The sequence below is a fragment of the Stegodyphus dumicola genome, chromosome 4 (assembly GCF_044657685.1).
Source record: "Stegodyphus dumicola isolate Sdum_Otavi_A_Nest chromosome 4, ASM4465768v1".
In the NCBI taxonomy this organism is placed as follows: domain Eukaryota; kingdom Metazoa; phylum Arthropoda; class Arachnida; order Araneae; family Eresidae; genus Stegodyphus; species Stegodyphus dumicola.
In genome coordinates this window covers 168,934,673-169,078,851 of record NC_140771.1, presented here as the reverse complement: position 1 = coordinate 169,078,851, position 144,179 = coordinate 168,934,673, and the positions used below count along the sequence as shown (strand labels likewise).

General features: G+C 34.5%; 1 protein-coding gene across 1 annotated transcript; it reads right to left on the bottom strand.

Moving 5' to 3' along the window:
* Positions 1–43,547: 43,547 nt before the first annotated feature.
* On the bottom strand, positions 43,548–143,509 carry LOC118199495 (uncharacterized). Its single transcript, XM_035371376.2, has 9 exons — positions 143,205–143,509; positions 74,933–75,164; positions 71,292–71,374; positions 57,793–57,891; positions 54,849–54,953; positions 53,053–53,118; positions 49,360–49,489; positions 46,542–46,757; positions 43,548–43,814 (listed from the first exon to the last, which is right to left on the bottom strand). Exons 1-9 carry the CDS (start codon positions 143,262–143,264, stop codon positions 43,777–43,779), a joined length of 1,029 nt encoding a protein of 342 aa, XP_035227267.2. The 5' UTR covers positions 143,265–143,509; the 3' UTR covers positions 43,548–43,776.
* Positions 143,510–144,179: the final 670 nt, after the last annotated feature.

Here is a 144,179-nt window from a genome sequence, read left to right as displayed (position 1 = left end):
ACTCACGTGCATTAGCACATGTTCCTGTTTCACCTTTGTCGGTGCGGTGTAAATCACCTTAATTTTTTTAATTCTTCCCAACGCCTTAGGGCCCAACGCCTATATCTCCAACAGAGACGGTTAAAGTAGCAGAGGCTACTAAATGCCGCCTAACCATTCACTCGATTTCGATTTCAATTCAGTTAGTCAGTGATTTTAGTTAGCTTGTTGTTGTTAGCTTGTTGTTAGCCATCTTTTTAAAAGTACTGAGAAAATTCTTCTTTTCCACATGCAAAGAATTCACCCTTCCGTGAATTTTCTCCCAGAAGAACAATTCGGTTTTCGGAATAATCATAGCATTTGCCACCAACTTCTTAGAGTTATCAACATTATCATTGAAGGCTACGACTGCAAGCTTCCGACCGATGCCATATTCTTCGCTATCGCGGAAACTTTTGACAGGGTATGGCATCGCAGCCTTATTTTCAAATAATTCACTCAATATTCCAGCTCATTTTATTCACTTAATAGCATCTTTTCTCAGCAACAGAACATTCAGAATCAAAACTGGTACTGCTTACTCAACCACCAGAGTAATCAAAGCTGGTGTTCCACAGGGATCGGCACTTTCGCCGTATCTATTTAATGTTTATACGCAAGACATCCGTAAAGACCTTTCTGTTCATCTTGCACTCTTTGCCGATGACGCCACCATACTTACTAAACCCTGTACAGCAATTGCCGTAAGAAACCAACTCTTCCGACCAGAAACTATCTCATAAAACTTCCGAAACTTCCGACCTCATAAACTATCTCATAAAACTGGAAAATGGCTCACCCTTTGGAGGATTAAAATTAACACTTAAAAAAAGGCAATAATTTTTCGTAAGGGAAACATGAAATACTATCCTCCACCCCCTGAAATATTTGACGAAGAAATAGACTGGATTAATGAAACCAAATACCTTGAAGACCCCTAGATCAAAAACTTACCTTCAGAACCCACTTTCGCTCTGTAGAACAAAAATTTAAAATCACCACAGCTACTATGCGAGTTCTCCTTGGTAGAAGAAGCAACTTATCTACTACAAATAAATTAATTTTATATCGCTCCATACTTCGTCCAGCCCTCCTTTATGTAGCCCCGATCTGGGACATGCAGCTAATACCTATATTAAACAATTACAAATTCTGCAAAATAAAATGTTACAAGAAATTATCAATGTTCCTTGGTATATACCAAACACCTACATTCACAGAGACCTTCAAATGGAACCTATTCAAGAGTATATTAAACAATTAGCGGACAACTTCTTTCACCCATTAGCTTTATTAGCACTCTCAGACTCTCCCCGCATTCCGTGAAAAAAATCGGTATCCATGTGACATCCTACCCATATAATAATTACAAAATTAATTGACTCATTTACACTAAATTGACTCTGCTGTCTGTCACCCGCTGCTACATCTTGTAACGACACTGATCTCACCCCCCATTCGCCGCCGCTAACGCGGACCTGACTCTCTTTACCCCCTACACCTCCTACTACACTACTCTACTTTCTTTTCTTTCCAGATTGTTATCAGAAGTCGAGTAAAAAGATATTTCTACATCTTTTGACACTCGAGAATAAAATACGATCTGTGTGTGTGTGCACAAATCGATTTTCAAAAAACGATTCCTGAAATATTGATAAATATGTTGAAAAATATCACAATGTCCTGTTATTTTCTTTCCAGATATAAAAATACTTAATAATAATCAAAATATGTCAAATGTATTTTAATGTTTCTGTTTATAACTGGTATCTTCGTTCCTTAACATAATGTTACGAATTTGGTATTTAAATAGCTAATATTAGTTGAATTGTAAATTAAATGGTTTATTTCCCGCGCAGTGCAGCGCGTGACGAATATTAAAGGAAAGCTAAGCCAGAAAATTAAAATACAAGAGCGCGTGCATTACACATTTAATAAATATCTCTTTTTGATTTCGAGAAAGTTCCAAAAAGTTCTCGCGCACGATTTAAGAATCTTATAAAAAGAAGGAAAACCTCTCAATTCAGTTACTAGTGAAGATACATCACAGCTTGTACAGCGGCCAGATGCTTGAACCCTCCTTCTCCAAAGTCTACTTGACCAACTCACGTGCATTAGCACATGTTCCTGTTTCACCTTTGTCGGTGCGGTGTAAATCACCTTAATTTTTTTAATTCTTCCCAACGCCTTAGGGCCCAACGCCTATATCTCCAACAGAGACGGTTAAAGTAGCAGAGGCTACTAAATGCCGCCTAACCATTCACTCGATTTCGATTTCAATTCAGTTAGTCAGTGATTTTAGTTAGCTTGTTGTTAGCCATCTTTTTAAAGTTACTGAGAAAATTCTTCTTTTCCACATCCAAAGAATTCACCCTTCCGTGAATTTTCTCCCAGAAGAACAATTCGGTTTTCGGAATAATCATAGCATTTGCCACCAACTTCTTAGAGTTATCAACATTATCATTGAAGGCTACGACTGCAAGCTTCCGACCGACGCCATATTCCTCGCTATCGAGGAAACTTTTGACAGGGTATGGCATCGCAGCCTTATTTACAAATTAATCACTCAATTTTCCAGCTCATTTTATTCACTTAATAGCATCTTTTCTCAGCAACAGAACATTCAGAATCAAAACTGGTACTGCTTACTCAACCACCAGAGTAATCAAAGCTGGTGTTCCACAGGGATCGGCACTTTCGCTCGTATCTATTTAATATTTATACGCAAGACATCCGTAAAGACCTTTCTGTTCATCTTGCACTCTTTGCCGATGACGCCGCCATACTTACTAAACCCTGTACAGCAATTGCCGTAAGAAACCAACTCTTCCGACCAGAAACTATCTCATAAAACTTCCGACCTTATAAACTATCTCATAAAACTGGAAAATGGCTCACCCTTTGGAGGATTAAAATTAACACTTAAAAAAAGGCAATAATTTTTCGTAAGGGAAACATGAAATACTATCCTCCACCCCCTGAAATATTTGACGAAGAAATAGACTGGATTAATGAAACCAAATACCTTGAAGACCCCTAGATCAAAAACTTACCTTCAGAACCCACTTTCGCTCTGTAGAACAAAAATTTAAAATCACCACAGCTACTATGCGAGTTCTCCTTGGTAGAAGAAGCAACTTATCTACTACAAATAAGTTAATTTTATATCGCTCCATACTTCGTCCAGCCCTCCTTTATGTAGCCCCGATCTGGGACATGCAGCTAATACCTATATTAAACAATTACAAATTCTGCAAAATAAAATGTTACAAGAAATTATCAATGTTCCTTGGTATATACCAAACACCTACATTCACAGAGACCTTCAAATGGAACCTATTCAAGACTATATTAAACAATTAGCGGACAACTTCTTTCACCCATTAGCTTTATTAGCACTCTCAGACTCTCCCCGCATTCCGTGAAAAAAATCGGTATCCATGTGACATCCTACCCATATAATAATTACAAAATTAATTGACTCATTTACACTAAATTGACTCTGCTGTCTGTCACCCGCTGCTACATCTTGTAACGACACTGATCTCACCCCCCCCCATTCGCCGCCGCTAACGCGGACCTGACTCTCTTTACCCCCTACACCTCCTACTACACTACTCTACTTTCTTTTCTTTCCAGATTGTTATCAGAAGTCGAGTAAAAAGATATTTCTACATCTTTTGACACTCGAGAATAAAATACGATCTGTGTGTGTGTGCACAAATCGATTTTCAAAAAACAATTCCTGAAATATTGATAAATATGTTGAAAAATATCACAATGTCCTGTTATTTTCTTTCCAGATATAAAAATACTTAATAATAATCAAAATATGTCAAATGTATTTTAATGTTTCTGTTTATAACTGGTATCTTCGTTCCTTAACATAATGTTACGAATTTGGTATTTAAATAGCTAATATTAAGTTGAATGGTAAATTAAATGATTTTATTTCCCGCGCAGTGCAGCGCGTGACGAATATTAAAGGAAAGCTAAGCCAGAAAATTAAAATACAAGAGCGCGTGCATTACACATTTAATAAATATCTCTTTTTGATTTCGAGAAAGTTCCAAAAAGTTCTCGCGCGCGATTTAAGAATCTTATAAAAAGAAGGAAAACCTCTCAATTCAGTTACTAGTGAAGATACATCACAGCTTGTACAGCGGCCAGATGCTTGAACCCTCCTTCTCCAAAGTCTACTTGACCAACTCACGTGCATTAGCACATGTTCCTGTTTCACCTTTGTCGGTGCGGTGTAAATCACCTTAATTTTTTTAATTCTTCCCAACGCCTTAGGGCCCAACGCCTATATCTCCAACAGAGACGGTTAAAGTAGCAGAGGCTACTAAATGCCGCCTAACCATTCACTCGATTTCGATTTCAATTCAGTTAGTCAGTGATTTTAGTTAGCTTGTTGTTGTTAGCTTGTTGTTAGCCATCTTTTTAAAGTTACTGAGAAAATTCTTCTTTTCCACATGCAAAGAATTCACCCTTCCGTGAATTTTCTCCCAGAAGAACAATTCGGTTTTCGGAATAATCATAGCATTTGCCACCAACTTCTTAGAGTTATCAACATTATCATTGAAGGCTACGACTGCAAGCTTCCGACCGATGCCATATTCCTCGCTATCGCGGAAACTTTTGACAGGGTATGGCATCGCAGCCTTATTTTCAAATAATTCACTCAATATTCCAGCTCATTTTATTCACTTAATAGCATCTTTTCTCAGCAACAGAACATTCAGAATCAAAACTGGTACTGCTTACTCAACCACCAGAGTAATCAAAGCTGGTGTTCCACAGGGATCGGCACTTTCGCCGTATCTATTTAATGTTTATACGCAAGACATCCGTAAAGACCTTTCTGTTCATCTTGCACTCTTTGCCGATGACGCCACCATACTTACTAAACCCTGTACAGCAATTGCCGTAAGAAACCAACTCTTCCGACCAGAAACTATCTCATAAAACTTCCGAAACTTCCGACCTCATAAACTATCTCATAAAACTGGAAAATGGCTCACCCTTTGGAGGATTAAAATTAACACTTAAAAAAAGGCAATAATTTTTCGTAAGGGAAACATGAAATACTATCCTCCACCCCCTGAAATATTTGACGAAGAAATAGACTGGATTAATGAAACCAAATACCTTGAAGACCCCTAGATCAAAAACTTACCTTCAGAACCCACTTTCGCTCTGTAGAACAAAAATTTAAAATCACCACAGCTACTATGCGAGTTCTCCTTGGTAGAAGAAGCAACTTATCTACTACAAATAAATTAATTTTATATCGCTCCATACTTCGTCCAGCCCTCCTTTATGTAGCCCCGATCTGGGACATGCAGCTAATACCTATATTAAACAATTACAAATTCTGCAAAATAAAATGTTACAAGAAATTATCAATGTTCCTTGGTATATACCAAACACCTACATTCACAGAGACCTTCAAATGGAACCTATTCAAGACTATATTAAACAATTAGCGGACAACTTCTTTCACCCATTAGCTTTATTAGCACTCTCAGACTCTCCCCGCATTCCGTGAAAAAAATCGGTATCCATGTGACATCCTACCCATATAATAATTACAAAATTAATTGACTCATTTACACTAAATTGACTCTGCTGTCTGTCACCCGCTGCTACATCTTGTAACGACACTGATCTCACCCCCCCCATTCGCCGCCGCTAACGCGGACCTGACTCTCTTTACCCCCTACACCTCCTACTACACTACTCTACTTTCTTTTCTTTCCAGATTGTTATCAGAAGTCGAGTAAAAAGATATTTCTACATCTTTTGACACTCGAGAATAAAATACGATCTGTGTGTGTGTGCACAAATCGATTTTCAAAAAACGATTCCTGAAATATTGATAAATATGTTGAAAAATATCACAATGTCCTGTTATTTTCTTTCCAGATATAAAAATACTTAATAATAATCAAAATATGTCAAATGTATTTTAATGTTTCTGTTTATAACTGGTATCTTCGTTCCTTAACATAATGTTACGAATTTGGTATTTAAATAGCTAATATTAGTTGAATTGTAAATTAAATGGTTTTATTTCCCGCGCAGTGCAGCGCGTGACGAATATTAAAGGAAAGCTAAGCCAGAAAATTAAAATACAAGAGCGCGTGCATTACACATTTAATAAATATATCTTTTTGATTTCGAGAAAGTTCCAAAAAGTTCTCGCGCACGATTTAAGAATCTTATAAAAAGAAGGAAAACCTCTCAATTCAGTTACTAGTGAAGATACATCACAGCTTGTACAGCGGCCAGATGCTTGAACCCTCCTTCTCCAAAGTCTACTTGACCAACTCACGTGCATTAGCACATGTTCCTGTTTCACCTTTGTCGGTGCGGTGTAAATCACCTTAATTTTTTTAATTCTTCCCAACGCCTTAGGGCCCAACGCCTATATCTCCAACAGAGACGGTTAAAGTAGCAGAGGCTACTAAATGCCGCCTAACCATTCACTCGATTTCGATTTCAATTCAGTTAGTCAGTGATTTTAGTTAGCTTGTTGTTAGCCATCTTTTAAAGTTACTGAGAAAATTCTTCTTTTCCACATCCAAAGAATTCACCCTTCCGTGAATTTTCTCCCAGAAGAACAATTAGGTTTTCGCAATAATCATAGCATTTGCCACCAACTTCTTAGAGTTATCAACATTATCATTGAAGGCTACGACTGCAAGCTTCCGACCGATGCCATATTCCTCGCTATCGCGGAAACTTTTGACAGGGTATGGCATCGCAGCCTTATTTACAAATTAATCACTCAATTTTCCAGCTCATTTTATTCACTTAATAGCATCTTTTCTCAGCAACAGAACATTCAGAATCAAAACTGGTACTGCTTACTCAACCACCAGAGTAATCAAAGCTGGTGTTCCACAGGGATCGGCACTTTCGCTCGTATCTATTTAATATTTATACGCAAGACATCCGTAAAGACCTTTCTGTTCATCTTGCACTCTTTGCCGATGACGCCGCCATACTTACTAAACCCTGTACAGCAATTGCCGTAAGAAACCAACGCTTCCGACCAGAAACTATCTCATAAAACTTCCGACCTTATAAACTATCTCATAAAACTGGAAAATGGCTCACCCTTTGGAGGATTAAAATTAACACTTAAAAAAAGGCAATAATTTTTCGTAAGGGAAACATGAAATACTATCCTCCACCCCCTGAAATATTTGACGAAGAAATAGACTGGATTAATGAAACCAAATACCTTGAAGACCCCTAGATCAAAAACTTACCTTCAGAACCCACTTTCGCTCTGTAGAACAAAAATTTAAAATCACCACAGCTACTATGCGAGTTCTCCTTGGTAGAAGAAGCAACTTATCTACTACAAATAAATTAATTTTATATCGCTCCATACTTCGTCCAGCCCTCCTTTATGTAGCCCCGATCTGGGACATGCAGCTAATACCTATATTAAACAATTACAAATTCTGCAAAATAAAATGTTACAAGAAATTATCAATGTTCCTTGTTATATACCAAACACCTACATTCACAGAGACCTTCAAATGGAACCTATTCAAGAGTATATTAAACAATTAGCGGAGAACTTCTTTCACCCATTAGCTTTATTAGCACTCTCAGACTCTCCCCGCATTCCGTGAAAAAAATCGGTATCCCTGTGACATCCTACCCATATAATAATTACAAAATTAATTGACTCATTTACACTAAATTGACTCTGCTGTCTCTCACCCGCTGCTACATCTTGTAACGACACTGATCTCACCCCCCCATTCGCCGCCGCTAACGCGGACCTGACTCTCTTTCCCCCCTACACCTCCTACTACACTACTCTACTTTCTTTTCTTTCCAGATTGTTATCAGAAGTCGAGTAAAAAGATATTTCTACATCTTTTGACACTCGAGAATAAAATACGATCTGTGTGTGTGTGCACAAATCGATTTTCAAAAAACGATTCCTGAAATATTGATAAATATGTTGAAAAATATCACAATGTCCTGTTATTTTCTTTCCAGATATAAAAATACTTAATAATAATCAAAATATGTCAAATGTATTTTAATGTTTCTGTTTATAACTGGTATCTTCGTTCCTTAACATAATGTTACGAATTTGGTATTTAAATAGCTAATATTAGTTGAATTGTAAATTAAATGGTTTTATTTCCCGCGCAGTGCAGCGCGTGACGAATATTAAAGGAAAGCTAAGCCGGAAAATTAAAATACAAGAGCGCGTGCATTACACATTTAATAAATATCTCTTTCTGATTTCGAGAAAGTTCCAAAAAGTTCTCGCGCGCGATTTAAGAATCTTATAAAAAGAAGGAAAACCTCTCAATTCAGTTACTAGTGAAGATACATCACAGCTTGTACAGCGGCCAGATGCTTGAACCCTCCTTCTCCAAAGTCTACTTGACCAACTCACGTGCATTAGCACATGTTCCTGTTTCACCTTTGTCGGTGCGGTGTAAATCACCTTAATTTTTTTAATTCTTCCCAACGCCTTAGGGCCCAACGCCTATATCTCCAACAGAGACGGTTAAAGTAGCAGAGGCTACTAAATGCCGCCTAACCATTCACTCGATTTCGATTTCAATTCAGTTAGTCAGTGATTTTAGTTAGCTTGTTGTTGTTAGCTTGTTGTTAGCCATCTTTTTAAAGTTACTGAGAAAATTCTTCTTTTCCACATCCAAAGAATTCACCCTTCCGTGAATTTTCTCCCAGAAGAACAATTCGGTTTTCGCAATAATCATAGCATTTGCCACCAACTTCTTAGAGTTATCAACATTATCATTGAAGGCTACGACTGCAAGCTTCCGACCGATGCCATATTCCTCGCCATCGCGGAAACTTTTGACAGGGTATGGCATCGCAGCCTTATTTACAAATTAATCACTCAATTTTCCAGCTCATTTTATTCACTTAATAGCATCTTTTCTCAGCAACAGAACATTCAGAATCAAAACTGGTACTGCTTACTCAACCACCAGAGTAATCAAAGCTGGTGTTCCACAGGGATCGGCACTTTCGCCGTATCTATTTAATATTTATACGCAAGACATCCGTAAAGACCTTTCTGTTCATCTTGCACTCTTTGCCGATGACGCCGCCATACTTACTAAACCCTGTACAGCAATTGCCGTAAGAAACCAACTCTTCCGACCAGAAACTATCTCATAAAACTTCCGACCTCATAAACTATCTCATAAAACTGGAAAATAGCTCACCCTTTGGAGGATTAAAATTAACACTTAAAAAAAGACAATAATTTTTCGTAAGGGAAACATGAAATACTATCCTCCACCCCCTGAAATATTTGACGAAGAAATAGACTGGATTAATGAAACCAAATACCTTGAAGACCCCTAGATCAAAAACTTACCTTCAGAACCCACTTTCGCTCTGTAGAACAAAAATTTAAAATCACCACAGCTACTATGCGAGTTCTCCTTGGTAGAAGAAGCAACTTATCTACTACAAATAAATTAATTTTATATCGCTCCATACTTCGTCCAGCCCTCCTTTATGTAGCCCCGATCTGGGACATGCAGCTAATACCTATATTAAACAATTACAAATTCTGCAAAATAAAATGTTACAAGAAATTATCAATGTTCCTTGGTATATACCAAACACCTACATTCACAGAGACCTTCAAATGGAACCTATTCAAGAGTATATTAAACAATTAGCATACAACTTCTTTCACCCATTAGCTTTATTAGCACTCTCAGACTCTCCCCGCATTCCGTGAAAAAAATCGGTATCCATGTGACATCCTACCCATATAATAATTACAAAATTAATTGACTCATTTACACTAAATTGACTCTGCTGTCAGTCACCCGCTGCTACATCTTGTAACGACACTGATCTCAACCCCCCTTTCGCCGCCGCTAACGCGGACCTGACTCTCTTTCCCCCCTACACCTCCTACTACACTACTCTACTTTCTTTTCTTTCCAGATTGTTAACAGAAGTCGAGTAAAAAGATATTTCTACATCTTTTGACACTCGAGAATAAAATACGATCTGTGTGTGTGTGCACAAATCGATTTTCAAAAAACGATTCCTGAAATATTGATAAAAATGTTGAAAAATATCACAATGTCCTGTTATTTTCTTTCCAGATATAAAAATACTTAATAATAATCAAAATATGTCAAATGTATTTTAATGTTTCTGTTTATAACTGGTATCTTCGTTCCTTAACATAATGTTACGAATTTGGTATTTAAATAGCTAATATTAGTTGAATTGTAAATTAAATGGTTTTATTTCCCGCGCAGTGCAGCGCGTGACGAATATTAAAGGAAAGCTAAGCCAGAAAATTAAAATACAAGAGCGCGTGCATTACACATTTAATAAATATCTCTTTTTGATTTCGAGAAAGTTCCAAAAAGTTCTCGCGCGCGATTTAAGAATCTTATAAAAAGAAGGAAAACCTCTCAATTCAGTTACTAGTGAAGACACATCACAGCTTGTACAGCGGCCAGATGCTTGAACCCTCCTTCTCCAAAGTCTACTTGACCAACTCACGTGCATTAGCACATGTTCCTGTTTCACCTTTGTCGGTGCGGTGTAAATCACCTTAATTTTTTTAATTCTTCCCAACGCCTTAGGGCCCAACGCCTATATCTCCAACAGAGATGGTTAAAGTAGCAGAGGCTACTAAATGCCGCCTAACCATTCACTCGATTTCGATTTCAATTCAGTTAGTCAGTGATTTTAGTTAGCTTGTTGTTGTTAGCTTGTTGTTAGCCATCTTTTTAAAGTTACTGAGAAAATTCTTCTTTTCCACATCCAAAGAATTCACCCTTCCGTGAATTTTCTCCCAGAAGAACAATTCGGTTTTCGCAATAATCATAGCATTTGTCACCAACTTCTTAGAGTTATCAACATTATCATTGAAGGCTACGACTGCAAGCTTCCGACCGATGCCATATTCCTCGCTATCGCGGAAACTTTTGACAGGGTATGGCATCGCAGCCTTATTTACAAATTAATCACTCAATTTTCCAGCTCATTTTATTCACTTAATAGCATCTTTTCTCAGCAACAGAACATTCAGAATCAAAACTGGTACTGCTTACTCAACCACCAGAGTAATCAAAGCTGGTGTTCCACAGGGATCGGCACTTTCGCCGTATCTATTTAATATTTATACGCAAGACATCCGTAAAGACCTTTCTGTTCATCTTGCACTCTTTGCCGATGACGCCGCCATACTTACTAAACCCTGTACAGCAATTGCCGTAAGAAACCAACTCTTCCGACCAGAAACTATCTCATAAAACTTCCGACCTCATAAACTATCTCATAAAACTGGAAAATGGCTCACCCTTTGGAGGATTAAAATTAACACTTAAAAAAAGGCAATAATTTTTCGTAAGGGAAACATGAAATACTATCCTCCACCCCCTGAAATATTTGACGAAGAAATAGACTGGATTAATGAAACCAAATACCTTGAAGACCCCTAGATCAAAAACTTACCTTCAGAACCCACTTTCGCTCTGTAGAACAAAAATTTAAAATCACCACAGCTACTATGCGAGTTCTCCTTGGTAGAAGAAGCAACTTATCTACTAAAAATAAATTAATTTTATATCGCTCCATACTTCGTCCAGCCCTCCTTTATGTAGCCCCGATCTGGGACATGCAGCTAATACCTATATTAAACAATTACAAATTCTGCAAAATAAAATGTTACAAGAAATTATCAATGTTCCTTGGTATATACCAAACACCTACATTCACAGAGACCTTCAAATGGAACCTATTCAAGAGTATATTAAACAATTAGCGGACAACTTCTTTCACCCATTAGCTTTATTAGCACTCTCAGACTCTCCCCGCATTCCGTGAAAAAAATCGGTATCCATGTGACATCCTACCCATATAATAATTACAAAATTAATTGACTCATTTACACTAAATTGACTCTGCTGTCTGTCACCCGCTGCTACATCTTGTAACGACACTGATCTCACCCCCCCATTCGCCGCCGCTAACGCGGACCTGACTCTCTTTCCCCCCTACACCTCCTACTACACTACTCTACTTTCTTTTCTTTCCAGATTGTTATCAGAAGTCGAGTAAAAAGATATTTCTACATCTTTTGACACTCGAGAATAAAATACGATCTGTGTGTGTGTGCACAAATCGATTTTCAAAAAACGATTCCTGAAATATTGATAAATATGTTGAAAAATATCACAATGTCCTGTTATTTTCTTTCCAGATATAAAAATACTTAATAATAATCAAAATATGTCAAATGTATTTTAATGTTTCTGTTTATAACTGGTATCTTCGTTCCTTAACATAATGTTACGAATTTGGTATTTAAATAGCTAATATTAGTTGAATTGTAAATTAAATGGTTTTATTTCCCGCGCAGTGCAGCGCGTGACGAATATTAAAGGAAAGCTAAGCCAGAAAATTAAAATACAAGAGCGCGTGCATTACACATTTAATAAATATCTCTTTTTGATTTCGAGAAAGTTCCAAAAAGTTCTCGCGCGCGATTTAAGAATCTTATAAAAAGAAGGAAAACCTCTCAATTCAGTTACTAGTGAAGACACATCACAGCTTGTACAGCGGCCAGATGCTTGAACCCTCCTTCTCCAAAGTCTACTTGACCAACTCACGTGCATTAGCACATGTTCCTGTTTCACCTTTGTCGGTGCGGTGTAAATCACCTTAATTTTTTTAATTCTTCCCAACGCCTTAGGGCCCAACGCCTATATCTCCAACAGAGACGGTTAAAGTAGCAGAGGCTACTAAATGCCGCCTAACCATTCACTCGATTTCGATTTCAATTCAGTTAGTCAGTGATTTTAGTTAGCTTGTTGTTGTTAGCTTGTTGTTAGCCATCTTTTTAAAGTTACTGAGAAAATTCTTCTTTTCCACATCCAAAGAATTCACCCTTCCGTGAATTTTCTCCCAGAAGAACAATTCGGTTTTCGCAATAATCATAGCATTTGTCACCAACTTCTTAGAGTTATCAACATTATCATTGAAGGCTACGACTGCAAGCTTCCGACCGATGCCATATTCCTCGCTATCGCGGAAACTTTTGACAGGGTATGGCATCGCAGCCTTATTTACAAATTAATCACTCAATTTTCCAGCTCATTTTATTCACTTAATAGCATCTTTTCTCAGCAACAGAACATTCAGAATCAAAACTGGTACTGCTTACTCAACCACCAGAGTAATCAAAGCTGGTGTTCCACAGGGATCGGCACTTTCGCCGTATCTATTTAATATTTATACGCAAGACATCCGTAAAGACCTTTCTGTTCATCTTGCACGCTTTGCCGATGACGCCGCCATACTTACTAAACCCTGTACAGCAATTGCCGTAAGAAACCAACTCTTCCGACCAGAAACTATCTCATAAAACTTCCGACCTCATAAACTATCTCATAAAACTGGAAAATGGCTCACCCTTTGGAGGATTAAAATTAACACTTAAAAAAAGGCAATAATTTTTCGTAAGGGAAACATGAAATACTATCCTCCACCCCCTGAACTATTTGACGAAGAAATAGACTGGATTAATGAAACCAAATACCTTGAAGACCCCTAGATCAAACACTTACCTTCAGAACCCACTTTCGCTCTGTAGAACAAAAATTTAAAATCACCACAGCTACTATGCGAGTTCTCCTTGGTAGAAGAAGCAACTTATCTACTACAAATAAATTAATTTTATATCGCTCCATACTGCGTCCAGCCCTCCTTTATGTAGCCCCGATCTGGGACATGCAGCTAATACCTATATTAAACAATTACAAATTCTGCAAAATAAAATGTTTCAAGAAATTATCAATGTTCCTTGGTATATACCAAACACCTACATTCACAGAGACCTTCAAATGGAACCTATTCAAGAGTATATTAAACAATTAGCGAACAACTTCTTTCACCCATTAGCTTTATTAGCACTCTCAGACTCTCCCCGCATTCCGTGAAAAAAATCGGTATCCATGTGACATCCTACCTATATAATAATTACAAAATTAATTGACTCATTTACACTAAATTGACTCTGCTGTCTGTCACCCGCTGCTACATCTTGTAACGACACTGATCTCACCCCCCCCATTCGCCGCCGCTAACGCGGACCTGACTCTCTTTCCCCCCTACACCTCCTACTACACTACTCTACTTTCTTTTCTTTCCAGATTGTTATCAGAAGTCGAGTAAAAAGATATTTCTACATCTTTTGACACTCGAGAATAAAATACGATCTGTGTGTGTGTGCACAAATCGATTTTCAAAAAACGATTCCTGAAATATTGATAAATATGTTGAAAAATATCACAATGTCCTGTTATTTTCTTTCCAGATATAAAAATACTTAATAATAATCAAAATATGTCAAATGTATTTTAATGTTTCTGTTTATAACTGGTATCTTCGTTCCTTAACATAATGTTACGAATTTGGTATTTATATAGCTAATATTAGTTGAATTGTAAATTAAATGGTTTTATTTCCCGCGCAGTGCAGCGCGTGACGAATATTAAAGGAAAGCTAAGCCGGAAAATTAAAATACAAGAGCGCGTGCATTACACATTTAATAAATATCTCTTTTTGATTTCGAGAAAGTTCCAAAAAGTTCTCGCGCGCGATTTAAGAATCTTATAAAAAGAAGGAAAACCTCTCAATTCAGTTACTAGTGAAGATACATCACAGCTTGTACAGCGGCCAGATGCTTGAACCCTCCTTCTCCAAAGTCTACTTGACCAACTCACGTGCATTAGCACATGTTCCTGTTTCACCTTTGTCGGTGCGGTGTAAATCACCTTAATTTTTTTAATTCTTCCCAACGCCTTAGGGCCCAACGCCTATATCTCCAACAGAGATGGTTAAAGTAGCAGAGGCTACTAAATGCCGCCTAACCATTCACTCGATTTCGATTTCAATTCAGTTAGTCAGTGATTTTAGTTAGCTTGTTGTTGTTAGCTTGTTGTCAACGCAAAGACAAAGTTCTGGACCAGATAGTCACTTGTGTTGAAAAATAAATTTATTTCAACAACATAGGCCAAAAAATTAGTTGATCTGCGCCCGTGAGTCCGTCGGCAGCATCGTAAAGCGTAATTTGACTAACAAAAAGATCTTTCTTTTGTATTTGGTGGGATTGCCGTGGTATTAATCACAAATAGTATATGGAAAAAGGTAAAACCCTTGACAGGAAAGGATACAACGAGATGCTAGTGCATGTTGACGCTGCTATCAAGGAAAAGAGTCGAATTGAGTTCCGGCGCAGAAAGGTAACGTTCCATCAAGATAATACCATACGTGTCTGCATTCACCGGCTGGCCTCTGTACGGACTCGAAAGGGATCTTTCAACATACCCACCATATAACCCCGATATCGCACGTTCGGACTTCTACCTTTTTTTCACACTTGCAGCTACATCTTGCTGGTCCTATCTTCACTTCTGCACAAGACGTCCGAAATGAGGTTGACTTGTGTTTGGACTCGGGCTACCAAGATTCCGAGCCGAAGGTTTTGAAAAACTACCAAAAAATTGGCAGAAAAGCATAGATTTTTGGTAGTGATTACTACCCGCAATAAAGGTACTGACTGCTTTTTTTTCATAACTTTATGAAGAACGTTCGTGCTTAAAATTTTCGTTACAACCATTAAATTCTGTAATTTATGAATTCCTTCCCACTTCTTATGTATTTATCAGCTGTACTTTACGAACCTGTTATTCCTACAATTATCAGCTGTACTTTATAAATCTGATATCTAGAAACGCAATTTGATTTTATGCATTTCAGTATCAAGTGAAATCTTGAAACTAATCGTTCATTATAACACTTTATGTTTTTTTCATTCAAAGCTGAACTCAGATAATGTGCCTAGGTTGAACTACCAGTAATAGGCGACTTAACGCTCGCACGCTAGAATTTAGAGAGGAACTGAGTGCTAGAATTGGGTTAGGCTCTTCGAATATAGCAAAGACACGAGGTGGCAGACAGCAGATGCCTTCGTGGAGGAAGTTTCTGAAGGCTTAGTTTAGTTTATAGCAAAGCTCCTCATACACGTTACACGTGGGGAAGATTATGAAAACGCCCATGTAGCCAGCCCGTTCGCCTTGATTCGAACCCAGGTCGGAACTAACAGTGTTCAGCGATTTAACCGCTCGGCCGCGGGTGAGCCTAATTGCTGAAGGAAACTGGCTCGTATTCATGTTGCAAAACGAGAAAACAAACCATGCAGCCAGCTGGTTCGCCTGAGATCGAACCGAAACCAGGTCGAACTTTCAGTAATCAATATTCTTAACCACTCAGCCACTGGCGGCGCGTGGCAGAAGTAAGAGCCACAGATATTGTAGTGAACAGCAAAAACCTCTAATACTGGCCCTGGTTACTAGTAGGATTATATATTGGTAATCATCCAATATACAGCAATGAAATTTCGGAGCATAATTGTGAAGTTAAATACGACACTCCGATAAACGTGATAAAAGATGGAAAAATTTTAAAAAAAGGAAATTTACTATGGAAATACATGTATTCATTAGTAAACATTTTATAAAATTTATTCTTAATTTAGCGTTTATGAATTCTCAGAGAATTATCTCATCGGATTATTTTTTTCTCTTCTGGTAATCCAATATAATTGAGTAAATTTATGTGCTGTTAATATCTTTGCCTTGTTATGTACACAGTTTTTTTTTTCGTTCAAAGTTAGATAAAACTGAACGTACGTTACACTGAAATTACTTTGTCTAGAAGGTCAGCGCTTGAATAGAAACAGATGTGGGGTTTCATTTTTAGAAGACATGAGATTCTGTAAAGTAATGTTATAAAATTTTGAATTTGAAATTATCGTACTTCGTTTTTAGTAGCGCAGAATGATAAAGATTTAATGAGAATACAGCAAAGCATCTTTTTAGAAACGCTGTTATAATTTTGCTATTTTATTTTTTTATGGTAGGTCAAGGAAAAAGGTAGGCTGCTAAATACGGTAACAGCACATTGCTCTGTTTCATATATAGCGAATCCGCTCTGAAATGAGCCACGAAGCGGTAAAGTAGCTGAACACCAGTAGTTCGATCCGAGTTTCGAATTTTGCGAAGGGACTGGCCGCGCTTTCGTGGTTTCACCCTGTGTAACGTGTATAGGAGTCAATTTCCCTTAGAAAGTCTTCCACGAAGGCATCCTTTCCCTTAGGCAGATAGATCGTACCGGTGTTTATGTTATCAACAGTACTGGTTATTTTCAAAAATGATCATCCTAGAAAGGTGATTGCCAAAAAGTATTCACTTCGCTTATTTATACGTTATGCATGAATATACTTTTTTTAGTCAATCTAACATATATAAATTACTAATTCTTAAAACAAATTCAATTTTCAATATTCTGTTTCCTATTTGTTCCTGTTCAATGAAACAGATTCATACACAGCAAATCCAAATGCATCGCTACAGGAAGATGATAAACCAGCTCAGTACGTAATTACAGTTACATCCGGAAAAGAGTACATATACATATAAATACATAATATATATATATATATATATATTGTATATCGTTTTTTAGGATGTATCTATAATATGTATCATTTTACTTTACTAAAATATAATATTCAATTTTGTAATTTGGGAATTTCTTTCCCCTTATCATGTATTATCAGCTTGTACTTTATAAACCTGATACCCCTTCAATTATCAGCTGTATTTTATAAACCCGAAACATAGAAACGCAATTTGATTTTATGCATTTCAGTATCAAGTGAAATCTTGAAACTGATTGTTCATTATAACACTTTATGTAGTTTTCATTCAAAGCGGATCTCAGATAATGTGCCGCAAATTATTTCCACACTAAGTTTTTTGTGCAAATAATACGTCCTGCTAGTGTTTTTGTAATAAAATGCATGTTATTAATTGATTTGGAATTTTCGTTGCATCTTGATATTGCTGCCACAGATATTCAATCAAGAATAGTATCTTTTACTACGTTTATGTGTACGGATACATAGACCATTTCTCCGCGTACTAGAAAAATTTGATAATGATTTATCCACTTTTGAAGTAAAAAAATAATAGTTAGGAGTGTTATACGATTTTATAATACAAGTAAAAAATATATATAAAGCTCTGAAAAGTGCTGACACATATTTATGGAATATTATGGATGGTAATTTATGAAATATTATGGATGGATGAGTAAATGGAATATTATGTGCATGCTATATATGTGGTGTGCGGAAAAAATGTCACCCGGAAAAAAGGGAAACGGAAAGAATGTCCCCGGAAAATAAGGAACGGAAAAAATGTCACCCGGAAAATAATTAACGGAAAAAAAGGAATTCTAAAATCTCGCCAAATAATGTCGCCAATCTTAGTTGGGGAAACCGGCCAAATTCTAATTTAACCGGCAGGGTTATAGCGGATTCTCTTGAGGGAGGTTTTAAGGGTAAGACGTTGAGCTGGCTGCAGCCGAGCAAGGTAATTTCGATGGGAGGTTTTTCCAACTTGCTTGCGGGAAAATCGTATGTTCTCCCCCGCGTTTGCTTCATCCGTTTCATTTAGGAAATCGACCCACATCACCCGGAAGGAAAGAATTCATGGGGAGCAAATGTTTCTTCTCTGTTATATCAATGATTGCCGCCCTTGAAACTAAATTTCATCCATTCCTAACTGGAAGATAAAAGTTTGTGTCACATTAAAGTGTTGATAAATGACGAATTGTCAGTAAAGAGGCACGCGAAAGCTGCTTGTTTGCAGGACTAAATAGCTTAATAATTTAATAAGCTGTAAAAATTTAAACAGAACTATTGGCGTAGTATAGTCTGTTATATTTTATTAACGTTTAACGAATCTAGCAATAATATTATATTATGCATTCCTTTATTATTTAATCTATCCGTAATATGAAATATAATTTTCTAAACACTAACGATTTATCATCAGTTAATTTATAAAACGATAGATATTTTTTAGTGTCAATTTCTTTTTCACTTTAACGGTTATCATTAGATTTTTTTTTTTTTTAGTCCAAAGGGACTTGAGTCCCGAAGGACTATTACTTTCGTTTTGGCATTTTGCGTCGGACGGATAAATGTCGGTTCACTTTTCAAACTGTTGCCATAAAATGTTAGAGTCCTACATTATATTTGAAGAAATTAAATAATGAAAATCTGCGTAAATGTATGTATATTTCTCACATTGTAATAAAATAACGGTACATAGAGTCATCGAATTTTGAATAACGTAATCCTCCAACAAATATGAGCATGTGGAAGACCAAATTTGAAATTTGAAATTTGTTTTATGATCGATTTCCTATTTTTTAAAACTTTGACGAATTTTTGATTAACAAACTCAAGGATTTCAAAGCGAGCAATGGCAACGTTGTGCAGAAAAAACATTTTTATCTCCAGCGCGTGAGTCTCTGTATCGGAAATTCTAAAGATATGCTCGTTTTAAAACTATTTTGCGATATTGCTGTTGCGCTGGATCTTATGGTTTAAGTGCGAGGAACATGATATTTAATAAAGAAAGGTAACACACAAAATGTTAAAAAACGCCCCTTTGGACGTAATTTAAAATCTGAAACAAGTCTAAAGAGATTTTGCTCCTAGAGAACTATTCTTTTCGTTTTGCGATTTTACGTTGAATCCCTATAAATGGCGAATTACTTTTCAAACTGTTACCACCAAATGTTGGAGACCTGAATTATATTTGAAGAAATTAAATAATGAAAATCTGCATAAATGTATGTGTATTTTTCGCATTGTGATAAAATAACAGTACATAGAACCATCGAATTATGAATGACGTAATCGTCCTGCGAATATGGGCATCTGGAAGCCCAAATTTGAAATTTGTTTTATTATCAATTTCATATTTTGTAAAACTTTAATGAATTTTTGATTAACAAACTCAACGATTTAAAAGCGAGGAATGGCAACACTATACGAAAAAAAAAATTATCTCCAGCGCGCGGAATTGTGTATCGAAAATTCTAAAGATATGCTCATTTTAAAATTATTTTGCGACATTGCTATTGAACTGAATTTTATGGCTTAAGCGCAAAGAACATGATATTTAATAAATAAAGGTAACACACAAAACGTTAAAAAAACGCCCCTTTGGACGTAATTTAAAACCTGAAAACTTTCAGATTTTTTGGTTATTAAGTTTCTTTTTTTTAATATGAATGATGGGCCTTCAGCCGACTTCGACTAAGGCTAGAAGTAGTTGTCACTTTATTATGCAGGCAGCTAATAAGTGGGCCACCTTTGCCTCCTATGAAAGGACGGGCAATTAGAACTATGCATTTCCTTGGATTCGAACCCAGGCCGTTAGGTATCGCAGTTGGCTCCCCTAACTTGTACACCGTCTGTGCGGCATTTATCATTAATTAGTTAATAGAATACTATATTCTATACTAATTAATATAGTTATTTAAAAATAATTAGCTTAACCGGCTTGGCTAGCTTTTTTCCCCGTCAAATACTCACTTATTCGAGGAAATAACTTCATTATATGCTTTAACGGTAACATATATTTTACACTACTTATTTTATATTATAATTTTTCCTATATATAAATATAGATACGGGCATACACGCAATCGAATCGGCTTAATTTATTTTCATTTATACAATAATGGACTTCAGAATGTGAACTGTGAACTTTCTTCTGGTGATTATCTTCCTACGATGATCAGTATTTCTGAGAACTTGGACATTGGTGCTGAGAGCTATTTCTATAATTCGCAAAAGCCCAAAATCTTATGAACCTGTGCTAGTCATCTTAGAAAGGGTTTACTGTACTTTCGTTTTCTAACTGTAGCAATTTATTGGTATGAAAAAATTTCGTGTAGTAGAATATAATCCATTCATGCAAGCCCTGTTACAGGAATAATTTAATAAAGAAGCAAAATTATCATTGTATTCAAAATTGCATTTTTTGAGCGAGGTAGTAAGGAGTTATGACTTTCTTATTGGTTAAATGTTGCTATTTCCGATTTTTAACTTGCTAATTTAACATTTATTTTATTTTTTTTAGCCCAAAGGGGCGTTAGACCCTAACGGCTATTAGTCTCAAAACGACATTTTGCATGGCTTCACTTTCTGCGTTGATTCACTTTCAAACTGTTGCTACAAAATATTATTTCCATGCATTATATTTAAAGAAACTAAATAATGAAGATTCTGCATGAATACATGAATGTTTCTCGCATTTTCAAAAACAACGGTACCTAGAGCCATCCAATATTGAATAACGTAGTCATCCAACCGAACATGAGCACTTGTAATCCCGAATTTGGAATTTTTTTTATTAGCTATTTCCAATTTTGTAAAACTTTAACGAATTTTTTATTAACAAACTCATCGATTTAAAAGCGTACAATGGGAACACTGTGCGAAAAAAAAATGTATCTCCAGGTACCACACAAAATGTTAAAAAACATCCTTTTGGGCGTAATATAAAATATGAAAAGCTTTCAGATTTTCCTTTATTTTCTCTCTTTTCATCCAAATATAAACTGTAATATTAACAAAACTGACGTGGGTTCCTACTTACGAAGGGAGTTGAAAATTCATTGATTAAGGGGTAGAGGCTTTCTGCTTTGGAAAGAATGCTTTTAAGAAGTACTTTATAAAGGAATTCTCGTAATTACTTTGTGCACTTGAAAAGCACATAAACTCTGTGCACTTATATCTATAACTTTGGATTACAGTGTCTAATCAACAACTTGAAAGAACGGTAGTGGTACTTGCTGGATAAAATTGTATCTCCCATTAAGGCTTTTATTTATGGCTTCGACATTCCACATCGATGCTGAATATATCGACAAGGCAAGCCCTGTTATAAGAATGCAAGCCCTGTTATAAGAATGCAAGCCCTGTTATAAGAATGCAAGCCCTGTTATAAGAATAATTTCGACACACGTAGAATCGACACTGACATACGAATGATAGTTATCAGCAGAAACGACATAGTAAAAAAAGAAATTTTAATAATGGTATAATAATAAGTATTGCACACTTTTTCTACGTGCACAGAGTCTTCACAGGCATACAGTTTACACACATACAGTTTGCCTATATATAATCGGCATTTTCATAATAGCCAACCGTGTATAACCAAGAAATATGTATAACCAAGAAAATAACAATTTGATAAAATTAGCAATTTTCAGGCATAAGGTCGACAAAGATGCAAATCGAAACCGGTTATTGAGCTATTGTTTTGGTTTGGTTTATTTAATTACGGCAAAGCACACTAGGGCTATCTGCCTAAGGGAATGGATGCCTTCGTGGAGGACTTTCTAAGGGAAAATGGCTGGTATACACGTAATACATGGGGAAAACCACGAAAACGCCCATGCAACCAGCCCGTTCGCGGGATTCGAACCTCGGACCGAGCTACCAGTGTTCAGCGACTTTACCTCTCGGCCGCTGGTGGGCGCGAGCTGTTGTTTTGATCGTACACATTACCGATCGTGGGCGTCATTTTCGTCGTTACGAAAGAAAGATTTTAAATATTAGAGGGAACTATTATGTGTCCACAGAGATAACATTTTTCATTTATTTACCAGTTGTAAAAGTGAGCCACCTGTAACCGAGAGCTGAAGTCTGGTAGTTCAGTCTGAATCAGTCCCTGCGAATGAGCTGGTTGTATAGATATTTTCAAGGTTTTGTCTTATGTATAATGTGAATACAAGCCAGCTTCCCTCAGAAAGTCCCCCATGAGGCAATCCACTCCTAAAGCAGACCTCTCACAATTTTCTAATAAACATACTAGTATAAAAGTTTTTTTTTTAGTCCAAAAGGCTTTGTCCCTGAAGGACTATACTTTTCGTTTTGCGATTTTGCGTTGAAGCACTATAAATATCCGTTTCGCTTTTCAAACTGTTGCCACCAAATGTTAGAGGTATTTGAAGAAATAAATTAATGAAAAATCTGCATAAATCTCTACATATTGTTACGAATTTGGTATTTAAAAAGCTAATGTTAGTTCAATTATAAATTAAATGGTTTTATTTCTCGCGCAGTGCAGCGCGTGACGAATATTAAAAGAAAGCTAAGCCGGAAAAATTAAAAATACAAGAGCGCGTGCGTTAAATAAATAAATATCTCTTTTTGAATTCGAGAAAGTGCTGGAAAATTCTAGCGCGTGATTTTAAAATCTTATAAAAGGAGGAAAACATCTCAGTTTGTAGCAGTTGTTTAGTTTGTTGTTGTTTAGAAAACTACTGTTGTTGATTGTAGCGAATTCGCGGATTAGCGTTCTTTAGCTGTTTTGAATTACGTTCTATTGGACATTTGAGTAGTTAAAAGATAACTACTGTGAGATATTGTAATACTGCATGATAATTTGAGAAAATGTAAGCATTTTTGTTGTGATAATAATAAATTTTTGTTCATTTTTCATCGGACTTGTGCATTCATTTCATAACGAACCCGTACGCACGCAACAATATAATAAAAGAAAGAGTCTGTCTCTGTGTGTGTGTGTCTTTCGTTAACGCTTGCGCGTAAGCTAATAGACCCACGGCTACGAAATTTGGTACATAGGTGCATCTAGACAAGAGCCAGTGCACCTCGAAGCGATTTTTTCGAAATTCGAATTCTAATTTTTTTTTAATTTTATGTTTTGTGATGAAATCGCGCCATTTTGAGACATAATGGGCTATAGGAAAGCGAGATTTTACTCTACACACTCCATTTTCACATCGTAACGTAGGCACTTAGCTATTTTACGAACTTAAAATAAATTTCGTGTTTCAATAAATCGATTAATTACGAATTTATTTAACAAAGGGAGCTTAACACCTTTTCAACGGGATTTTTTAAAAAAAGTTTATTTTTAAAGATGTACGGTATATTTTTCTTTGATTTTTGGACACGTTAAACTTTCATCCTTGCGACTGCTTTTACAAAAAGAATTTTGGAAAAATGATAATATTTTGTATTTTTAAAAAAAATTTTAAATGAAGCTTCCGAGTACACTTCTCACATCTCACATCTTTAAAAATGTGATTTTGGCAACAATTTTCCTTTCTTATTGTTGTTAATAGATTTTTGATGAAATCGCATCATTTTGAATAGTTTCATTCTTTTAGAAATATGGGTTTGGCAACAATTTTTTATCGTATTTCTTATGTCACTGTTTTTAAGAGATTGCAATATTCCATTGTCATTTTTTATATATATAATACATTTTTATTGATTTTTTTTGATAAAGTTGTTCTGCAGAGTAAAATTCTGCGCGTAATTTTTTGTTTTTTTGAGTTTCTTTCATGTTATTTGTTGCTTATTTCACTGTTTGTAAGATATGGAAAAGTTTTGCATGATTTTTTTTCTTCAACGAAAAGTTGGTTAATTTTTTTATTAGAATAATTAATATTTGTATTAGGGGATATTGCTTATTTCATTGTAATTTTGTTACACGTAATATTTTTTTTAATGAAGTTGTTCTGCAGAGTAAAATTCTGCGCAGTTTTTAAATTTAACGTTTGGTGTTCCCTTCAGTCACTTTTCCGGTACATTTAAAAGCCAGACGAAGGCTGGCAGCGAAGTTGATAGTGTATGTATATTTCTCGCAACAACGGTACATAGAGCCATCGAATTTTGAATGAGGTAATCCTCCTGCGATTATGGGCATCTGGAAGCCCAAATTTGAAATTTGTTTTATTATCTATTTCATATTTTGTAAAGCTTTAACGAATTTTTGATTAACAAACTCAACGATTTAAAAGCTAGGAATGGCAACACTAAAAAAAAAAAAAAAAAAAAAAAAAAAAAAAAAAAAAAAAACTATTTCTCCAGCGATACACAGCGGAACTGTGTATCGCAAATTCGCAAATTCTAAAGATAGGCTCATTTTAAAATTATTTTGCGACATTGCTATTGAACTGAATTTTGTGGTTTAAGTGCAAAGAATATGATATTTAATAAATAAAGGTAACACACAAAACGTTAAAAAAACGCCCCTTTGGACGTAATTTAAAATCTGAAAACTTTCAGATTTTTGTTTTCCCCAAAGGCGTAGTAAAATATATCATTAAAATCGAAGGTGAGCTTCTTAATAACATTTATTTTGAATATTCTAAGAAAAGTAGTTTCCCATAACAATCCTAGTAATTTTAATTACTAACCACACGCTGATCGAATGATAAGAGTGATTAGCTTATACAAATTAAATGGGTGATGAGATGATTTTCGTCAGTTTTCGAGAAAAGAAAGCCTGAGAACTGAATTCCCATTCGAAGAAAATCTGCGAATTTCGCTTAAAAAAGTTTAAAGAAACTTATGCTAAAAGCAAATTCTTTAATCTGCGCTGTCATCATGGCTAACCAATTTCACTTTTTAAGTAATGAAAGATAGACATGATGTTCCACCGTCGGTTATCGACTGAATGCTATTAACAATAGACAGCGTGCTGTGGCCTATTATGCTTTTCATTACTGATCGGCTGTTAGAGGGAAGTCTCTTCCCAAGGGACAGAATATACCACTTTTATGTTCTAGCTTTCTGAAACATTTTAATTTCAAGTGCATTACTTGGAGATCATCAGGTGACAGTAATGAATCCTCCCAGCCCTCCGGAACCTACAAATGAGGACAACTGAACACATTTCAAACTTTTTCCCACACGTTCAGCGGATGTTAGGAAACATTCCCATTACTGAGCAATAAGAGAATTTTATGGATGTTATGTTTGAATATATAAATATTAGCGTTAAAGCGTGGAATCCGTTATTTCATAAAATAACTAGGCGTTCCATGAATTACCTCAGATAAAGTACATAAAGTTATTGAATTCTACAATTTAACTAGTAATTTTATAGAATAACAATTTCCTAATCGTTAAAGAATTAGAAAACACTTTGTCAAAGTGTTAGTAAATGCCTAATCGTAAGTAAAGATGGTGTTAAAGCATTAGAAAATGACGAATTGTTAATAAAGATTGCACGCGAAAGCCGCTAACTAATGTAGCAATAATAGTATATTATATGTTCCGTTTTTCTTTATTATTTATAAATTATTCTATCCGTAATATGAAACATATTTTTGGAGAGAGTTTCACCACTTACCATTAGTTAATTTGTCAAATAACGAACTTATTTTAATCTCAAATTATTTATTTTTTACTTTACCGGTCTGTCATTTGTTAGTTATAGTATAAGTAGGTAAAGTGTGAAATTATACATTATACGGTTAAAGATTGGGTAGTTATTTCATTAAAAATCAAGTTTTTCTATGAAACAACTGAATTATACGCTTTAAGGTTAACATATATTTGTAAAATTGCATCATTAATAACGTCCACTGGCATGATGCGAAACTTAGCTGAAAATATCCTAATCCTATCTAATTTCATGGTTTAAAATTTTAGCCATTTATGGTAGAATATTTTCAATTATAAAGCATTCGTTGCAGTTATTAATTATGAATGAAATAAATCCTAATAAGCAGATTTCGTAGCATTGCTCGCTTTTGTATTTGAATACAAATACGGAAGTGTTGCATTAGGTAAATATTTGATTAAAGGTATGTGGTTATGTCAAAGCCTCGAGGGCTATCTGCCTAAGGGGAGGGATGCCTTCGTGGAGGATTTTCTAAGGGAAAGTGTCTCGTATACACGTTACACATGGGGAAATCCACGAAAACGCCCATGCAGCCAGCCCGTTCGCGGGATTCGAACCTCGGACGAACTACCAGTGTTCAGCGACAAATATTTACCGCTCGGCCACTGATTGGTCCATTGACTAAAGGTATAATTTACAACTAAGTGAGAACTCCATGAATCAAAAGAAATGTTATACAATGTCGCTTCTCAGAAATCGTATGTAGAACAGAATGATTTCTGAAAAATCAGTCAAATTTCAAGTTATTCTGAAATGTCTTCTACAACAAAATTTACTTGACAAAGCCATCGCATAAATGCTGCTTATTATTATTTTCATATTTCTTTTTCATCAGTGGCATTTTGTTGTTCACCTTATGTCATTTGGTGATCAAAATATTTAGACTGAGTTTAGACTTTTCGGAAAATATTCAGTGATTGCTATAAAACCTGGCCGGAGAACGGAAGACCACTAGAGAGGGAAAAACAAGCAATGAAAAAAGTCACTCTGGCAAAAATTATCATGGAATACACCCCTTAGAATAATTAGAACTGATTTATAGGAATTTAGCAAAAGTAGTAACATATCATTGATAAAAGTATATCCCAGGAGAAAATATTCATATTATTATATAATGTTCCCTTAAAAAGAATGTAATATTTAGCAATCATACTTAGTATTGCCGATTTTTCAAGAAACACAAAATTCACAAGGTTTTGCGAGCGAGTACACCATTCAATACTTTGCAAATGAGTTGCACTTGATCAAACAAACCATAGGCTTATACACAACCGTCCAGGAGTAATTTAGTCAAGTATTTTTTTTAAATGTTAATATGCAAAATATAGAATTAGTACTAAATACACATAAATTTTAGACTTGATTTTATTTTAATTATGTTATAAGGTCAAGGACACTTATAACATAATATTCACTCCAAGAAGGCTCCCGCCTTCTTGACGTGCTTTCGTGGTGAAATGGTCTGCACGCTGGGCGTATATTCCAGAGGTCCGAGGTTCGATTCCCGGCCAGGGCGTTGCTCATTTTTCAAGTCTCCTGCTTCCATAAAATATCGAATGTCTCTACATGGAAGTAAAGAAATATTCGATATAACAGGCATTTAACTTTTTCTTATAACATAAATTTTGCGTGGGAACAGTTTTACATTGAGCTGGAAATAAGTTTATGTATTCTGCAGTAAAAATTTACGTTCATTCAATTAATTATTTATGTGGACTGATCAGTGCGAGAATGGTTTTGCATACGAACTGAGACTGCAACACATTTCAACCAGTTTTAACCAGCTTCAGATGTTAAAAAGTTCCAGAATTAAGATCTTCTTATTGTAAATGCACCAAGTTTAAATCTTGGCATAAAATTAAATAACTTGGGCATTTAAAGCCCGAAAATTGGGAAATATTATAATTAAGAATTTTTAAATTTTTGCAATAGCATACGTACAAAATAATGATCAACAATTGATTCAAGGCTTTCATACGAATAAAATAATCCGAATGGAATGTAAAAAATTATTACTATTCTCATTTATATTGAAAGTTGTTACACGACCTTGAAAAATCAATATTATAGTTTATAAGGTAGACATGTAACTGAAATTATTAAATGCCACAAAAATGCAAATATAATGAGACTTTTCTATTACGACCACTAACGGCGCCTTCAAGCGATTCTTAGGCCACTTAGATGGTTGCATTAGAGAGGCAAATGTATAAAAGCCTGTTTATTTATGTTGTAGGAAACACTTTTAGAGTTCGCCGTCATGAGATTCTCTATAACCGAATAGTTATGACATAAAGGACGCATTTGGATGATTTTTTACGTGGTAGAATTATCGGCCGTCTGGAATGTGGGCGTACCCAACTGGAAGTATCAGACGAACTTGGAATTGTCCAGAGTGTCATCTCCAGGCTTTGGCAACGATTCCAAGATGATGGTAATGTGAGTAGACGTTACAGCACAGGTCGCACTAGAGTTACAACGCCGAATGAGGACCGGTATTTGGCTGTTACTGCCAAACGAAACAGGCGGAGCACAGCCTCAGACCTGTCTCGTCAGCTCTCTTCAGCCACTGGCACGACAATTTCAAGGCAGACCGTGTACAGACGCTTAGGGCAGATTGGTCTATATGCTCGTAGACCTGTCAGATGCGTTCCACTACTGCAACTCACTGTCGCCTGCGGTTAGCCTGGAAAAGAGCATGCATTGTGTACACCGAAACAGTGGGTTTGTGTGATGTTTTCCGACGAGTCCAGGTTTAGCTTGCAGTCTGAGTTTCGCCGGACTTTCATATGGAAAGCTCCAGGTACCCGTTACCACCAAGACAACATCATTGAACGACACCGTTACGGTGGTGCAGGAGTGCTCGTTTGGGGTGGAATTATTCTGGGCTTCAGAACTGACCTGCATGTTCAAATTGGAACCATGACAAGCCAGATCTATCGGGGCGTCATTCTGGAACAACATGTACGTTTGTTTCGGAGCGCCATGGGCGCACAATTTGTGTTTATGGATGATAACGCCCGTCCTCACCTAGCAAACATCGTAAGCGAATGCCTTCAATCGGAGGATATCGCCCGTATGGACTGGCCAGCATTCTCACCGGAATTGAATCCAGTAGAGCACGTGTGGAATATGCTTGGCCGTCAACCTCCTCCTACATGTCTACCGGAACTTCGGAGAGCATTGCATTTTGAGTGGTGTAATATCCCCCAAGATCAATTAGATCGATAATTTGATACTCAGCATGCCTAGGCGTTGTACGGACTGTATTGCATCGTCTGGGAGACATACAATATATTATTAATCATACCAACCACGTAATATTTTTTTTTTTTTTTTTTTTTGTAAATAGGTTTTTTTTTTTGTAATTTGATCCAGGGAGAAAAAATTGCTAATTTGTTTAATAATATTAAACATATAGCATCGTTTTTTGCTCTTTACCTTTTGTTTAATAAATAAGCTTTGCAAATATGTCAAATTTGTTTTGCTTCTAACTCTTCTTTTGCCTGATTTTGCATTATCCTTAATTTATGGACATGAGTGTATTTGGAGCTCAATTTGGAAAGTAGAATGAATAAGTTTCTTTAATTTGGTTCGGTTTACTTGACTATAACAAAGCGCACGAAAGGTATCTGCCTAAGAGAATGGTTGCCTTCGTGGAGAGCTTCCTAAGGAAAACTAGCTCGTAACCACGTTATATAGGGGAAAAACCACGAAAAGCTGCTTTGCTAGGAATCGAACCCAGATCTAACAACCAGGGTATTCAGCAACTTAACCGCTCGGCCGCTTTTAAGTTTCCATAAGTTTTACACGTAATTGTAATTAATATAACTACTATAAGTAAAAATCCTTTCTAAGATATCCATTAGCCATCCATCAGATTTCAGCCTATCAGCGGCCGAGCGGTAAAGACGCTGAACACTGGTAGTTTAGTCCGAGATTCCAATACCGTGAATGGGCTGGCTGCATGGGCACTTTCGTGGTTTTCCCCATGTGTAACATGTATACGAGCCAGTTTCCCTTAGAAAGTTCTCCACTATGGCATTCCTCCCTTTAGGTAGATAGCCCTCGTGCGCTTTGCCATAATTGAATAATCCTAATCCATCCATGTTTCTTGTTGATTTTTGGTACTCTGTGAAGATCACCACCCTAGAAAGATGATATTCAGTGCAAGCGTTTGTTTATACCCATAGAAATGCCTGTCACTTTTGGAAGTGATCGCCTTAAGGAGATGGTCGCCAATCGTTTATGGGCTACTAGATGGTCCAGCTCTGAGTAGGTTACGCATTGGTGCATTGTAAAATGCATTAAATCCTCTCTAATACGATCATCCACGTTTCTAACTATTTTGGTCTTTGGTGGAAGTGGTCGTCTTAAAGAGATAATGCTCGGTACAAGTGTTAATTTCTACTCTGAGAAATTATTTTGGAAGAGGTCGCCATAAGAGGGTTCATTGCATATTAAATGTTTAAATCCAGATCGCGTGGTTATAGGATCCATTTTAATTAGATTTTAAAATTTTAGTAAAATAAAAAATCTGAAATGTTTCAGATTTTAAATTACGTCCAAAGGGGCCTTTTTTTAAACATTTTGTGTGTTACCTTTATTTATTAAATATCATACTCTTCGCACTTAAACCATAAAATTCAGTTCAAGAGCAGTATCGCAAAATAATTTTAAATTGAGCACATTTTTAGAATTTCCGATTCACAGTCTCATGCGCTGGAGATAAAAATGTTTTTTCTGTACAACATTGCCATGGCTTGCTTTGAAATTCTTGAGTTTGTTAATCAAAAATTCGTTACAAAATATAAAATCGATTATAAAACAAATTCCAAATTTCAAATTTGGGCTTCCAGTTGCCCATATTCGCAGTAGGATTAAGTCATTCGAAACTCGATGGCTTTAGGTACCGTTGTTTTATCACAATATTTGGTGGCAACAGTTTGAAAAGTGAAACGGACATTCAGAGTGGCTCGACGCAAAATCGCAAAATGAAAACATTAGTCCCTCAGGGACTAATAATTTTGAAATAAACCTCTTAAATTTAATAACTGTGGTATTCTTGTTTTCAAACTTATATACAAAATTAAACAATTGTTTCCTGTGCAAATGCGTTACTTTTAATTAAAATCAAATGAGAAAAAAAATTATGCGAAAATTAATGAGGTAAAAAATTTAGTCCTATTCTTATCGCAAACCGTAACTTGAAATTGCATCTACAACTGTTTCTTATACCAAAGCTCAGGATGAATTAGTTTCCTGTTGTGCGTCAATAAATGTTTCACTAAACCGCAGCTTAAGGCTATAACTACATGCGTTGCGTGGAGACCTGACAATGACCGACGCTGGACAACCCGCCTTTCCCCCTGTCTTCCCATGGAGATAGGAAGTAAGATGGAGTCGCCCTAAACAAGTTTCTCCGTACCCTGCTCTGAAGCACCGGCGATCCCTACGTGGTGACCAAAACATTGGGTCATTTACCATTGAGTTCTATGGGATTTGACGCGTTGGGATGTAAATATTTTGTAATTACGTCGTAAATATACATATAAATGTATATATTTTCTTTTTCTACAACACTTCAGAGTCCTAAGTATGTGAAAACAACATATTTTTAAACAACATTTCATTCTGAACGGAATTAAATGCTATACTTTTCAGAGGACAGTTTTCTCAGAATGGTTTAATTTGAATGAAATGTTTTCACAACTTTTCGTTAATTACATTAGAAAAATAATTTAAGGTAATTCGATTTTATTCGGTTAAGGTACAAAAATTAAGATCAAAGTTTATTGTATTATTAATATTAAAATTATGCATTATTTCTTTTCTATTTATAGAGCTTCTTCCTAAAATACTTTCTTAAATGTGACATGATTTTTTGGCTTTTTTTAAATCGAAAAATGTAAGTCAATTTATAATTAATGCTCTATTCGGTTCATTTTAAATTAGAGAATTATTAGGAATTAAATAGTATTTGACTTTCTCTGAACATTTCTGAAAGGGAATAAAATGAGTTTTTTTTTTTTTTTTTTTAAGTATTATTTAAAACTTGTAACTGAGTTATTATAAAATGTAAAGGGAATAATTCTTTTAATTATACTTATCAGATTTTTTTTTACCCTTCATTTCAACAATACATATTCCAAAACTCTTTATTACGTTGTTAAGTGCGCATCTCATAGCATTTGCTTTACAATACCTTTTAACAGATTGCTTTCAAATACGAACAATTCTTGCTTAAATAGTTTTATAACGTATTTGTCAACAAGATTTCAATTTATGTTTACAATTCAATATTAAGGTTATTATATATTTAGATAACATTTATAATCGTTATAAATTAGATTTCTTCACAGTACTTTCACAGTTGTTTATAAGTGAATAAATTCTTCATTTCAAATACATTTATAAATAATTTAATGAATATTTAAGTATTTTGTCAAAGGCAGATACATGCTTTTTGCAAGCACATGCATAAATACCCATACATATTTCCTATTTATCATTTCCGGCATGTGCAAATCTTTAATTTCTGTGCATTCACTATATTTTTCGTGTAAAGTAATTTACACTAATTTAGCATACACCCGAAAGTTTTACATAAAAAATATATATGAATATAATTTGAATGAAAATTATAAGTATTATTTTTAATACCCACTCAAAGGTCAGTTTTTCATCAAAATTCCTCCACGATGGCATCTCTCTGTTTAGGCAGATAGCCCTTGCATGCGTTACTCTATTTAATAAAAACTTAATCTGACCTATGTGCCTAATTACAAATATTTTAACATACATAATTTTATATTTATAAAACGTGTAAGCCCAAAGTGATTATTTTTCAGATATATAAAATTAAAACGATGGGTTTAAAATGAGCAGCAATAAAGCCTCTCCTCTAAAAAATTTTAAAAGGTACATGTTACAATAATATATGGATGTGAAAAAAATTTGTTTTATTTAAAACATTTTGACGTTTGGAAAATAAAATAAAAGTAGCGAATACACTATCAAGGGTATCGAAAGACGTATATAATTTTAAATGTACCGTAAGGTATTTTTCATTCTTTAAGCATAACATTTTTCTTAAAATCTATATTTTTGTAGTGCAACAGCTTATCATTTTATAAAACAAATTCATAATCAAAATCGCTGTTGTTAGTTATCGAAAAATAACCAAGATGTGATTTTTGCGTAAATGTCACTAAACTATACAAATTGCTATTATCCATCACACTGAATGTTTCTTTCATGCGAAAGTGTCCCTTTTTCGATTTCTATGGAACTGTCGTGTGTCGAAATACTTTCAGAATCTTGTCAAGCGAGCTTCTGAATGTAAACAAAGAACACCCCATCTGGTGACCCAAGCTTCAAAGCAGTGCTTCCCTTTTAGCGCGGGTTGGCCCCTCCTCCTTTTTCTACCTCCATGTACTCACTTTCCCGCCAAACGAGTACAGAGGAAGGGATGCATCGTTGCCATAGTAACCAGACTGGTAGGTAGTCTTACAGATTTGAGTCTTTATCGCTCAACGTTCGTAGCGCCATCTGTTATTAAAAATCGACATGAGAAAGAGGTATTAAACCCTCTTAAGAGTTTGTTTAGAAAACTGCTTGTTGATTGTAGCGAATTCCCGGATTAGCTTTCTTTTAGCTGTTTTGAATTAACTTTTGTTGAACTTTTGAGTAGTTGAAAGATAACTGCTGTGAGATATTGTAATACTGAAAGAATTTCTGAGGGAATTTAAGCATTTTTATTGTGGTAATAATAAAACTGTGTCCGTTTTTCGTCGGACTTGTGCATTCAATTCAAACGAACCCGTACGCACGCAACAATTTTTGGTGTCAGGAGTCGAGTTTTTGAATGCCATTTACAAGAGCGATGGAAGACTAATTCAGGCAATTGATGACTGCATTTTCTGCTTTCCAAGAAAAGATGGAAGGGGCCGTTAACTCCGTTAAAGCGGAAATGAAATTAGGCCAAGAATCAGTTAAAAAGAGGAGATGGAGTGTGTTCAAAGAATGATTGAAACAGGTCAAGAGGAAATAAAAAGAGAAAGATAATTTAAAGAAGTTCGTAGCGACGGCAGGGAGCAATTCGGAGGGCTTTAAATTTCTACCCATGCCTACTCGTCCTTTTCTGAAACGATCTATATATGATGGGAAGACCTCCTGGCAAGTATATAAGACGCAATTTTCTATAGTGGCGGACGCAAATGGATGGGATTCCCAAGCTAAGGCCTGTCATCTCGCCGCTTCTTTAAGAGCAGACGCAGCGGATATCCTTCAGATTCTTTCCAAAAACAAAAGGTTAGATTTCGAAGCTCTGTCCGGCGCGTTGGAGCTGCGCTTTGGGGAGAAGTGTTTAAAAGACTACAGCAGGCTCCAATTAAAATCTCGTCAACGGAAGCCTACTGAAACACTTCAGGAGCTCTCCACGGATGTAGAAAGGCTGTCACATCTCGCCTTTTTTGAGTGCCCGACAGAAATAAGAGAAATCCTGTCTCTGCAATACTTCATCGACGGCATCCGAGATCCTAAAATACAGAAGGCTCTACGAATGGCGGATGTAAAGGACATAAAAAGCGCTCTGTTGTACGCCGTGAAATTCGAGGCAGCGCAGCAAGCTACTCGTAGAGATCGCTACCCACTCAGAGCTTTGCGAGTCCACGAGCCTGTGGATCAATTAATGGCTCGTTTAGATGATTTATCCAGACAAGTCAATGCTTTGATACGGAGTAGGAGTAAGAACAAAGTGGATCTAAGGTGTTGGAAATGTGGTTCTGAAAGGCTCATACGACGGCACCGCAGAATACTCCAGGGCACGGATAATATAACGGATGATTTGACAAGACCAGTGAATGCTTTGAGACGAAATATTGGTGAGAAGAAACCAACCATAAAGTGCTGGAACTGCGGTGTTGAAAGCCACATACGAAGGAACTGCAGAACACCCCAGAGCACACAAAATAAGAGAGGCAGGTTAAGCAGACAATTAAATGCCATGGGACGGAAAAGGATTGACAAGAAACTAAAGTGCTGGAACTGTGGAGCTGAAGGCCACATACGAAAGAATTGCAGAACACCGCAGGGTACGAAAATTGAGACTATTTCACAGCAACAACGCAGGAAACAAATTAGTGACCATATCGAGGAACTGAGGTTGCCAGAGAATGAAAAACACCCTTTTAGAGCGCTCAAGATTTTCAGCAGTGAGTGGCAACAGTAATGGACTATTCATCAATGGGCATATCGACGGAGTTCTTTGCAATATGATCATTGACACAGGAGCTAATGTTACGATCATTCGGAAAGATTTAGCTCAACAATTAAAAGATAAACTGATTTGGACGTCATCCTGAGTTACCCTCCAGACTGCGTCTGGCGAAGAAATCTCCATAGCTGGGAAGTTAAACGTGAGCATCACGTTTGGAAGTGCCGCTTACCATCACACGGCATATGTAGCAGAGATCACTGATTCTGGCATACTCGGACTCGACTTTTTAAGGAAATACAATTTTTCCTTAGACTTCAAAAACAACAAACTGCTGTCAACATCTGAGGACACGACTATCCATCGTCAGAAGGGATTCTCACCTGGAAACGCCTACGCCTTGTCTGAAAGACCCAGCTCAAAAAGCTGCCGAAATCATACTAGGGTCGGAGAAAAACACGAGACTACCGGCTATTCTTCATCCGAGATGCTCTTCGTTCGAGACCTTCGTCAGCCTCGTGACCGCCTGTTTGGTCGCCCTACGGATGCACCTTCATCGCCTGAGGTATACATCCAAGATGTCCAGGCTCGGTTTGAGGTGATGCACCGTTCTGCACGAAAGCGAGTCATCTTGGCGACGTAGAAGGTGAAGACCACATACGACACGAGAGCTACTGGACATAAATTCAAAGAAGGAGACAAGCTGTGGTTGTGGAACCCAATTCAACGAAAAGGACTCAGTCCTAAGTTACAGTCACCTTCGGATGGTCCATATACAGTGCACAGACTGAATGACGTCATGGTTCGGATCCGTAAGTCTTCGAACTCTAAACATAAAGTCGTTCATTACGACAGGCTAGCTCATTACTATGGCCATAGTACGTAGTATAAATAATTGTAAATAATGTAAGACCATGGTCTTTTTGTTTCTAAATGTGAAGTATTTGATTTGTATTTAGTATTTGATTTGTATTTAGTATTTGATTGCATTTATTGTTCATGTTTTTTTTTGTTATTGTAATGTAATGCTTATTATTGCATTTATGCTGCAATCGTCCATAGAGTGAAATAGTGTTCTATTTTGTTGTTTTATGAGTTTCCTGTGATTAAAATTATATGGTGGTGTTCTCTAGTCTTCAGTGGCTCCGGCGGTGCAATATTTGGATACACGGATTAGGGTTGTGCTTCGGTTATAACGTCCTAAGTGCTATATCGCACATCATTCATATTAATCGATTATTGTATTCATAGTGAAAGGTTGGTGCTCAGAATTAATTCATATAAAACCAAAAATAACATACAACGGTAAGGCACTTTCTGGTTTTGCTGTAAATGCAATCAGTGCAGAAGCAACAACAGTTCAAGCTGTTATGCTATGTTCATTAGGGTGAAGTGCAGAAGAACCTGTTTTAATGCACTTTCTATAGTATGTGTAGAATATATACATACTATAGAAATACCTTTTGTATAGTATGCAAAAAATGTTAATGATTTTAAATAGTGTATGAAATGATTATGCTAATCTGCCGTTATCCTAAAATGCAGAAACTAAAAATGTATATATACATCCGCATATGATCGAAAAAAATAGTGTTAAGGAAATATTAGTATTATTATGAAATATTGTAGCCATTATGTGATATTTAATTGTGAAATATTAAAATATATTAAATATTTTTTATTGACTGCAAATTGCAGTTTTATTACTTTTCGTTTGATATATTGATTTGATATTGTTATATTTCGTTTGACTGTGTCTCTCTTCCAAACACTGTGTAATTCGCGTTATTTTAAATATTGCCGTTATGTATGTTTATTAGATTATCTCAATAAATGAATGTTGGAAATAAGGTTTTTATTTTTTATTAAATTTAAGTATAATCTATTTTCTTCGTTTACTTTTTATGGGCTTGTGATAACAAAGAAATTCGTAATAAATAGAAACAAAAAGTTTCATCGCGTATTATTTAACGAAGAGCTTACTTTAAGGTACTTAGCTTACTATCGTATACTATATATTATTTAAATTATTTCTGTACAGTAACAAAAGGAAAGTTATTGATTATAAAAAGTGCATGAAATAATCATTGTAATCTACCACTATTCTAAAATGTAAGAAACTAAAAATAAGTAAATACATTAACATATGATCGAAAGAAATAGTGTTAAGATATATCAGCATTACTAGTGAATACTGCAATCCATAATTATTGCACTTTTAATTGCTTACTATTTAAAAAACACAAATATTTTTTTATTAATTGGAAATTTTAGTTCTGTTACCTTCCTTCTGCTATTCAAACACTGCTAGTTCATGTTTTTTCTTAAATAGTGCTGTCATGTATGTTGTTTGTTAGGTTTTTATTTCATTTTAGATATGAATATGGGAAAATCGCCTTCCGGTAAAAGCCCGAAACGAGGTATTACTTAATGATAGGATTTTACATTCGCAGATATATTGTATATAATGTGTCCAAAACACACTTTTAATTTTTTAATTGGTAACATAAATTGTAAAAGTGATTGAAATAAAGTATGATTGTATGGGTCTTACAATTATTTTTCAGAGTTACATGAAATAAAAATAAAAAACGCAATATTTATGCCATTTCACAAATAAGATCCCATGTAAAAAAAAGCTGAACTAATGCACAATTATCTTGATAGCTACTGAAGAGATTTCAATCTGTAATAACGGCTATTACTGATTTGGGATCCATTTTCGATCTATCAATATCAGGTATTTTTATTTTAACATTTTCTCCAGAAGTAAGTTTCGGATAGTTTTTAGTAGGCGCAATCTTCATCTCCTTCGCCTGCTTCCCAAGTCCTCCACTAGCTGTCTCTCAAAACACTTTCATATTTTGAACTTAGTTGATAATCACACCCGTTGTGTCAGAGCATATTATCTGGTTCTTCTTTTTTCAATTTGAACTTTAGTATCCACTTCTATCGTTATGCATGATTCTTTTTTACATATATTATTACTAGCTTGCGATTCTAAATCAACTGTTGATTCAAGATTAGTGCTTTCATCTTCTGTATTAACCATGCATTCATATTTAATATTTGTAATTTTTTTCTCTTCAGTCTCTCAAGTCCTCTTCAGTCGCCATGTTACTAATCAAATTACTTGGCAAAACTGAGTTAGCAAGTCCCAGCTTGATAGAACAACCAAACATAACTTCGTAAGGTGAACATTAAATTCCCTCGTGATATGCTTTGTCTTATTTGTTTTTATTCATGTAGCCAACACGTTCTCAACGTCTTGGTTTGTCCGTTCGATAGAACCTTAAGATTGACTGTGTCTCTTTACCGTAAACTATTTTTATATCACTCCAAATTTCACATAAACTGTTTATGAGTTGGTTGCAAAATTCCCTATCATTGTTCGAATGGAGAATATTCGGACCTCTAGAAGTTGTGAAAATATCCAGAAGGTGATATGCTACTTTATCAGCTCTTTTTATACGCAAACTTCGGAGTCGGACGAATTTTGCAAGATCATCTTGATACACTAAAAGGAACAAAAATCTGTTAGGTCGACTTCGCATCGAGAATTCATTTGCTATGCACAGTTGGTTTGATTACAATTCCCATTTTCACAGTTTTTTTTTTTATTTTTCTGACATGGTTCACGTAGTCAAATACGTGGCGATATATTTTACTGTTACACTCTTGTACTTGCGATCCAGTTTCTTAATCATACTGGTTCTTCAACCATGGGCAACTGCGATACGAGCGTCGTGTATGACGTTGAAGACTTCATCATTTGTAACATGCAGGATTTCTGCAGATATTGGTGCTAGAAGTTTCACCTCTTCTCCAGTGTTTAGAATATCATCGCGTTTCAAATTTCTGTAATGAACTTTTTCTTTCCTTCACATATTTTGCTTCTTTCACTTCATTTATTAAAGACGTGTATTTGTCATTTGTTAAATAAAAGATGTTATCGTGGTTATTGTTTATAGATTCTGATAAAATGTGGTAAAACATTTTCACATAACATTACTAATTTCCTTTCATCAAAATATCCCCCCCCCTAATATGTTAAAATGAAAACAAACTGCTTCTACTTTAGATCGTAGCCGCTTACACTTGTTTGAATTCTCTTGAAGACTGGAAATGGCGTCAATAAGGAGGGAAAGGAACAGAAAAGTGTTGCCACGGAATTTGCATGCCCAGGCTTATTTAAGTTTGATTTAAATCCCTCATTTCGGGCTTTTACTGGAAAGCGTTGGTAATTCTTAGGTTTTACCGTAGAAGCTTGGTAAAAGGCCGAAATGGAATCGTATTAAAGCATAGTTCGGACTTTGACCAAGCCACTTTAGTAAAAACTAGGTTTTACCGGTAAAACCTAGGATTTACCAGACTTCGGGATTTTACACTAACACATGCACAAATATATAGAGGAGTAAAAGTTTAAAATAGAGTGTCCCTTCATAATTTTGGCTATTTTTTTAGAACGACAAGAATGGCGCCAAAAAGCAATGTTTCCAAGATGGCTCAAAACAATGCTGAAAATGTATGTTACAAAAATAACAAAAGTACTCACCTTGCATGTTCGTGGCTACGTCTCATCGTCATCGTCACATAACTGCTGCCCATGCATAATGCAAATCATATAGTCCCTGAAACGATCTTCCTCCTCCTCCCGATTGATTCTAGTATTGGTGATGGCACAAAAACTCGTCAAAGTAAGAATACAAATTGTCATCCGACGATTGCCGAAGATCCCGCTTGCGAAACTTACGCTTAATGTAGCTCACATGCCCTCAATGGTGTTGAAATGAGCGCCAGTTTCAAGCACCTTCCTAGCAACAAAACCATTCACAGATATGCGATTCATCGCTAAGCTCGACCAGATTCATATCTTTCGTGAAAACTTGACATTCACAGCAAGAATTAATTATACCTTCATTCAATTACAACTTTCCCAGACTTTCGCTCTAAATCATTAAAAAAACAGTATTTATCTTGCCGGACATACTTTTTCGTGGAAGTGACGAGACAACAATTAATTAGAATCAGCCAACAACGATCTGAATTCCCTGCAGACAAGGTTAGCTCGAGGAATTTCATTTACGTTACAATTTCGGAGGAGGTGTTTGACTTCTCGAAGTAGCTTTAAATTGCTGCATTGAAAGTGGAAGAATTACGCCAACTTCTGGAAGACCTACCCTGCCCCAGAGAAACACAGGTTCAGCGCTTGGAAGGTTGCTGGAATTTCGCGACTTTTCTTCTCCGTGTCCTCGCCAAGTTCAAGGTTCTCGCCAGGTGAAGAAAAACGTCTGCGTGGGGTTTTCGAAATGCTGAAACGGAGAGAGAAGAGAAGGACCGGACCCACATCCGGAGCAACAAAGACGACAGACAGATCCAGAACGACACGTATTTTTTTTTGAAAAACTGAATATGGCTGTATTCATGGTAGCGTCGAACCCTCCAGAGGGACCGAGAAAAAGGATTGACCAGGGGTGACTGTCATGCACTCTGTAATTTATCAAATTTCACCATCATATTGCAAGAAAAATGCAACTTTATTTGGTTAATAATAGTTTGGTATCTTTAAATATGCTAATTAATTAAAGTTTGTTAAATGAATTGTTATTAATGTTAGTAACCGGTGAATGCCGGACGAAAAAGATGTTTCACAGTAATGTTATTTTTGTTACTTTGTAAGTTCCTAAATCCAATTGGTGTTGAAATTAAGAAAAACTGATTGTTTTATATTTTATTATGTTGGAAGATTCTGTACTGTGTACTTTTAAGTTACAGTTGAATGTGAAGAATCTTAAGAACTGGTAAGTGAATAACCGCTTGAGTTCGTGAGACAGTAAATAAAACTTGAAAAAGGTTAAAGACCCTTTATTATTCAGGTTTAACAGAACTCAGGCTTCGAGATTTACAATAAAGCCGCCACTCGGGCTTGAACTCAAAAACTAAGAAATTAACTTAACTAAAAAGATATAGCCGTAGCTATCAAGATTCTAATAGATTTGGCCCCTTTAAGCGGAATAACAGCGAAGCTATTCAAGGGCCTAAAGTATGGCCGAGCGTAATAATAGGTTAAGAGAGAGTAGTCTAAAAAGGCTGACGCGTGCTAGCCAGAATCACTGGTTCTCTCTAACGAAGTCAGTAGAACTTCGTGGTTAAATACTTCTCCTCAATTTGCATTCAAACGCGATTCTAAAAATACATTCTGGCCGGAAGTTGCAAGCTTGAAATTAAGAAGCGATAGGAAAGTAATTCAAACTTTAACTGTTAGAGAAATTAACATAATCTTTACAATATTAATTTCAGTTTTACCAACACAGCAAACAGTCTGCTATTAGTATATGAAAGTTCATGGTAAATGTGGTGAACCCACTGATTTGGTGAATTTTAAATGAAATAGTCAGGTATGTTGTGTTTTTGTGCCCTTTCTTCAGAACTAAAGTGTAGTTTCGCCACCTTCGCAGAAGAAAACCTCTTTATAAATCTTATATAATCTCTCTTAATAAATATTTGAGATTTAACTTTACTTAACTTGTTTGTTTTATTTACTAGAATACACTAGACTAATTTAACTTATACTGCAAATTGTGTTTTTACTAATATCATATGTTTTCTATTTTATGTTATACAAGGTTACAGCAATATTAGTGATAATAAATATGTGTCTTCATACACCTTCTTACATATCTTGATACACCCAAGTTTTGATCAATGAGTATATTATCACATTTGTTTATGGCGCCAGTAATTTTCATAAGTAACATAGTTATAAACATAATAGTTTTCTGATGCCTTATTCATGTTCGTTTTCAATGGAAATAAAAATAATGTAAACTCGGGTTTCAAATAAAAATCTTGAAAACTTTGCAACACCATAATTGGAGTGTCTTCGCGCCGCGTAAAATTGCTTCGGGAGTCGCAAAAGCACGCAGGCTGCGAGTTTAACATCCCTGCCTTAAGGGATTTTGGTAGCTTCAACTTTTGTCTTCAGATCGTCTAGTGGTCTTGGATGGTCAATCCGAGTGCTTTTTTAATAACAAGTTTGCAGATGTCTTTCACAGATTTGTCAGGAGCTGGCTTCTATCACCTGAAGAATCAGAGACAACGAGTTCCTTCGCATTTGAAGTGACAGAAATTTTGCAATGTTTCATATATACATCTGATTGATGAAACCTACTTTAAGCGTATCGTGTCCTGAAGGCGGTTTTTTTCTACAAAATTTATACTACTAGATAACTGGATAATATTCATTAACGCTAATTACGACAGAAGATGTCCAAAAACATCAAGCAGGCTTAACAACACTGGCTTGCACTCTTTAACATCAACTTTATATTCATTAGGGGCCAGCGGCCAAGCGGTAAAGTCACTGAACAGTGGTAGTTCGGTCCGGGGTTCTAATCCCGGCAAACGGGCTGGCTGCACGAGCGTTTCCATGTGTATAACGTACATACGAGGTAGTTTTCCTTAGAAAGTCTTCCACGAAGGCATCCCTTCCCTTCGGCAGATAGCCGTCGTGTACTTTGACATAATTAAATAAACCAAACAAAATTATATTCATTAGAACTACTAGCAAGTCCACGATGCAAACGAGTTGAAAATCCGATAAAACTCGAATCACTCCACAGAAAGAATGTCTAATCCAAATTAAGCAAGAAATTCTCAAGAGAGGAATATAATTATTTCCAAAAAAATGTACCAAGTAACCTATATACTGTTCATCAACAACAGTAACAAAATTTAATTTTTTAAGCTTTGTGTTCCCGTTATTGCATAAAAGCCTTTAAAAATGTAATTTTATTTCTTTTTCTGCTGAAATAAAATGTCTTCAAAATCTTTTCCACTCATCTAAAAATAGCTGAAATAAATAAATTGGTATACAAAATCTGTAAACTAATTTAGATAGTTTTCTTAAAAATTGTTCTCAGCTCGAAAAATTGGGAGAAACTAATCATATTGTTAACTCGTAGTGCAAAATGATTAATTATTAGAGAAACAGTATTTTCTTTTGGGTGAACGGTAAGCCGCCAATAATATGATAATAAATATGATTATAAAACTGACATAAATATCACTTAATAAAACTGACACAAGAATATGAAATGACAATAAAAATATGATTTAATAAAACTGACACAAGAGACGGTAAAATAAGAACGAGTAAATGAATCAAAATAAAACATTTATTGGAAGAAATGAGAAACATGAACAGTTCTCTCAATCCGAGGTTAAAAAAGCTTATCTATAATTGTCAAAACTTCGATAAAATACGTATGTACAATTTTGGAGATTTATGTCCGGTACGGACTTCCATACTTCTGTTTCTGTAAAGAAAATGACATCAGGCTCCCACTCATCGGCATGTGATGAAAGTAGAAAATTTGATAACTGTATTTAATGATGGTAAGGCTTCAATGAAGGTCTGGGAATACCTAAAATGAAAACGATAAAACTGCATTATGATTTCAGAGGTAAACAATTTTTAACAGAAAAAAATGGTAAAATTTCATTTAGCCGAAGTAATTAAAGGTAAGCCAATTTGACTAACATCATCTCGCTCCACATAACACTATTCTGCAACAAAATTCCATCAAACTTATGGGCTTTTTGTGTCATTTAGACTCATTTATTTTGAAAATGAGCCTTTAAATGCTTTATCACACTCTAGTTTGAGAAATAAATTTTTACTTTTTTCAACGGAAAAAAAATCGAATTTTTTAAACTATTATAAATTTTTATCATACGTCAGTTAAAAATATGTCATTATAGGTTGTTATGTAGGATGAGGCAAATAAAAGTTATGCGAAGTAGAAAGGTTAAAGCAGCAAAGTGACGAGAATTACATGTAAAGCTTGTACCAACGAGTTACAGCAACAATCTGTATGGGGCTTAGGACCGCATTCACGAAGTGTTCTTTTTTCAAAGTTATCAGAAAAGACAAGGCGGACTTTATCAAAGGTGCTCATCTGGTCACCATACTTCTCAGAATGTAATTATTATTCCTGTGAAACATAGAAATCAAAAGCGAACTGCACAAATTTTCTCGCTCTCCAGGAATGGCAGCAATGCTTCTAATTAATATTAGCTCTGCGATTGACACTGTCTCACAAAATCCCTCACCATTTATTGCACTTTTTGAAATCTATACTCAGAGGCCTCTGCTGTGGATGAGAAAGCATCACGAACAGGGTATGTATTTTAAGACGCTTAGAACCTAGTCGTTCGCCGTACTGAAACGGGCGGATTTAGGATGGCGAACGATCAGTGGGTTCACAAATGCTTACATTGTTGAGAAGACACGCTTATCCAAAACTGAGATGTTACCAGGTTGTCTGGAAAATAATGCAGGCTTTTGAAATTGTTTATGTTTCCTGTATATTTTTAGGAACAAAACTATTTTGAATCTCTATTTTCGCTCTATATTTCTATATTAATCATTTTGTTCCAAAATTATTAAAAAAATATTTACTAGGTGTTTATGTTTAGATGTCAAAACGGGATTTTCTGCAAACTTACTTTTATGAGTACAAGCTAGGCACAGGCTGCTCGAAATGTCAACGAAGTATTGCGGTGTGAAAAATGCTAATGAAACGGTGATAACAAAAGTTTCGTCTTGGAGAATTTGACCTGGAAGATCAAGAGCATCGTGGACGCTCTTCAGCTGTTGATGACGATGATTTGAAGACTTTAGTTGAAACAAACCCGTACATAACTGTTCGAGAGCTTGGCGTAAGCAAAACAACGATTTCTGATCACATGAATCATATAGGAAAGTCAAAAGAAGCTCGATAAGTGGGTGCCTCAATTGAGCGAAAATAAAAAAAAAAAATCTCCGTTTTGAAGTGTCGTCTGCTTTTCTTCTCCGCAACAAAAACGACCTTTTCCTTGATCGAATTGTTACGTGCGATGAAAAATAGATTTTCTCCAACAAATGGCGACACTCAGCTCAGTGGTTGGACCGCGGTCAGAAACCACAAACACTTTCCAAAGCCAAATTTGCACCAAGAGAAAATCACGGTGACTGTTTGGTGGTCTGAGGCCGATCTCATCCACTAAAGCTTCCTAAATCTGGGAGAAACGATTACAGCAGATAAGTACTGTCAGCAAATCAACGAAATGCACCAAAAATTGCAACGCATGTGCTCGGCATTGGTCAACAGAAAGCGGCCAGTTCTTCTCCATGACGATGCTCGGCCGCACGTCGTGCAACTGACCCTACAGAAATTGGACGAATTGGGATACGAGACTCTCCCTCTTTCCCCATATTCGCCTGACGTCTCGCCGACCGTTTACCACTTTTTCAAACATCTGGATAACATTCTGCAGAAGAAATACTTCAGAAACCAAGAAGAGGTCAAAAACGCCTTTGATAACTTTATCGCGTCCAGAACTCCAGAATTTTATTCTACCGGCATAAATAAACTTATTGGCAAAAATGCATCGATTCGGCTGCTGCTTATTTTGATTAATAAAATTGTTTTTGAGTTGAGTTATGATACTATATAGGTAGAAAACCTGCATTATTTTCCGGACAACCTAATAATTATGCCGATTGGTTGAATACTATAATTTCCTTTAGCTAATTTCTTATTTACTTAGAGCTCATTACCTGGTTTGCTTGAACAATTATATAGCGTACTATATTTCGGTTACATAGCTGTTTAATTCTGAGTATTAAAATATAATAGGTACAGTTTATAATCGGAATATGGCAGGGTTGTTGCTTGTCATCGCATATTCTTGGCTATTATATTATAAGGTTGGGACCCGAAAGGTATTTTCTCCCGCCTTCCTAGCGTGCCCTCGTGGTGTAGTGGTTCTGCACGCTGGGCCGATATTTCAGACGCCCGTGGTTCGATTCCCGGCGAAGGCGATTGCTCATTTTTCATCTCTCCGGCTTTTCCAGTTAACTTAATGTCTCTACAATATAACCCATTACAAAACCAGAGGTCGAATTTTAGTCTACCAGATGGGCCAGGCTATTCTTGTATAAGTCCACCTTGCCGGTTAAAGTTCGGGTCAGTGTAATATTTCGAGACCCTACAGTTGAATCTGTCGAACTCGCTCCTGGGCCAAAAAGGGGAAGACCCTTTTTGGCTTTTTACATATGATATTAGTAAATTCATTTTCATCCATCCAAGAGAAAATCTTTCACTTACCCATCCATCCATCTGTATCCATCACAAGACCTTTGTTCTCGTAGGCATGGTGAAGCACTGTCTCTGCTGTACATGAAGCTCTGTGCTGTACTTCCACACGATCGTCGTACAGATAACTGTTCTGACTGAGGGGCCTTTGCGATCCTCGACTGCTCATACTGATGGGCAAAGTCATCGTCTCGGGATCAGATGAAAAAGAAGGCCGCCGTTTTTTTCCTTCAAGTAGATAGTAAACATATCAATATTCTTTTGCTTACAAATCAGCTAAGAACATATCACAAACTCTCAATCAATCAGTATCTCATATCTTATAAAAGCACATATCACAACTAAATACACTGGCCATTGTAAATTAAGGGAAGTAGTCTTCATGATTAATTTCAATATAACATGACATGAATCAAAGGCATCCTAAATGACAGCAGCTCCTCCGTAAGACTACCATATAGGAATAATTCATTTCATTCTTATTTATTCCGTTAAAATAAATGCGAAAAATACATTACCATAGTAATCCTCTTTCAGAATCCAAATTCGAAATTTAAACTTTACTGAATCAATGAAATGCTGAAGAAACTTTATCTACTTGATAGAGAAAAAACTATTTCTATTTGGAAACAGACATCACTTTAGTTAGCCAGCAACAAATTTATTCAAAGCAGGCTGTTTGATCTTATATCCTGTGACCTTTAATAAATATGAACGTGTTCATGCAAAATGAGAGTAAAAAGTTTCCTGGTAAAATTTACTGGACTTCTGAAACAGGCAGGAAAATTCATCTCGATAAGCTGTATGGAGTCGCCATCTGTTCTCTGTCACAACATTGCATAACATAACATAACAGACATTGCATAAAAGTAGAAAATTTGAATGCATAAAATATATTGCATCTAAGCGCCATATACTTATACGGAAACTTTGATCTTTAATATGTTGACATCACTGCCAGAATTTGGTTTATTTATAAAGGTAATTATTAATTAAAAAATTAAAACAAAATAATACTTATCAGTTGCAAAACAGTAATTACTGTTACATATATTTAGATATTTTTTAAATGACATTACTGCTTTGCGGTGAAAGTTTTCACGAAACTTGTTAGTGTAAGTGCCAGTCCTAGAGACTTGAAATTTTACGATTTACTATTTCCCCTAAATTTTTCGTTCTTCATGATAAAATTAGAACTCATTTATACTGTAAGTGTTATAAATCAAAAGAAATCTAGTTGCAAAATAGATCTAAAAAAAGAAAACACAAGCACAAAAACAACAACAACAAAAAAAAAAAAAAAAAAAAAAGGAGTAATACTAATAGAAATGTTTAATAAGAAAACTTGCTTGGAACTCAAAAAGTTTTTTTAAGTTGAAGATTCCAGCTCTTTCATAGAGATTTTAACACTTAAGAGAAATCTCAGAAATATATTCGTAAATATATTTTTGACACTTGACATCAGTATCTTAATTTATTCTATTTTACTTTGTACCCTTTTTACTTCCTTTGTACGATGTTAAAAAGGAAATACTGTAATCGCGAAAAGTTTCAAGCATCATATTTCAACGCAAATATCCATTTTTACAAGTTTATATGTTTCAAGCATCATATTTCAACGCAAATATGGAGGATTCAGAGAATAAGGCATGAAGTCTGAATCAAAGGGCTACAAAGGAGGAAAAAGAATATCGAATGCAATTTAACGATGTTTTTCCGTGACATCTCTACGTAAAGACAGAATAACGTACGTATCTTGTATAACTCAAAAACGAGTAGTCTCAGAACGTTGAAATTTTGTATATAGGACTGCTATAAAATGTAGACGTGCACCTCCTATTTTAGTTGCAATCCACCGCACCAAAAAGTATATAAATATATGTATATATTTACATCCACTCTGTTACTCGGCTCAGTGATCTCAGTTTCTTTATTCTTATATGTTCGTAAATTGTGCATTTTTTGCTTTAAAAATGATTGAATTATGTTCTTCTTATCTTCCGGTTAATGTTTTTATGCCTTTAGGAAATCTGCAAGCAATATTTGTAGAATTATCAACAATTTAAAAGCTGTTTAAGTGCAGTTAAGCCTAATTTTTAAATAACATGGCGGAAATGTTTTTTTACATTTGAAACTTGGCAGAATAGTGATTTGTTGCCAATCTAGAGAAACTAAGCTTCTCAACAACAAACATAACGCCTTCTTTTATTATCGTGAATTAAATCATGATTAATCTATTCTGGAATTTATTCGAGGAAATAAGTGTTTAAGATTTACTTTCTTAATTTTTAATATAGATATTTTAAGTTTTTATGTATTTTAGCCTTGTAGAGAAGTGAGGATTGAATTAATTGAACGAGAAATGCTGAATCGTCCATGAAAAACTGTTTCTTTCTCTTTTTGGTTTGTTTAATTTCTTTTATACATCGTTTTAGATTTATTATAACATTTAAGTAGAACATAGTTTTAGATTTATTATCATATTTAAGTAGGGAAAGATTAAATGATTCTTCAGATGGTATAAATTTTGTGCATTCTGAGTTATAAAATGAATGAAATGCAACGCTGTTAAGGAAACTTAATGTAGCGTCAGAATGTCACTATGGTAAACAAATATAGTGAATTTTAAAGAGTGCATTTATTCTAGTGTGGTTTATATGCTATCGACGAAGTAGATTTAATTCAATTCAATAAGTTTAAATGAAACGCAAGAAAAAAATGCGTATAATTTAATATTCCGTACAAGGAAGTCATGTGGTGTGCACATCAGATTTTTTATATTTTACTTAAGACAGCTTTGTTTGCAGGAGACATTTTATAAGACACTTACCAGCAAGCCCTTCATAATCAGGAGGTGGAATAGGGGGGTGTAAATCCTTGGTTGTCCTCGTGGAACTTTCAGTATCGTATGCATCATATGGAGGATTCAGAGAATAAGGCATGAAGTCTGAATCAAAGGGCTACAAAGGAGGAAAAAGAATATTTGCGTCATTAATAACAATACTTTTTTATTATGTAAAAGTAACCAGTGTCTTTATTCTGTGTAAAGATCGCACTAATAAAGACACAAATACTATCATTGTTTTTCTGAGATTATTTTAAGTTTTAAACTTGCGTCTGTTGGTTCAGAAACTGGCTGCTTTCTTTCTTTCTTTGCATCAGTCCCCTGACGAGGATGCAACGAAAGGTGAACACTGCCCCCAAAAAGGACAGTTCTACATTTCCCGTTCTATTGTGCCCATTAATGAAATTCAAATTGCGTTTTTCATGTCTCGAAAGCGCGACTTAGGATATATTAGATTTATATACAGCATTGTTCTAACATAAGTATTTTGACACAAAATGGAACTTTTTCTGAAATAACATACAAATTTTTTCCCGTTTAATTTAAGGCCCACCAGCGGCCGAGCGGTAAAGACGCTGAACACTGGTAGTTCGGTCCGAGGTTCGAATCCCGCGAACGGGCTGGCTGCATGGGCGTTTTCGTGGTTTTTCCCATGTGTAACGTGTATACGAGCCAGTTTCCCTTAGAAAGTCCTCCACGAAGGCATCCCTCCCCTTTAGGCAGATAGCCCTCGTGTGCTTTGCCATAACTCAATAATCCACTAATAATCCGTTTAATTTAATTTCGATTATACGATTCAAATTATGCCTAAATATTAAATTTTCTAAAATTTGGTGCGAAATTTACGAAGAAATTGAAAAGTTGGTGCATTTTTTCAAGTTTGCGCCAAGAATAAATCACTTGGCGAACTCCTTAATATATGGCAACCTATTTTCCTTTCCCTTCCATTGTGCACGTGCGGAAAAAAAGTCACTATAGTTTCTAATTTCAGATAATTTTAACAAAGTGCCTAAACCGCATTTGAAGTTATTATCGCTTTCAACAAATATGCCAAATTTCAAAATGCGCCAATATATAAATTCACGTACATCTTAAAAAATTTTGAAAAAAAATTCTAATTTTTTGCAGGTATGCTTAGAAATGCATCTACTTTAAGATGATGGAAAAAATTTTATAGGTTATGATTTAAAATGTTTTTTGAATAATTTATAAAAATTATTTAAAAATATAAATTTTAAAAATAAATCATAAAAAAATTTCGAATGTTTTTTAAAATGAACCTAAATTTCGAAATGTGAAAGGAAGAATCAAGTTTAATAAAAAAAGAGATACTGATAAATATATACCAAACTCAATTAACATTGAGGAGCTAAAATTTTGAGAGCTAATTTTTGAAAAACTACTCGTGGGATTTTTAAAAAACTTAGCCTTTTGGCGTAATTTGAGTCGTAGAATTGAAATACGGAAAACAGTTGGCATGTTATATAAAAAAAAAGTCCGATTTTGTGTCAAAATACCTATATTGGAACAATGCTACATATATACCGATAATACATATCCTAAGTCGCGCTTTCGAGACATGAAAAACGCAAGCTGAATTTCTTCAGTCGGTCCAGTAGAACGGGAGATAGAGATATAGAACTGTCTCTCTCTTTTTTTTTTTTTTTGGTGCAGTGTATATCTCCCTTTGTTTACATGTTTTGCCTCCTTTTTCTTGTGGCTTCCAAAAGTGTGCTTCTGGATTTTTTGTTTTCCCATGTATTTTCCGAACTGAATGAAATAAATTTTAAGCATGTTATTTAATTTATTTTGCATTATTAGCCCACTTGTTGCTGCTTTCAGAGCTCAAATGGATTAGGTTTTGAACTGCTTTTTACTTTGTATTTATTCTTATATATATAAGAAAGCAAAGAATAACATATAAAAATAATAAAAACCATTAAAGTGGTGCAATTTGCTGTAATATTTATGTGTAAAAGAAGGAAAAAATAAGAAGTTTAATGTTTTATTAGTAGACACCTATCTACCCCAAAAGGAATTTTTCTCAAATCATTAAAATGGAATAATTCCTTATGACTTTTTTTCCAAGCAGCAGCCTGAAGCCTTATCAATGAAGGCGGAAATATCTGTTTCGGCTATTTTTTTTTTTTTTTTTTTTTTTTTTTTTTTTGTATGACCTCTGTATGTACGGACAGAATAAAGGATTCTTTATTCCAAAACAAGTTGTAAAATGATTCAAAATGGATTTTTTTTTATTTGACGTGTGTACGTATACACTGTCTACCAATAAGTATTTGGGCACCTGTGACAGAAAAGAAAAAAAAAACAACAGTCATTTTCAATAGTAAGTAGAGCCACCATGAGTGGCAATTACAGCCTCAACTCTCCAGGCCATGCTTTCCACAAGTTCTTGTATGACGACTTTCCACAAGTTCTTGTATTCCACAAGTTCTTCAGGACGACTCCGGCAGCTGAAAGTAACATGGGTCCAACCCGTAAAACTGCCACACGTAGGAAGCACACTCTCATCCAAAATAGTTCATTACGCGTCGGCGTTTTTACCATGAATTTGGACCAAGGTTTCAATCCATAGCAGAAGAAGCCCACTTTTTCTCATTAATATGCAAATTTTAACATGAATTTCGTTTTTTAAAAGCAAAACTATCTGGAATTTTCACATATTCGGAATTCAGTAATTTTGTGAGATTTCCGAGTAGTCAAGATTTTACTGTACTTTACATGGAATATCTTTAGAATTCGCGATAAAGTGTTAAATGCTGCCATACTTTTTTAATATTTGCTATAAAGTAATACATAATGATAACATTCGGTGCAAAATTTGAAAAGTGATACGGACAAAAAACTGTGAATAAGGCATGAATTGAGACATATTCTGAGGATTGAGACTAATAGCACCTCTTGTGCTAAAAGAAAATAACGCATGCATGTTTATATTCATGCCCTCATCTCTCGCAGCTAAGAATGTACCACTATTATCGCCACCTTGAATCAACAGGCAATTTAAAAGCAATTTTGATTTTGACAATCGTAGATACCATCCCACTCCACTCAGCATACGACATGCAGTAACCAAACTCAGGATACACATGCCGTATTACTTTTAAACAATCTCTATTTTTTTATCTCCATGGTAATCGTAACAATTGTTTTTTGCTGCTTGAATCTTCTCATTAAATTTCCTAAGACGCATTGTTAATGAATTTACAAAACTTTACGGAAATGCATTAATGCGAAAAAATACAAAATCACTTGAAAATTAAGAGTTGTTCTACGGGTTGTTTACTAAATAGTTGCAACAGGCATACTGATGCTCATGGGCATTGTACCATAGTATCGAAAGAGGTAAACAAGTATAGTGCGCGCAGTCGTAATTCATCGAACTCGAGGAATATAGAAAACAATAATTTTCACATTCCTACAGGATGCTTACTAAGTTGGATGTATTTTAAAGCGGATGTATACTGAGATATGACTGCCTTATTCCTGTTCAAAGACCTTATTCATTTTTTGTGGCAAACTGAGTTTTCAAGTATTCTCCACTCCCTCGACTGATTATTTCTGTATACGGTGCTGTAGAGAACTTTTATTCTAAATTCCCCTTCTCAGTTTAATTGATTTCTGGTATAGTGTACCTTTAATAAGAACTTCTACACTTACCATTCTCTTGTTTTTGAGCATTTCGATTTCTTTAACTCTTTGGGCAACAAAGACACACAACGCAATCTGTAAAAGGATTAAAAATGGTTAGAATCCACATAAAACCAGGTACAGAAAAAAAAACTGTATGTTTTGTATAGCTGTTACAGCAATGCAATAATTTCAAATAAAATTAATATTTCGGTTTAAAAGTTTACGATAAGTTCACCAATATAGAAATATTACTAATTACTATATATACAATAGAAACTGTTTATATGAACTGATGCTATTCTGAATAATAATTTTATTAAAAATTTTTTTTTTTTACGGTTACTTGTGGTTAAGCTTACTTTCATAAAAAGTAGAAATGGCGCTACTTTTTGTGCCCACCATTTTTAACGATGTTACACTTAAAAAAAGCATAAAAACTTCCATGTTAAAATTTTTTTCAAAATATCCCACAAAATTTAAATTACACGAGGAAAATAATATGTATTTGTAATTACGTAAATTTTTTATTTGGCAAGAGTAAATTTTTCCCCATTATTTTTTGACGGCCATATAAACGCCATCCAGAATGGCAAAAATTGACCTGAGATAATACTCCAAGTATTTTGTTAACAGTTTGCTGAAATATTCCATGTCTTCGTTACAAGCAATTGATTCATTTTTAGAGACAATTGTTAATACAGTGCAAACTTTAATTGTCATAATCTCCCAAATAACAGGATTTCTTAAAAGATCATTTCAGAGTTTACATAGCTCACTATACTTATACACTGCGATTACTTGTTCATGTTGAAGAACATGAAATAAGGAGAAAATAAATAAATAAAAAATAGAGATAACATTTACCAATCAATCACAATCCCGTTTGGAATAAAAGGGTTTTACTGTAATTAAAATTCTGAATCTTCCAACCTTCCTGAAACAATGAATTACCTAAACTCCTGGCACAGTGGTTTAGTTTATTTGACAACTACAAAGCGTGAACGGCTATCAGACTAAGGGCAGAGATGCCTTTGTGGAGGACTTTATAAGAGCAATTAGCTCATATCCATGCTGCACATGCGGAAAACCATGAAATCGCCTGACATAAAACCAGATCGACCTACCACTGTTAAGCGACTTTAACACTCGTTTCTGTGGGCATCTGACAGATTAAATGAATAAAATAATTAGCTATTTGATGCATTTAATTAAAGCAAGAAAACAAGAGACTTTTGACACTGAATATATTCTGTAAATATTGTTTTGAGTTTTTTTTTAATTCGAAAGTTTTTGGCTTCTGAAATGACTAATATTTTTTTTATCACACCCACTATATTTTCTAGAGTATTTCACTAAATTTTCTCTTATTTCTTAATATGACTATTACTATTCCACATATAAAATAATACGTAAAGGAATATTACTGAATTCATATGCGTGGTTCCTACTTTGTTTACATGTACATAGTTTCACATTTTATTTTTAAAAACAATAAGATCTATCTTAACACACTTACCATACATTGTGACAATGTAGTACAAATTTCATATCTTCCAATTCTTTTTTTGCAGAATTGCGACCAAAATAAAAAAAAGTAAGTTTTGCACACTAGTGTATTGCATTCAGGAACTTCGTGGTTAAGCACTGAAAGAGCCCTCTAACAACGAGACAAATTCATACCAAATTTTGACACCATAATTTTTGACTATTTTCAAACTAATGTGCACGAGTTTCTTTTATTTGAAATAAAAATTAATCTGCTGCTTTTTAATAAAATGGCAAAGATATCTGCAGTTTTAGGAGAAGGTATCAACAGTGCTTACGTTTGTTATCCAAATTATAGGTCCTCCTCTCGAAAACAAAACGGCGCAGAAGACGAAAAGATTATCGAAGAATGGTATTTCAAAATCTCTGCTTTCAACGCTTTTCTAAAAAGAGAAAAAATAACAATTCTGTTGATCAGAAGAATTTATTTCATTTATATGACAATTTCAGAAAATGACCAGCATAATAACTACATAAATATAGGAAATAATTGAGTACGATTAGTTTCTGCGTATGGAAATATAACAATAAAAAATTCAAATGAAAAATTAAGAGGATTTGTGAATATGGCACAGCAAATAAAAGCTATTGTACACAACAAGGGTTCTCAAGCAGGGAGGAATTCCCCTCTAAGGGGGAATTTTATAGTTTCAGGAAGTAATGCAGGTAGTCTTTTATTTGCCTCTTAAGTATTTAGTTTTATTTCATTTATTACTACAAACTACTTTTATTCAAGTTTTGGCATTTATCAACATTTTCTGTATTTATCTTATTTAATTTACAAAATACAGTAAAGAAAAATATAAATTAAAATAAATTCATAAGTATTTTTCGAGTTTTAGAAAGGAGAGGGGGGAATGGTGGTTTAGCAGCAATGAAAGGGATGTATGGAGCAAAAACGGTTGACGAACCCTAAATATAATAAGAGGGAAAACAAGACAATCTTCAAAAAGAGCTTATAGACAGAGCATACATATTTTACACAGCAATGTTGCAGATGCTCATGAAAATTATTAGATATGTTACAGATTATATGAAATTTAAAGTATGTTATTCAGACAGCTTATTAAAGACAAAGATTAAAAATGAGAAAAATTACACTTATTGCTCTTGAATTACTCACGTTTTAATCCAACACAGTTTTTTAAATGTGAAAAATATAGATACTGCTTGTATATTACGCACGAGGGTTGGAACTTTAATGGTGACAACTACTTATTTACGAATGACATAAAAGTGATACCTCTGCGAAATTCTTAATGTCCTTCGATATAATTAGGAGCACTGTGCACGACCCGCTGTTATGAATAAAAAAGACAGTATATCTGTAGCAATGCCTACTCTGTTAATAGTTCGGATGGAACAATCTGTCGTTTGAAAAAATTCTAAAGTACTTCAGGAGTAAATATCATTACTTCGTGGTATTATTTCCTTCATCTTAGGAATTTAATCATAGTCACTTGAGCTTAAGTTCAAGGAGAATGATAGATGACATTGCGCCGCTACTTGGCTCCACTGAGCGAATAAATCAACCATAGTTGTACCACATGTGTACAAGCACTATGTTACAAAACAATGGGAGGACTTTTCAGAAAGTGCTGCTAGTTCTTTTGCACAGCTGATCAATCGTCGAGTTTAAAAAATAAACAATATTTCACACTGATGTCGTTTGTTCTTGAAGTTCAACAGGCGTTACCCACAGGGCCATCACACGAGTGCCATCCTGCCCGAGAATGACCATAACAATAAAACTAGGATCATCTTACAAATTTTTGATTTTCATTTTGACCCATTATGCTGTCACCACTTGTTGAATTGAAGAACTGGGAAATAAAATATGGCAAAAAGAGTGGAACCACACTTAATAAGGCAGACATGTTCGTCAAATAATATCAAAAGTAAATAATCTAGCAAATTTCAATAACTCGTATATTAAAGGCTGCTATCTAAGAGGCTATGGCCCCTGCACCATAAATTTTTATTCAGGAAAAATGTCCAACAGAGAGATGTGCATTTGTAGGGAAAGGAGAGTCTCTGATCATTACATATTCACTTGCAATCTGATAAAGGACGACCATATTAGACATCCATCAACAAATATGGAAGCATTTAAAAATGGACGCCATAAAAGCAAAGTATGTAAAAAACAAAATATGCAAATTAATTCAATACCAAGTCACTTAAGAAGATAGCAGTCTAACACAGAAATTACTTCAAACTAACACATATATGATTCAAAAACATACTAATGATTAATGTGTACACAAAATTCAAGTTTCAATAAAATGAGACTCCTCAGATAGGGTATTCCACAGGCTCCTGGCGGTTCGCGAGGTGGAAATGAGAATTGAATTCGCACTAATGTGTGGCGCCTGGCTCTCGTGGCCTCCTGATGGATGTCATTTCTCTTACCACTGGCTAGGCTCAGCGATACCTCAACAGTACTACGCAGCTGCTGGTCTAGCTTCATGTTATGTTATATGAAGTCACCACTTGTTCCAGTATCATTTCAGTTTCGGTTCGTTGAGTCTGACCTACGTTCAAATCTGGACTTATGCAGCCTAATCATACAATGTAAGATAGCTTCCCCTTCATACTCGTAGCGTTTCAAGAAGGGTTTGAGTAGCATCTTATGGATAATTACTTTTGCTTTCCCAACAGCTCTGTTGTTGTTTGAAGAACATAATAATTCTACAAATTTGAACTGACGAGTAGCACCAGATTTTATTCTCCTCACGGTATATGCACATAGCATTGAAAGAAACCTATTTCTTGTGAAGTTGATTAAGTTTTAAATTTAATATGTGGGATAAGTGAGAAGCTTTGGTTCCGTTTCCCGACTAAAAACAGCAGTGTTGCCACTATTCAAGTTCCAGTCCATGTATATTTTCAGAACAGTTATTTTCAGAAATCTAACACGATGGGAGGGCTTGGCTTATCAATGAATATATAATAAAAAAATTATGGACTCTTTTCGGAACATTTTTCTTGATGAACCTTAACACAGGAACTCAATACAGCATTACAAATCCGCATAGCAGCAATTGAAACTTAGATTAGGCATTTTAGTTGATTAAGATAGAAGTTTTAAAAAAACAAATTATCAACGCAAATATTGGAAAATGTTTTTATCAGGTTGAATATTTAAAAATTACTTTTTTCAGTGGATTTCATGAAAAAAAAATTTAGTCAAACTTCAGAAAAGGGACTTTCAGTACTTACTATAGCTCCAAATATAAAATACACTGTTGCTGCTATGTCAGTCACAGTTATGACAACAGTTGTGCCTATCCACGGTTTCAACATGTCTCTGCATCTCTCCTGAAAGAAAAAATAGCGATGAAAAAACATGTGAAAATATTCTAATGCTTACCTTTGATAGCCAGCGGTAACTAAGTAACTATTTGTTGCCTTCTCATTCTGTCACAGTGAAACACACTATGTTCTATCTGTTGATGTGGAAGGCGATGTGACATGCTTCAAGAGTGTTTTACTCTCCAGGGGCGAATAGTACTCTAGATGAAAGTCTGTCCGCCTCATTCTTTTTGAAAAGAGAATTAATGGCCCTTTGAGCTCTCTCAACATACCACGTAGGGGGGGGGAAGCTGAACAAATCGATGTATAATGAGACTAGTTCGCCATGCAGCCTGTTCGGATGATTGAACCAGGAACTCTGTTCATATATATCTAGTATGCCCCCAGGGCCGAGACCGACGGAGTACAGATCTCAGCCAGTAAAATAAAGCGACAACGGGATATGCAAAGTTAAGGAATCAGACATCCGTTACTTTGTATATACTTGGATGTTATTAAGTGGATTATTTTAGAGCAGCTTTACAAAATACGAGCAGATCAAAGCTTGCTATAAACTGACAACCTCTTATAACAGAAATGAATAAGATTCTAGCGGCAATACCTGAAACTTCTGATATCAAGAGCAATCTTTTATACCTAAGACAAATAGGACTGCTTGAAAGTAATGACAATATGGAAGATTTGTACGATTTTATGTTAATAAAAAATTACTACGATTTGAACCTTTACTTCATTTACGATTTGAACTTCTTTCTGTAGTCCTCACCAGAATGAATATTAGTTGTTGAATATTTAAGACAACAGTTTGAATGTTCAGTCAATTAAAGCTTCTGGTTACGTCGCCTTGCAGTTACATACCACCTCCAGCTCTGCCAAATACTTATTCCAAATTTATCCAACTCTCTAGCTGACGTTTAAATACATACCATTATTTACTTGAGCATGCTAAAGTAATCTGTTTTGGGTGCTATCTAAATCTGAATTTAACATTATCTCACATTATTTTAAATACTTGCAAATAGCGGAGGTTCTTTTGCAGAACAAGTAGTGCTTCTGTTCATTTAAAAAGTTCAATAAAAGCGTTATTTTAAACATTCTTATCATTTGAATTCAGGCTGGAGCAATAACTCATTGTCAGTCTAGCAGGGTCTGAAGGATACTGAGTCAAGCTTCTACTCAAAAGAAAACCTACAAATTATACTACTCAGATGCAAAATCTTTTCTGTCCAGTTGGTGGTATTCTAGATAACTCAGCCCCATTCTACTCTGAAATTAGCTTAAACGTGTTTATCATTCACACTGTCACAATGTGTTTAACCAAACGAGAATTACAAATCAATACTGTAATTAGGACAGCTAAAAAAGCTTGAAAAATTGGAAAACCAGGAAGTTATCATGCGAAAACTGGGAGTTTTCGGAAGGATTTTATGCTGCTCAGCGATCTTGTTTCAATACAACTCCAAACTGATTTACATTCAATTTACAACGTTTGATTCAAGTTCCTGAATTATTGCTGATTCCGATGCAAACTATATTAATTGAATATTTCAAATTTTATATCTTTTGATAAATTCTATTTTATGATTTTCTTTAATACAGAAAAAAATAATGAGTTGTAAAGGAAAGCTTTTATTTAACAGAGCAATTTTAAATATGAAAAAAACAAAATAATTAATATACATATTATGACGTGGATGACTTTATTAATGCATCATTTATTGATGTAAAACAAAACAATGATTGAATCTTTATATGAAGTTCTATAGATGTCTACATCAGATTAAGACAATCCAGATCCAATAAATTTGATAAGAGAAACTTGTTGAAAGTCTCAGTCGACGGGGAAATAGGATTAAGATTACTCAATTATGGCAAAGCACACGAGGGCTATATGACTAAAGGGAGGGATGCTTTCGTGGAGGACTTTCTAAGGGAAACTGCCTCGTATACACATATGGAAAACCACGAAAACGCCCATGCAGCCAGCCCGTTCGCGGGATTCGAACCTCGGACCGAACTACCTGTGTTCAGCGTCTTTACCTCTCGCCCGTTGGTGGGCCGACGGGGAAATAGAATTTGCGCAATTTTTAAGTTTCATTAATCGAAAAGATTTCATTTATTGCGGGGAAAACATTTTCCTTAGACTAAAAATTAAAAACCAAGAGATTCGGTGATGAAAAACCGGCAGAGTTGGCAGCTTTGAATTAGATATGTAGAAACAAAATCCAGTACCCATATAAGGAAACGCAATAACTCTTGTGCCAATTATTTTATTATTTATTATACACTTTGCAGCATTACACACGAAGGAAAAGGTTAAAAGTGGAAAAAATTAAGGATCCCCAATGCCAACGTTTTAAATAAAGATAGCTTGAGTCACAGCTGGATTAACAACGGCCCACAAAAGGTGTCTAAACACACACACACACACACACACACACACAAAAGTCATGCTAGTAATGTAATATTACCCACTTAGCACACAAACATAAATCACTCAAAAGCAAATAAAAATAAATTTAAGAATTAAAGCAGATAAATAGATAACACATTAAAAAACATGAAATAAAACAAGAATTAAAATACGTTAAAATTTGTTTATAGTGTTCAGAATTTAATGATCGCCCAAAAGGACTTGTGAAGGTTTACTCTCTCTAGAACGAAAGAAAAGTCTTGAAACTGGAACTGAAAAACTTTAATATTAACTGGCCTCAAGAATTTTACCAATTTATTTCCAAGAGAAGTGCTTTTAACATTTTTTTGTCAATTTATTGTCAAACTTTGTAATCATCCTTAATTTTATTTCAGTTTTTTCTTCTGTTTATTTCGTATTGTGTTTAATACCTACTTCTGTAAGCCCCATGTGATACTATGTGGTACATGGGGAACTTATTGCGTTTCTTCTTTAATTTAAAAAAAAAAAAGGTTTACTCTCCTGCTGAGCTCGCAGTCTACAGTCTGCTATTGCACTCCCTCCAGTTAACCCACTTCTTTTTGTCTTTTTAGCTTTATTATTAAGCATAGTTTTCTTCGTACTTAACGTCATATACAATTCAACAGCAAAATTACCCCTGCAACCGCTAAAACTTTAAAAGCAGCGAATGCTTATATGAGTTCCCGATGCAGCGTTAAATGTTGGTATACATTTTTCTATTTTCAGTCTTTTTCTCAGTTCATAATATCGTTGTTGAGGTTCTGTTTTTTTTCTTTTTCTGTTGTGCATGTGGGAGGGGGGAGGTCTTTTTATTGTTTTGTGCGTTAACTTTATTAATAAAAAATGTTCAGTGTATTTCCGCCACATAAAATTCAATTCAACACCAAAATCATAAATTATTTAAAAACAGGCTATCGTTCGAATTTGATATGCAGTCTCGTGCGCTGGTGATAAAAATGTTTTATTCTGTACAGTGTTACACCATTGCTCGCTTTCAAATAATTGAGTTCGTTAAGAAAAAATTTATTAAAATTTTATAAAATATGAAATTTTGGCTTCCACATGTTCGGGTGGAATTATTCGAAATTTGATGGCTCTGGATACTGTTGTTTTTTCCCACTGCCAGGAACATACTTACATGTAGATTTCTCATTATTTAATTTCTTTAAACACGACGAAAATATTTAGTGGCAATTATATGAAAAGTGTTACAGCCGTTTACAGTGGACAACGAAATCCCGTTTCGTCACTAATAGCTCATTTGAGTTAATAATTTACAAAAAATATAAGCCTTTTTTACTTCCTTGTACGAAGTAAAAAGGAAGTATTGTAATCGCGAAAAGTTTCAGGCAGCATATTTCAAAGAAAATATCCATTTTGACCGCTATCGAATGCAATTTAACGATGCTTTTGCGTGATATCTGTACGTAAGGACAGAATAAAAGACTTGTTTCCTCCAAAAAAATTATAAAACAACTGCTTTAAAATGAATTCTGAAGAGAATTTTTCGTGGCGTCTGTACGAACGTATGTATGTACATGCGTACGTACGTATCTCGCATAACTCAAAAACGAGTAGCCTCAGAACGTTGAAATTTTGTATATAGGACTGCTATAACATGTAGATGTGCACCTCGTATTTTGGTTGCAATCGGCCGGCCCAAACGTATATATTATATACTCTGTTACCCGGCTCAGTGATCTCAGTTTCTTTACTCTTATATGTTTGGCCCACCAGCGGCCGAGCGGTAAAGTCGCTGAACACTGGTAGTTCGGTCCGAGGTTCGAATCCCGCGAACGGGCTGGCTGCATGGGCGTTTTCGTGGTTTTCCTCATGTGTAACGTGTATACGAGCCAGTTTCCCTTAGAAAGTCCTCCAGGAAGGCATCCCTTCCCTTAGGCAGATAGCCCTCGTGTGCTTTGCCATAATTAAATACACACACACACACACATTAAATACACACACACTTATATGTTTGTAAATTGTACATTTTTTGCTTTAAAAATGATTGTATTATGTTGTTTTTATCTTCCGGTTAAGGTTTTTATGCCTTTAGTAAATATGTATGCAGTATTTTTAGAATTATCAACAAGTGTTGTCTAAGTTGTCTAAGTGCCGCTAAGCCTTTTTTTATGGCGGCCATTGATGTTTACATTTGAAACAAAAGACTAGTGGATTTGTTGCCAATCTAGAGAAACTTAGCTTTGCAACAACAAAGATAACGCATTCATTTATTATTGCCAATTAAATCATGCTTAATCCTTTCTGGAATTGTTTCGAGGAAATAAGTGTTTAAGATTTACTTCGTAATTTTTAATATAGATATTTTGAGTTTTTATGTATTTTTGCCTTCTCGCGAAGTGAGAACTGAATTAATTAAATAAGAAATACTCAATCATCTGTGAAATACTGTTCTTTTTTGTTTTGTTTGCTTAATTTCTTTTATACATCATTCTAGCTTTATTATAGTATTTGAATAGAACATGTGGCAACGATTAGATAATTCTATTCTTTAAATGATATAAATTTTGTGCATTATGAGTTATAATATGAACGAAATATATAAATTAACTGTTATATAATTCTAATACTGTTAAGTGAATTTAGCGCCAGAGTGTTGCTATGGTAAACAAATACTAGAGTGAAATTTAAAGAATGTATTTATTCTATTGTGGTTTATGCGCTGTCGGCGAAGTAGATTTAATTCAATCCAATAAGTTTAAATGAAATGCAAGAAAAAATGCATATAATTTAATATTCCGTACAGTCATGTGGTCTACACATCAGATTTTTTTATATACATCTACAGGGTGAATTAAAAGTCTTTCATTGATTACAAAACTTTACTTCATGCAGATTATTAGACACATATAGAGTTTTTAAATACGGTAGCTGCAACTTTTTTTTTTTTTTTTAAATGAGTAGTCTAACTTAAGTAAATATCAACGCACACCACTTTTATAGCTTGGAGAAATTCAGATCAGAACAATTATTGCCACGTTTCCTTCAACATTTGGTCTATATTTGACATAAATTGTGTTACTCTGGCCTTCAAATTATCAATGTCATGAGCTTGTAAGAGAAAGACTCAGTTCTTGATATGCTGTCTGTCTGATTCACATCAGAATCTATCTTGCCATTTCTCGAAAAGGTCATCAGTGTAAAATTTTTATCCGAATTTCTGATGCTCTTGAAATTTGGAAGATTGCGTCCGTTGAACTTCTAAACCACTGTTGACGGGTGATTTAGTTTCATAACAGAGGAGCTAGGGGGGCTAGTTGTAAGAGGGGTAAGTAGTAATATGCACATTACGCAGTGGATTTTAAAATTTTGTTACCAGAATTTCTATTAACCCTGATTTTTATGACGGGACCAGCTATATAAGCACAGTTAAAGGTCCCGCCAAAACGAATAATGAGAGACTGCGCACACGTGCCTTGCCTTATCCAGTTTATTGGAAAAACATATTTTGTAAACTTTTGATTTAAAATAAGTTAATTGATCTTTTTGAAAAATGGTTTTAGCTTTTTAATCCAGTTTTAAGTCTTATAAATCATCAAAAATGTCCGAAAACATATGATGGGGCAAATTGTAACATGCTCCAAGATTTTGTTTCATGTAGTTACTCTCCTCTTTAAATGTCAACATGCAAAGTACTTTTTTCTGGTTAGTTTTCTTTTCCAAAATATAACAATTGATTTTTCAATTTCAAAGATTAGATCCCTCTTTAAGTTACCACGGAAGCAGGCTAACAGAGGCCGATGAAAAAGAAATGTCATCCTTACTGCTACACACGAAGAAACATTAGAAAACTAACACGAAGAGATACTTAAAAATAAAAAAAAAGAAGAGAAAATCAGTTAAAGGGTAGGGTTAAAGAAAAAAAATCCAAAAAAAAAAAAAGAAAAAGAGTTAAAATGGGTGAAGAAGAGTATTTTGAGCTCAGATACAGATTATGAAGTAGAAAAGTGGTTTTCCCCAACTTTAAATGCGTGAGAGGCAACAACCTATCATTTGTTTGTGTTACCTAAAATTCTGAAAAGTTATCGATATAGGTTAATTAATTTCATTTTGGTTTTACTATAAACGACTTGACATTATACAGTGTTACTACAAAATAGTATTAATCACAACAGTAAATTTTGAGGTAGTAGTAATGACTAACTACTACATCAAATAGTAATAATCATTAAATGATATAATAATCACCAAACGTTTTAAAGTAGTGTCGTTTTTACTGTTATTACTTACCTCAAGTCTATTCCCCGAGTCAGGAGTACACTCTTTTACTAGCAACATTTTTGCTTTCATCAATTTGAACAAACCCATCAGAAAATCCAATTACACCTACTTTCAAATACACACAGCTTTCTCTGCAAAACTTCTTCATATCCATGGCAGACTTTGAGACATCAATCTCAAAGATACGAAATTGCGGGCGGCTGGTTTCATACAGAAATCTATTCATGGAGTTCTGGAAAAAAGAAATCGATTTTGTGTGGGCCAACAGAGTTCTTACATGCCCTACTATGACTGGTTAAAAGGTGTTGTATAAAGACTTCATTTTGAAGACACATATATACCTCCAACCCATCTGAGATAATTGCAGGTCCCTGCTTTAGATTCCTCTTAATAATTTAGAGAATACGTTTTCTCATTGTTTCCTCAACAACTTTTGGGAAGAAAAAAAGCTATGTTATCTTTTCCAATATCTCCATACATCAAGGTAGCATTCAATCTTTTACTTATGGTTATACGTTCCGATATTGTTTCGTGTATTTCAACAATCACACCAAACCCAAATTTATACTACTTTCATATACACACACATTCCTATATACCCCTCTCTACAAAACTTCACACCATCCATGACCTATTTCTCCGAGACATTGATGAAATCATGTGTCGTCAGTTCCATGCAAAGATGTTTTAACGGAGCTTCACAAACCTTGAGTGTGCAAGTCTTATAAACAGGGGTTCCATACGATGATTACACTCTTATATTCCATACTATGACTGACCGAAAATTGTATAAAGCCTTCATGTTGAAGAAAATTTCACGCGTTTCAGTCGTATGAGACAACTATAGAACCATCCATTCTTAATATTTCTCTTAATAAATCAGAGAAGAGTTTTCAATTCTTTCTTCAAGAAGTTTGGTAGAAAAACCAGCCATATCTCTTTCAGTGCCTCCATGTAGCATAGTTCCAGCACTCTTTTCCCCCGTTGGTTTGTTTCCAGGACGTGCTTTCATCAATTTCAACATTCACACCAGAACTTTCAATCATACTGCTTCCAAGCATACTCTTCAAACCTTCATCCCATCCATGACTTCTTTCGGACTCGTTGATCTCAACAGAAATCAAATCATGTGTAGTCAGTTCCATGAAGAGATCTTTTAATGTAGCTCCACCAACCTTTAATAGAGTTCGTTTGAGCCCTACAAAGAGGGTTTTGAAATGCTATAGCGTAAAAGGTTTAAAGCTGAACATAGCCTTTATCTCAAAGACAATTACATGCTCTCCAGCCATCTGGCACGAGAGAAACATGCTTTATATTTTTCTTAATAATTTCGAAATGAACTTTATTCATTGTTTTTTAACAAGCTTTGAAAAACAACGGAACTTTTTCAGCGCCTTCATATAGATAGATAGCTTCCACTCTTTTAGTTCGGTTATATGTTTTTTCTTTCTGAATTCATTTTCTTGAACTTCAACATTAGTACCAGACCATCTAAGCATAGTACTTTCAGACACACACAGTCCTGATCATATCTGTCTGCAAAACTTCGTATCATCCGTGACGCATTTCTGTGGGATAGTAATCTCAAAAGAAATTAAATCATGAGTGGTCATTTCCATGCAGAGATCTTTTAATGGACTTCCAGAAATATTTAATCGAGTTTGTGTGAGCCTTACAAAACAGGGTTTATAAATGCCATACTCATAAAAGTGTATAAAACTTCATCTTGAAGACAATGGCATACCTTCGAGCCATCTGAAAGTATTACAGAATCCTGCTTGATATTTCTCTTAAACTATAGCCTCATAATGTTGCGTGAGAGACGCGATAAGTCGATCGGGTTAAAAGTAAATAATCTGTGAGAGGCATGGTACGTCGTTTGGGCTACACACGACAAACACTATTTTTATGGTCGCGTTCAGATGTGAAGATATATTTTCTTGAATATTAGATAATGTTGGAGATGTCTTCAAAAAGAATATTAAGCTTTGACAAGGGTAGTGAAAGTTCTGCTGACATTGTTATAATGATTTGATAGATATTTTAAATAGTAATAGTGACATTTTATTTCCTGTACTAAAATGCTGTAAGACACTGGTTAGTGAAGATGATACCGACTTAAAAGACCGTAATAATCATTAACAAACAAAGCTATAGTTTTTTAAAGAAAACTTGGAAATACACAGAGATTCCTGGAATAATAGTGGCCAACTTTCAGTCAGTCAAGTGAAAACAAAAGGAATTGGACATCTGGAACATAATATTTGACGATACGTTTTAGGAAAATATTGTCACGGAGGGAAAACGATACGCAAACTACACAGCAAACAATTTAAATATAACACTAAAAATAGACGAGACTTGGTTTCCTGTAGACTGTGATGAAACGAAAATTTTGCACTACGTATAATAATAGCTCAAGTTAAAAACTAGCGATTGTAACGTTCCTTTACTTGATTCAAGAAACTTCCTAGCATATTGTAGCTTAAAAATGAACACAAAGATTAAATATAAACAATAGAATTGCCTATTTGATTAAGTGAAACAGCAGTCAGTTTCAGTTTGGCAGTTCAGTAATATAATTGGCAGTTCAGCAATAGAGCTTTAACGTTTGGCAGTTCTGTAATATAACCGGCTACCATAACTTTTTCAGAAAAGCGTGTAATTTCTGGACATAACTGATGCTGGAGTTGTTTCCACTTTAAATGCTCAGCCAAATCGTGAAATGGCTAGACGTGTGAGAGACTCTGTTGGCGCTTATAGCACGAGCTCTTGCCACTCAAATTGTACGGCAAGGGATTTATAATTTCGAGAAGACCTTCATTCATTTTTCCTCTCTCAATAAGGTCGGGGGAAAAAGGCAGTCACACCTTTTTCGATGCCTCCATTTAGCCAAGTTCCATGGACTCTTTTCCTACTGTTATATATTTGGTTTCTGAACTGGCTTTCATCAATTTAAATAATCATGCCAGAATATCCAATCACAGAAGTTTCATACACACACATTCCTACACATCTCACTATCCGTAAAGTTCCGTCTCACCCACAATATTTCTCTGAAATTTAATTTCAAAAGAAATGAAATGATGGGTAGTGAGTTCCACGCAGAGATGAAGCTTCAGAAACCTTGAATCGAGTTTATGTGAGCTCTAGGAGTTCCAAAATTTCTTACAATGGCTTACTAAAAGGTGTATAAACCCTAATCTTCAAGATAATTACATGACTTCAAGCCATCTGAGACAATTACAGAATGATGTTTTATATTTCTCTTCGCAATCTTTAAAAGACCGTTTTCATTCTTTCTCCAACAAGTTACGTGGAAAACTAATCGTACCTCGCTCATTGCCTTCATTTTCATGCACTCGTTTCTCATAGCTATATTTCTACTTTTATCAATTTAAACAATCATACTAGAATATCCAATCCTACAACTATTGCACACACACATTCCTATATATGCCTCTCTCTGCAAAACTTCATGTCATTTATGACATATTTCTCCGAATGATCGCTTGAAAAGGAATGAAATCATTTAAAAACACGAGTGGTCAGTTTCATATTTAGATCTTTTAATGGAGCTTCACAAATTATTGCGTGAGTCCTATAAATAAGGCTCTCAAATGTCAAAATATGACTGGGTATAAGGTATGTAAAGCTTTATCTTGAAGGCATTTACATGCATTCCAGCCATCTGACAGAATTTAGAATCCTGTTTCATGTTTCTGTTAGTAAGTTCGGGAATCAATTTCTTCATTCTGACCACAAAAACTTTGGAAACGCTTTCGTACACACAGGTTTCATCTTCGCTTTTCCTAAAATTACATTTTTGCTCCCTGGATTAGCGCTTCCGTCAATTTAGAAATTCATACCAGAGCATTCAATCATACTACTTTCAAACATACACATGCTTCGCTGCAAAACTTCATTCCATACATGACATTTTTCTGAAATATCGATCTCAAAACGAGGGCACTGCAAAACAGCATTTTTAATGCCATACTATGATTGGCTGAAAGGTGTATAAAGACTTCAAGTGAAGACAGTTACAAGCCTCCCAACTCTCCAAGGTAATTATAAAACCAAGTTTTATATTTCGCTAAATAATTTTGAAAACAGTTTACCTCATTCTTTCTCAAGAAGTTTTTTTGGGCACAGACAGGTTAGATTTTTTTCATTGCTCCCGTATAATCAGGTATCTTTTACTCTCTTACTATCTGTCTGTCTTTTCTTTCCGAACTTGTTTTTGCCAGTTTCAAAGATCTAACCAAATGTGATTAGTTCAAGTCCCCTCAAAATGAAGATTAAAATTAATCTCTGAATGGGATAAAACTTTAGTGTATTAAGTATTATCTTGTCCTCGTTGTAAAAAACATTCATTCTTTTTTTATATGGAAAAACCTGCACAGAATATTTCAAAATTCAAATGCTATACTATAAACTATAATTTCTTCACAGCTAAATGTCATGGCTTTTAAGAATAATAAGATAACATATTCCCCTTAAATTTAGCTGATATGTTTTCAGGGTTAAATCTTTAAGTGTTTAACATGAATGAATTCAATCTGCCAACATTTATTAGCTGGTGTAATGTAAGTATACCCGTTCTGCTAGCATTAAGTATGTGATTTTTGAAACCTTTACAGAATTTTCTAAAATTTACATTTCAGTCTGAAGTTTTACAATGAATTATTAAAATATTTTATTACATGGCTTTCTAAATAACTGTATTGTGAAAAAATATACATCATGTGATAAAGTTTAATTTACAATTTTTTCTTAAAGAGTCCATTTTAAACAGCAGTCCATAAACTCAGTGCAAGTGAGCAGATGGTAAAAGTTTGAACATTATTGGGAAGCCAGCCAAAGTGTTAATACTGAGAAAAAGAGATTACAATGGACAAGAAAATTCTCCTTTTGCACTAACTAAAAATTTTTATTATCGAACTATAATACATAAGAACAAAAGAAACAGGGTGTATTATACACATGTTTATAATAGTTCTAATGTGTTCCTGACGAAAGAATAACAATATTGTTACCTAATAAACAGTCTCTCTAATAAAGAAAAGATTAAACTTTCTACCCAAAGTATTTTGTATAAAGTCTACTAGTATTTTACTTCATATCTGCAATAAAGTACTAGCCCAAAAGCTTTCACATAAAATGAAATATTTATTAACAAACAGGGTTTCAAATATCAAAAGCAATATATTAATCTCAGTATATGAAATATAATTTGAAGATGATTTAAAATTTTAAAATAGGATTTAAGAGAGAGTCATTTTGCTAAATTCTGCTTATTTTTGGAGATCAAATGAAAATACAAAAAGGTACAAGCAATGAAAATGATTTCAAAGCTATATTGAAGTTATAATTAATCAATTAATTAGTTTATTAGTCTGAATTTCTGCTATATTAATAAGGCAAGCACTATGTGTAAAACAGAAGAAAATCAAACCAATTCTTAAGCATTTAAGGCACAATGAATTAAAATTAAAAAATTATTTTCACAATGTCAAAATTTTCCAATAACATTTTAGAGGTGCGTTACTCTGTATTTTGGAGTTAATAAAGTTTTTTTTAGAGATCTGATTTTATAATCTTTATTGAAACAAATAAATGGAAAAAAATACCCTCTTAGCTGCATTACAGTAATTGCAAAGTTGAGCTACAGAAAAGAAAATAACTGGATTTCTCAGTTATATGCATTTTTTTACAGCTAATCACTAAACATAGCATATTTTAAATAATACAAACAAAGCAAAAATGAAATTTTTTAAAAAACTTTGCTGAAAGAGAAATTTATCCAAGATTAATGTTGACATTTTGGACCAGACAAAGTGACTTGGAACAACTGATCAGTTTGACTTGAGTCACATCCATTCTCAGTAAGCCCACCAGTGGGCAAGCGGTAATATCGCTGAACACTGGTAGTTCGGTCCGAGGTTCGAATCCCCTGAATGGGCTGGCTGCATGGGCGTTTTCGTTGTTTCCCCCATGTGTAACATGTATACAAGGCAGTTTCCCTTAGAAAGTCCTCCACGAAGGCATTCCTCCCCTTAGGCATATAGCCCTAGTGTGCTTTGCCGTATTCTCAATACACACACGCCCTTTTTGGTATAAAGGGCTCGTTTCAACTTACAAATCAGTGCTGCTTACTACAGTGGCAGATTATATTCCCAGTTTTATCTGATCGTCATGTATCGGTTGTGGAAGGATTCAACGGATTCGTCTGGAAACAATGTAAGGAAGGGGGTGCTGTAAGCAGCACAACTATGTACTCGGTCACATGGCTGGAGTTATAGTGCAGTTTCTGGTGAAAAAAACTTGTAAATTCTCAGTAACCCTCCATATTCTCTTGATTTGAAGCCAAGTGAGAGTTTTAATTCCTCAAAATAAAAACTTCACATGAAAAGTGAAGGCTATAACGACGTAACCGACATTCGATCCACAGTGACACGCATATTGAATAATGTTTTTTCTGACAGTTTGATATTGTTGTATGAACGTTCAATGCATTATCCTCAAGTGTGCGTGGGGGGGGGCTATGTAGAACACCTGAAGCATTAAAACCTTCATATTAAGTTCAATAAATTCTTGTTGTGCTTTGGAAGTCTGTATTATAGTCTCAATATCTAGAGTTTATCATCATGAAACTCAAAATTTGTTAAAGCTTCAAGGTAACGAAGTTAGTTCCTGGAAAAAAATGGATATATCTAAAAGTACTTACTGCATTACCGACTGCAAGACCCAAAGTCGTTATGAGCCAGAAGGAGTTCAAAACGAGGGCAGTGATAACAATTTCAAATAGATCTGGGGGAAAAAAAAAGTCATTTTTTAAATCTTGCATAGCAAAAATAAATAAATGTTTTAACAAATAGCGTTCAAACAGTTTATTAGAAAAAAAGTTTAATAACATACGTTAAATGCAATACCATGAAAATCAATGGTGTTCCAAAAAGCAATATAATGAAGAACAAGAGATATATATGAAAGTCATATTTACTGGACAAATAATGTACAACAGTGGTCTCAAACTCAAACAGCACGTATGCCGAATGCAAAATCTAAAACGGGCCGGAATCAAAAAGAAGTTTTTTTTTTTTTTTTTTGGCAAAAATAAAATTTGTATCAAATTGAAAATTTTTTAAAATGTATTTGTCAAAACGCACATAAACAGTAATAACAATGAAGTAAAGAAAAATTAAAATTTATGCTTATTTTTTGTCTGAAATTTAGAGGTTGGTATCTACAAGACTGTTTGTTTGTTACCTTTGTAAATAAAACGTACTGGCAGCTAAACATTAAATTTTCAAACTGAAATTTATTCAAATAATTTTAATATATTGAATTAAACACTAAATAAATTACTTAAACTAAAAATAAAATTACGTAAACTTCCCAAAAGGGGGAAAACATTTCAGAAAAAATAACCTCTTTTCTTTCTTTTTTTATTTATTACATTTTTTCTTTGACGCGTACAGAAAAAGCGCATATTAGTATGTAAATAACTGTAAACAACTTTATCGTTTGTTGTAATTTTTAGATACAACATGTCGATTTTGATACCGTTTGTAACCTTGGAGAAAAACAACTAGAAAATATCTTAAGTCACGAATTATAGGTGCTCATAAGAGAGATTGTTCTCTTATTAATTTCCAGTTACCGAGGGGGAGGGAAGAAACCGTTTACATGTAAATGCACTTGAAAATAAAGCAATTATTCTTATCGCGAAAATTCGTAACGAGGAGCATTTATCTTTTGACAAGTACGAATATATGTTAATCAAATTTGTGTCTTCAAATATTTTAATAAGATTTATATCATAGTGTAAATTAATTAGCTCGATTTTTAGACTTTTTTGAGCGTTACACTTACGTCCGTTTTTGGTAATGAAAATAATGTAAAATTGCACTCCAAATCATTAAAATCATAAATATTTCTTCAAATGCTTGTAAAAGTAATGTTAATTAATTTATGGAAAATGTATTCGCAGGCCATGTAAAATTGCTTCGACATCTGGAAATAACTGCTGAGAAATGCTCCGACATTGAAAGAAAGAAGATTTGAATATGTGCTTGAGGTATTAGTATATGCTGTTTCCACAGGATGCCTAAGTTTTTCTGGCGTAGCCGGAAGTCATATATTCTGTACCACTTGTTTGAAAATCATCGACTAAATAGACTTGCTAAACGACATAATAGAGCAACGCCTAAGCCAAGGTAGCATTTCTCAAAACGTCACAGCCTGTATAAGCTAGTTACAGTTCTTCATCTGTCAAACCCAGAAACTTGCTTATATGAGTACTTTTTCCTCTTCCGACAAGTCATACTGAAGGTTACTATTCAAACTATTTTATGCAGCTGGCCACGCAAGCTTTGACAATTTATATAACTAAATAATGAATGATCTGTGTTATATTTCTCCTATTGTGAAAAAATGGCAACATCTTAGAAACACCCAATTTTGAACACACGTAGTCTTCCACCCTAACGAAGGCCGAATTTCGAATTTTTTCTATTTATTTCGTACTTTGTGGGAATTTAAGAAGTTTCTGAATTAAAATTCATCGATTTGAAAGCTGTGCTGTCACTCGGGAAAGCATAAGATATTCATCTTCAAATTTAAGCACAAAACTCGGCGATGTATAATAAATAACTTGAAGAACTTACATTAAAAGAAATATTTAATAAAACAAACATCTATTCAGCCTTTTTTTTTAACAAATTGATTCTCTGAAAGATCATAAATGCTTCATCATAAATGTTTCATTGTTTTAATTACATAATTTCTGCGCCTCATCTTACTAGATCACTACATCTTACAAGATACAACTAAACTGGTGATCTAGAATCCAGAATCACCGAAGTGCGAATGATTCTGGATCTCGGACTATGTAAATCCGCAGTCTTTTTAAGGTACTATTCTTCATCTGTCAAACCCAAATACTCGCTTGAATTACTACCTCCACCCCATCGACAACGCATGGTAAAAGTTTCTTCCATTGCAAAACGGAACAGGACAAAAACACGCAAATCCGGAATTAAACAGCTACTGTTCTTTCTTTTTATAAATCATCTAGGCGGCGTTATTAGCGCACATGATTTTCACTTGCGCTCAGATGCTACTCATTAACATGTCTTAATCGCCGTCTACGCATGCCGCAAATTTCAAACCCGTTGGATGATTCTATCATAATTTTGCATTTTGGATGGCCAGCAATGCATTTTGTTGGATTAGTACTTATAGTTAACAGACTACAAGAAAGTTAAGATTCTCAACCAGCAAGTCCAAATCGCTTCATGGCAAGGGTTACTAAAGCAGGGCAGCAATACTTTCATAATCATGGAGAACACTTCCAAGACTTTGAATTAAAGAAGTAAGGCCTGCTTTGAGAATCTAAGACACTGACGTACTTAAATGTGTTCAACTGCATTTACTGTTGTATGCAATAAATGCGATATTTTACTTTGTAAATGGGCAACTTCAATGCCCTACTCTCAATGTAATGCTGTCATTTTTTTTTGACATTTTTGAATCAAAGTGTAGAGAAACTTTTGCAGCACAATATAGACTAAGAAGAGGCTGGTTTACAGGTAAATTTATAACAAATAGCAATTTATAACAAATAATAATTTATACAAATATTATCAGGTTCAATGTTCCGTCTTAACTTCTTCGGGAACATGCAAGGACCTGACTCGGAACAGAGAGCTTACTAAAGCTATGTTCAATAACTGTGGGAAGTAGACAGGATACACAAGAAGGGTATACAAAACCCTTTATTTTTCTCTATTTACAATAATTTCCGTACTTCGGAATACAAAGACCCACTACTCGTGGTCTAAACGTAAGAATATAAAAATATAACTAAACTCTAATTTAACTTTAAAATAATAAACGTGGAAGATTGGCCTTATATTAACAGGAAGCCGTATGTAGTATAGAGAACTGCTAACACTACAATACGTTTAAAGTTATCAAGAGGATTAAACCTCTGGCCTGGAAGGCAACCAGCAACTGAGTACAACTTCTAAGGTAAACGGCCTGCTTCGACTAACTGCTTCCTCTCTCGCTTGGCAAAAAGCCACAACTTAAGTACTTGGCGTTCGCCAGACAAATTTTGCATAAATACGTTAACGCTTATAATTCTGGCCGGAAGTAGAAAATAAGAAGTGATAGTAAAGATTTAAAATAAAATAAACGTTAGTAAAACTTAAGATCCTTACAATATAACAAACAAATATAATTTATAACAAATATAACAAACAAATATAATTTATGACAAATAACGCTTCCAAAGTATTCACATGACAGGAAACATTTTAGTAAGTAAACAAAATAAACAGTTTAAGTAAGAACAGGACTTACGTTCTTGACAAACAGCAGAATTACTCTGAAGTGTGTACCGTAGAGTGTCCCAATGAGTACCATGTTCTTGATTGTAGTCTTGCGTACTTGGCACGGGCGTCGTGGTGTAGTCTTCTGAAGCGTTTTGTGAAGTGACAGACTTGTTGATGGTACAGTTGTTATCGTCGATATCCGTGTGTGACATGACGACAATGACTAGAATGTTCCATGATAGGCCAAGGATGCTTTCCAACTGAAAGGAGGAAAATATTCATATTTTAATAGCAAAACAATAAGTAGTTAGTTAGGAAGTTACAAAACCCTTTTAAGAAATTCTTCAGGACACTATACTGTTTACAGCTACCGATATCTAGGCATAAAAGAACGATTAAAGGGTGCCAGAAATATATTTGAAATGAATATAGTGTATTAGTGCATACATTAGAGGAAACTGGTGAGTGGTATATCAAACCTAAAACTTCATTTTTTCATTTCAAATAAGATCCGCATACTTGAGCTCGTGTAAGAAAATATGGCGCCCCTAAATATACAACAGGAAACTGCAGCATGGGCGATTGCTTATGAGAATGATCGTGAGGCTGTGATACTGTCAAACACTAAGATGCGATTTCAATATAGAAATCTTATTGTCGATTATAGTAATTCGAGAAAAATGGCCGTTCACAACGGGAAATATCCAGAGGGATCACTATCTCATGACACCATTTCATTACCCCTAGTCATAATATTTCAGTCACAAAACAAAATGTCATAAAAAGTGTAGCCATATTTTGAAGTTGCCCTATAATATTAATGCATGAAAGTCTATACTAATAAGCGTGGGACCGGGAGGGGGAGAATTCAAATAATTCTGCACCGATATACGCAATATATGGCGTACATATGAAGAACTTTTTATAAACTGAGGTAGTATTGTTATGTTCGTTCGTAATACTGCCTATTTAATGCACTGTATTTCAAATTATATCAGTTACACACTTTATTAAAGATTATTATTAAGATTTCGTTATTAAGAAGTCTACAAAAAATTTGAAAAGATGTTTCTAAATGGTAACAAGCCTTGCGTTCGTAGTTACGGTAATAGTGCAAAAATCTCCTTCGGCTATCTTGAGGATGCTATTCATGATCACCCCGTATATCCTCAAAACATCTCGGAATATCTCCTGATCTCCCAAATGCATCCTTCCGATAACTAAATGTCATATATCCCCAGGACCACCTTTTTAGAACTCCACGAAGACGTATGAGGATTTTGTGAAGAAATGAAAGTCTCACTTACTACCTCTCAGGGATATCCTAAGAATCTCCTCTTCTGGTCATCGTAACGGTAAGGCATGTTGTGAGGATTTATGATGTACTTATTTACTATAGACCGGGCATATCCTCAGATTACTTCTCAAACGGTCATTACGAGACAATTAGGAATATCGTGAGGATTTACAATGTTTTATTTATTGTATCTCATAGATATCCTTAATGTCCTACAAAGCACGTAAATTTTATACTTTTTACAATTTGAATTTCAATTTATTCAATAATTTTTAAATAGATCCAAAAGTGTGGAAGGAACTTAAAATGAATCCTTAAAGCAATGCGATTGGTTTGGCTTGGCTTATTTAATTATAGCAAAGCATGCAAGTGCTACTAGCCTAAGGGAAGGGCAAGAATTGCTAAGGGAAACGGGCTCTAATCTATGTTGCATATGAAGAAAACCACGAAAATGCGAGAGCAGGCAGCCCGTTTGCCTGGAATTGAACCCAGGGCAAACTACTAGTATTCAACTCTCGTCCACTCAGCCACGGGTGAACTTTAATGCAATGTAAGAATACGCATTAAGCTCACATAAGAATATTTTGCCTTTTAAAAGTTATTATTTAAAGTAATGTTGGGTTGAAACCTTTGAGAAACTACTATTTTCGTGCCATAAACGACTTTGTGTAAGAAGCTACTCATTTATTCTTGAATAGCACATTAATTTACAAATCATTTTTCGTACAATGACGCTGATCTAAACAGAATACTTAATAATCAAGAAAGTAAGCTTTATTAGCGTTAACTGATTGAAGTAGTTTCAGTGCATTTGGGAGATGACAGAATTTTTCCCTTTTTCTTAGAGACAAAAATCGAAATGTCTTCCTGAACGTGTTTTCCGTCGGTCGTGCTTTGAAACAAATTAGGTTATTTGAATATTGTAAAGTACCAGGGCTATCTGCCTAAGAGGAAGAATGCCTTTGTGGCGAGCTTTTTAAGAGAAACTGTCTAGTATTCACATTTTTACACACAAGGGAAAGCCATGAAAACTAACCATGCAGCCCCTTCGTTCTCCTGAACATAAACCTGGGTCGAAATTTCAGTATCCAGCAGCCTTAACCGACTTGGTAACAGGTCAGGCGATGATTTGGAACACATACTACCAATAGTTGGTATAATGCTGACTTAACGGATACAAATCTGTTTTGCAAGGCACTTTTGTCAACTGAAAAATAAATGAAATGTTTTAGGCATCATCGGGGCCATCGGGGCCAAGCAGACAAGATCACTGAACACTGGTAGTTCGAATTCGGCTCACGTCCTGGTGAATGGGCTGGCTGCACTGGTGTTTTCGTCGTTTTTTCCATGTGTAACGAGATTCATGAGTCAAACTTCCCTATGAGTTAATTTTCCTTAGAACTTTTCGAAGGCATCCTTTTCCTTAAATAAATAACTCTCGTCTGCTTTATGTCAGTATATTAACCAATATAAATTAACTTTATCTTACTTCAGGCACCGTCGCTGGATTTGATCTGGAGGGAAATTATCAGTATTCAGAGGTTTTATTCACTCAGTTACTCATAAGCAATCATACCATAGGAGTCTGTATAGAATATTTGATAGTAAAAACTTCGCTAAATGGAGAAAAGAATGCTATATTAATATGAAGATCTTTAAAACCTCCATTTTGTACCGTATAATGGTAAGACCTTCTGTTAGGCAGAATTTTTTTCATGCATTACTTAGTCCCGGGCTTTTAAAATTTAAAATTTTAATGAGGGACATTCAATTTTTACATTTAAGGACCTTTCTATTGTTAACAAATCAATACTACGAAAGTCGGAAAATTTTTTATGGTTACTTTGAGAATTACCCCACTATCTTTTTTTTTTTTTTTTTGTAATAAGGACCAAAACTGCAGTTCTTGTTAGTTTTTTTTTTCTTATTTTGTTTTTCTATGCGTCCTATATTTGGTTTTCACCCTCGCACTTTATTTTTTAACTTCAGATAGGACAGTAGATTTTAAAATTTCAGATAGTAGATCTTCTAATGGGCAATGTAAAAGTTGCAGCACTTTTGATTTCGTTTGTTTATTTTCGTTAATTGATTACGGCAAAGCACTCGAGGGCTACCTGCCTAATGGGAGGGATGCCTTCGTGGAGGATTTTCTAAGAGAAACTGGCTCGTATATACGTTATACACGGAAAAAACTACGAAAACGCCTATGCAGCCAGCTCGATCGCAGGATTCGAACCCCGGACTGAACTAATAGTGTTCAGTGACGTTACCGCTCGGCCGCTGGTGGGCTAAGGTCCTTTCGAAGGCTTTGGCAAGCAATCTGGATATTTAGACATAGAAAACATTTATGCTATGTTTCTGCCGCTTAACGTAAAAAGCCGCATCCAACCAATGGACGAAGGAGTTACCTCGAATGTAAAGATGAACTATCTACCCTTTCACCTTTCTTTCTACCTTACATCAATGTGTAAACTTCTACGTCAATGTGTAAGGCAGGTGTCCATGATTTTCAGAAACAATTTACACTGAAAGACGTGACTTTACTTTGTCTCTGGCCTGGGAAGATGTAATGAACAATATGTTACGTTGCTGTTGGCGTAAATTATGGCCTATAATCATATTTGTATGTGACGAGTCGAGTGGCGAAGATACTGTTGGTTTTAAAATACGTTCGGCGTCTGTGGCTGATATCTTGGATTTTGTTATATATACGAAGAAGATTAGTATTAGTGAAGCAGATTTGGTTGGAAGTAGACAATTCTGCTTCCATCACGTTCTGCCAAGATGACGATGAAATAATCGGAGCGTTTACTGAAAAAGGGGTATCATTTTAAAATGTTCTTTGACATTTTTCGGGAAAAATAAAATAGTGTGTGTGTTTAATTTTAAATTTGTATAATTTTCGATACTATTTAATTGCAATTGATGTATGCGGGGGGGGAGGAGGAGGAGGAGGAGAAACCGACGGATTTCGAGTGCTGGAATATTTACAGATGACATTACAAAACATGAACAATTAAAGTTCTAGTGATATATATACAGCTATCGGAAAAATTTTCTTTCCAGAATCGGGGAGGTCCCTTGATGCCGATTAAAAGGGATTCTACAATACTCGGCAGGTCGGATTCCAATCTTAGAAATAAAACGCTTTGTGACCCGTGTTTAGTTAAGTTGAACACTATTGCTTCTAATGTTAAAAAGACTCGATGAGTTTTAAAAGACAGTAACAAATTATTCACAGCTGGTATCACTAGCTTGTTGCCATTCTGACGGAAAACAAAATCGCAACCACGTGCAAAAACGACTTAGTGTTTTGAACTATACCTTCACCTCATTTAAAGTCACGTCGATTAGGTGAAGCAGCCTCAACGAAATGTATTATCTCGCTTACATACAAAATATTTTTCTACTTTCAGTCCACTAATTATTTAACAAGATTTAACTGAATGCTTATGTTATATATATATTATTATTTTTTTTAGCCATTGGTATGTCGCTATTTGAACAAATGAGGAAAATTCGTGAAGCATTTCAACGGTTCGCTTTGTTGAGATTTTTCTGGAAAACACGGATGATGATTCACATCAGTAAAGCAAAATCCAGATAAGCATAAATCACTGATGGCCATTTCTCGTCAGCAAACAACGTCCGCACATTTTTGCTCCAGATCGCATTCCGCACTTTGCCCCGGACACCGATCTCTCCCTCTGTAAGCCCCAGATAAGTTGAAAAGGAAGCAGGTCTCATATTTCCCTTATCTACGCATACACAAGTGACAAAAGTGATAAAATTGTTGACATTTCTGCCTGAAACACCTCTAGTGGATGACGTTTAAGCAAAAATTCATTTAGCATTTAATTGTGCTGCAAAATAAATTAAATTTTCAGTCGTCCCCATTTTGTTTTTGACATTCGGCATGCCTTTGGCAAATAATGTTGTCCAAGCACATTTTTGCATTGCTATTTTATGTTCATTACAGCATGCCAGCGTAATATTCGCGACTTAAAAAGTTTTGCCATTTGAGGGGATATAAGATCATTCGGCTCTTTTCCGTTTTAAGTCAACATGGCCGTAAAAGTTTTCCGAACATAAGAAATACGCCGTTTAAGTTAGTTATTTCGATAAACAAAAAACTAAATGAGAATGACATACTTTAAAAGATTTTTGTTGACAATACGTTTTTTGGAAACAAGAACACAGTTATAGGCAACAATATCAACTAAGATTTGTTCAAACGGGGTTTTACCTTTATGTATGCCTTTTTAGACGCATTCAGATAAGTAAGAAAGAAAGACTAGTTACACAATATCAAGTTGCCCCACGTACCTTTCGAAAGAAAATTATTTGGCGCGTATTATCTTATAACGGAAAAAATCCGATCATTAATTTACATCTAAAACTACGTAATAGCAAAATATTACGTTATTTGGATTATAGCAAAACACAAGGGCTACAGGAAGGATGGTTTTCATCGACGACCTGAAGGAAATTGGTTTGTAGTATCCACATTACATATGGAAAGAACTCCAATGCAAGCAGCACCTTTCTCTGGGAGTTGAACCCGGGTCAAACTACCAGCGTTCATTTATCTTACTGCTCGGCCGTTGCTGTTCTACTTAACAAAGTGAACGATTTAAAAATAATAAATGCATTTATCTACAGTTTAAATCTTTAATATTTTAAATTAGCTGAGTTGTTACGTTTAAAGCCAGTTAAAATTTAGAATATATCCCATTGATAATTTTTATGAATGTTTGCAACATTATTATAAGCAGTGGAAGATATATATATATATACTTCAGTGTATTAATTACTGTGGTAAAGAATCTTCCTTGCCCTATCCAGTAAAGAAAAAAAATCGTTAAAATCGCAACAGCACAACTTGGTTTCAAGGCGATTTTTGTGCAACTGAAATTCAGTTAAAAATAATCTGAAAGGTTTCAGATTTTTAACGGTTTCCCAAAAGGGTTTGTTAAAGTTTTTTTACGTTCTCGCTGAGCTCGCAGTCTACTGCCTGCTGCTGCACTCGCTCCTGCTGACCCAACTGGTTTGTCTTTTTAGCTTCATTATTAAGCATTTTCTTCACACGTAACGCCATATGCAATTCAACAGCAAAATCTAAAAAAATATTTAATTTAACAACATTTGTAACTACCGATGCAGTGTTAAGTGTTGGCAAGCATTTTAATATTTTTTCCTGCTTTTTTAGTTCATTATATCAGTGTTCAGTTTCCTTAGTGGATGGCTAGCAAAAATGTTTGTCTACTTATTATTAACGTTTTGTGCGTTTGCTTTATTTATTAAATATCATATTCTTGGCACTTACGACATAGAAATTTCAATTCAACAGCAAAATCGCAAACTATATAAAAACAGCATATCTTTAGAATTTCCGACAGACAGTCTGCGCGCTGGAGATAATCTTTAATTCTGTACATTTTGGCCAGTGCTCGCTTTGAAATCGTTGCGTTTGTAAATAAAATATCCGTTAAAATTTTACAAAATATGAAAGAGATAAAACAAATTCGAAATTAAAAATTCTGCCTTCCATGTGCTCATATTCGGACGAAGGACTAATTTATTCAAAATTTGATGGCTCTAGGTACCGTTTTTTTTTTCACAATGCCAGAAACAGTACATATATTCACGCAGATTCTTTATTATTTAATTTCTTTAAATATAGAACTGGGCGATCATAATTTGGTGGCAACACGTTGAAAAGTAATTCAACTCTTTCAGTGATTCATTGCAAAATGCCGTTTCGAGACTAACGCCCATAATGGGCTAATAAAAATGTATATTTTCATTATTTACCATTCGTTGCAACTAGTTCGTTCGTGAAGATCTCAAATATTTTGGTTTGAATAGTAATACTCAGAAAATATCAGCCAATGGCAACTGATCTCAAATAAATGAGTTCTGTGGCGTAATTTATTTTTCTCCTTTTTTGTTATTTAAGTTGACAGGTTTTACGATAACGATTTGTAACTGCAATTTTTTCGCCGTTCCGCGATGGACATTTTTTTAATAGACATAGCAGGTTAATTCGCCGAGGATAATTGTAAATTGACTGCATACTATAAATTTTTTATTCAATATAACAGATCACTGAAGGAAGGCCCTTAATAATCAACTTCAAGCTAGAGGTTTCAGAGTCAAAGCATTTATGAATCACCAGCAAAGCATTTTTGCTGACGATGTCATCTGACTACAACAGGCTACAACATAGAATGATCTGAAAGATTTCAGAGTTTAAATTACGTCCGAAGAGGCTTTTTTTTTAAAACATTTTAAGTGTTACCTTTATTCATTAAATATCTTGTTCTACCTACTCAAACCATAACAATCAGTTCAACAGAGCAATACCGCAAAATAATTTTAAAATGAGCATATTTTGGAATTTTCGATACGGAGTCTCGCGCGCTGGAGATAATTTTTTTTCCTCCATAAAGTTGCCATTGCTCGCTTTGAAATCGTTGAGTTTGTTAATCAAAAATTCGTTAAGTGTTACAAAATATGACATCGATAATAAAACAAATTTCAAATTCAAATTAGGTCTTCCACATGTCCATATTCTATGGTAGACTACGTTATTCAAACTTTGATGGCTCTAGGTATAGTTGTTTTATCACAATACGAGAAACATACATACATTCATGCAGATTCTTCATTATTTAATTTCTTTAAACATAATACAGGGCAACAATTTAAAACAACGCTTATCGTGAATGGCTGGAAAATGGGAAAACGAAATTAATAGTCCTTCTGGGTAAATACCCACTTTGGACTAAAAAGATTATTTCAGAATCAAAGAAAAAATTGTGTCTCTAGGAAAAGCTTTTGCTAATTGCAAGAATACTACAATTATTCATAAAATTAGTTGGAAGTAGTATAACTTAAATATATTTTAAATTACTGTAAATACAGATATTTACTACTCTTTTATTAAATAATGGAGAATCTGTAGGTATGAATACTTTTCGCGTTGTAATATATTAACCACACATAATTTTCCACTAGAGTATACGCCTTGAAGACCGATTTTTGAATTCTGAATATTTTTTAAAAATATTTTGTGGGAATTTAATATTTTTATTAAACTCGGCGATTTAAAAGTAAGGTGTTGCCACTCGACAAAGCGTATGGTATTCATCTTTCAAATTTAATAAAAAAATCTATTTAAGAGAAAGGTGTTGCCACTGGCCGGGTATAAAATATTCTTATCTTTCATGCATCAGTTAATGAACTGTAACAGATTTAATTTTTCTCTCAAATTTAATCTGTTATTAACAAAGAAAGCGATTTAAAGGTAATAAACGAAGTTTTTTTTATCTCTCATTCTTACTTAATAGTTGGACTCGTGAAATGACATTACCTAAACTCGTTTAAAATCATTATACATATTTATAATTTCACCAACCACCATGTTAGGCGCAGCCAGTGTTAAAAATAAAAGATTAGAATCATTAAGAAATGTATTCATTATTCTGAAATTTCTCCATTTTTCACAGTTACGCACTGATTACATCCGGAAAGGGAAAAAAATCAAGATCTTTATGTTTCGCAGAATGGCACTATTCTTAGAACTGATCGTGAGCAAGATGTACGGTATTTTGTCTGGTATTTCTCCCTCTTTTATTCATTAATTTTATCATCCGAAAATAGAGAGGAAAAAATATGCGAATAATTTAATTTCTGAAGGACGCAGTTACAGTAAGAACATAAAACAAAAGAAAGATACTCATGGATAAACTACAGGTAACTATCACAATATTATTTCTTTAAAGAAAACCTACATACACAGTATATTAACAGTGTAATATTTAACCAAATATCGTCATTTATACTTCTCTGTACCTTGAATGTCACCCTTTCTTATTGTTGTCTCTACTACTCCTTGTACCTGAAATCATCCATAAATAACTAGAGAAGGTGAATTGCGAAACTTAATCAGCGAAATCGCAGACTGACTATCGGTTTGTGTTTTCTTCATTGAGATGGGTTAGTTGTTGTATTAGGCTAGCATAACGTTCAACAGTTAGAAAAAAGGTTCAGCGTGCCCTTTCCAGGCAATTTGCGAAGGTTTGTATTTGCTAGGAAGACGAAAATAATTACTACACGGATGAATCCATTTTATTATATAGAGAAGCTCGTTCTGAACAGGGCTTCCAGTCGGAGTCGTGGAATCGGAATTCGGCAGATTTTGGGGTAAAAGAAGTCGAAGCTGGAGTCGCTAAAACAGGTCGACTGCGACTCCAGTTTTTGTTGGACAGTTTGAATCTGAAATGAAATTAAAATGAATTGAAAAAAAGTTAATGACCAGCTGAGTTATTTTTATTTATAGACTATATACATTAATAAAGAGTTATTTTCTATTTTATTGACATATTAATAAAATAGAAAAGGGAGGAGGATGGATGTGATATTTGCCATTAGTGATTAAACTGATTCATTTAGTTACAAATTTCACTGGTAAATTTAAGTAAGCAGCAAGAACTCCCGAAATTGATGCCATTCTTAGGAGCCGAGCAGGAAAAGGAGCAATTATTGATCAAGCAAAGGCGATAAGGAAGTACATATTTGATGATTAAGAGGTTGTTAGAATTAAGAACTTTTTTTAGAAGATGTAGATAACCCTAATATTTCACTAACAGAAAGACTGTGGAATGCTCTTGCAGAATTGGCAACTAATTTCTACACCGTATATAGACACAAAAAAGCTGCAATCTGAAGAATTGACAGGAGGCGAGAATGGAAGAATGTGATGTTTGTTCTTTCTGAAATGGCGGGTTTATTGCAGAAGGAATTATTTCTTCAATGAAGAAAAGAGAAACTATTTTTTTTAGACAATGACATCTTGCTGGGTTCAATATATGGAGATCCGAAACACTGAATTTTCTTGGATGACGAACAAATTAAAAAGGCCATCTACGAAAGAAGAAAGCCATCTATGAACTTTCATTAAGAATGAAATTATTCTCAAAACGATTAGACAATTCGAATGAGGACAGTCAAACTGCAGACATTGCATTTGAGTCTCTATCATCCTGTTCCAGTGATGAATTAGATTTTGAGAAATAGTTTTGGATAATATTGAAAAGACTAAGGCAAAACGAATGAAAATAAAGAACCAAGAGCCTTTAGATATAAAAATGAAAAAATACAAACGAGATTTCTACACGGCCTTTGAAGAAATAGAGAAATATGATAGCGCTTGCAAGACACCTCTTTTAGAACTTATAAAAATCTATCCTGAAAAGTTAATAGAAGTAGCCCTAACAGTAACAGCTTTTCCTCAAGTAAATGAGGAAAGACTCTTCTCAGCTCAAAGTTTATCAAATCGGATCTACCCTCCAACAAAGAAGATCTTGAAGCTATACTGTTTCTTAGAAATAACTAACTTTTTCCTTTTCATAATAAATGCTAATTAATATAAATAATTTGCTATGCCATCATTTTTTTTTCTGTAGCATCTATTACTTCTTTTATATGGTAAAAAAAAAAAAAAAAAAGCTCTAACACATGTGTACACGTTTACATATATAAATATATATGAGGGAGTCGGAGTCTTTAAAATTCCAGGAGTTGGAGTCGGTGACTTTCCCTACCGACTTCACGGACCTGGTTCTGAACGCAAAGAAAAATACATGAATATGTTTGAAATTTCAGAGCCTGTCCCTAAAATGTTAGGGAAGAAAGTATGGTATTAATGCTGTTACTCTGCCCTTAGTAGTAACATTTCTAAAAGCGGATGGGTGATTTCCTCCCATGCGAGCGTGAATGTAAGTCAGTTTCTCTCAGGCAATTCACCACGAACACTCTCTCCTCTTTACATATACACTCATGTCCATACATTCAGGATAATGCAAAATCAGGCAAAGGAAGAGTTAGAAGCAAAACACATTTGACTTATTTGTAAAGCTTATTTATTAAACAAAAGGGGTAAAGAGCAAAAAATGATGCTATATGTTTGATAATATTAAAAAAACTAGCGATTTTTTCTCCCTGGAGCAAATTAAAAAAAAAAAACTTATTTACAAAAAACCAATATTACATGGTTGGTATGATTGTTAATACATTGTATGTTTCCCAGACGATGCAATACAGTCCGTACAACACCTAGGCATGCTGAGTATAAAATTATCGATCTGATCTTGGGGGATATTACACCATTCAAAAAGCAATGCTCTCCGAAGTTCCGGTAGACATGTAGGAGGAGCTTAACGGGCTGCAACTCGACGGCCAAGCATGTACCACACGTGCTCTAGTGGATTCAAGTCCGGTGAGAATGCTGGCCAGTCCATACGGGTGATATCCTCCGATTGAAGGCATTTGCTTACGATGTTTGCACGGTGAGGACGGGCGTGGTCATCCATAAACACAAATTGTGCGCCCATGGCGCCCCGAAACAAACGTACATGTTGTTCCAGAATGACGTTCCGATAGATTTGGCTTGTCATGGTTCCAATTTGAACATGCAGGTCAGTTCTGGAACCCAGAATAATTCTACCCCAAACGAGAACTCCTGCACCACCGTAACGGTGTCGTTCAATGATGTTTTCTTGGTGGTAACGGATACCTGGAGCTCTCATGAAAGTCCGGCGAGAATCAGACTGCAAGCTAAACCTGGACTCGTCAGAAAACATCACACAAGCACACTGTTGCGGTGTCCACAATGCATACTCTCTACTCCAGGCTTACAGCAGGCGACAGTGAGTTGCAGGAAGTGGAACGCATCTGACAGGTCTACGAGCATATAGACCAATCTGCCCTGAGCGTCTGTACACGGTCTGCCTTGAAATTGTCGTACCAGTGGCTGAAGAGAGCTGACAAGACAGGTCTGAGGCTGTGCTCCGCCTGTTTCTTTTGGCAGTAACTGCCAAATACCGGTCCTCATTCGGCGTTGTAACTCTGGGGCGACCTGTGCTGTAACGTCTACTCACATTACCATCATCTTGGAATCGTTGCCAAAGCCTGGAGATGACACTCTGGGAAATTCCAAGTTCGTCTGATACTTCCAGTTGGGTACGCCCACATTCCAGACGGCCGATAATTCTACCACGTAAAAAATCATCCAAATGCGTGCTTTGTGTCATAACTATTCGGTTATTGCCCTGAAATGCTTATAAAGCGCCTGCGAACAATTTTACGTCTTTGCCTGTATTCCTTATGTATCACTCTCTTACACTCTCGTCATTGTGACGTACCATCGGTGTTATCTGGTTACTTCTTGAAATTTGCATATGATTCTTGAAGATGCGTGTAGTGATTTTACAGGTGATATATTTATTTTAGAGTTCGATTTCCGCGTGACTCCGAATTATCCTTCATTTATGGACATGAGTGTATATGACCCTTAATAAGCGCTTTTTTTAATTTTTTTAAGTAATAAATTCAATCCAGTCCAGTGTGTGCGAATCTTAAATGCATGGTAGCGTAATGCAACATAGCGATCCGAAGAAGTTTAGTAACATTGCACTAAGAATGTTCAAGGAGAACAAATTAAGGATAACTGGTTTTTGGCTTTTTCAGTTCGGTCTTTATTTTCCTTATTTATTTACCAGTAACACTACTTCATTAGTTTGGTCAAGTAGGATTTTACTGTACTTATATTTTATAAATTACACCTCAAATTTAACTTTTATTTCTCTATAAAATAATGCATTTAATTCAAATGAAAGCGAAACAATCGCCTTCACTTTCGTCGACGAAAGCAGTTTCATTTTCCCAAGAGAGAGAAAAATCCTCGTCTTCATTTCCGGCCACTTTTCACACGGCCAGAAGACCTCCTCGATAACCATCTTCGAGCAATTTTCCTTCCAAGCACCCACTCGGACTGGCGTTCTAACGAGACAAGAACCGGATTGCCTAGCCTCGGCACATCACTTAAAAATGAGAACCATTGTTTAAAAAGCCACTGTTTCCGACTGCTTATTTTTGTTTCCTGGTATGTCAGCTTGGCAAACGGTAGCGGGTGGGAGGCATCATCATTTGAATGGAATGCTGCATTGCAAGACATTTTAGAGAGACTTTTCTAGTGTTATTGTTTTCATTTCGTCAAGTTCTGCACTCAAAATGGTGTTGTTGTAACAAATCTTCCTGGGGATGTCTTTATAACAATGTCCCCGGATAAAGGTATCGATACCTTTATACAGAAGATGTTTACACATTTTAGAACGATTTCGACAAAGAATTAAAAAAGCAAACATATTGGAACAAAACTTTCTGGCAACAGATTATTTGTTGAAATGCGAAATATCGTCTGCTACTTCAAAATTTATTCTTCTTTCAAAATGTGGCATACAAACAAGCTGCGGATTGAAAGATATGTTTTTACGCTTTCCGAAAAGAAAGATTCCTATTCCATAATTCAAAAACGCTGTGAAATGCATTATATTAAAATTTTCAAGTGCAAAATAAGCAACACTATTAATCGGAAAGTGATTTATAGATTCCTCCGCTCCCTCTGCTTATATTCAGGAAAATTTTGCATTCGTTATAAAAATAAAACGCAAAAAGTGACTACAGTACAGCAAAAATTGACCGAGATATTTAATATTAAAGTCGAACAGCATATTCAGAGGCCGAACATAGATTGCAGAGCAAAATGTGTGCATAATCTAAAACACCAGTTTAGAAAAGGTGTGATTTTAAGAAATTAACTGATGCATCATCATTTGTAATTCATTTGCAAAATCATGTGCACTTCTGCAGCTGAGAAAGAGGGTTCTATATTTAAATCTCGAATCTAGCCCCGCAAATTTATGAATATTACGTTGATTCTTGTTGCTTTAATCTCCTCCAATAATCCATATTCTGAGTTTTATTTTTGACTCAAATTCTATTCCATATCGACTGCACAAATTTTTTAATTATATTGCGGCATACATTATTGCTTGCATTCAAAATAAAATCGAACAACAGTGAAGAAATTTTGTAGACATATTGCAAGCCTCTATACATTTTTTATACCTTTATTTTCCTTTAATGTTCAGTACCTTTTGAGTATTTTGATGTTTACTTGTTACGCTACAAAGTAAAAGCAGAAAGAAACACGAGTTTTTGAAACAAATTCCTTTTCGAATTTTTTTGTTTGTTTAGTTGATTATAGGAATGCACTCGAGTGCTATCTAATTAAGGGAAAGGGCGCCTTCGTGGACAACTTTATAATGAAACCTGCCTTCTACTGGCGTTACACAAGGGAAAATCACAAAAATGTAAACCTTTTGGAGTTTTAGTTTTATTCACCAGTAAGGATTTAATTTTATGAGTTGCCCAGTGGTAGATATATTGGTATTTCCTTATAAAAGCAACCGCTGCATAAATCTTTGGCGGTATTTGAAGCTTTTGTGCTGTAGACTGGGTGACTGAGTTTAAGAATTCTGGGGACAAAAAGCGGATGCCACTTTCAAGGAATCAGATATTTTCACGCGGAAAGAGAAGAAAGTTATTTGTATAATATTTTATAAAAATTTTAATATCTGTCATTTTTAATTAAAAATGTTTTGAAAGATTAATCTTCTTTCAAGATTAAGACTGTAACTTGAAATTTTCGGATAACATTTTTTTTTTTTTTTTGGCGTGTGTGTGTCTACTTTGAAAATAAAACATTCAGAGATGCATGCACGGACTTGAAACGGATTCCTTACTAAAAATATGTATTTTCAGTGGAAATTCTTGCGTGGGGAGCACATTACTTTCGCAAATGCTTCCGGAATAGCTTCAGGTTAGGTAACTGTACGTCCCGGTTCATGGAGCGGACGCCGCAAGAAACGGATTTGAGAAAGTAGGAAAAGTGTCTTCTTACGGACCGTATCAGAGGCGAGCGGGGAAAATTGGAGACACGCAATCATAACCGTCGCCTTATCGTTTAGTCAACAGAAGAAAAGGGGTAATGCTAGCCATACTTGCTGAAGGGTGACTGATTGACTGCACGACTGCTGTCACCGCAGGGCTAAGGGATTGATTCTGTCGAAAATTTTTCAACTCGCTTTCGTTAGGCCTCAAGGTCGGATTTTGTTTTTACTTTCAAGGTTTTAGAGGACTTCTTTGCGCCTTGGTGATTCGGTCATTAACCTCAACCGAGAAAATTTTCTTTCGTGTTTCTAAAAAAAAAAAAAAAAAAAAAAAAAAAAAAAAAAAAAAACGAGAAAACAGGTAACTGCCAAATATTGCTCCTTGAGATAGGAGTTAATAACTTTCAGTTTTCAAAATGTTACATTGAAAACAAGAGCAACTACAAAGGGGCAAACATCGTCTCTCCAGTGTGTTAAAAGTGGTTCGCCATGTAGCACGCCGCAGTTTTGTTTCTAAAGTGTGATCTGAAACACATATCGGTTTTCCTTTGTAAAGTTAAACTTCATTATAATATTCAGTTGTAATATTAATCTTCATTAATTATGCTGCACTTGCTTAAGCTTCGTCGGTCCGGTGAATTATCGTTTTCATAAATAAACGGGGTCAAATTTTCAGCAGTAAGCAAGTGCTAAAACTTATTAAACAGTTAATTAAAAGGAGATTTTGCAATAGAACGAAAGTTTAACAAATGTTAGCCACAGGCATGTGAAAAATTTCAGCCATTAACTTTTTTAATGGATCTAACAGACGCGAAATTCACTCGCCAAATTCAGACATCGGCTCATTGCTCCAGGTTTCACTGGGAAACTGCCACAATGCGCTCTCTAAACAACGATTTTATAGTTTAAGCTCCCATTTGCTTTCCGGTGAAGGCAGATGAAAGGTATGAAAATTACAGGAAAGAATTAACATAAGAAAAGTGTCAGAATGTACTTTATACAACAATTTAATTTCTTCAATTGCTTTATGTATACTGTAATTTTAAAACAGAGTCAAAATATGCCCCGTGAGCTAATCGGCAATGTGATATACAAAAGCAAGTAATTCAAAGATTGACTGTTGTGAAATTGCTATTTTTAGAACAAGTAGCGGTTATCCGGAGAGCAGAAAGCACAAATATATCGACAACATACGATACCTTAGCGGTATATACTGACCAAGCACTATGAACGTGCACTAATCGACAATATGATAGAGAAAAGCAAATAATTCAAAGATTGACTGTTGCGAAATTGCTATTTTTAGAACAAGTGGCGGTTATCCGGAGAGCAGAAAGCACAAATATATCGACAACATACGATACCTTAGCGGTATATACTGACCAAGCACTATGAACGTGCACTAATCGACAATATGATAGAGAAAAGCAAATAATTCAAAGATTAACTGTTGCGAAATTGCTATTTTTAGAACAAGTAGCGGTTATCCGGAGAGCAGAAAGCACAAATATATCGACAACATACGATACCTTAGCGGTATATACTGACCAAGCACTATGAACGTGCACTAATCGACAATATGATAGAGAAAAGCAAATAATTCAAAGATTAACTGTTGCGAAATTGCTATTTTTAGAACAAGTAGCGGTTATCCGGAGAGCAGAAAGCACAAATATATCGACAACATACGATACCTTAGCGGTATATACTGACCAAGCACTATGAACGTGCACTAATCGACAATATGATAGAGAAAAGCAAATAATTCAAAGACTGACTGTTACGAAATTGCTATTTTTAGAACAAGTAGCGGTTATCCGGAGAGCAGAAAGCACAAATATATCGACAACATACGATACCTTAGCGGTATATACTGACCAAGCACTATGAACGTGCACTAATCGACAATATGATAGAGAAAAGCAAATAATTCAAAGATTGACTGTTGCGAAATTGCTATTTTTAGAACAAGTGGCGGTTATCCGGAGAGCAGAAAGCACAAATATATCGACAACATACGATACCTTAGCGGTATATACTGAGCAAGCACTATGAACGTGCACCATGATCGTGACCAAGCACTATGAACATGCACTAATCGTCAATATGATAGAGAAAAGGAAATAATTCAAAGATTGACTGTTGCGAAATTGCTATTTTTAGAACAAGTAGCAGTTATCCGGAGAGCAGAAAGCACAAATGTATCGACAACATACGATACCTTAGCGGTATATACTGACCAAGCACTATGAACGTGCACGGTTTCATACTTGCATTGCAGGGAGGGGTATGCGTGAAGAAAACTTACGTCATGATTCATTTCACATCTCATAAATTAAACGATTTAAGATATTATCCAAGTACACTGGTAATCATTGCAGTTATACTTAAAAAACTACTTTCTTAGGAAGAAATAAACTGCAGAGTTATTAATATGTTTTAAAATTCTTTTTATATGCCAAATGCGATTTCTCTACGACGCGCCGCATCGTTCTATCTTGCTTGTTTTTATTTACGCAAAAATACTTAGAAATAAAGAAAAATCGACGTTTTGCTTTTCTTTTGCAGGAGTGTGGCTGTAGAGATTTTGTAGCAAAATTCTGTATTCCTGTAAACCTTTTACGCAGTTTCTTTATAATGCTGGCGAATTCCCCCAAGCGCATATTTTAAAATTAAGGCAAAAATTTCGAACTTGGAACGCAACAAAAAAAGAACTCGTATCGAAATGACGACGTTGCTTGACTGTGGATTATTGTAAGAATGACTCCCATAGTTTAGCAGATTCTGAAAATTTGATATCTACTAAGGCGGTTGCGATAATACGCAAGTACCAAAATTTCTTTATGACCATATGTCGCAGTAACAAAATTAATACCAATCATGTCTTAAGCGCTCAGGAATATTTACAAACTTTTCGAGCTTATTTTGAAATGGGACATAGCACTGAAGTGTGGGTCTGTTCCTTACAATCCAAGATGTCTGATGACTTTAATTTCAGTAATTTGCACTTAGCGAGAGGAAACAGGAAAGATAAAATTATCCTTATGGCCACTCCTGAAAATATCATTAAATTGCATCTGATAAGATCGCATGTTATCTGACAAAGAGACGGGAAGTGTTCGACGGCATTTTGAAACAATGGCTGCCGCAAGTGTCGCAGGTGATCCTTAACGAAAGACAAAATTCTAAATACCCTATCAAACTGCCAATTCTGAAGGCTATTGCCAATCTGCAATGCAAATTATAGAAGATCTTTGTTTTATCTTTCATACAACAAGAATACAGCTCTAATTAGTGCAAAAAATGTTGTGAGGATTTCGACTGAATTAGTGGATCTGAAACGGGAGAGGGAGATTACAAAATAAGAGAAGTTTTTCTTTTGAGCAATTAAATGATTCTCGTGGAATTAATATAAACATTATGTATAATCATATATCATTATTCATAAACATTAAATGTTTCATATTTAAAGATTGTCTTAAAATGTAAGGAGTATTATAAAAACCATTTTCTCAATTCCTTTTAAACAGAAAAATACTATACTTCATATTAACTCTTTCATATTTAGAATATGGAGAGCTTTGACAGTTGTATTTTTCCCTTACTTTGGCTTACACACACTTGTGAAGAAATAAAACTAATTATTCATTAAATACCTAATAATGACGACTTTTGGTTTCCGTAATCGTATATGCTCATGCCAAAACACACAAACGGTTATCTATGTGTTTTACATAATCCATTAAAGTGAAGGATACCTTTGAGGAAGACTTTCTTATAAAAATTTATTCGAGTTATATACTAGAAAAAACATGGGTTATGCTGGTTATAATAATACTCGAAGTAATATTGTTGTGGCTATTAAAATGCGTGTAGGTCCTCAATATATTATTTCATTGAAATGAATCTCTGGTTACTGGAAATCACAAAGATTTCGAATACCTTTTCCGTAAGTAATACCACCACAGAAAAGCTTTGATATTGAACCGCAGATTAGAGCTACAGAAGCTTACCAAAAAGGAAAATACTCAAATTTAATAATTTTAGGTTTAAACAATGGTTACCTGAAAAAAATCTATTGTAAAAGAGTATGACACCTTTCTGACATTTCGTGATATTGTTAATGGAAACGATTTAAATACGGTTTAACGTATGGATTTTAATACACTGGTTTACTAAAGAGGGCTGTCGGTGAAAGGGATTCAAAACACTCATAGGTTTTGATAGAAGCAAGTATTTTTTATGCTATAAAGATTATCGATATCACATTACATTCTAAATTATCGCATATTTTTTCTTTTAGTTAACATTTTATCAGTCAAGAAATACCAGTTTTCTGATTATATTATGGCATATAATAGAGCAATTACTTTCCATTGTAAATATATTTTTCCATTTTTTTCAGTTGATAAAAGTAAGTTTGCAAAAGAACTATTTCTTTTAAATCCTTATTATCTAATGAGTTTACATTTAAAATGATTAAGTTACAAGGAAAGGGATAAAATCCATTTTTTTAATTATATTCACATAATTATGAAAATCTATTATTTTGTATTAAAATACATTGTATATGATGCTAGAAATATTTTTTATTAATTACATTAATAATGCTGCAGATGTTTCTGAAAATTACCAATTAGATATCTTATCAGTTATACCAAATCTTAACTCACGTCCAAGTTATCTTCACATGCATTAAAATCACATCTTTCTCAGAAAGTGTGGATTATAATTTCCTGAACTTATACGGAATGAAACATAACATCGTAACAAAATAGAAAGACAAAAAAATTTAAGAGCACTAAATACGATATAAAAATGTTGCAGGAATAAAATGCTAGACAGATATGCATCTCTAAAAAGTCTTGCATAAGGTTGTAAGATCTCATCTCGACATTTCTGGCTAGTCACAGATACATCATTGAAAACTTGTAAGGACGTACATCCATCAATCATTATTCTTTCCATACCATTATATCTACATTACCGAAGCGGTCACATTCCGTAATATTCGAAAGAAGATTTCATGTTCCTAACTCCCTCCAGATATATAAGCATGTTTAAAATCAGATATTAAACTAAACCACGACTCAAAGAGAATATGGGGCGATTCATGTTCATTCCAGTTGTGATGTTCTTTGCACCAATTAAACTGATCTCGCTTTTGTTGCGAAGACTGAACAAATACCCTTGGCTTTCTGGCATAAAGGCTTTTTTCATTAAGCCTTCAATATACAGTTTGCCGTGATATAGCAGTTTCAGTGATGGCTGCAAACTGTGAAATTAATTGCTGAGCAGTAGACTTCCTGTTAAGACGAGCAGTTATTGGCGGATACCGATCTTGAGAACCAGTTGTTTGTGCATGACTTTGTCAAGGCTTCTATACGCTGTTGCTCAGTGTTATTAATTGCTAATTTAGCTTTCTCTCGAATTTTTCAGTTCTTATACCACGTTTATAACGTAATGGACGAAAGGTGTAAAAGCTGAGCGTTTTTCAAATACCTTAATTCCATAAACTGTACAACGCTACAAATTATGAGATGCGGTTGACAAGACTTAGAATCCCACATGCTTTACTGATTGAGGGCTTAATTATTCAATCAAAATTCCAGGGAATATTCCACACAGTTCCCGCCACTTTTTCTTCAATCTGACTTTACACATAAGACAGAGAAGTATTTAGAATGTGTTTCATTAGAGTACAGGTTGTGGCAAGTGTACAGCGTCGAGCAGCTGAAGCTAACAGACAAAAAAGATGTTCGTCAATCCTCGAAGTTTGCATGCTTTTATATTTTGCAGTTAGTAGATACGACACCAGAAATGCATGAACTCCGACGCAAACGGACCGATGAGCGATTTTATTTATTGCCTTCTAAACTAGTTAAGCAGGGTCAGACTAATAAAAAAATGTTTTAAGTTATAATACCAAAAAGTAAATTTAGAAATTTAACTTACGGTATCATTCAAAAACTGTTCGAAAGCTTAATTTGTGGAACTTTCAGAGAAGTGGTACTCAACCTTTTTCGCTCAATGCTCTCCATCATTGCTAGGATCATTTCCCTTCTCTCCCAGACTCGAAAAATACATATACATGTATTTTGATTTAAATTAATTTATAAAAACGTGTTAAATAAACAGCAGAAAGGCACAGAAAATATTGATAAATACCAAAACTTGAATAAAAGTAGTTTTTTATATTCATAAACTAAAATTAAATTCTGCTGACCGCATTCCCTCCTGAAAGTATAAAATCTAACCCATGGTTAAGAACCCCTCCTTAAGAGGAGCTTCTTGCAATCCTAAAGATTTCGAGCAACAAATCTGGAAAACTACTGGACTGAACAGAATACATGAATCTTACTAATTTTTCTCATAAAATACTATAAACTTATACTCGAGCTTCAATTTCGTAATTGTTTATAGGACATATTCATATATATCCTTGTTCAAGGTTTGTCTGAAATACCACCTTTGTACTACAGTTTTACGCATAATTCATTATTCTTTTTTACGACCGAAATGTTAAAACATAATTTATCTGCAGATAAGAAATCTCTTATTCATTTAAATTCTACCATCTATGCAGGAAAACTACGTGAGACGCAAAACGACGGCACAGGTTCTTATCTTGGTCGCGTCCATTACCGCTCCCGTCGTAACATTTTTGGAAACAGCAATGCGATTTTCGTAGTAGATTCAATAGCTTCGTATTTGTTTTCCATTAAAAATAAATTTAACTTAACAAACAAAATATAGCCATCATTCCAACAATAATGTTATCGCTGGAGAGGGAAAAATTTGCTTGGCGGTTATTAGGTAATTAAGGAAAATTCGATAAAGTTTCGAAGCCTAGGATTCATTTACATTTATAATTTCGCACTGGAAGATTTACGCTAAGATTTTGGCAGGTCTACCGGAAATTAATAAATTACACAAACAACGAGCATAATTTAATAATAACTAAAAGGATCTTTTATTATCTATAATTCAATAGAAGTTCACAATTACAAACTAATCAATGTCTAGAAACAAATATAAAACAGTAATCTTAGGATTAGATTAGACATACTCAGAATTAGATAGCATTATACAAGGTGATACAAAAATTGCGTATATTAAACTTTCAAAAATTGTAAAAATCCCAAAATGGCTATCAATAGCAAAGTATTTCAATGAATGACATGCCTATACTGTTGTAAGTAATAAATCACTTGGAATTTTAGCTGAAATTTATGCTGTTAGCTTTAAAGCTTGTTCGCAAGATGAAGAGAAGATGAATTTTTCCCAAACAGAATGAATTTTTAATGCTTAAGCATAATTTCCAGCGCGTTTTCAAGAAAAATTTGGTGAAGAGTCTAAAGAGCCCTTCCCAAATGTTGGCGAACTTTAACAAGACAATAATATTTCACTTTATATTCGAGAAAATAGAAGCATTCCGCATAATAAATGAAGTGGCATCCGTCCGTTTTTAGTTAGAAGAAAGTGGATGAAGGCAGGAAAGAAATGCTACAATAACCAGAAAAATGGCATCGCAGTCAAATTTATGCTTTGCGAAGTAATGTTCAATACTAAAAAAATCGTTTCGCCCGGGAAAATCTCATCTTTATCTTGCACTAAAGCTGAAATTTCAATTTGTAAGGTATTTTAAATTAATTAGTCAGTTCATATGATTTAAGTCTTATTATAATTTCTCCTTCCTGTATTCTTCTCCAGAATGCAAATTAAAATTGCACTTAAGGTACTTATGGTACATAAGTAAGGGATTATACTTTTTAGATGAGAGTTTCTGGCAACCGCCTCTTGCTGTTAGTTATTCTCGCAAGCTCTATTTAAAGGTTATTCCGGCTTTAGCGTTTTGCTAACCGATGTTTTAAAATAAGCGTCAGTACAATTCGGAGTCACCTTAATTTACTCTATTTATGTGTGGTCTTAGACTACGTTTCTGTATTTAGCTTGAACTTTTGTTATGCTAATTTATATATCCACAAGTAGCGAAAGTTTCGTTTGTATCACACGTTGTTTCTGTTCGGTTCAATTTAAGACTAAATAAAAAGGTTAATTTAACCTTTTGGAATATTTTGTGAAGTGTTTAAAACAAAGCGATAACAAACAAAGCTATTGGTCTAGTAGGTTCTGCAGGACTTTACATTTCACTTAAAAATATATCATATCTCTTGTCTTATTACTTGCCTAGAAAGCCTACAGTATAGGAGTGTCATCCTTGAACATGTAACAGTATAGGATACATGTAACAGTATAGGAGTGTCATCCTTGAAATAATTTGTAATATCCATTTTAAAATTTCAACAATTCTTGAAAGGCTGAGGTGCGCGAATTTTGGCTCACCCAGCATCACTGTGTATGTATGTACTCCAGTAAATTATTTACTTGTGCGAGATTGTTTCAGGTTGAGTTAACAGCAAATTTTATCAGCTTGGGGTGTAAATATTGTAAATAATGTTTGTAAATTATGTTTTCATTTTCTTTCTACTGTTTACTTTTCTTTAATTGCTCAAAAGGTCATGCGAAACAAAACATGATTCAATTATCTTGGATTGTTTAGGTTTTAAAGTTTCAGATTATTACCCCTTGAGAAGTCGATCTGGAGCACGCAAATATGATCTGAAATGTGTTATAAAATTTTAATATGATTGATAAGTTCATTTTCAGTAAATTAATTAATTTTAAAAAATAGTATGGAATCGTCTTAATTTTTGCTTCAAGCTTTTAAAATTTAGCATGTTTCTTTTAACACATTTTTAGAATTTTTCTAGAATGCTTTAATCTACTGCTGCTAAATTATTAATTTAAGTTTTTGACATATATATGTATGTATATATAAAAATTTGTTTTCACAAAATAAGCATGTTTAAATCGTTTGTCGGAAAAATTAGGCAATTAATTCACACAACGTCGGGAATTTTTTTTTTTTTTTTTTTTTTTTTTTTTAATATTTAAGAAGTTTAACAAAATATATGATAATTTAAAGCTCAAAATTTTGATACCGATTTTGGAATAGCATAACTTTTTAATGTATTTTTGCGAAATTATGAGACGTAGCATAGAAAAATATAGTAAAAATTGAAAAATAATAAAAATAGGGAAATATTTAGTAATCAATATTATATCAATATTTATTCGACAAATGAGAAAAATATCCTTCAAGTCTTAAAATATTCCCTAAAATTCTCAAAAATAATTGCAGAAATTCGCATTCGGATAAAGTTACAGACCTAACGTTCATTTACCTAAGAACCGTTTACGGAACGCCCCCAAGGTTTCTCTGCCGGGAAGCCAGGATTTCCGTATGTTTCTGGTGTTACAAAGATCGTCAGCAACGTCTCACCAAAACTTTTAGACCACTATGTTATGTTACCATGCATCAGCTTTCCCCTCGGTTTTACAAATGGCTACTTCACACAATGTTGCCATTCAAAAAAAGTGTAAGACCTTAATTTCATCTTACAAATTCAATCTGCATTTGCTTAACAATTTGACCAATTAAAAAAAAATAAACGCACTTGAAATAATTAAGTTTAAGAAACGCATTTAATTCATAACATATCCAAATGATGCATTTTACCTATAACCAGTTATAAAATTATTGTAATTAATATAGATACTTCTTATACTAACAATATTACGTATTTATGCATCGAAACTTGTTCACCAACAAAAATTATATTCTCGAAATACCCAGGTATAACTTAGAATTTATTTTTAGGTAACAAATGAAATAATTCCTTTAGAATGAAAAATTAATTAGCGGATGCTTAAATATAGTGAAAAGTGGTCCATTGTTATAGCTTAGTAATTAAAAAGGAATTCGCTTAACAACGGAGAAGAAGAAAGTGATTTCATTTAGCTTACAGGGTACGGATTTAATTTGATATTTAAATCACTATACTGGATCTAGCTATGATCAAGACTGTTGCTTCTGTACGTACGATTACTGAAGATGATGTCACCTCTATTAAGCCAAAAACAGCCGGTAAAAACTTCCAGGAAAATGCGCGGAAGTTTTAATATGTTACAAGACAAGGCAAAAGAAGCACTAGAAAGAAACTGCGAAAATATGCGCGCTTCGTTGGATTCCATTACATAGAAGATTGGTTAAGATTTGGTTTATTTAATTACAGCAAGGCACTCGATGGCTGTCTGCCTAAGGGGTGAGATGCCTTCGTGCAGGGCTTTCTAAGGGAAACTAGTTCGTGTATACGTTATATTCGTATACACTGGTTCGTAGACACGAGGAAAACAACAACAACAACAAAAAAAAAAAAAAAAAAAAAAAAAAAAAAACGCCCATGTAACCAGCCCATTCACTGGGATTCGAACTATAAGGGTTCAGCAACTTTACCACTTGGTTGCTTATGTGCCTATATAGAAGATTGCATTTATTAGATTATAGCAAAGCACGCCACGGTTATCTGCTTAAAGGGAACATGAAGCTTTCACAAAGGAATTTCTAAAGGAAAAGTCGTATTCATGTGGCTAAATCCACGAAAACATTCATGCAACCAATCCATTCCTCAGTTTCGGTTTGGTTTATATGATTACGGCAAATCACACCAAGGATAACTGCTTGTAGTAAGGGAAGCATTCGTGGATTACTTTTTTAAGGCGAATTGGCTTGTATTCACGTTACACATAGATAAACGCTTAAGCAGCCAGCCGTTCGCCTGGAATCGAACCCAACTCGAATTACCAGTGTTCAGCGACTTTACTACTCGGACGACAGTTGGCATCTATTCGCCAGGTTTTAAACTTTGTCGAATTACCTTAGTTTAACAGTCCTACCCACTCGTCTAGGGATCTCTCGGTAATCTGAAGGCAAAGAAATTAAACGTGGAATATTGGCTCTTAATTTAAAAAGGAATGTTAAAGGAATGAATTTGAAAATAATTGCTGGTCTGCAGGGATGATATGAAAAATTCTTGAGCATAACAAAAATTTCACTCTTTTCTTATGCAACAGTCATTGATGATGATATGTCGCAATACTGGCATAACTCAAAAAATACGAATTTTGAATTATGACCGTTTCCAGCACTGTAGTTTTTTTTTTCGGTAGCAGCACTAGCACATATTTTAGTTAAAGTTAGCGCACTAACAGATGATAGAAATGTCTCTGTCGCATTTTCTGGTTTCTCGCGTACATTGCCTGCAACACCGTCACTTCTCAGTTTGCTTCAGATGACTTGACTGATGTAGAGGATCTCAGAGAACAAACACCTCAAAATTTAAGTACTGACAATGGCACTGTAAACGTCGATGACATATCTGTACTGAAATTTAAAAAAAAAAAAAAAAAAAAAAAAAAACACCAATGGATTGATTCTATAAAAAGAACAGTTTAAAACTATTAATGTGAAACTTTAGACGCAGGTAAAGTTTGCAGTCCTTTCAGGTAGCCTTTATTGAAAAACTCTTAACAAAAACCCTTACAACGTTTTGCCAAGCAATTTGAAGTTCTGCAAAATTTGCTCGCCAGCAATGCAATCACAAATTTTTAAAATAGGTTCTATTTTGAAACTATACGTAAATATAGGTTATTCTTGTTCTCTTGCATTTTGATTAATGATGTAGCACTGAAACATTAAAAATGCAATTTTATAATTTTAAAATGCCTGTCACAATGCAGTAGCATAATCAACAAAATTTTCTTGGCTAATATTTTTTCATTATTATGAGCCATGAACTTTAGGTATAGATTAATATTTCGTTAAAAAAGACAATAACAATTTGATAAAATTTATTATTAAATAATGTTAATTTTATAAAATTTTAAAATATTATTAACAGAAATATGAAGCCTTTCAGTTAAGTTTACTTCATCAAGTAAAGAGAGCGATTCTAGCATTTTGAAAACGAAGGAAAACTTTAAACCATTTATCTCAAAATATTATTTTTACGGTTGTGTCAGTATTACAGGTCATGAATGATATCAAAAAGTATTGATGTCTCATATACCTTTTCAGCAAGGGACGTTTTCGTGGTTTTTCCCATGTATAATGTGTATAGCAGCCAGTTTCCCTTAAAAAATTCTCCATGAAAGCATCCCTCCTCTTAGGCAGAAACCCTTTGTGTGCTTTGTCGTAATCACATAAACCAAACCTTTTCAGTACGATACTAACTTCCACAGCTTGTGCTTTAATCTTCATTATGCATTTCTCTTAGGCAAGCATGAACATTTACGTCCAACTGTCAGCGTCATAATTCGAATGCTCTGTCTATGTTTAGAACCCGCAGTTAGCCTTGAAAAGTGATCAAAATTCAAAATTCGAAGAAATATTTGAGCTGAATTCATTGCGTTTCCAGATCACTGTAGAATAGAGATATCGTTCAGGTGAAAGAGCATCTGTAGTAATCAGTAATAATAACAAAAGGACTAAGATTTACGTGACGGGTCGGTGAGCAAAAAGTTTTGGATTTTGGAATATTCGGGATTAGAGATGCTCGACCTACACAGATATTTATCCCTTGTCGTCACGCGTTAAGATGAAATACGATGCATCAACAGAAAATGAGACGCTGAAAAGGAAAGTTTGTGGACATTAAACCTGGAAGTAATTAGAAGATCTGAAAGTAGTGACACAAAAGTTAAGAGTACAGAAGACTCGGTGAGTCAACGATATGCCCTGTTAACGCCAAAGTGTGCGGTTATCGTAATAAAGTGGATTCTACACTTCTATGTGCAAAATGCATACCAAGTCGAAGTGCACTTACAGTTACAATGAAAGATCTATTCACTGTTTTGTTGAAACTTTATTATTGGGGCCGAATTACTTTTGATACTGATAATATTGTCAAGGATCATTACTTGTTTAGTGACTAAAAGCCACGAATGAGAGAAATATCTCAAGAATTAGAATCCATACATTATTTTTTTTAAATCGTTATGATATCAAAGAATGAGACATCTTTAAGGGATTCGTCCATATTTTTAAAGAAATTATGCACGACATCTCACTTCTTAGGAGAAACAGAGGAAATATTTTTCAATACAGGAGACCGGAGACAATGCAATAAGCAGCTCTTCAGTCATTATGACTTCATTAGAGTCATTAGGGCTTATTACTTGAAACCACACAGCATTTATTGAAAAATTCAATTGATTGAATTTTTCAATAAATGTTATCATATGCCTATGTAATACTAACCAATTCAGTACATTAATTAGCATTACATAGGATAATTACATAAATTTTTGATACACAATATACAATTTTTTAGACACAATTACAATTTTTTGCATATAATTGTTATATGCAGTTTTTATAATATGTGGCCGAAATAGAAATGTTTTGCCCAGAAAAATGTGTTATCAGATAATTGGAGGTGTATAACATGAAGGTATGTATCAAAAGTCTTGGATATCAAATGTCAAATAAATCAATTCAAAAATATCCAAAGTCAATGTCAAAAGTCAATATCTATAGTCAAATATCTATTACTAACGTCTTGGAGGAGTACATAAAGTTACTGTGATATTGTCTATTAGTCTACTGAATAGAAGTTAAACTGCTTTTAGATTGCCACCATATTAAGTCAAATAGTTTATTAAAGTGTAAAGTTTTTGTCTTAGGATATTACTCTCAAGTAATTGTTGAAACCAAATCTTAGCGTTTTCTGCAGTATTTGGACGGAAGTAAAGTGCTTTGGTAATTTCGTAATTGAACATGCAGTAATCTATTGAACCTATGGCACTACAGATGCAGCTGATAGTATGATATAATCCGAAACGATTTAGGTATGAAACAAATAAGCAGTGAACTGAAAAAAATGGTGAGACTACTATTTGTTGATAAAAGTTTCTTAAAGGAATAGGTAGAAATTGTATGTTCTTCCAGTTTCTTGCCGATTCCAGAAAGATGTCCATAATGGCAAGAGGTCTGATTCTAGGCTTGATTTTAAGTAGGATATTGGATCAGGTCGATTAGTGATTCGTATTGTTGGGCTATTTGCTGCTTCCTTGAAATTTTGATCAGCAATTTCTTTACTAATAGTACCTACGTGGTCCTTAGTCCAGTAAAGTTTAGGTTTAAACTTTTACGGGAATTGTGTAAGGAGTTGTTTAATTTCTTGGATTATTGGCAAGCACTTTTGATTAGTAATTGCTTGTATGCCTGAAGCACTATCAGAGATGATTACAATTTTTACTGAGAATTGAATTGCTTCTCTGAAAGCTATAAGTTCAGCTTGAAATACAGAATTTGTTACATTGAGCTTGGTGTTCCAGCATTTAATTATGATGTTATTTCGATATGCACGGAATGCGCTATTCACTCCCGATTCAGTTTTTGAACCTTCTATTTAAATGTGAAGTGAAAAGTTTTCCAGATGTGAGTTAACTATTAGATCATTTGGAAATTTAATTGAAAGTGCATATCCAGGTTATGTTTAAGATATTAATATATATAAGTTTGGTGAGAGGTAGATGCTATTGTTAAAACAACCTGTTTGTTTCAATTTTGAAACTTATTTTGGTTGCTACTTTCTGCAGAGTAAGAGTTATTTGATGCTTGGTACTTGTTATAATTTGCAAGATAAGTACTAGTATACCTTGCTAATAGCGAGTGGTGCGACATTCTTTTGCAAGGGAAAGTAGAAAGAGTCTTTGAACTGAGAGAAGCTTGACATTTTCCAATACCGTAAAAACCTCAGATAACTATTTAAAAAAGAAACTTACAGTCATTAGGGACTTTATTTCATCTACAATGCTGTTAGCGTTGTAGATGTAGAGTACGGTTTTGTGCTGAAGCTGGACATTTCCGAATTTTAGCAATGTCTCACTTTGGAGTAATTTCCGAATTGGTAAACACCATCAGATTTTTATAAATAGTCCATATGGAATTTGCTTTTATATAGTCATGGGAATTTTTAGCACAATGAAAATAATTATGCGTTCAATTATAAATAATGTGCGTTAATAGGTTTTAGGGAAAAACAATTATTTAACAGAAATGTCTGTGCTTATATTTCAGATGAGTTTCGTACTTATGAAAATGAACACTGCAATTAAATCGTCCACTGAATTTAAAGAAAATGACACTGAAAAGCATACAGAATGGAAAAACAACGCAGAAAAAGATCAAAAGCAAGAAAATATTTCAATGGAAGAAAGTTCCTTGATAATACATTATTTAACGAAAACTATTTAGAAATGAAATGCATGAAATTGCTGAAAAACAAAACAAGGGTCCAATTAGCCCCATTCCCCAACTGGCCCGAGAGAATAATGCAGCTTAACAATTGGTTTATCTCGAGGTCGGTCCTCGGCAAGCACATTCACTGCGTGGGTTTGTTGTTTTTCCAGTAAGGTGAATATGAGCCAATATTCCCTGGAAAATTCTTTGCGAAGACTTTCTTCCTAAGACAGATGCTCTTACATACTTTGCAGTAATCAATTAATCAATCAACTATACAATAATAAAATTGAAAACGAAGCGGAAGACATAGAGATTTCTTTCCTTTTTGCATTAATGATGCTTGTTACAAATTTGTAATACGATAGCTTTGCTTTTAAGTCGACACATCGATATTCTGAAATCGGCACGCAGTGTAACAGTGCTGAATTGTGCAAAGAGTTCTGCAGACGGTAAAAGGAAGCAAGTTAGTCAGGTGTTTATAATATTGATATTTTATATTAATTGTTTTGTTATTTTAAATATGATACTTTTTGCTTACTAAAGTTCTTTTGAATATGTAGTTTAAAAAAAAATTATCTAAAAGTCTTCCATCAGATTGGCTTCGGAAAAGTCCTGTCACTTCAGTTTTGTCTGTGACTGTCCTTCAAATCGGCAAATGCTGCTTATAACACATATCTCGGTTTAGTGGCACTTGCGTACGTGACATCTCCGCACAAGAAACATTAATAACTGAAAGAGTAATGATGATTTGTTGTTTAGTGACAGTTATGCATAAAATCACATCTTCTCAATTCTTTCGATAACTTGGAACAACGACTTGGAGTGTTAATTTGCTTTGCAAAATTTTAAGTTACTAGACTGCACAAATATAGATTTTAACAAAATATTTAGGGGCTCACCAGCGGCCGAGCGGTAAAGTCGCTGAACACCGGTAGTCGGTCCATGGTTCGAATCCCGCGAACGGGCTGACTGCATGGGCGTTTTCGTGGTTTTCCCGATGTGTAACATGTATACGAGCCAGTTTCCCTTAGAAAGTCCTACACGAAGGCATCCGTCCCCTTAGGCAGATAGCCCTCGAGGCTTTGCCGTAATTAAATAACCTAACCTAACAAAATATTTATATTATGAGTCTGTTAACGTGGAAAGAAAGATAAATACCTTAAGGAATCAGGAATCTTTCAAAATGTCCTCAAAGTAAAAAACATTTTAAAGTGCAATATCTTTACAACTTATGACAGTGAAACTCTGTATATTTATTTTGATATTCTTAATAATGTGTTTGCTACTTTTCTTTCATGTCCCAAATATTAAAATATTTTAAATAAAATACTTTTGTATTTTATTTAAAATATTTTAATATTTTAAAATTTAATTATTAATAATTTTAAATAAAATACTTTGTATAATATTTTTAACATACAATATGCGCGCGGTGTTACATAAACAAATCAGTATTTTTAGCTGATGTACTCTTTCAAAATAGAACAGTAAAATTAATTTAAAATGACATACTTTAATAATAATAGAATTATGTTTTCTTAAACATTTCATACATTCATTTATTTTCTTAGCTTCAAAATAAATTATTTTTTAACATGACTAAACCTAATTTCTAAAGTTTTTAGACCAGAGGCACAGTGGTTGTTGTTTTTAAACTCACGTACGCTTTATAAAGTTGGTCACATATTTTTGAAAATTTGATGAATGGTTACGGAGAAATTATGACCTCAAATAAGAAAACTATAGTTACCAGACATCTACCATCAGAAGAGCGAAAATGAACACTTCTTAAGAAAAATCATGTCAATTAACCATAAGGCTGATTGGTTGTTTGGGGCAGGATGTGCGGAAACGCCATTTGTTGCCAGTAACTGGTTACACTTGTTAGAAAAATTCATGTGCACTTGTGCGAAAATGGCATGTCACCATACATCTTGGTATCAATTTTCAGACAAACTGTTAATCGAATTTTATATTAAAGTGAAATAACTAATAATATCTGCAACTGATAACCCTCATGAAACGAAAAGGATTAGAAAAAATACAGTTTTATTTATAGACTACCAGTGCAGAAAACTATATATTTTGAATAATTCCTTATTCACGAATTTGCATTAAAAAATTAAAATTTAATAAGAACTTAGTGGCAAAATTTCCGCAACAATGGGCTTTTAGAGTAATGTTATTCAGTCAAAAGTAGTATGGAATGCCTTGTGTCTTTAGATCTGTTACTGTATTTTGTATATTTTATTTTATGCAATGCATGCAGAATGATCCAATACTTTGCCTTGAATGGCTATAATGTCTTGATTTCGAGGTGTTGTTTTAGATAGTTGCGAATCTGGAAGATATCCGATTAGTCTACGCAAGCCGCCCGGATGTCCGTATCTGCTCTCACATGTCTGAGATTGGCTTTAACACTATAGTGTTTGCACCAGCGCTGTTTAACTTACTTTAAAGCAGTGTGTTTTCAAACTTTGATTCCAGGAACCTATAAAAGAGTTTTCCTGATTCGGAGAACACTAAATTAAAATTCTTTCCTGTGAAACCCTGAAATCCTTATCCTCAGAAAAGTAAATGTGAAAAAACATTGGAATACATATTCTTTATATGGAAACTGAAACAAAAAATCAATTTCATTTTAATTTTATTCATGAAAATTGATTTGCTTTGTATATTTATAATTAATAATAACAAGAATAAAACAAATATTAATTTATTTTATTTACTTTTGCAATTCACATGGCACTCTTGAATTTTGATATGAGGAGGTTCTAAAAAAAAAACTGCACGAAATACAAGCGCTCGGAGTAACAGTTTGAAAACAACAGCTTTTGCGGAAGTAAAAGTCAGATTCTCAAGGCAGCAAAAATAAGACACTAAACTGTGCCGGAAATTGGAAAAATTCGCTACAGGCCATGCTCTAAAGTGGCCTATTCGAAGACGACTCCTTAGCAACGGCCACCGGATAATTTTTCTGGCGGCATTTCGTTTTTTAATACAGAAAGTATTTTATCCATGAATTTCACAATTTGATTGCCTTCGTGTAATGCGCTCATTCCATAAATTCATTCGTGGGCTAAGTAAGCTTTTTCTGAAATTTGTCACTGCAACTTTTGCCTGTTATTTTTATTTCTTTTTTAATTTTAGAAAAGACAGGGAATTCATCTAAGGATGGAGAATTTTCTTGTTGGGTGGAGAAAATGATGACATTTGGTTCTGGAATTCCTTCTTAATTTCAGGGCATCCAAGGAAACTATTCACGTGGTGACCTTGGCAGAGGCGTATGGAGTTTTCATCCCTTTTGGTTAATTAAGAAGAGTATAATGCTTTTACACTAGTTCTTAAGTATAGATTTTTTTTTCTATTTTTTGCAGCGAAACAAAAGTGTTTAGAACTGATCTTGTAACGATTAGATATTTTCTGAATTTTCCCCTCTTAACGTCAATAACTCCTTATTGTCTTAAAAAGAAAAGTCGAAGACTTAAAAGTTTTGTTATTGAGAGAAAGAAAACTGTCACAGCTCTTTAACTGTGCGTTCCTCTAAAAATTAAAACGCAGAGATACCTATAAATCATTAATTCGGTTTCTTGACCTCAGTTCTTTATTGAAAAACCTTGGAGATGTCCTTCATGTCAGTCAAGGCATTGTTCCATCGTCTCGTCCTACGCACATCCACCCTTCACAGTCCCCCGATTAACTACATTTGAAGACTGTTAATACTAGAGATGTGTTATTTATTCATGAACTGAGTACACAGTTCAAATTATTCAGCGAGTAAAAGCTGATTCCTCAACAACAACAACGAAAAAAGTGGTAACTCTTTTAGAGGTCTTCCATTGAAAGCTCTTGTTGGAAAACGTTACCAGAAATGTTCGATATTCGCATTTTAAGGGAGAAGGAAGAATGATTGTCTTTCCATATTAAAAAGTAAATAATTTTTATCAATTCTAGAATTTTATAGTTAGCTGACTGTAGAAAGGAGGTTTCAGGGAATCTCAAAACTACATCTGAAAAAAATCAGTCTACGGAGTTCGCGGTTTCAATGAGTTGATTCTTTTCGCTCTTCATTTCGTCTTTGTATTCACTCAAAGTTCCCCATATTTTTCAGCAAGATTACCGTTAGTGATCGTAAAAAAGAAACGTTTCAGTTCAGTGAGCTAAAGCTTTTGATCTGATCCATTCGATAAAAAGAGCCATTATGCTTACCTCTGGTTAACGCTACATGAGGTATGAGTGAAAGATGGAGTTTTCAAATACTCCATTAAGAAACGTCTGATGAAGCAAAATCTGAGGAATTAATGAGAGCTTCTAAAGTCACCAAACCGAGATAGAAGTCGCCAGAGGAATGCATGTTATTTTTATCCCGAGCGTATCTGAAAGCTCAAATTTTCATTGTAACACTTCAAACACATTCTACTTTAGCGTTTTATCACACACACTGCAAATGCCCTGTATGTGCTCTCTTGATCACATGATTACACATACAGTCGGTTTTCGAGTTCGGTCCGTATCTTTTGTAACATTCCTCTGTCGATCGTCATCACAACAGTATTGATGCATTTTCTGAACTCTAGCAATACTGTTCTTAGCGAGAGTGCACACGGAAATAGTGTTTAACATTATTTTCAAAGAAGTCACGTGACGTTAAATATTAAATGGGTGTCATAGAACAAAACATATAAATGAATTTGAATATCACTTGGATATGAATTCTATGATTAACGGAGCATACATAGAACATTTGAGATGTGTAAGAAAAATATCGACTTTTTGCTTTTTCCAAGTATTAATAATTATCGCATGTGTTATAGTAACCCTGGCAAGGAGAAACTACCTTTCCTATGTAGGGATTTAAACTTATTTTAAATAGTCAATTTAATTTGATTTTACGTTCTTTCCTACAAACCTTCATTACCCTAATTTGTCAATGCCAAAATAGTACTTAAATTTGGTAGCGCGCGTGAAGTAATGCAAGTTCTACCTTGAGGGAAAAAGTTTAAATACCGAGTTCTAGAGGGAAATGAGGGCTTATGTTCATGACTTCCCTATGGCTCACATTGGCAGAAATCACTTTCTTGGGTGCTATGCGGACAATACGGCATTAGCCGTAAAGTCCGCAAACGCACACCATGCAATCAAGAAGTTACAAGTTATTCTCGGTAATTTTCTACCAGAGGTAGAAAAGTGGTGTACGACTTGGAGGATTGCTATTAATGCCAGCAAGTCGCAATTATTAATGATAAGGAGGGAAAATACACAGTTGACTATTAATAGCAAGCTCTTCTTATTCTCTCTAAGAGATTTCTAGAGTTAGTAAGGCAAAATATTTAAGAGTAATGGTAAATGAAAGATTAAAATGGGAGAAATCATATAACAGAGGTCAGAATTTTCACTGTTGTAAATAGTCTCATCCCTGTATTGGGTAATTATTCTAGCTTAGACCTCAGGAAAAAGAGGCTAGTTTGTATCACGGCAAGTTAGGCCATTGATGACTTATGCGTCGCCGGCCTGGTGCATGGCTACCAAGGAGGATATAAAAAGACTGCAAAAATCATGCAAAACAAAGTCTTAAGGCTTATCACCCATGCTCACTTTTTTGTGAGCAATGCTACACTGCACTGTGACTTAAAACTGGACACTCTAGAAGAGCACCTGAATAAGATCAACAGGAAATTCTTCACGAAAGCTCTGAACTGTGACCATATGAGAAATTTTGATATCTTTACCTACGAAATATTGAATGAGGACGCCAAACTGCGCCCACTTGCGGCCCACCTTATCAGGGACCCGAACTTTCCCACCTAATGCCCACCTGTAAATAATGTGTTTATTAGCATTCTTAATTTTGTTTCTTACTCATTTATTGTACTATGTATTTCTTAAATTTACTAGTTTTATTCACATTCTACACTCATTTTATGACTCCCATTTAGTCACGCCTTTACCGGGCCGGTTACTTGCTAGTGAGCTCTTGCGTTGCTGGTCTTCCTATTCTTTATCCGTCTTAGCTCCTCCTTACGGCGGACATTACGTGATGATAGTTCTATGTTATTGCGCCCATCTGGCATAAATTTGATTGAGCCAGATAAACTACTGATCTCAGTGGTATTCTGGCTATAAGTTATCAGTTAGTCAGAAATGAGGGAGTTTCTGCAGCGTGAGTTTCTATTTCTGCAGTTATTGGAGTAAGTGGCATAACAGCTACTACTTTGCTGCCACTAGATTTCGAAGCAGTCTTAAGGAACAGGAGTTTCTGAACCCTGAACATGATTTCTACTACTTGTTAATATTTTCGAATTTTTATTTTATTTCTTGTGATTTGAGTTACCACTCGAGGAAGGCGTAGTGTGTTAGCGTCAAGTCGACGCAGTGTGAATTTTAAAGAGTTTAACAAAGCGTACTTTTAAACACTTTTCCTGTGTAGTTCCTACACATACTGTTGTCACTTAGAAGATAGACAGGTGGTTTTTACCTATATACCGATGATACAATACAAAAGAAAATTTTCCTAAATTAACAGAAAACGCACTAATAACTGTATTTTCTTAAAACCTAAGACGCAGTTTTTCAAAATAAATGATTTTAAATATATGTTAATTAATATTATCCTTTGTTAGAATCGGAGCGTCTTAAATTCTCGGTAAATTTTTTTTTCTGAATTTCACAGTATACAACTGTTTATTTTAACGCACGTTGTTATTTTGAAGAATGACGCAGTATAAACGTTCTTGCTAGTTCGGGAGATTTTGTGTTATGAGAACATGGAAACATTATATTAGGTTAGGTTATTTAGTTACGGCAAAGCCTCGAGGGCTATCTGCCTAAGGGAAGGAATGCCTTCGTAAAGGGCTTTCTAAGGGAAACTGACTCGTATACACAGGGGGAAAATCACGAAAACGCCCATGCAGCCAGTGCGTTCGCGGGATTCGAACCTCGGACCGAACTACCAGTGTTCAGCGACTTTACCGCTCGGCCGTTGGTGGGCCCTGGAGACATTATATTAAATACATTTTAAGGTTTAATTTTCACTTATCGAGTTTCTTAGAATGTAAGTTCCTTTCTCTAGATTATTAGAACTAAAATTAGATGATGTAGCTCAACGATCTACAACGTCTCATAAACGAAAAAAATACGGTATCAAGATTTAAGCATTAGGTTTTTATTAATGCAATTCCATTGTGAGAGTAACGAACTTCAGAAATCGGGCATAATTGTATTACATTTTGGAAGTATGATTCGTATCTATGCGATCATTTTCTGCACGTAAATTTTAGCAAATATTACAAATCTTAAACGCGAAAAGTGGAAATTAATGAATTCGTACATTTCTACAAACAGTTTAAACGGTTCCTTACGCTCATGTTTTAAAAGTATCTTATGTTAAGTAGCCATTTATTACGATTTTAGTATTTACTATAACTTCTTCATTCCGTATTCCTCATCAGAATACAAATTAATCGCCAGTACATTTAAGCTGAGGTTTCTGGATCTTGGGAGAGATAGAGAGAGAGAGAGAGCGAGTTTCTGGCACAGAGTGCTACGTGAGTAGTTTCTGCCAGCTCTAGTCTAATCTAATTATACCGCTATGCGTTTCTCTCACCGCCGGTACTTTAAACCTTACGGCCCGGTAAATTTTTTTTGTTCCGAAACATTTTTCATGAGAGTCTTAGGTTGAATTATTTACATTATACAGCAAAGCACACGAGCGCTACCTACCTGAGGCGAGGAATGCCTTTCTAGAGGATTTTTTTAAAGGAATTAGCTTCTATTCACGTTACACATGAAAAACGGCAGACCCCCAACTTTGCAGACAAACCCGATTTGAAGGCCGTTTGAACTACTACCATTTAGGCAATATTTAATATAAGTCTTTAACCACTTGTCCACTGGTGAGGCAAATATTTTCTTGATCATACGGAGTAGCACCTACAGAATTCATGTCAATTACATTTCCAAAATCCGGGACAATTTTCGGGAGATTGCCTGAATCGGGACACTACACTGATATGCGGGACTGTCTCGCTTAATATAAGACGTCTGGTTACTTTACTTACACAGGCCCACCAGCGGCCGAGCGGTAAAGTTGTTGAACACTGGTAGCTTGGTCCGAGGTTCGAATCCGGAACGGGCTGGCTGCATGGGCGTTTTTGTGGTTTTCTCCATGTGTAACGTGTATACGAGCCAGTTTCCCTTAGAAAGTCCTCTACGAAGGCATCAATCCCCTTAGGCAGATAGCCTTCGAGGCTTTGCCATAATCACACATACATACTTTACTTACATGAATACAGGAGATCTTTAGTTGCAAATCTGACTTTTCCACATTCTATCGAAGAAGCGTATTTTTTTAATTCAGAGATTGCATTCGAAAATTTTCTGGATCATACTTTAAACACGCTATAAGGTAGAAACATGCGAGTCAATAGAATATTAAAAATTCTATTTGTCGGCGATTGATAAACTCTTTAATTGCAAAAACACGCCAAGTTCATTATCAACCAATTTAAACATTTTTAAAATCTCGCCAACTACCACACAACCTTTTTCTACAGATTAGCCCCGTCTGAAAACGTGGTTCAGGGTGAATGTCGCTCAAGAAATAATGATGTTGTTTTCAACATCTAAATATTGATTAAAACAGGCAAAAACCCGAAGCAAGGCCAAAAGTAAATTTGAACGGATCCAGCGATGCGCGTCGAGCCGGAACGGGTCGAGAAAGAGTCCCGGAAGATTCTTTGCTTCGTATCGGAAAGCCACTTAACATAAAACTGGCATAACATTTCGGGATTACTTTATAATGAGTTTATATTATGTGTCAACAAAAACATCGTGTGCTAATGAACTTATTTTATTAGATGCTCCATTACATGCATCTTCGTCATCATTGCAACATCAGTTTTTGATATTACCATATTTACGATATAGATTTATTAACACAATTAGGTAAATCAGTGTCTTGGATTCATAAAACAGGTTTCATGTCTTCAATTCAGTTTGAGTTATCTACCATGAAAATCAAGGCATTTCTGCCATCTACCAGCTATTTTGACCATGATGCGGCGTAGAGTAAGCTACGAAATATTTTCCAGTCTCACACAAAATTGCGTTTCTAAGTTAGTTATGTCAAGTAAATTGTGAATGTATAAATGTGCTTTGAAAAATAACTGCATGAAAAATGTATGCTGAGCTGCCAGGAAAACTTTGCTTTCCATTTGGTGACCTCAGCTATTCTCATTTAAGGAGACTGCACTAACTTCTTTTATGGGGGCGTTTACAAGTTTGGCGTTACAAGGCAGTGCACATCAGAGCAGTATAGGTAAGGTGACATTAATTTGTTGAGAACGCGTGCAACAATAAATATAACTTTTATCCCCTGACACAAACGCAAGAAACAGTTTATTTCCTACAAAATGACAGTTTGAAGTACGGCAAAATCTCTCTTAACCACCAACAACGGAACCTCGGTTATTCCTAAGAGACTTTTCCGGATAATTAAACATACAGAGGATGTTTACACAATTTTGTAACGATTTTAATTTTCTCCTAGAATTTAAATATTAATGTTAAAATATAACCGCGACTGGCATCAAATTGGAATGAGATTTATTTATTGTCTGCAGCATTAAAAAATTATTTTCTTTAAAATGTTGCTAAAAATAAACTGGATCAAGGCTATATTTTTGCGCTGTCCGAAGAGAGAAATTTTCTTATTCAGCCATTAAAATAAAGATGTGAAAAGCATGGTTTTAATACGTCTACACTTAAAATAAGTGACATAATTAATTGAAAGGAAAGAAATGTTAATGTTTACATCTAACTAAGAAAAAGGCAAAAGATGCATACCCAAGAAAGGTACGTACAGCTCTTATTAAGTCTAAAGTCGTATCTCATTTTTTAAAGGAAAATCCAGCTCCCTAAAGAGCTATTGAAAAATCTTTAAGTATCTCTGTAGGAACAGTGAACAAAATTATAAAATCTGATTTGAATCTGAATAAATAAGGAAAAAGAAATGTTTCTCGGCGTGAGACTATGTGCAGATTGTTATATGAAAATTATTTGGCGGGTAAAAATGGAAATATATAGTAGTTACAACTGATGAGGCTTGGATATACTTATCTTATTGCAATAGAAAAAGATAGATTTACTATCGAAAAAGTGGAGAAAATATGTTGGTTCAAAGAAAACAAGGAAAGCTTTCCTAAAGGTTTTATGGTTATTACTGTATTCTAAATTAATTCCAATTACTATCAGAAATATGTTTTAACACCTATTTTTAAAGAAGAAATTTAATCTCTTTATCCAAACAATCTTCACTGTGTTAACTTCCATCAGGATAAGGTTCCAAGCCATACCTCTAAATTTATTGCTTTATTTTTTGAAAAAAATGAGAAATTAAACCGGAATTGAAGCTATTCCCTTTAAATGTATCCCACCCAAGCCCCACGATGTGTCTCCTATAGATTACTGTGCATCTGGACATTTTAAACAAGCTCTTTATAAGCGGCATCCCGAAACATTGGATGAACTCTGGAAGATTGTGAAGGAGAAGAGGAATAAAATCAACCTTGATGCTTTAAGGAAAGGACTTTTAGCCTGGAAATAAAAATGCAATATGATAGTTCGACAAGGGCTATCAGACGGAAGATGTAAGAAAACAAAATTGCAAGATTTGTTGATACATAAATCTTTGCAAAATCGTTACAGAAAAGTGTGAACATCCTCTGCGTATTTCTATAACTAATTAAACAGCATTTTAAATTTATAATTGTGTGTACTTCTAAACACAATTCTAAAAATTGTGTGCATTTCTAAAACTAATTAAACAGCATTTTTAATTTATTATATATATTATGGCATGAAAGTTATGCATTTTTTAATGTGATGGCATATTAATTTCGAATGTCTGCCTATTTACAAGATTGTTGCCGTAGTTTTAAAAATTCCCCGTGAAATTTTCACAATGAAAATTTATTTCTCAGCAAATTTTATGAAAGGCTGAAATCCTTCGTCAATTTCCTTCGTAAGTTTCTTACTCTACATGTCTTCCTCATTATCTTTCTCGTTTCCGGGTGCATATCCGATTTTTCGTCATCATCTTGAAAGTGTTTGACCCACCCGAGCTTGTACCTCCCGTCCTTCTTGACAAACAGTAATGTTCTCTGAATATGTGACTAAATGCAAGATGTTGGGCACGGTTGCCGGACGTGTTTTAAAACCAAGAGAATTTTCGTCTCTCGATTTATAACCTACGAACATGATCACAGACCATACACCAACAACGAATTAAAGTGATGTTTTCTTTCAACTTTTCAACCAATAAAACGAAGTAAATAAGATGTCTTTCAGTGTGAATGTTCTTAAAACATAATGGACACAACTTTTAAAATTTCACACATCGACGCATAAAAGGAAATCAAAAGCTTACAATCTGGATAATTTCTTGGTTCATTGGTTGGATAAGCCTTGTTAGGTCGGGTGACAGAAACGTAACACAAATGTTTTTTACATTTAGGTCTTCAGATTGTTAGCTCATTACGCATTTTTTTATCTCATAAGTTTCAATTTCGGATTTAAGTTTAAACCTTTGAACGTGCATTATTTTGATATTATCGGTTAACTGGATGCTGGTTACGAGAGATCTTACTGCACATGGATAGCATAAATGAACATTTGCAGTGGCCTGGCATCTGTGACAAACTACGTATCATGTGACATTATGCGCTTAAATAAGCTATCATTATTCATTTTAATATGAAGTAAAATTGTTTCGGATACGCCAATGGTTTAAAATTGCAGTTTTTAAGGTAACTGATAATTTTTACGGGGCTCTACATACTTGAACGACAGCCAGACGTATTTATTGTCATGGAGAGTTAAGGAATGATGTTTCTTATGAAACTAAGATAGTCAATTGTATTAGTTGCTGTGGATAATAAATGCGTTAGTCTATTTTGCAAACGGTACGTTGAATGCCTTTTCCTTTACTTAACAACCTCGCATTTTCAACTGTAGTGACTCAAAAATATGCAAGTATTCGCTTTCGCCATTTCGCGCACAGTATTCTCATGCTACTCACGTGGGCTCACGAAACACACTTCTCTTCTAGCGAACGCAGCCAAGTGCAAAGAGAGGGTTAAAAAAGATACCGGCTTTACAACCAAGGCCTCGTCAAGCATTAATAGCTTATTTTCATTAACCAAGCAAGCGATGCGCGCATGGAACGAGTCATCACATTCATTACTCACCACGCTCCAATGAGCCTCCATTCCATGAGTTTCATTTTACTTCTATTCACCTGATAACTGTTGAAAAGGCACTCGGTCATGAAACACTTGAAACTAGCCAATTGATAGATAATCACCTTTCCATTAGCTCAGATATGAATTCAACTATGATGTTTATGGTAATATATGGTATACGATATTTATGGCGATATATTATGCGATCCTGTTCATATCTAATGATTATTAGGGCAGTATCGTCAAGGGAATTTCCGCGAATTTTGAAGAATTTTTTTTTTTTGGAAAAAATAAAATTTATCTGCGACTGATAATTAAATTCGCGAATTTCGTTTTTTTTTTTTCAAGCTATTATTCTAGGGAATTCCAGGCGTTCTCAACCAGGGCGAAATTTCATAGCTTCAGGAGTTTAATGCTGTCAGCCTTTTAGTTAGCTATGTATTTAATTTCAATTTATGAACATAAAAAACTAATGTATTCTATTAAATTAATATGTTTCACAAACTATAATCAATCAACAAATGGACTGTATTCCTACACTTTTATTAAATTACACTTGTCAGCGATGCAAAATAATTGATACAAAATAAGCGAGCCATTCTACATGGCTGTCACAAACACAATTCTATCAATCAATTATCTTGTTGCCACACATAAAGTTCAAAACTAAAGGAAGAAAAGCAAAAGGAATTTACGCTGTTTGCAACAATAAAATGAAGCAAACGATACTCACATAAACATCCTGGCCCTCGTTGAAATCCCAGGGGATTTCAACAGTTGGAGCATTTTGAAACTTCTTAGTCTGTAATAAAGATAAACACAACAAAAAATAATACAAAATATTATATGCGAAGCAGTTCATAGTTTTTTAGTCTGAATAGGAAGAGGACACAATTTCACGACTGGTCGTTTTATGACACCATGACCAGTTTTAATACTAGCAACTCTGACTCTTTGATCTGAGCCCGGATGAACAGCAATTATTCTCCCTAACCTCCATTTAAGAGGCGGAAGGTTGTCTTCTTTGATGAAGACTAAGTCATTGACTTCTAAATTGTTTTGACTTTTTTGCCATTTAGGTCTTTGTTGAAGCTGAGACAGGTATTCTCGACTCCATCTTTTCCAGAAGTGCTGAAAAACAAACTGTCTCACATGCCATCTGTCAATGTGATTGAAGGAACTATAATTTAGGTCTGGTTCAGGTATGGCAGTTAAAGACGTTCCTATTAGGAAATGACCAGGTGTTAATGCAGTTAAATCATTTGGATCAGCCGATGTTGGACACAATGGCCTAGAGTTGAGACAAGCCTCAACCTGCGCTATCAAGGTCTGAAATTCCGGATAGGTCAGCACAGTATCACCAACAATCCTTTTTAGATGTAATTTCATTGACTTTACTGGCGATTCCCATAGTCCACCAAAATGGGGAGATGATGGCGGGTTGAATATCCATTTTATTTCCTCTAAAGACAAAAATTTGTGAATTTCTTGATTTTGCTTACATTGCAAAAAACATTTTCTGATTTCTTTATCTGCACCTTTAAAGTTAGTACCGCAGTCACTATAAATCTCAAATGGTTTCCCTCTTCTTGCAATAAATCGTTTCAATGCACTTAAAAATGCCTTTGTTGACAAATCTTCTACCACTTCAAGATGTACTGCCTTGATTACAAAACACACAAATAAGCATACGTAATATTTAAATGATTTTTGTCCACGTCCTGCACGATGTTTAATCATGAACGGTCCAGAAAAATCTATTCCAGTTCGATGAAATGGTCGTGATTGTGTTACTCTAGATTCCGGTAGATCAGCCATTATTTGACTTGCAGTTTTAGCTCTAAGTTTGCAACACGTGATACAAGATTTTACTACTTTTCGGATAGCAGATCTAGCAGCTATGATCCAAAATTGCTGTCTAATTAAAGATAGAAGAAGTTCCGGTGCTGCATGCAGATATTTGACATGAAAGTGTCTAATTATGATTTCTGTCAGATTGTGTTTTGAAGGTAATAAGATTGGATGTTTTTCATTTTCTGATAGTTGCGCGTTTTTCAGTCTTCCTCCTACACGTAACACTTTGTTGTCATCTAAAATTGGACACAAGCTAAGGAGGTTGCTGTTTGTAGGTAAGTCCTTTCCCAACTCCAAACATTGAATTTCTTTAAAAAAGTGAAATCGCTGTATTATTCGGACAATACAGAAAGTTGCAGCTCGAATTTCATTACTAGATAAAAAAGACGTATTTCTTTCTAGATATGCTACTTTAGAATTCGATATGAATCTTAATATCCAAGCAAATATGCGTTGTAACTTTTGAAATGAAGATATATTTGATATAATAGCAAGTTCCTGTACAGGTTCAGAAACTACAAATTTTACGTGCATCTGGTAATGCCTCTTCATCTATAAGAATATTTTTAGATAAGGCAATCTCACTGCACTTTAACCAAGAAGGACCATTCCACCACAATTGATGAGATAATAGCTCTGCAGGAAATAATCCACGGGAAGCACAATCAGCTGGATTTTCCTTTCCATCAACATGACTCCAGTTCTCATGTGGTAAGATGGATTGTATTTCAGAAACTCTATTGGATACGAAGACTTGCCATTTTTTAGGATCTGACCTTAGCCATGACAACACGATTTGTGAATCACTCCAAGCTTGCACTAAATCAAAATTTATAACTAATGCAACTTTTACAGACTGAATTAAGCGTGCCAATAACACTGCTGCACATAATTCCAGTCTTGGAATCGTAATAGATTTTAATGGTGCTACACGAGTTTTAGCTGTTACGAGTTTAACATTAATGTCAGAGTTATTGCAAGTTTTGATATAAATAACTGCTGCATAACCTCTTTCAGACGCATCACAAAATCCGTGAAGTTCACATCGAAAATAATCAGGTAGCAGAATTTTCCTAGGTATATTTATAGAATTCAAAAGTTTAACTTCTCTACATAGATTTCTCCAATTTCGATCAATCTCTTCTGTTACAGGATCATCCCATGATAACTGTAATTTCCACAATTGCTGAAGGATCATTTTAGCGAGAATTACAAACGGAGCTATCCACCCCAATGGATCGAATAGTTTTGCTACGAATGACAAAATAATTCTTTTAGTCGGAACACTTTGATACTCTATTACACCGACATTACATTTGAATTCATCATTGTCCGGATGCCATTCCAATCCCAGAACTTTCAATGGTTTGTCTTCTATTACACGATGAATATTGTCACTATCTGTGTTTGTTAAGCCAGAGGTTTTTAACAATGACGGTTCACTTGTCGACCATTTGTGAAGCTCAAAGCCTCCACTTTTTAGCAGATGTTGCAATTCGTCTATCAATGCAATACCTTCCGAACTATCTTTTACACCAGTTAACATATCATCAACATAAAAATCTCTTAAAACTATATTCTTTGCCTTTGGAAAGTTCAATCCTTCATCAATCGCTAACTGACTCAACACTTTGGCTGCAAGATATGGAGCAGCTGCAGTTCCATATGTAACTGTTTTCAAACGACAAACTTGTATTTGCTTATATGGGCTATCTCTCCATAATATTCTCTGAAAATCTCCATCTTTTTCATGAACCTTTATCTGTCTGTACATCATTTTAATATCAGCGGTTATTGCAATGTTACGAAGTCTAAATCTTAGTAAAATAGAAATTAAGTCATCTTGTATTTTTGGGCCTATCATTAGTGAATCATTTAAAGAAACACCTGTGGTTATTTTAGCGCTCGCATCGAAAACAACTCTCAATTTTGTTGTTAAGCTAGAGTCCTTCAACACAAAGTGATGTGGGATATAATAGTGTTTATTCTCTAATTCATAATCTGTGTCTGGCACTAATTCTACGTGTTCTAGTGAAAAGTACTCTTTCATAAACTGAATATACTGGTTGTAAATTTCTTTCATAGATAACAACCTCTTCTCCAAGTATTGAAACCTTCTGTACGCCACTTCACGGGAGTCACCTAGAATATCTCTATTATGTTTGAATGGTAATGCAGCTGAATAACGACCTGATGTGTCTCTAAAATGTTCTTCACAAAGTTTTTCTTCATTTGTTAAAGGTTGTACATTTGGAAACTTTTCTAACTCCCAGAAAGAATTTACTAACTCATCTGTGTTTGTATTCAAATGATTTACATATACTGGCTCAAAATTTGTAGATTCAAAATTTGTAGTACCCGAAATTATCCATCCCAACCTCGAATTTAGAGCAAATGGTAGATCAGGACTACGTTTGACAATTTCTCCCGTCATTAAATGCAGAAATACATTTACTCCAAATAAAATGTCAACTGGTTGTGACTTGTAAAATAATGGATCAGCTAATTGTAAATCACTGAAGTTATCGAAGATGATTGATGGCAAAGATACATAGGGAATGTTATCTGTCACCTTGTCCAGTACAAACGCTGATGTTGATACACGAATATCACTTTTAAAATGAGAAGTGAATACTAAATCGACTTCCCCATTACTTATAGTATTAAATTCTCCTAGACATGATACAGAAATGGAATTATCTTTCACTCGTAATCCTAATTTCTTCACACAATCCCTTGAAATAAATGATCTCTGAGATCCGGTGTCACATAAACATCTACACTTCACAAATTGTTGCTTAGAATTTTGAACTTTTATTAAAGCAGTACACAATAAAATGTGACTGGTTTGATTACCTTTTGCATTCGAATCATAATGAGAGGCACAAACTGTGGCTGAAACGTCCTTAGGACTCGTTAATTCATCTCTTTTAATGATAGATTGCGTAGGCGGAGATATACTGTTTAACTGAGTTTTATTCTTTGAATTATTTACAATGTGCAAAATACTGTGATGCTTCTTAAAGCAATGTTGACATGTATTTAAACTCTTGCATTTTTTGAGCAAGTGCATATTAGATAAACAATTAAAACAGTAACGATTAGATTTTACAAAATCTATCCTTTGCTGAACCGATAAATTTAGAAATTTCGAACATTTGGCTAAACTATGATCTTCTTTACAATAACCACAACCCAAAGTAGCAACCAGAACATTATTCTTATTTTGAAACACAGATTTAGGTACCTTATATTACTTGTTGATTTGCTATTTTGAAGTGTTCTTGCATAGTTTTTTAGGAATTCAATTAAAGTCGTAAGTTTTGGAATTTCATTAGATTTTAACTGACGTTCCCACCATAATTTTGTAGCAGGGTCTAATTTTTGCAAAGTTAAATAAGTCATTAAAGTGTCACCAAAATTATCAATGGTTTGATTCAATACTTCTAAAGAACGAATTATTTCATTAATATTGTCAACTAAATTTAAAATAGCAAATGCTGATTCCTTTTGAATAGTTGGTAAACTTAAAAAAACATTTAATATATTCAAAATTTGTTCTCTCTTATTTGAATATCTTTCGTCTAACAGATTCCATGCTATTTCAAACTTACAATCCGAAATTTGAATGGTTTGAATAATGCGATATACTTCACCTTTCAACGAAGCCTTCAAATACTGCAATTTTTGAGCATTAGATAAATTTGTATTATTTCTTACACAAGCACTGAAAAGATCTTTAAAAGCTATCCATTCTGTAATATTACCACCAAAAGTCGGTAATGTTAACTTGGGTAATTTAATATTGTCAAGAACCTGTTCTGAAATTACACTATTAGAATTATTTTTATTATTTTGATTTTTTAATATTTTTTCACCCTTAAATTTCCACAAATAAATTTTATCTGTGTACTCCTGAACATTATCTATTTCGTTTTCTAATTCTTTAGTATCTGTAATTAAACTTTCGATTTCAGAATCAAGCTTCCTTAACTCAGTTTCTTTTTGTTTCAATAATTCGACACATTCCTCTAGTTCTATTAAATTAATTTCATCTGCAGTTAAAATAGTTTCAATTTTCTTTACATAATTAGTAACACTCCTGCGTAAGACCGCTCTTTTTGTTTTAAAAGTTATAAGTTCACTCATAATTGATCAATTCAAAAACAGAAATTGTTCTTAAATCACTTAACACTATTATTAAAATGAAATCGAATTCTATGTTGTATTACAACATTGTTCTTAAAAATTAACAAATTAAACGAATTTTTGTTCAAAATCCACTTACGTCACAAAGTGGATAATTTTCACAAACCATATACATATTTGCGTTGTTAGAATACACTTAGAACAGTCACTATCTTCACTAGCTCTCCGGCTAGACTTTTGACCAACAATATGTATTCTATTAAATTAATATGTTTCACAAACAATAATCAATCAACAAATGGACTGTATTCCTACACTTTTATTAAATTACACTTGTCAGCGATGCAAAATAATTGATACAAAATAAGCAAGCCATTCTACATGGCTGTCACAAACACAATTCTATCAATCAATTATCTTGTTGCCACACATAAAGTTCAAAACTAAAGGAAGAAAAGCAAAAGGAATTTACGCTGTTTGCAACAATAAAATGAAGCAAACGATACTCACATAAACAACTTTTATTCAAGTTTTGGTATTCATCACACATTTTCTACTGTTTTTGTTGTTTAATTTATAAAAACCGTTAAAATGTCACCTAATCTAGAGAAATGCATATATTGTCCGTGTTTGGGAAAGGAGAAGGGAATGATCTAGCAATGGTGAAAAGGGGTGCATGGGACATAAAAAGTTGAAAATCCCCGATATTATTCTATTAGATTATTCTTATATTTTAATAAACGACCATATTGGAAACTTACCCAGAGTCTGATCTAGTTAAAAATGCAAATTATAATTTTAAAGTGCATAAATTTTTATTCGGCTACCTATTAGTTATTTAGGCTGTTGCTAAAGTTTTCACTGCTTACGCATAGACCACCCGCTGAATTTTGCTTTTTCCGCGATAAATTCAATGCTTTTAACAATCATTATGCAGAAATGGAAAACAAAAATATAGTAGAACACGGATAAGAAGTCCCTTAAAGTTTCGAAATAAAAATCAAAACGGGATACGAGTTCTCGGATAGAATGTTACCACTTATTAACTTTCTCAGTTAAAAAAAAAAAAAAAAAAAAACATTTCTTTGTACTGAGAAGACTCGATTTCATGAACTTTCACTTGTTCAGGAAGATTTTAAATGTATGTAAAAATTAAAAATGCTTGTAGAAGAAAGGCCACTTTCATGGAAGGAAAAAAAAACTGGCTCATGTTTACTTTGAAAGAATAATTTTCAGAAAAAGGGCAATAAATGTTTGGATATTGAAACTTCTGGAATCAAAAACATTTTTTTAAAAATATTGTTGCTCAAAGCATTTTTAGCGGAGTGCCCCCCAGATTGTTCAGACCACTATGTTACGGAATGTTAGCTATTAGGCACTTATTACCGAAGCGTGTTTTCAAGTGTTGCCACTGCTCAGAGCTTAACATTATTTTCCAAGCGACCTTGATAATAGTCAGTTTTCGGAGTGTCGCCTTTTAGCATGACATAAGAGATTGAATTTTTATCTTCTAAATTTAATCTATCTACAGTTAATAAACTATCTAAGAGAGTTAAAGCCAATAAATATATTTCTTAACCTAAATATCTCATTTTTTATAGTACATAAGATTGAATTGAAAATATATTTAATTTGTGACATACCCAACTAAAAATTTTCAGAAACATTAGCAGCATTATTATAACTATATAAAGATGTCTTTTATGCCGTATATTACGTACCACGATATGGAATTGCAGCCCTCGGTTTAGGTAACATTCTGAAGTGTACTTGCTTGAAATATTCCGAGTGGAACTTGGATCTCGAAGATTAGATGTATTTCGTAAGGAATAGATTTAATCTGGCCAGAGTATAGTCAAAATTAAGCAACATTTTATAATCCTTTTAAAAATAAAATACATAGAAAAATGAAGTCAAAACTGCCAAAACAACTTTATTTTTAATGTTTAATAAATTTCGATGCTGTTCTTTTGGAAAAACTGCCTTTTTTTGGCTTGCATTCAGAATACGCTAATGATCTAACAAAAAATTCCTCGACGCTTAAGTGGCCATGCGTGGAGGTATTTTCATTACGAGATCCGGATTCGATTGGATATAAAAAGCAAAACCAGCAAGGGAATATAATAACTTATTTTAAGCGCTTTTTGACAGATATATTAATACTTTTATAAGATGACACACAACTCAGCAAAGCAAATTCAGAGAACTTACTCAGCGAAACATTACTTTGTCAAATTATAATATAAAGCTTTAAAATTTAATCCGAATTCATTAACTTAGTGATGGCAAATTGATGGTATGCATATCATATCCGGTCAACCAATCAGCCTACAGACCGCATATTATTCTTATCAAAATAGAGCAATACCAACCCTAATTTTAATCAAAAACATTTCAGAAAAGAATGACATCTTCATATCAGTTATCTCAGTTGCTTATATATTGATATTTTGCCCCTTTATTCATACCAGCATCCTTCGAGAGGACTTTCAGTTAGAATAGTCTTCTCAAGAAAATAATCTTCGAACCGGTCGTCCACTTGCCGGAATTTTGCCATTGGAACATTCATAGTTCACCCCATGTCGAACTGTTCAGCGACGATATCAACTTGGCCATCGGTGGACCGCAGCGTAAAAGACGGAAAAGGCGTGCCCTAATTTCACTTTTAAAACATTTGCAAACTATATGCTTGACAGATGAAAGCAGGCATCAGAAGAGGAGGATTTAGTTCCGAGACTAGAAATTAATTAAAAGGCTTTTAGATTTTTTTGCCCTATATAGTGCTACCGTCTTTTATTTTGGTCTCTCAAAGTTTTATATCTAATCACTACAGAATGTGACTTAGTAACACTATAATATAAAACAATGAAAATGATTTGACTGTTGCCAACATGCGCACAGTTAAATCAATAAACGTCTCAATTTAGTAGCTATAGTGTTTAAACATAATGATCGCTTTTTTCTTTTTTAAATACTTCCTTACACATAAAACGCTAACTAACGCTTTGGGTAAATAACTAAATTTTATTCAAACCATAGTTCGATTCCATGACGGCACTAATTCAGAAGTTGCAGTGAAAGCTGTGGTACTCATAGCTTAAACTCCTGCTCTAGTTAATCGAAATCACAGGAGAATGTATCAAAAACGTTTCTGGACACAAGAAGTGTCGCCGATACACTTCTACGTGGCTAGTCAAAAACAAGCGAAGAGACGGTTGACCAGGTGCGGGATAGAACAGATAGGGCACCATCATTAGCCTGCATGGTGTCTAGTAAATGCGATTTAGCATGATTCTAAGCAGCACGGATTGAGGCACATGAAATTTCAAGAATCGATTTACCTCAGGTAATCGCAAAGCGTTCTGTCACGTGACCAGCTAGTTGTTCGCTTGTCCTCCACTATCCATTTCACGGTAAACTTATGGTCGCCAGAAAATCGCATATCATATTTAAGAATGCCAAACTAGGGTGTTAAGCGCAATTCTTCGAGGATTCTGACACGACTGTATGGCAATCCTTGAACTAAAGATAAATGTTTAAATAAAGCTGAATGAGTGAGTGTAAGTAGGCAAAGCTATTGCAAAACTAGTACACGAGTACTTCTGGACAGAAGGGGAGTATACCATATGTTATAAGTAATGTGAGGTGTTTATGTTTTTTCTGCATAAATAAATATGTTTTTCATGAAACTATCATCCTAATTTCTTCCAAGCTGATGCACAAAGAGTAAGTTGATCCCTGAAACAATTACAAGATTTCGGGGCCCTTATGAGGCACGTTGCTGAACTTCGATGCATTAGCGCCGGAATTTCAGATCTACATAATACGGTACGCACTCAGCCTTCCTCCGAATCCACGCCATCGACGAATCACGCAATCACATGACCTTCTGTCATCGTACAGAGTTGTTAAGTGAACTTTTAACTTTACTGAAATGTCTGTTCACTGCAAAGTTATAGTGAATTTAAATGTGGAAAACTCCGTATCTTCATTCCCAAACGGCGAAACTAGGTTTAATGATTACAGTTTTCGTTCAATTTGAGATTAATTGTTACAGAAACTAAATATTGCATAATGAAATTCCGAATATTTGGTTTTTCAATAATATAAACTTAACGAAATAATTTAGAAATTGTGAAATACTGAAATAATTCAAAATCTGTCCATACATGTAATTTAAACAAGTTTAAAGCTACCAAAGTTGTTGAATAAGTTCGGTTAAAGATAACGAATATAAGCTAATGAATAGGCTTAATGAATTGTTTTATATTATCAATTTAGTGATGACTGGAGGCTAAAAGTTGATTGAAAAACCTTCTTTATATATTGAGCAGCAACATGAAACCAACAAGATTCCATGTAACAGGAGATTTTCCACAATTGTTTTGAAAGATTTTGTCTGTTGTGAAAAATGTAATAAAGGTAATAGATGGGAGAAAAAGGGGGTAACTTAATATAATTTGGGATCGATTTCGAACGATGAATCCGAACGAACAATAAATTTCAAATCAGTGTCGATCTTCATCAGTGTATCTAAGTTCAATTTTGAGCATTTCTAAATATAACGAATTTATTATTCAGAAAGTTCATAAACATGGAAGAAGTATTTCTGACCTGTTGAAACTATATCGAAAGGTAGCAGTAAGCTATGTAAAAATTAAGATAATGTTATATCGGAAATTTTAAGTACAAAGTGCCAACTCATAGATAACGATATACGAAAGAAGAAGTGATATATGATTTTTATTTTTCACACCACACTCAAAAGGAAGACAAGGCAGACAGGAAAAAAAAAAATCTTTCTAAATGGAATGTTAATCACCGCGTTTTTATCTCAAAGGTAAATAGAACCTGCATTCTAGGCAAAAATTTTCCTTAAAAGTAATAATTCTGACCTCGATAAAGGAGAATTTACCGATGAATCTAGGAACATGTATTACTACTTCAAGTAAAATAGGAAAAGCTTAAAAAATCTAATATTTAAAAAAGAAGTACAATATAGTACAGTCCCGCAAACTCGACATAATATGGACTGAGAGGGTGAAGAATTACCGAAGAGGTTGAGTTTTACAAGGGTGAAGAAGGTGTGATAATTCAAAGTTCATAATATTTCATTCAACGTCTAAATCCATGGCAGTTTTATTAATTTTTTTTTCTTTTTGTTCAGTATCTTAAGACATCCAGTTTTATTTCCCTTGTCCTGTTAATTTTTCTTTACTTGTCGCTTAACCTTTTAACATGTAGACAACACCGGTTCAGGTATATAAGTGGGGGAGGGCACCAAAATATCACCATAGGTTGTATCGCTATTTTTGAAAAAGAACACACGGGGTCGGTCCGAGGGCCTCCTACGCCTCTTCCCCTATTACCAATAACTCGAGAAAACTTTTGGCTCACCGTGTATTTTGAGTGCTCCTCTTGCAGCAAAGACATTATACATTTATAAACATTCATGCATTGTCTAAGATTCAAAACTAAGCTCATCGGTATGGCGGCAGTGTTATTAACCCCTTACACCGTCTATTACAGCACTTGTAAGCTATAAAGTGAGGAACTTTACCCAGAATGAACTAAAAATTTCGTTTACAGTACGGGAGCCATAAAACTTCAGATAAGCATGCTAATAGCTTGCAACAGGAATGAATGTGGATGGTAATAGACAGTGGCTACCTGACTTCCGCTAGCCATTTTGTTACTGAGAGGAGAGAAATGAGATAGATTGGAATTTCTATGAAAAGAACAAAATCCGTCATCAAATTCGTTGCACAGGTTTCAAGAAAAAGTATCTCGAACAGAAAAAATTCAAAAATTGGAAAAATTACAAATTTTCGAGAAAAAAAAACGGACATTTATACGTATAAATATGCATTGTAATGAGAATAATACAGTAACTAAAATGAGGACGTATTGTTTGTACAATATAGTTGATGTTAGAAATTATGACAATCTAGCTATAAATAAACTTTCATATTACTCAAAAGATAATGTTCTTCTTGACTAGTAGAAGTCAGCATTTAAAAAGGTGATCCCCGAGTTAATGGAATGTCGAGTAATCGGGAGTTCAAACTTCAAAGACTCTACTACTACTACTACTACAGTATAACTTTCATTCGGTCGATTCATTCGATCTGGGATATCAATTATATGAAATAGACTTTTCTTCTGTAAAAATCATAGTTAATTTTTTCTTTGGTTAAATACTTACAAGGGAAAAAAGTCTCATATATTTGTGTTTAAGAAACAATTTTAGCTGAACGTACGGCATATTTATTGGTTCACAATAAAACAATTACTGTATGTATTAGATTTATTTCAGTTAATTTATGGTATGTCACAGAAAATAAATCTGGGCTGGGGACGCAAGCAAAGGGATATACATGGTTTTTGTTTTTGCTAGAACGCCCCAACCCGCCTGATCACAAAGTGATCTTATGGTCCAAAAAGGGGGCGTCCCATTCACATCACATTCCGAGTAACTAAAAATGTTAGTATAATCAACTAAAGAAAATAATAATTATACATCCAGCAAGGTTGCCACACGACTATATAATTTTATTTTATTTTTATTTATTAATTTTTTTTAAATGGCTGGATTAACGACACAACAGGAAAGAAGAAAACCAAAAATAACTAAATCAAGAAAACTGTATTAGTAAAAATGATAGCACAAAATAAGGAAGGAAAACAAACACACATAAAACACACAACGAAAATATGACATACAGTCACACATATCATCAAAACACGACGGAAAAGACATCCTAAAATAAACACATTGAAAATAAAATGAACTTAGTTAAAAACCCCAATCGCATGTCTATTGCCATTAATAAAGGCCATCAATTCTCTTGCATATAATTTCAAATGTTTAAAATCAAAATTCAATAAATCAAAATGCAAATCACAAAAACTTCGTCTAATAAAATCAGTCAATTGGCAGTCCACCACGAAGTGTTTTGCATCACCCAAAACATTACAATTTGGACATAGATCATTATCTTGTACATGAAATCTTTTTAAATAATGAGGAAACCTACCATGTCCGGTGATAATCTGATTCATATCAATGTCATCATAGATTAAAACTTTATCTGTAATTTCAATATTAATCAACAAATTATTTTTTCTTGTTGAACTTTTCCACAGATCTTTCCATATATTTATATAATATTTCTTCATACTCGTAATGGCAATTTGTCTAGAACCAGAAATTTCCACAATGAGTGCATTAGTTGAAATACATGCCTTCTTGGCCAGACTGTCAGCCCTCTCATTACCAAAAAACCCCACATGGGCTTTAATCCAATGAAAAGAAATCGTATGGGATATACATGGTATCCCAAATAAAAATATTGCATTTGATATTACTGGTAACATCGTACTTTTTATAGTTGTGTTTCGTTAATTCTAAGTAACACGCAGCTAAATTGTCTTCTGCCACCAAATAGCAGCCATCAAACCCGCTATCGAGGGAGAGGCCCAGTCATGTTATATTATATATATATATATATATATATATAATGCGCAAATTATAAGCAACGTTTCTGTTTCTGACCGTCATTCTACAAAAAATCAACCGGAAGGAAATCAAGGTTGAGGAAAGTAAAGTAGCAAGCAACTGAACATATTGTATGGAACAAATAGAAAAAAGCTTTATTGACAGAATGGCGTTGGCACAAAAAACTGCCTGGTAAGATCAAGAACAGCAAACCAAAGAGATTTGGCAAGAGATACGACATACCTTAAATGCAATGATTGCGTTGTACCATCTGTCGATATACAACACCAGAGTTTCTAATAGTTCTCGGGGTACGTTTCTGGTATATGGTGTTCTCTGGAGTGTTAAAGATCGTATCGCAAGGCGTATCCCTAAAGTATCCACAGATGTTCATTGGATTTAAATCAGGGAAGCACACTAGCCTATCCATTCTGTGGATATCTTCACCATCCAGGAGCTCGTCAACAGCATGAGTGCTGTTTACTCGTGCATCGCTATCCATGAAAACAAATCGGAACCAATTTCCACTGGAAAAGATACATGAGGGGAGGATAACTTTATCACAGTAACTATCTCCGGTAAATGAATTGTTGAAAAGTGGAGTTGGGTCCGTCCGTTTATCATAATGCCTCCCCGTACAAGTTCGCGAGGATCATTCCAGCGGTCTCTTTCTCTGATGTTAGTGGCATGAAAGGATGTTCTCTACAACTCTCCATATCAACCGGTTTCGAGAACCGTTTTTAGGACAAACTCTGATCGGTAAAGAGGATGTCACTACATTGATAAGGTATCTAGTCTTTGCGTTCTCTACACCACTGTAAAAGGTGCCGACGATGGGCTGCTGTCAGTGGAATGCAGCATTCATTACGGCGGGCGAACTGGCACCTTTATGAAGTTGTGTGGCCACAGTAAACCGGGACACCTGTCGTCTGACTATAGCAATCAGACGACAGCTCAGCTGCTGAGCAATGAGCTGTCTAGGTTCGATCTCTTCTGGCCTGCAAGGCGATATATTGGTCTGTCACCATTGTTCTTCGCCGGCCGCCACTAATCCTTTTTACAGCTATAACTTCATTCGGAAGGCTTTCAAGCTCGTGATACACTTTTATCAATTCGAAACTCATAGACGACAGACGTTAAACTATGCCTATCCTCAAGCTTGTCGATTCGTCTACTACGTATAAAGGCGTTCTGGTGTTTTCTTTCATCCATAATGCACCTAGAATCTCACTTGTAGAAGAATGCCTGAAAATGTGCCTTCCTTTATTTTTAAATTGTTTTGCAATGCGCGCTCCGATTCTTCGCGTTGTGCGCGCTCTGACATATCCTCTGACGTCTTAGTGCTGATGTTTGCATATATATTACCTTTATACTGAGTTGGCATTTGATCGTACTGATCCCAAAAAGCCTTTTTGAAGAACTTCATGGTTGTTGAAAAACGAATTTGCTGCTAAGTTTTGCACACTAGTGTACTAAAAAATAAATACTTTTTTATTTCCGATTTATTCGAAATTTTTATTACAGGTATCCCATACTTATGCATACACTATATAGACTGGTATAATGGTAAAAAAAAATATGTAGTGATTAGAGGTTTTTATCCTCAACAAACGCGGCGAGAGCACAGGTAAGTTCATTTTTACACCGTTTCACACCCATCGTTTCTAGGTAACCAAGGTGACTGAAAAACCGCCCCATTTGCTTTTGAAGAATAATGAAAATACCCTGCTGACTTTATTTAACCTGATATTATATCAAAGCAACAACAAATATTAATAAATTTGTGAACAAGAATGGGACTGAGCTCTTAACATGCACATAATAATCAAACAGAGCATTCAGATGTAAAACTGAACAAACAAACAAAAAGAGCCCGGGCGGGTCATAAATGTTTTAAACATCGATTTTATCACTTGCAGATAAAGAGATCACGATTTACCATAACAATAACACACGAGCGAATAAGAACAATAGGCAAGACGAATTTAAGAAAAAATAAAAGAATGTTGAAATTACTTTGCTCAGCACACTGCGTTGGAAATAATTTATTATAGTAATACTACGAACGTTCATAAAAGCTTTCGTTTGGATATATCATAAACGCATTTTAAATTATATGAATTAAATATGCTATAGAAAAGTAAAATAAAGATTTAAATTATTGTAAATTCATTACTTTTAATCGCTTAGATTGCTTATTAGTTAGACTTGTCAAAACTGAGAGACAAATTAAAAAGTCAAGTCTTGTTAAACGGCAACACTGAGAATTGGCCATATGCCGCAAGGACATGGGGAAGATAAAATGTTACATTTAACGTTATAACACTTGGCAAGTCAAAATAAATGCATAGCAACGTAACATAACGTAATCACAGTCGTAACTAAGGTTTTCAACGCCCGGTGACAGCTGAAGATTTCGCGCCCCTTACTGCTTACCAAGAATGGAAAACATTTGATTCTAAAATTTCGTAACATGAGTTTGGCGCTCCCCTCTAGCTACACCCCTGAACATAATGATTAAAGCTTTTTACAAAATCTTCGTTACCGATGCTGCTAAGGCAATATTAGAAATATTGTATTTACTCAATTGTTTAATTTATTAAAACATGTAAACAGGCTACTTGCGTAAAGGAAGGGAAGCCTTCGGGGAAAACATTTTAAGGAAAATTAACTCGAACTCGCTTTAATACATGTGAGAAACCTCGACTGCCGTTCGCCTGGATTTGTAAGAAATCAGAACATCAGCTCACGTATACCATGAATGTATAAAATATACGTAAGATACTTAAAAAAAAAAAAAAAAAAAAAAAAAAAAAATACCATTTGCTGTCACAAAATACACTTAGCGAATTCAGAAAATTAAATTTTGATGTCTGTGTTAAAACACAAATAATATTGTTTTTATCACATGCAAATGAATCACAAAAGATATCGCTTATATTAACGCAATAAAGAAAAGTACACGAGGACTACTTACGTAAGAGGAGGGATGTCTTCTTGGAGGTGTGTGTGTGATTATGGCAAAGCCTCGAAAGCTATCTGCCTAAGGGAAGATATGCCTTCGTGGAGGACTTTCTAAGGGAAACTGGCTCGTATACATGTTACACACGTGGAAAACCACGAAAACGCCATGCAGCCAGCCCGTTCGCGGGATTTGAACCTCGGACCGAGCTACCAGGTCTTCTTGGAGGACTTGAAACATTGCCATTTGCTTTATACATGGCAGAAAGTACGAAAACGTGCATACAATCAGCACAATCCCCGAGAGTTGAACTCTGATCGAAATCCCAGTGTTTAGTGACTCTATTCCCTCGGCTTCTATGAATTCAAAACTGATTGGAGACTTAATTTCCTAAAATACAGTCAAAGTTATTAGGTATAAAATCAAAAGGTACTTTTCCGTTAACGGGTCAACAGCTCCAAACGGAAATGTTGAAGCGAAATCTAATTAGATGGACAAAAACTTAATCATATATAAAGCTTCATAAAGACTTAAAAGAACTTGTAATAATAGTAATATTATTTTAGAAAAGGCGAAATGAAAAAACAAATATGGGGCAGAGAAGCATTCAGCTAATAAATGTTTAACCCTTTGCGGCACAGCGTGTCCGGTCTGGACACACCTAAGAATTTCATTCTGCATACACAGAAAAATTTAATGAAAAATGATTTATAAGTTACTATATAGATTACTCTGAACCTTCTTTATTTATAGTAGATGGGAATTTAACACAAATATTTTATATAACTCATATGTTTTAGCCATGTTTAGTTTTTAAGACCCTCATTTTTCAGAGAAATCTTTCAGATTTTTTTAGGGTATAAAAGGAATTGTTTGAAAAGAAATTTCTATGTTATTTTTTTGGCTGTATGCCAATCTCCTTATTCTATATTAGTTTTAAATTTTTACCTTGAAATCTTGCCTAAAATCAAACGGCGAACCCTAGGTGTGCCCAGATCGGGCTCACCGATAATCTAGGACAACTGAGAGTCTGTATTCTTTGTTTCTCTGCATCTCATTGGTCAGTTCATTGACAACAATGCTCGTTTCAGTACTCTTTTCGAAGCTCTATTCAATCAGTGGGCCACTTTGGGCACACCCACAGAATTAAAACGATGAGTGCTATCTTCACAAAATTTTACTTGTGTACTCCTCTAAGGCGTAATTGGACTGCATACTTTTTTTTTTTTTTTTAAATCAAAATTCCGACTTTAGAAGGTAGAGTGCCGGAAAGGGTTAACAATGTGTACACTGAATACAATGAAATTTTTGATTAATTTCATGAGTTGATTTATTTTGTTAATTTTACTTCTCATCGTTGCGCAAAGTTGGAGTTGTGTTGTAAAATAAAACAATTTATCCGCCTTCGCTTAATATTATTTAATATATAATTTCGTTTAAATCTTAGCGTTAACTCTCAAAATATATATACAATTTTAAAGTGATATTTATTCTCTACTTTTTAAATTTCGAATTTTCATTCTCATGCATTTCATGAGTTTCACGCGTTTTCTTATTCGATTCGTTGGAAAATCGGGGGCGTACTAGTGTATCATATAAATATAATGCACGCAATGCCGAATTTGAGAAATTTTTAAACTGTGCTCTGCACCTGGGGAACGACTGACATGCTAGGCGCATGTTTGGTGACTGGCTTCCAAAAAACAAACAAAACAAAAGTGTTACTAATTAAAATAAAAATTATATTTTTTTGGGGGGGGGTTGAGAGTATGCTTTTACTTTGTCTTCTGTTAGTAAATACTTTCTCTTTAAACATAAAACAATAAGTTTAATATATTTTCTTAAACGAAAATCATATCACGAATCAAATACTGAGACGAATACATTTTACCCTGAAGAAACAAATAATACCTAAAAACTGTTCTCGAATTCTTCAGTAACGCTTCTTTAGTATTTGCACTAACTCAATATTTTTTTACCATGGCTGCTTCAACAAATCATGGACAAGCTGGTAAAGCAGTTCTTAATTTGCAAATACAAAGGGAGAAATCTGTTAAATTGTTTCTGAAAGAGTTAATTTACAATTTTACAGTTTTTGATATAATAAAACGCTTTTCATAACATAACAGAATTAAAAAAGGAAGCATCAAAGTTGACCTATGGAATATAACATCATTAGTAGCATTATCAAAATTTTAAATTAGCAGAAAAATTTCGCGACTAGATTTCCTTATGTGAAGTCTGCTATGCGCATGAAGGCTATTTTTTTAAGAGAAGTGATACCTTCATGTAAAGTTTTTTAAGGGGAAATTGGCTTATGTTTACATTACAGTGGGGAAACCACAAAATTACTCATGCAGGTAGCTCGTTTGTTGGAATAACCTGGGTCGAACCTCTAATGTTTAGTGTAGTTATCAAAAAAGTGTATAAATGGACATAATACGGTTAACTGAATATGACCGACAAAACAGTAATAGATTGGCACAATTATCTGCGAGAAGTTTGTACTCAAAACATTCTAAACAGAGTTTCAGGTAAAATCGAAGTGTTTAACCACTTGCGCTACGACTAAACTTCACGGTTGCGGTGTCGTGCGCTACAATATAACAAACGGTAAAGTGGCTCATTTACGCCGCTCCGCGTCTGCAAGTGCAATCCAGAGCTGTAACTCGAGAAATAAACAATCTCGTTGTTAGACGAAGTGTGCACCACGTTATTTTCATTTTTGCGATAAATGCCTATCGACGTGGTGTTCACTTCGCTCGTGGTTTGAGACAAAAGCATCTCAACGTGCGTAGCACGTCTTTTTAGCGCAAGTGGTTAACAAAGAAATACACGAAGGCCTTTTTTACGAAACGGAAAGCGAAGTGAGTCGAATAATACTTGTGAAATAAAGAAGCGTGAATTGCTTTAAAGCGCAAGAATGACTAGCTCAACTTTGGCGAGATCTTCGCTAATTTTCCTTGTTTGGTGGCAGTCAACATTCAGGTCGGCGAGGTAATACGTAAGTACTCTGAATTTCTCTAAGAGAGCCGTCTATGCTTCCAGATCATTTTAGACTCTCATAAGTGTTTTGCTGATGATAATATTCTCAGAAATAATAATCACATCCAGAGATTTAGAAGTCCTCCACAAAGGCATTCCTTCCCCTTAAGTAGATAGCCCTCTTGTGCTTTTCTCTCGTGAGATAAACCAAACCAAATTCAGAGATAGTCGTCTTAGCTAAGAAAAAACTATTTTTTCCGCGATATGAACTGTATGCAGCATTTTTAACACTAAAGTATGCTTCATTTTTTATAGGCTAATTCCGAATTTCAAAGATCAAATGCAATTTCGTTAGCAAGCTGGTAAAGTAGTAAAGCGAGATACTTCATAACTTTACATTAAAAAAATTTCATCTAGAACTGCCTTAAAGTTTAGCGAATTTTCTTTCATGAATATATTTTTAACACTGTTACAGAATTTTACTGAGTGTTGTCTATTAGACTTAGTTTCTAAAGCAGTGGTTCTTTCTTACCCTCTACATTTTAAACCATTTTTTACCTCCCCTTTACCACTACTACGAGATTTTTACCCTCTTTAACCATAACTAGGAGATCATTCCTCCCGCGTTTCCAAATCTTGAAAAATGCATATATACACTTTAGATTTCTAAATGAATTAGATGACAGAGATAGGGTTACCATATTTTAAAAAAGGTAATGCAGGGCATTGTATGCAAAATTGCCACAAACTGCGCACTCAATTCTCGCTTCTATAAATCAATAATTTCTTCAACTTTCATAACCGTTCATTTAAAACTCTTCGATTTTCTTCTAACTAGAGCCCCCCCCCCGACTTAATTCTGAATCCGGGAACTAAGTTAGTCCTGAATATCTGATAACTCTAGCGAAGATGAATTAGGTTAGGTTAATTAATTAAGGCAAAGCAAATTAAGGGCTATCTGCCTACAGGAAGGAATGCTTTCGCGGAGGATTTTCTAATGAAAGCTGGCTCGTATCTATGTTGCGCATGGGAAAGTGGTAGTGGTAGTGGTAGTGGTAGATTTATGGCGCAAAGCTCTATAGGCCATATGCGCCAAACGCAGGATTCGTATTTCGCATATAAAGTATAAAAGAAAAAATCTAAAGCAACAGCATACTTTTAAAATGGAGGCAAGTAAAAAGATAGTGAAATGGTGGGATGAAAATGTTGATTATGATTCAGATAATGAAATATGCAATATAGATATATAATCTTAAAATATCTGATTCATTAAAATTCTAACAGAAAATCTCAAGACAAAAATCAAATTAAATAATAGAAACCTGTTTCTTTCAGGTAGTCAAACAAATTGGTATTGACCTCTCTTCCGATTAAACGGTCGAGAAGCAGGTCGCAGCTATTAAAATACTTCTCACGAAGACTATTAAAATATGGACATTCAATTAAAATGTGATATACTGAGAGACAAACATCACAGTTTGCACAAACAGGCACGTTTTCAGCTTTCAAATGCGCATGGGAAAGACCACGAAAAATCTCATACCCGTTCTCCGGAATTCGTACCCGGGTCAAACTACCAGTGCTCAGCGACTTTATCGCTCGGCTGCTGGTGGGCCTTTCACAGAGAGAGGACTATGGCAGTAAAAATTAAACACTAAATGCGAAATGAATAATCTTTCAGAAGATAATTTTAGAGTGTGGAGAATAAGGTATGAAATGGGTATACATGTTAAAACACAGTAGATAATGTTCACGAAAAGACAATATTAACATAAATAAGCATTTAGAATAGCAGTTTACATATGTTTACTCCAACAAATATAGGAAATTAATGCATAGTTAAGTGGACAAATCCACGTGATTAATTTTCCGGATCTGAACATAATCTGCATCAAGCCCACGGAACAATCGTTGCCAAGAGAGAGAGGTTTGTGCCTATCGTTAGTCAAGCTCTGGGGGCTTAATAACTGAAAGTACGAGTTAGCAAAGCTCCTTTAAAGTCTTGATAAAGTGACCAAGCGGTAAATTCGCTGAACACTGGTAGTTTGACGTAGGTTAGATGCTACGAGAACGGACTCACTGCACGGGTGGTTTTCAACGTGCATAACATGGATATGAGCCAGTGTTTCTTCAAAAGTCCTTTACAAAGCCATCTCTTTCCCTAGGTAGATAGTCCTAGTATGTTTTGCCATAGTGTAATAAACCAAAAACCAACCCAGTTTTGATTGCGAATAGCTTGGGAAAGGATATAAAAGTTTCCTATCCCTCTTCCCTTACCATTAATAGTTTCTCCTTTCTGCTCGACAGTATTTTAAGTTTCCTTATGCCACAAAGACGCTGTATAGTTATAAATGTCCTCCGGGATTCAAACTGTGATACCGGTTTCCCTGTCACCAAGCCATACGGCGGCTTCTCACAGACGAATTATTTATGAATTTCGTTTCAAATTCTAGAATTTTAAACGTATTGTATGAATGTTTAAAGGATTGTACTTCAATATAGTACGTTATTCAGTTGTTACTGAGCAGAAAGTAATTCTGCAAAATTTCAGTGATAGGAAAGAAACAATACGATAAAATAATTTACATTTAATTAAAAAAACATTCCCCCCCCCACTTTGATATAAAAAATTAGAAGTCATTTAATCACATTTGCGAAATTTACATACCTACCAGGGGAACTAAAATCTTAAATGTTTCACATTTTAACGGTCCCGCAAAAAGGTGTTTTTTTTTTTTTTTTTTTTTTTTTTTTTAACACTCTTGCTCAGTTGCAGTTTACTGCTGCACTCATTCCTGCTAACATTCCCTCCTTTTAGTTAAACTTTGTTTTCTTTGCAGTTATGCCATATACATTTCAACAGCAAAATCGCGACAATTTTAATAGCAGCATATGTTTAGAATTCCAAATGCAGTATTAAATGTTGGCATATAGTTTTCTATATTTTTACAGCCTTTATTAATGTTGAGTTTTCTTAGTAAGATGGCTTACAAGCGAAAAAAATTAACTTTTTTTTGTTAATATTCTGTGGTGTTAAGTTTATTTATATACATCACATTCTTCACACTCGTACCACATAAAATTCGGTTACAACAGCTAAATATTTAAAAACAGCATATCCTTAGAATTTTCGATAGATATCTCAAGCCCTGGAGATAAAAATGTTTTGTTCCGTACACTGTTGCCACTGCTCATTTGCAAATCGTTTGAGTTTGTTAATCAAAAATTTATTAAAGTTTTACAAAATATGAAATAAAAAATGAATAATGTCGTTCTATGAAAACACGGAATATTTTTTATCAGATAGATTATGAATTAAATGAATTTTTATTATTTAAATCGATTCGATTCAAAAGTAAGAAACGAATATTCTTAAGAACTGTATATATTACCTTCAAATAGCTTAGTTTGTTAATCTATAACTGACAATTTTAGTTTGAAAAATAAATATCTTGCATTTTATCGGATGGCAATAGACTCGAATGAAAAGTGAAACTACGCATCTGATAGCCGCATTCTTGAAATAAGCTGTCACAGCATACTGCCTATGAGTCACGACTCAAATTACGCCAAACTACCAAGTTTTGTACAAATCGCACGAGTAGTTTTTAAAAAATTAGCTCTCAAAATTTTAGCTCCTCAATATTAATCGAGTTTGGTATATATTTATTAATCTTTCTTGTTTTATTAAACTTATTTAATTCTTCCTTTCACATTTTGAAATTCAGGTTCATTCCAAATAAAATTCACCCAATTTTAATGATTTATTTTTAAAATTTGTATTTTTAAATAATTTTTATAAATTAAAAAAATTGATAATCTATAAAAAAATTACCATCATCTTAAAGAAAACGTATTTCTAAGCATACCTGGTAAAAATTAGTTTTTTTATTCAAAATTTCCGAAGATATACGTGAATTTATATATTGGAGCGTTTTGAAATTCCGCATATTTGTTGAAAGCGATAAAACATCAAATGTGGTTTAGACACTTTGCGAAAATTATTTGAAAGTTAGGACGATGTCACTTTTTTCCGCTCATGCCCAATGTAAAAAAATAGGAACGGGGTGCCTTTTTTTCCGCTCCGGCATAATGGAAGGGAAAAGAAAATTGGTTGCCATAATATTAAGAAGTGAATTATTCTTGGCGCAAACTGAAAAAATTGTCCCAAGATAAATTTTTGAATTTCTACGTAAATTTCGCACCAAATTTTACAAAATTTAATATCTAGGCATAATTTGAGTCGTAGAATCGAAATATGAAAAAAAAGTATGTTATTTCAAAAAAGTCGGATTTTGTGTCAAAATACCTATATTAGAACAATGCTATATATAAATCTAATATATATCCTAAATCGCGGTTACGAGACATGAAAAACGCAATTTGAATTTTATCAATCAACCTAGTAGTACGGGAGGTATAAAATTGTCCCTCCCCCCCGAAATGTACCTTCTGCTTCATTTAAAATATGTAATATTTTAAACTTTTTTTAAAATTCTAGGTTTTAAAAATACAAAACTAGAAGCAAGAAAAATTCTTATTTTTTATGTCCGTCTTTAAAAATGAAACATTATTCCATCGTCTTAAACTAGCGTTTTCTAGACCGTGTTCCGCAAATAGTCATTAAGTATTCTGAGAAAAAGTACGAACATTGAGGTAATTGACAATAGATTTTGGCATAAAAAAAATTTAAATTCTACTGTTAAACGAATTTTAGATAAGTTTGTCAGAAGAATATCCAAATATATCAAAACAAGTTGCTCTATTTGACTTCCTTTTGCGCCAACAAATTTATGCGAGCCAAATGTTTCACGCCACTTTGCAACCAAATCCAGATATAGAAACCGACTTGCGTTGATATATAGAAACCGACTTGTGCGACTTGATGTTGCACCTGATATAAAAATTCAGGATTTTAGCATTGCGCGTTACATTAAAATAATTGGCATTTCGAAGACCCAAAACACATTTAAATTGTTAAAAAATTAAATATTTTTGTGTTGTTGGTTTCATTTAATTAGTTTTATGTATCATTTTTTGAAAAATTAAAAAATGAAAAACGTTTTTATAGGTGTTATATAAAACTGGAATAAATGTTAATTTTGTTTACTTAATATTATCATTTATTGTAACTAAAAACCCGAATTTACTTTAGTGTTCCTTAAAAATTTTAGAACTTAAAAATTGATGAGAAAAATTTCATAAACTTTGCCTAAACTTTCATTGGCAAGGGTAGGAAGGCATTTATTTGATTTGTAAACCAACGCTAATTTTCCCAGACTAGTGTGACTACCAAATGTAAAGGTTATATGTTATACTGAACACCAGGGTTTTTAGTACAAAGGAGCAATTTACCCTCCTGAAGGATTGGTATTTTGCGATGAAAACTTTAAAAGGCTGTATCACTTTTCAAATCGCTGCTACCAGATATTATCACCCTGTCTTATATTTAAAGAAATTAAATAACGAAGAATCTGCATTAATGTATGTATGTTTCTCCCATTGTGATAAAACAAGGGGACCTAGAACCATCAAAATTTGAATAACGTAATCTTCTATACAATATGGGCATGCGGAAGCCCTAATTTGGATTTGAAATTTGTTTTATTACCGATTTCATATTTTGTAACAACGAATTTTTTATTAAAAAACTTAACAATTTCAAAGCGAGCAATGGCAACACTGTACGAAAAAAAACATTTTTATCTCCAACGCGCGAGACTCTGTACCGGAAATTCTAAAAATATGCTCATTTTAAAATTTATTTGCGATAATGCATGCTGTTGAATTGAATTTTATAGTTTGAGTACGTAGAATATGATATTTAATACATAAAGGTAATTTACAAAACGTTAAAAAAACGCCCCTTTGGACGTAATTTAAAATCTGAAACCTTTCAGATTAAAAAAAAATATTATTATTACAAGCGCGGTATTATTATTACAAGTTTGTAATAAAATCAGCACGAATTTTTTTTTTCTCCTTTTCTTTTTATTGCAGTTTTTTCGTTAGGGGGAAAATGCATTACGTAAAATACATGCATTTAGATTTTATACAACACACAAAAAACTGGAACTGCTAAGGTATGCAAATAGGAAGGTGAAATGCAGTTTTTTTGCTTAAACAAATTTAAATGAAAAGATATTAAATTAGAAAAGTATTTCCCGGAAAAACTATCGAAATGAAGTAGAAAAGAATCGTCCCTTCATAACAGATTTTGCCCCGGATCTTCATTTTTGCATATCTGGCCTTGGGTATACCGCGAGAGTTTAAAAATAGTTGAAAACAACTCCGACTGTAGAAGAATGACTTGACCATTGTGCGGCATAAAACAAGAAGAAAAAAGTCTGAAAACAGATGGTGACTCACCAGGCCAAGTACGACAGCTGTAACAGTTGAGGTGGCTAATGTACATCCACAGCAACCCATATTAATTCCAGCCCAGATGAACAACAAAACAGTTCTTGATGAAACCAATTTCACCTGCGCTGGTGCTGGATGAAACGCTTATAGCCCTTCATGACGATTAACCAACAGTTCTTCACTCAGCAGCACGTACGCGCATGAATGAAGAGAATAATTCGACGGACACCTGATCGACTAACAACGTAACTGCGCTTTTGGATGAGACACTTTACGTCACGATTTGCGCAACAGGTGGTTCGCCGGTGTTTTCCTCCTCGTCGCCTATCACCGAAAAAGACAATACTGCCAGGTTACGCCAAGCGGAGAAAAATCACGCCAAGCGATGATTTTCCTACATTTTTGGCGAAAGATCGAGCTTCATGGGAAACCGTAAATATTATTCTGCCTTGGCAACCTGGGCGCCTAAAGACATAATAATATTCTGTTTATCTTTGCTGCCATCCTTGTCCTTGTGTTACCTTGGCAAGTATAGGAAGCTATTATATGCAAGTTGATTTTGTGAGGAGATTTTTTTTCATGCATAGTTTCGAAGGAGAATTCGAACGCATATTTCTAAATGTGATGGTCTTACGTTGTTTTTACTTATGTAAAAGTTCTCCTTTATTTAAGAGTATTGGTCAGCACAAAATGGTCAATATTTAATGCAGCTGTATATTTATACGGTAGATAGATACCCTAAAAAAAAAAAATCGTGGAAAAATTACTGTAATAAAGGAAAAAAAAATCCAAGTTACTTTCAAACAAACGCTAAACATTATTACACAGAATAAAATCTTTGTACGATGATCAGCGATGTTTCCAAACAATTTTAGTCCTCTGTTCAGCGGAGAAAGAATCCTATATCTTTAGAGAACGAAATCATCAGGGGTGGTGATTATCGATTTGCATAATGATTAGGATCCATTCAAGGCTTTTATA

What these genes read in the sequence shown, in the direction of transcription:
- LOC118199495 (XM_035371376.2), bottom strand. Translation starts at nt 143,264, where the DNA reads ATGGGTTGCTGTGGATGTACATTAGCCACCTCAACTGTTACAGCTGTC. An exon ending in TGCTCAAAAACAAGAGAATG is followed by an intron (nt 49,490 to 53,052) that starts GTAAGTGTAGAA and finishes CCTCCTTTGTAG; the next exon opens with CCCTTTGATTCAGACTTCAT. An exon ending in TGATTATGAAGGGCTTGCTG is followed by an intron (nt 46,758 to 49,359) that starts GTAAGTGTCTTA and finishes ATCTACTTGAAG; the next exon opens with GAAAAAAACGGCGGCCTTCT.